Source organism: Solea senegalensis, unplaced genomic scaffold (genome assembly GCF_019176455.1).
Source record: "Solea senegalensis isolate Sse05_10M unplaced genomic scaffold, IFAPA_SoseM_1 scf7180000014891, whole genome shotgun sequence".
Lineage (NCBI taxonomy): Eukaryota > Metazoa > Chordata > Actinopteri > Pleuronectiformes > Soleidae > Solea > Solea senegalensis.
Window position 1 is genome coordinate 16188 of NW_025321163.1, and position 144179 is coordinate 160366.

At 42.7% G+C, this 144179-nt stretch overlaps 9 protein-coding genes across 17 annotated transcripts in view; 5 read left to right on the plus strand and 4 right to left on the minus strand.

Annotated features, from left to right (window-relative positions):
• Positions 1-6228: 6228 nt before the first annotated feature.
• Positions 6229-57749, minus strand: hivep3a (HIVEP zinc finger 3a). 4 transcript variants are annotated; one of them, XM_044016938.1, is made up of 8 exons: positions 56988-57744; positions 41616-41674; positions 32219-32231; positions 27761-31879; positions 25743-25894; positions 21835-21947; positions 17828-18354; positions 6229-6808 (listed from the first exon to the last, which is right to left on the minus strand). In XM_044016938.1, exons 4-8 carry the CDS (start codon positions 31550-31552, stop codon positions 6341-6343), a joined length of 5052 nt encoding a protein of 1683 aa, XP_043872873.1. In that variant the 5' UTR covers positions 31553-31879; positions 32219-32231; positions 41616-41674; positions 56988-57744; the 3' UTR covers positions 6229-6340. The 4 variants fall into 4 exon arrangements, with proteins under 4 accessions (XP_043872873.1, XP_043872872.1, XP_043872871.1 ...); XM_044016937.1 differs by lacking the exon at positions 32219-32231 and adding an exon at positions 43500-43561; XM_044016936.1 differs by lacking the exon at positions 32219-32231.
• Positions 57750-60433: 2684 nt separating this feature from the next.
• On the minus strand, positions 60434-70484 carry serinc2 (serine incorporator 2). Its single transcript, XM_044016947.1, has 10 exons — positions 70396-70484; positions 67933-68094; positions 65579-65766; positions 65365-65444; positions 64474-64611; positions 64114-64283; positions 62091-62181; positions 61851-62004; positions 61069-61284; positions 60434-60996 (listed from the first exon to the last, which is right to left on the minus strand). Exons 1-10 carry the CDS (start codon positions 70432-70434, stop codon positions 60858-60860), a joined length of 1377 nt encoding a protein of 458 aa, XP_043872882.1. The 5' UTR covers positions 70435-70484; the 3' UTR covers positions 60434-60857.
• Positions 70485-74407: 3923 nt separating this feature from the next.
• On the plus strand, positions 74408-94287 carry pkib (protein kinase (cAMP-dependent, catalytic) inhibitor beta). Of its 2 annotated transcripts, none has more exons than XM_044016948.1 (3): positions 74408-74599; positions 89893-90048; positions 92879-94287. In XM_044016948.1, the coding sequence occupies exons 2-3, from the start codon at positions 89907-89909 to the stop codon at positions 92959-92961; spliced, it is 225 nt and encodes a 74-aa protein (XP_043872883.1). In that variant the 5' UTR covers positions 74408-74599; positions 89893-89906; the 3' UTR covers positions 92962-94287. The 2 variants fall into 2 exon arrangements, with proteins under 2 accessions (XP_043872883.1, XP_043872884.1); XM_044016949.1 differs by lacking the exon at positions 74408-74599 and adding an exon at positions 85129-86244.
• A 7913-nt stretch (positions 94288-102200) lies between these two features.
• Positions 102201-104426, plus strand: LOC122761701 (stathmin-like). The gene is made up of 5 exons (XM_044016946.1): positions 102201-102275; positions 103203-103241; positions 103344-103516; positions 103587-103778; positions 103847-104426. The coding sequence occupies exons 2-5, from the start codon at positions 103232-103234 to the stop codon at positions 103922-103924; spliced, it is 453 nt and encodes a 150-aa protein (XP_043872881.1). The 5' UTR covers positions 102201-102275; positions 103203-103231; the 3' UTR covers positions 103925-104426.
• A 1026-nt stretch (positions 104427-105452) lies between these two features.
• LOC122761700 (pro-opiomelanocortin-like) lies at positions 105453-107126 on the minus strand. The gene is made up of 3 exons (XM_044016944.1): positions 107034-107126; positions 106542-106665; positions 105453-106136 (listed from the first exon to the last, which is right to left on the minus strand). The coding sequence occupies exons 2-3, from the start codon at positions 106659-106661 to the stop codon at positions 105684-105686; spliced, it is 573 nt and encodes a 190-aa protein (XP_043872879.1). The 5' UTR covers positions 106662-106665; positions 107034-107126; the 3' UTR covers positions 105453-105683.
• Positions 107127-113080: 5954 nt separating this feature from the next.
• ndufb9 (NADH:ubiquinone oxidoreductase subunit B9) lies at positions 113081-115854 on the minus strand. The gene is made up of 4 exons (XM_044016943.1): positions 115712-115854; positions 114637-114829; positions 114419-114532; positions 113081-113431 (listed from the first exon to the last, which is right to left on the minus strand). The coding sequence occupies exons 1-4, from the start codon at positions 115798-115800 to the stop codon at positions 113303-113305; spliced, it is 525 nt and encodes a 174-aa protein (XP_043872878.1). The 5' UTR covers positions 115801-115854; the 3' UTR covers positions 113081-113302.
• A 475-nt stretch (positions 115855-116329) lies between these two features.
• tatdn1 (TatD DNase domain containing 1) lies at positions 116330-122481 on the plus strand. Of its 3 annotated transcripts, none has more exons than XM_044016941.1 (12): positions 116330-116482; positions 118391-118456; positions 119506-119563; positions 119628-119691; positions 119774-119917; positions 120203-120245; positions 120392-120477; positions 120553-120593; positions 120753-120829; positions 121724-121794; positions 121911-122037; positions 122254-122481. In XM_044016941.1, the coding sequence occupies exons 4-12, from the start codon at positions 119631-119633 to the stop codon at positions 122354-122356; spliced, it is 753 nt and encodes a 250-aa protein (XP_043872876.1). In that variant the 5' UTR covers positions 116330-116482; positions 118391-118456; positions 119506-119563; positions 119628-119630; the 3' UTR covers positions 122357-122481. The 3 variants fall into 3 exon arrangements, with proteins under 3 accessions (XP_043872876.1, XP_043872875.1, XP_043872877.1); XM_044016940.1 differs by having other exon boundaries at positions 116331-116482; positions 119506-119555; XM_044016942.1 differs by lacking the exons at positions 116330-116482; positions 118391-118456; positions 119506-119563; positions 119628-119691; positions 119774-119917 and adding an exon at positions 119924-120064.
• Positions 122482-123615: 1134 nt separating this feature from the next.
• The window catches only part of rnf139 (ring finger protein 139), a 28748-nt gene continuing 8184 nt past the window's right edge, over positions 123616-144179 (plus strand). The window contains exons 1-6 of one of the 2 annotated variants that reach the window (XR_006358617.1): positions 123616-124396; positions 128307-128962; positions 130172-130319; positions 130448-130554; positions 130736-130987; positions 131143-132649. Coding sequence is in view for 1 of the 2 variants with exons in the window: in XM_044016931.1 (XP_043872866.1) it covers positions 124234-124396; positions 128307-128962; positions 130172-130319; positions 130448-130554; positions 130736-130987; positions 131143-131907 (2091 nt within the window). In the remaining variant the exon portion in view is untranslated. Of the gene's footprint in view, positions 124397-128306; positions 128963-130171; positions 130320-130447; positions 130555-130735; positions 130988-131142; positions 132820-144179 lie in introns of those variants that run through there. The other variant, XM_044016931.1, reaches the window with a different exon arrangement.
• Positions 135200-144179, plus strand: part of tmem65 (transmembrane protein 65) — a 13046-nt gene continuing 4066 nt past the window's right edge. For both annotated transcript variants that reach the window (XM_044016933.1, XM_044016934.1), the window contains exons 1-4: positions 135200-135848; positions 142663-142707; positions 143053-143120; positions 143214-143268. In XM_044016933.1, the coding sequence (XP_043872868.1) occupies positions 135554-135848; positions 142663-142707; positions 143053-143120; positions 143214-143268 (463 nt within the window). In that variant the 5' untranslated portion in view covers positions 135200-135553. The remainder of the gene's footprint in view (positions 135849-142662; positions 142708-143052; positions 143121-143213; positions 143269-144179) is intronic.

Below are 144179 nucleotides of genomic sequence, written 5' to 3' on the forward strand. Positions count from 1 at the left end.
CTTCACACACTGAGCAAACACTAGGCATCAGTGGAGAGAAAAAACTCTGACAGAACCAGGCTCAGAGGTGTGCGGTCATCTGCCTCGACCGGTTGGGGTGAAAGGAAAATGGGGGACGACAGCGGAGAGGTGGGGGACAGAAAGGTGGGAGAGAAAGGACAAGAGGGAGATGAGGGAGAGACAGAAGAGAGAGAGGGAGACCAGCAGCAGATACACAACAACTGTATCAGGTTACAAGTTTATACAGTTACTGATATCGACTTTTTAATTACAAAATAATAATAATGGTGACGATGACCGTAGCCTCGAAAACTGGATCTTGATCCTGCAACCTGCATGATGAGAATACAGAGAGAGAGAGAGGGAAGGAAGGAAAGACACAAACTAGGGAGAGAAAGAGACAAGGTTAATGACATATAAAAAGTCATAATCAAATGCTGAGTGTGAGAGAGTGAATGTGCGTGTACCACAGGAAAATCCCCCAGCAGTCTAGTTCTATAGCAGCATAACTAAGAGATGGCCCAGGTTTCCCTGAACCAGCTTTAAAGTGGACATATTATACCCTATTTCCCCCATTGAAATAGTTCCTTGGTGTCCTAATGAACATGTCAGTGACATGCTTTGGTCAAAATACCATAAGGATGAAGAATCATAGTAGTTCAATAACCCTGCTAAACCCGCCCCTTTCAGAACGCTCGGTTTTCGTGCATGGTCCCTTTATATGCAAATGAGACACAGGCAAACACACACCCACTTCTTCCAGGGGGTTTCTGATTTGTCCTCTTTGCAGCGCTTTACAGCTCTTTTCGTCTCCCCCTCCCTCCACTAGCTCTCTGACAATATCAACATGTCAGCGAGAGTGCCGTCACAGGAAGAGACGTCCTACATAAGGATCGAGCCGAACACTGTCCAACTGTAAATCAGTTAAAAACACTTAGGAACAGAAGATCAGCGGTGACACAGAGAGTGCAGCACCGCTGATCGCCACCACGGATCGCCAGCGGCGCGCTGAATAAACTGTATGTTGCTGTATCAGACCGGAGACTGTGTTCCGGAGACCTCACCACCGCTGACTAGCTCCGGTGCTCCGGCGAGCTGGCGATCAGCGGTGGCGATCACCGTGTAAGCTGAATAAACTGTATGTTGCTGTATCAGATCGTGTGTTCGTGTGTTCGTGTGTTCGCACCACTTCACATCAGACTGCGACCAGTGGTTGCCGTACTTAGTCAGGGGACGTATTTCACCGACGTACAAACACACAAATTGTTAAGAAAAGATCACATAGAGCTCATAACTGACCGATCAGCGGTGCTGCACTCTCTGTGCAGCGGTGCTACACTCTCTGTGTCACCGATAGTCTAAACTGCCGCTGGCGATCAGCTGATCGCCACCGCTGATCGCCAGCGGCGCGCTGAATAAACTGTATGTTGCTGTATCAGACCGGAGACTGTGCTCCGGAGACCTCACCACCACTGACCAGCTCCGGTGCTCCGGCGAGCTGGCGATCAGCGGTGACACAGAGAGTGCAGCACCGCTGATCGCCAGCTCGCCGGAGCACCGGAGGTGGTGCGGTGGTGAGGTCTCCGGAGCACAGTCTCCGATCTGATACAGCAACATACAGTTTATTCAGCGGTTTAGGCTGTTTAGGCTATCGGTGACACAGAGAGTGTAGCACCGCTGCACAGAGAGTGCAGCACTGCTGATCGTCAGCGGCGAGCTGCATAAACAGCTGCTTTATGTGATTGTATCAGACTGAGTCTGTGCTCCGGTCATGGAGGACGTACTGAACAAATATGTTTAATTAGGACGTGTCAGAATGGTCAGTTATGAGCTCTATGTGATCTTTTCTTAACAATTTGTGTGTTTGTACGTCGGTGAAATACGTCCCCTGACTAAATACGGCGACCGCTGGTCGCAGTCTGATGTGAAGTGGTGCGAACACACGAACACATGTTTGCTGACTTTATCCGGCACATTAGCTTCATATATAAAATCCTCTGTAAAACACTGTGCAGCCACCAACAGCACACTTGTCCCGCCGCGTTGACATAATACCGCTCTTCCTCCCTCGCCTGCACTCTCGCAGGGACAAGGTGGAGCTAAGGTGGAGCTTGCGAAGTAAACGTACTGGTGGGGCGGTAACATTCGCGGTGAAATGCGCATGCTGACGTCATAAGCGCAGGGAATTCAACATCGAGCGTTTTATCGCCTATACTTACACTAAGCGGAACCACGAAAACATGACTGAGTATTGTTTTTCCACACTTTGGCGACTGGTAGGGCCCCCAGAGTCCCAAATATCAGTATTAAAATGGTTCAAAAGTTGATTTTGCATAATATGTCCCCTTTAACTATAAGCTTTACCAAAAAGGAAAGTTTAACTTTAACTTTAAATACAGAGAGAGGTTCTGTCTCCCAAACTATCATTGGGAGCTGGTTCCACAGGAGAGGAGGAGCCTGGTAACTAAGGCTCCGCCTCCCATTCTACTCTTACAGACTCTGGGAACCACAAGTAAACCTGTATTTTGTGACCTAAGTGGTCTATTAGGGTGATAGGGTAAGACTAGGTCTTTCAGGTATGAAGGGGCGTGACCATTAAGTGCTTTGTACATGAGGAGGAGGATTTTAAATTGAATTCTAAACTGTGGGTGGAGCCAGTGTAGTGTAACTCCAGTGTTACCCTAAGCTAACACTGGAGTTATATGGTCTCTCTTTCTAGTTCCTGTCAGAACTCGTGCTGCAGCATTTTGAATGAACTGAAGGATTCTAACAGACTTGTTAGAACATCCTGATAATAAGGAGTTACAGTAATCTAATCTAGCTTAACAAAATGATGAACTAGTTTTTCAGCATCCTGTAAAGACAGAATGTTTCTAATGTTCATAATGTTCCGCAGGTGGAAGAAGGCTGTTCTGGAAATGAGTTTCATGTGTGAATCAAATGACATTTCCTGGTCAAAAGTAACTCCAAGGTTCCTCACAGTGGAACTGGAAGCCAGGGTGATGTCATCTAAACAGATAACAGAAGTAATCCCACAGAAATGCGAACCACAAAAAACGGAGGAGAGTGCTCAAAAAACGCATGACGCTCAAGTGACAGACGAAGACAAACTCACAACCACACAAAGGAAGGGGGAGTGGTTAAATACACTGAGGAACAAGACACAGGTGAAACAGGTTTGTAATCAGAGGGGAAAAGTAAAGTGCACGCAGACAAGGGACAAAAAGACTTCAAAATAAGAGGGAATTTCACAATAAAATGACATTGACAACGGAACATGACATGGTCACAGTAGAGTTGGTCCTCCAGACCAGGTGGACCATCAGGATTGAACACAACCCTCCTGGTCTTTAAATGTTAAAGTCTGGCCCATTTCATGGAAGAATGCTGCTACAGAGGAATGTGTTTGTAGTTACATCAGCAGGATTCACTTGTTTGTTTTTTGTTTTGTTTTTTTAACCACAGTCAGGAATGTGACCACATCAGTGAAAAACACTGTCTCCCCGTCATTTCCTTCTGGGGACAAAGATATTTGAAGAAGGCAGAAAGGAAACAGTGTGAGGTAAGAGAGGACAGTGACTCACTCACTCACACACACACACACACACGGCCCTGATATGATATGAATGAGGTGAAGAATGTGGGCCATAGCCCTCTACGTTGTGACTGCAGCATCTGTGCCAGCATGTTCAACACACACAGACTGAAAGTGAGCTGGCAGTTTCTGCTGCACCTCACTGAAGTGACTGAAACTGTGAGTCATGTGACAATGTTCAGCATAGACTTGACTGTGTTTTGTGTTACTTTAATCACAAAAGGTTTGACTGTTTTTCTGTGGTACGTTTCATGGATCATCCAAAATATTGACAAAGCAATCAGATTTCCAAAACACCGGCAAGTCCTGGGACTCGTCTGTCATGTTCATGCTGTTGCTCTAAGTGTGTGTGTGTGTGTGACTGCGCTCATATGAAACATAGTGTCCTCTACAGAGCTTTATCTTATTGGACTTACTAATATGCTTTCAATCATATACTGTATCTATGTTTACATCATTTTTTTCCTGTCGACTGACGATAAAAGAACAAATAAGAAAAGCCATGAGCAACAATTACATGATAGCGCTACACAGCCTTTCCCTTGTTTCTTTCTTCTATTCTTTGTTGTCACTGTTTCCATGGAATTTATATTTCAGCAACAGAAATCAACCTCCACTGTCTCCCTGCACTAGCCCTGTTTGACCATTCCAGCTGTCCCTCTCTCTTGCTCTCTCGCTCTCTCTGCCTCTTGCTCTCTCCTGCCACCAAGTGGTTACTCATTTGACCTTTGTGGCAGAGGAACAAGGATAGACTTACTTATAGTGGATTCATCCATCCATCCATCTTCTACCGCTCTATCTTTTACCCTCCACAGAGGGTCGGGAGCTGTACCAATCTCAGCTGACATATGGCGAAAGGCGGGGTCACACTCTGGACAGGTCCGTGAGACTCACATACAAACAACCACTCACTCTCACAATCACACCTATGGTCAATCTAGTGTCCAATTAATCTAATCCCCATATGGCATGTTTTTGGACTGTGGGAGGAAACCCAAGCTCCCTCGTTCCGACCCTACAGTGGATTCATGATGAACACAGGGGGAAACAAGTTTAACATTTGAATAGTAATTCTGACCTAACCAGAGCCACATGGTGGTGCCACAGTCCTCAACACTGTGTGCCAGGCCACTGAGCATTTAGACAAAAGAAGTCGTAAAACTGACATCAGCAATATGATGTGAAATAAAACTGAAACTTAAAAAAAAACTTCAGCATTCAAGCCTTTGTACAAAGCAGGATTCATTATAATTCAGAGGTCAAAGGTTACTAAAGTGAGGAGAACATTCGAGAAATGTACATTAACACATGGTTAGTTAAAACATTAACAAACTGTTACCAAAGTCATGTGTCCCTCACTCTCCCACAACAAAGGTCAGAAAATCACCTGTTTCAGCCGGCGGGGTCCATCGCTGCATCCTGTGGTCACTTTGTGTCACTGAGGTCAAACTGAACGAAGTCACAAAATAACACATCTGAAGTTACTGATGGAGTCAGCAGAGGATCAACGACTCTGAGCTTTGACAGTGAGATATTCTTAAGATATTGTAGACTTAAGCTGAGGAGAGTTTTGTTTAGTGGCTTTGAGTGGTTGTCAAGATGAAAAGAGCACCATACAAACACAGGGCATTTACCATTTAAAACAAACAACAGAAGGTTTTTAACCACAGTCCCAAGACGTTCTCTTACCTCCAGACTCACTGTATGTAGGTGCGTGAAAAACCACACACACGCCACAGGTTTAATATAAATGTGTAAAAATGATACATTTAATGACATGAAAATGACAGTGATTGCATCATTTAAAAAGGCAGCAACACAAAAATACATGTATCTGTTTGTGGGGGGAAAGAAAACGACCTTAGCTACCATGGATATGAAACGGGTTTCCTCTTTTTTTCTTTTTTTGTCAGTGCACTCCAAATGTCTGGATCTGAAACTTCTTTTCTTAAAGATTTTAGAAAAGGAGGTGATCGTAAACCCTGCTTCTTCAAACAACAAAGAAAGATTACAATATGACCTGACAAATACTAATAATAACAACAATAACAATAATAATAATAATAATAATAATTAGAAGGAGAATCACAGCCTTTGAGAATGACAGTTGAAACCACAACATTGACGTAAAATTGCACTTCAAAATACTGGTTGGGATGAATAAATAGTTTTAGTACCTTTCTATATCCATTTTGGTAATACAGTACATGAACACAGCAATAGTTATATCAGAGCTGTCATATAGGGCTAAATAGGGAAATTGATTAAAACTTTTGTCTCTTTTCATTCCAGCTGCTTTTTTGCATATAGTACATAATTTGCATAATAGCACATCAATAAATTAACATCAATGACATCAAACAAGAGGTTAAAAAAAGATTTACAAAACATACTGCATATATAACAGAGTGTCCACATATATACATATATATGTATATATATATATATATACATACACATATATGTATATATACATACATATATGTATGTATTATTCATATAATTACATAGCGTCATTCAAAGCGGTGCTCAAGTGCTCTCATTTTTCTTCTTGGATTTGAAACCACAGTGAGACGTTCACTGTCAGACTCTGGTTTTCTTGCACTGTCCCGTTAAGACTCTCCCTCCTGTCAGAGTTGTGTCTGGGAGGAAGGAGTCTTTTTTTTTTTTCTTTTTGGCCTTGGGCGGTGTCAGCATAAACATGCCTCTACGACGTGTGCGTCCATGCTCCCGAGAACTCGACTGTTATCCGAGGCTGATGCACTCTCGACTCTTGGCGTGGCTGCTCCCGGGTGTTCCGGCTGATGCCTCAGGGTCCACAGGGCTGACTCGGCTGCCAGGCGACGTCTCTTTCAGAGTACCTTGCCGCTGCAGCATAGAAAACCTCCCCTTAAAAGCGTCGCTCTGTCTCCAGGATGTGCATTTACCTGTGAGGCCAGCTGGAGCAGCTGAGGGGGGAGCTGTGGAGGCTGTGGAGGCTGTGGAGGCTGTGGAGGCTGTGGAGGCTATGGAGACGGTGGGGCTGCTCACCAGGCTGTACAGAGGGAGGGTGGACCTGGGCTGAATCATGTGAATCCCCCCGATGGGAATGAGGAGACTCGGGGCCCTGCTGGGCTGCTGGGAGTGCAGTGGGAGGTGACTCAGGAGATTATGGGCTCCCCGAAGCCGTGGGAGATGTGGGGCAAGGTAGGTCAGAGCGCCCTCATCCACAGGCTGCAACAAAACATGATGAAACAATAAAAACCAGACTTGACTGTATCTGCTGGACAAATCTGGTCATTCAAATGATGTTTTACAACAATAGTAGTGACTCATCAATTTCTCAGCCGTAGTGCTGAGAAAACAACGACAGAAAGCCAAGCTCTGCAAAAGTGCTATGACTTACAGAGAGAGCAGCAGTAAAAGACATTATTAAAAAGCATTACCTTACTTCAACACTTCACCATGTGCATGAGTGAAAATGTCATTCATTCTAACAGTGACTGACTTGTCATTACAGTAAAACTCCACAACCATTGTTTTTAGGTGTAAACCAGTGTATATGGATATATAATAATGTTATTTGTTTATCCAGTTTTGTGTAAAGTATTAAAATTATACATGGTGTACTGCCTCTCTGCTCAACACCAGCTACTGCATTCAAATGTTTCCACTGGTCTTCTTAGTCCACTCTGTCGTCTGACATCAACACCAAAGCTCTCGCTTTGTCGTCTTTCTCTCTCCAACACCTGGGGGTATTCTATCAACGTAGCTAAGAATTGCCAGACTTAGGTGTAAGCTTGAAGCTTGACTAAGCTCCACCTCCCAATCTAGCTCCAAGCCGTTCCATCAAGTGAAATCAGCTGGCTCCACCTGACGCTTAGTCAAGCCTCACCTGTTAAGCCTCAACTTGTGCACGCCCACAGGGAAAATAAAAAGCCCATTCTAGTCGAGCACGGAAACTGTGAAAAATGCCGAAAAGCAAGAGAAAAGAGCGTGCAGAGATGTTCTCCTCATGGAGGTATATGAGGATTACAGCCACATAATCTGAAAGAAGGGCAATACCGCTGCAATCAATAAAGCGAGGGATGTGGCGTGGCAGAATATTGGCGACAGGTTGAATGCGTAAGTGACAAAGAAAATGAAGTATTTCAGCATCATCATGTTTTATAAATCCTCCATCAAAGGGACAAAATATATGGAGACAATAATCTACCAATTGATTTCTTGATGGTTTTTGTTTTAAACTAATCAATTATGTGGATCTATTAATGCAACCAAATCCCTACAATTAAAAGGAAAAGACAACCCGAATAAGTAACATTCATATGAACATAATTAAAATAACATTATTGTTTCACTGCAATGTATGTGAAATTCTCCATATTTTATCGTTTGATAGCCCTAGTACTAATGTTAAGTAATTTTTACATGCTGTATTTTGTCCCAGATGCTATATGTTGAATTGTTGTATTTTCATTTTATTTTATGTAAAGCACTTTGAATCACCTTGTCCTAAAATGTACTATATAAAGTTGCCTTGCCTACATTTTTGATAATAATAGGCTACATTTAATCAAAGTATTTTACATCACATTTATCATTTATGGTAGATTACAATTGATGGTAGATTATTACATGAAGAAATGCAATGTTGGTTATCATTCTATAGGAAATAATCATATGACAGATCTATTGATTATTTATCTAGAATCATTTTAGCAAATCAAGCAATTCAATGGAGACGAGGACCCCTATTACAGTAAGTGAATGCAGGTGACAGCAAATCAATCATCTATCTCCTATCAGTCGGAGGCCCTAACCCTTGTTACATCAAAACAATGATGATCTCTTTAAATTTCCTTTTATTATATTTTTTTGCTAATTAGTTCAATTTTGTATTCATTTGTGTCTCTTTTTTATTATATTTTATTTTGGTGATAATGTTCTTTAGTGTACTTAATATTATATAATATATAATTATATATAAGTGTGCATTTGGACTATCTGGGTATCTCATAGGACTACTGGAATTAAGCTAAGTATCACTTCTGTAGGTCTTTCTTATTTGGTTGCTATTTCATTATTTGCTATTTTATCTAACTGTGTTGCTTGACTTTAGTGACTTTTGACTTGTCTGTGTAGTTAAGGTGAAAGTTGTTTAAGATATTTTGTCTGCTAGGTCAAAGACAAAGTTGTTATTGTTGCTGTTTTGACCTAGTTTCTATTGAGCCATCACCATCACCAGGTGAGAAGTTTCACTGGCTACAGGGGAGTGGCCAACACAGCTGTAACCAATCAGCCTCTAATCAGCTTCACTGAAGTGTCATTGGCTAGAGGGAGTGGCCACTCAGCTGCAATTAATCAGCACCTAATCAGGTGTCTTTTAAAAAGCAGCACTTACTTTGAAGCGGCAGCTTCAGCGGCAGACTCTTCAGACGAAGACTCCGGAAGACAAAGACAAAGGAGTCTAAACCGGAGTCAAGACTCAGGAAGACAAAGACAAAGGAGTCTAAACCGGAGTCTAACAAGGAGGCTAATGAGGCTAAGTACCTGTACCTACAACTGCTTTTCTACTTTTCACATATGTGCGTTTTCTCCATTCCTGTTCATGTCTCTTCTCATAGATATTACAAACCTCACAATCACTCACAGCACCACCGTAACCTTTCCTCACTTATCTATCCCACCCGCTCCACACACATCCAACACCTTGTTGCAGGGGGCCTATGGAACTGCCAGTCAGCTACCCGCAAGACTGAGTTCATCTCTGGCTTTGCTACTGAGCAATGTCTGGACTTCCTTGCTCTCACAGAGACTTGGATAACACCCTCCAACTCAGCCACCCCTGCGGCTCTCTCCTCCGCCCACTCCTTCTCCCACACACCCAGATCCACTGGAAGAGGTGGCGGGACAGGTCTGCTTATCAACCCCAACTGGACTTTCACTCTTTTCCCACTGCCTCACTTCTCTTCACAGTCGTTTGAATTTCATGCTGTAACTATAACTCACCCAGTAAAACTCATCATTGTTGTCATCTACCGTCCACCAGGCCCATTGGGACACTTCTTGGAGGAACTTGATGTCCTCCTCTCAAACATTCCAGAAAATGGTCCACCACTTGTTCTTCTTGGTGACTTCAACATCCAGTCAGAGAAGTCATCTGATCTACTTCTCCTTCTTTCATCTCATTCTCTCTCACTTGCTCCTTCTCCACCAACACACAGAGCTGGCAACCACCTTGACCTCATCTTCACCAGAAACTGCTCCACCTCCGACCTCAAGGTAACCCCACTTCATGTCTCTGATCATTTCTTCATTTCCTACTCTCTCCCACTCTCCCAATCTGATGATCTCATCTCATCAGATATTGCACTTGTCCGTCGCAACATTCGCTCTCTCTCTCCCTCCTCTCTCTCCTCAACTGTTCTATCAGCACTTCCTTCAGCTGACTCCTTCTCCCTCATGCATCCCAACTCTGCCACAGACACCTTCCTCTCTACTCTGTCCTCCTCTCTTGACTCTCTCTGTCCTCTTACTTCCCGGCGGGTTCGTAAGTCCTCCCCAGCCCCGTGGTTGTCGGACTCAGTGCGTGCTGAGAGAGCCACGATACGGGCAGCAGAAAGAAAATGGAGGAAATCAAAACACCCTGATGACCTGCTTTCCTATCACTCTCTTCTCTCCACCTTCACTGCCTCTATCTCTGCAGCCAAACGATCTTTCTATCAGACTAAAATTCAATCCTCTTTCTCTAACCCCAAAAAACTTTTCTCTATCTTCTCTAACCTCCTTGATCCCCCCACCCCCCTCCTCCTTCCTCCCTTCTACCAATTCACTTTGTCAACTACTTCACAAAAAAGGTAGATGACATTCGCTCTTCTTTCTCAACCCCACCTCCTGATCTCACCACTCTACCAACCACACATTCAGCTCCTTCTCTATCCTCTTTCTCCCCTCTATCTCAGGATCAAGTTCTTTCCCTAATAACCTCTGCCCGCCCCACCTCCTGCCCCCTTGACCCTATCCCCTCTCACCTTCTTCAGTCAATTGCTTCTGATCTTCTTCCTTTCCTCACCCACCTCATTAACACATCTCTGTCATCTGGTTGCTTTCTGGACTCTCTTAAAGAGGCCAGAGTGACCCCCCTCTTTAAAAAACCCACCCTTGACCCGTCTGAAGTAAATAACTACAGACCTGTCTCTCTTCTTCCTTTTCTCTCCAAAACTCTGGAGCGCGCTATCTTTAATCAACTCTCCTCCTACCTTCACCGGAACAACCTTCTTGATCCTCTTCAGTCTGGTTTTAAAGCAGGTCACTCGACCGAAACTGCACTTCTTGCTGTCACTGAGCAACTCCACACTGCCAGGGCTGCCTCTCTCTCCTCTCTGCTCATCCTCTTGGACCTTTCTGCAGCGTTTGACACAGTTAACCACCAGATCCTTACTTCCTCCCTTCAAGAACTAGGTGTCTCAGGCTCTGCACTTACCCTACTCTCGTCCTATCTTCAAAACCGAACATACAGAGTAACCTGGAGAGGATCCGTGTCGGAACCCTGTCCTCTAGCTACTGGGGTCCCTCAGGGTTCTGTCTTGGGCCCTCTCCTCTTCTCTCTATACACCAACTCTCTTGGTTCGGTTATTCGCTCTCATGGTTTTTCCTATCACAGCTACGCCGATGACACCCAACTCATTCTCTCTTTTCCCAGCTCCGACACACAGGTAGCAGAACGGATCACCGCTTGTCTGACTGACATCTCTCAGTGGATGTCTGACCATCACCTGAAACTCAATCTCGACAAGACTGAATTTCTTTTTCTCCCAGGAAAGGGCTCTCCCACCACAGATCTAACCATCACCCTCGACAACTCTGTGGTAACTCCTTCTCACACCGCAAGGAACCTGGGTGTGACACTTGACGACCATCTCTCCCTCACTGCCAACATTGCTGCAACAGCTAGATCTTGCAGATACATGTTGCACAACATCCGAAGGATTCGGCCTCTTCTAACCCAGAAGGCGGCACAGGTTCTGGTCCAGGCTCTTGTCATCTCACGCTTGGATTACTGCAACTCCCTCCTGGCTGGTCTTCCTGCATGCGCCATACGACCTCTGCAACTCATCCAGAATGCAGCAGCTCGACTGGTCTTCAACTTACCAAAATTCTCCCACACTACACCCCTCCTCCGCTCCCTTCACTGGCTTCCGGTAGCTGCTCGCATCCGCTTCAAGACTCTAGTGCTTGCGTTCCATGCTACAAACGGATCCGGTCCAGCCTACATCCAGGACATGATCAAAACCTACACCCCAGCCCGCCCACTCCACTCTGCATCGACAAACCGGCTCGCTGCCCCCTGACTGAGAGGATCGCAGAGGCACTCGCAGAACTCAAGACTGTTCACTGTCCTCGCTCCCAAATGGTGGAACGACCTCCCCATCGACATCCGGACAGCTGAAAGCCTCCACATCTTCCGACGCCGACTAAAAACACATTTCTTCCGACTCTACCTCGACTAAGACGACAAAAAAACAAAACAAAAAAAAACCTTGTACATCGCACTTATGACTAGCACTTCATTGTTTGTTCTACTTGAAGCTCTTACTTACTTCTAGCTCTTATATGTACCCAAATGTTTAAATGCACTTTTGTAAGTCGCTTTGGATAAAAGCGTCTGCTAAATGACATGTAATGTAATGTAATATAATTATTAGTATAAATAATTTCTTGAATACATTTTATTATATAGTTTATGTTTTACATATTATTTTATCATTCCATGACAGTTGTGTGTCTCTGTTTCTGTCTATTGGCCATTCTTTGATCAAAGATGGTGCTAAGCTTCCCTTTTAGCCTGCTACAGACCAGGTTTGCCCGGCAGCATAAGTTACCATGGTTACTTGGCTGGCATTCACATTAGCTACCTTGGTGGAACAGGGTTGAGGCTCAGATTGATGGAACGGAAACCTGAGCCACAGTTATGGCTTAGCCATGGTCGAGGCTTAGCCGGAGTCATAGTTTCCATGGTTACTGAGTTGGGGCTAATCTCAGCCTCTTTGATGGAACCGAACTCTCACTCATATTAGCCAGACTTGGCCATTTAAGCTTGGCTTTGCCTTTAGCCTGCTTGATGGAATACCCCCCTGAAGCGATTGAGAGGCTTGTCTCACCTCACACAGCTGCAACTCAGTGGCACATTACACTCAGGTCTCAGCCCACTTCTTGGCATTAGCATTAGCTTCATAATAGAGGGTAACATTGCCCTTTAAGCAGCAGTGGTCAGAGGACAATGGTGACGCAAGCGACTCTTTAATGTCTTTGATTCTTGAGTTAGGAGATCGTTTTTAGATGTACGATCATTTTAATGTTTTTTGAAGTGTGTGTCTGTGTGTGTGTGTGTATGTGCGGGTATTACTAATGTTGTGGGGACCTAAAACTGTTTACACAGTCACATTATGGGGACTTGTCTTCCTTGTGTGGAAAATCAAGTCCCCACAACGTAAATAACTACATTTTAAGGTGAAGATATGTTTTACGGTTAGGGGAAGGTTAGGGTCAGGGTTAGGATTAGGCCAGGAGTAATTGTGATTAAGGTTAGGGTAAGTCTCCAGGAAATGAATGTAAGTCAATGCAATGTCCCCTCAAGTCATGAATGTCCAACATGTGTGTGTGTGTGTGTGTGTGTGTCTTTGTTGGTTTATGTGGATGGAGCTGTTTTTAGCTGAACCACTTGCTGTGGCAGGTTTGCCTGCTTATTCTAAGGTAACCAAACAGTTTTAAACTGTAAAATGTACAGGTACTACATTTTACAGTTTAAAATCTATTATACACATTTACAAACAGAGTTAGGTGTAGCATATTCAATGTCTGCCAGTGAAACTTTATATCTGCTGTTTGCAATGGAGGCTAACTTTAAGCTTAAGTGTTGTTTGTTGCTGTTAGCATTCCCCTCCCTCCTGTCTACATCACATGATGAACATGTTTGGTGAAGGGATGAGGCATTCATTCACAAACAGCCAGGCCTCATGAGCAGCTTGAGGACTGTTGCGTTCTGGTTCCTGACTGGATGAAATGTTGGAATACAGGAAAGGTTTCTCCTATATTTCTTTTAGAAACAGGGACTCACAGAGCTAACACAGCAGCTCAGTGACAGAAGCTTCCGTGTATCAGGACACTGTGACATCACTGCTGGGTGTGGTTACAGGTGCAAGTAGTCCCACTTTTCACCCCACCCAGTGATGCCCTGCTTCTTTTCTGTCTTCGCTCTGCTTCTGCTCTATTCCATTTGCATTAGACCTCGGAGGTCTGGGACTTCATGGAAAAAAACATGGATGCAGACGTATCTTGGGCTAGCAATACCAGTCAATAACAATGGTCTCTACATGGTATTTTGCGCACACAAACACTGTAGAAACATGTCTACAGCTAACAATTACACAGTAATATATGTAGGACTGATTTACTGTGAAACAAATACAACAGAAGTGCTATTGGAGAAGGCTAATGAGGCTAAGTGGGCAGTCTGTGGCCAAGTGGAAAGGGAACTTGGCCACGGACTCAAATCCCCACCCAGCCAAAAAGGGCTGGGGTACCCCTGAGCAAGGTACCCAACCCCCAATGTTCCCCGGGCACTACTCAGTGTGGCAGCCCACTGCTCCTAATTCTAGGATGGGTCAAAATGCAGAGGAATACTTTCCCTAAGGGGATTAATAAAAACTAACTTTAAACTTTAAGTACCTGTCTGAAATTGTTCTCTACCTTTCACAAATGTGCACCTTTCCCAATCCTGTTCATGTCTCTTCTCATAGATATTACAAACCTCACATTCACTCACAGCATCACTGTAATCTGTCCTCATTATCTATCCCACCCGCTCCACACACATCCAACACCTTGTTGCAGGGGGCCTGTGGGACTGCCAGTCAGCTGCCCGCAAGACTGAGTTCATCTCTGGCTTTGCTACAGAGCAATGCCTGGACTTCCTTGCTCTCACTGAGACTTGGATAACACCCTCCAACACATCCACCCCTGCGGCTCACTCCTCCGCCCACTCCTTCTCCCAGACACCCAGATCCACTGGCAGAGGTGGCGGGACAGGTCTGCTCATTAACCCCAACTGGACTTTCAATCTTTACCCACTGCCACACTTCTCTTCACAGTCGTTTGAATTTCATGCTGTAACTATAACTCACCCAGTAAAACTAATCATTGTTGTCATCTACCATCCACCAGGCCCATTGGGACACTTCTTAGATGAACTTGATGTCCTCCTCCAAACATCCCAGAAAATGGTCCACCACTTGTTCTTCTTGGAGACTTCAACATCCAGTCAGAGAAGTCATCCGATCTACTTCTTCTGTTTTCCTCTCTTTCTCTCTCACTTGCTCCTTCTCCACCAACTCACAAAGCTGGCAAACATCTCGACCTCATTTTCACCAGAAACTGCTCCACCTCCGACCTCACGGTAACTCCTCTTCATGTCTCTGATCAATTCTTCATATCCTACTCTCTCCCACTCTCCCAATCTGATGATCTCATCTCATCAGATATTGCACTTGTCTGTCGTAACATTCGCTCACTCTCTCCCTCCTCTCTCTCCTCAACTGTTCTATCAGCACTTCCTTCAGCTGACTCCTTCTCCCTCATGCATCCCAACTCTGCCATAGACACCTTCCTCTCTACTCTGTCCTCCTCTCTTGACTCCCTCTGTCCTCTTACTTCACTGCGGGTTCATAAGTCGTCCCCAGCCCCGTGGTTGTCGGACTGCTGCTAACCAGCTGCTAACCAGCATTTGACACAATCAACCACCAGATCCTTACTTCCTCCCTTCAAGAACTAGGTGTCTCAGGCTCTGCACTTACACTATTCTCCTCCTATCTTCAAAATCTTCCTATCTTCTGAACATACAGAGTAACCTGGAGAGGATCTGTGTCAGAACCCTGTCCTCTAGCTACTGGGGTCCCTCAGGGTTCTGTCTAGGGCCCTCTCCTCTTCTCTCTATACACCAACTCTCTTGGTTCTGTTATTCTCTCATGGTTTTTCCTATCACAGCTATGCCGATGACACCCAACCCATTCTCTCTTTTGCCAGCTCCGACACACATGTAGTAGAACGGATCTCCGCTTGTCTGACCGACATCTCTCAGTGGATGTCTGACCATCAACCTGAAACTCAATCTCAACAAAACCAAGTATCTTTTTCTCCCAGGAAGGGAGCAAAAGAATCTCTGTGGTAGCTCCTTCTCATACTGTAAGGAACCTGGGTGTGACACTTGATGACCATCTCTCCCTTACTGCCAACCTACTGCAACAGCTCGATCTTGCAGATACATGTTGCACAACATCAGAAGGATGTGGCCTCTTCTAACCCAGAAGGCGTCACAGGTTCTGGTCCAGGCTCTTGTCAGCTCACGCTTGGACTACTGCAACTCCCTCCTGGCTGGTCTCCCTCTGTGTGTGCGATACGACCTCTGTAGCTCATCCAGAATGCAACAGCTCGACTGGTCTTCAACTTACCAAAATTCTCTCATACTACACCGCTCCTCCGCTCCCTTCACTGGCTTCCTGTAGCTGCTCGCATCTGCTTCAAGACTCTAGTGCATGCGTTCCATGCTACAAACGGATCAGGTCCAGCCTACATCCAGGACATGATCAAAACCTACACCCCAGCCCGCCCACTCTGCTCTGCATCGGCTAACCAGCTTGCTGCCCCCTCACTGATAGGATCACAGGGGCGTTCACAGAACTCAAGACTGTTCGCTGTCTTAGCTCCCAAATGGTGGAACGAGCTCCATCGAGATTCGGAGCAGAAAGCCTCCACATCTTCCTCTGCCGACTAAAAACACATCTCTTTAGACTCTATCTCGACTAAGGCGACGACGACAAGAAAAAAAAAGAAGCACTTACTTATACATCGCACTTATGACTAGCACTTTATAGTTTGGCTTACTTGAACTACTTACTTACTTCTAGAGCTTGTTTGTACCCAAATGTTTAAATGCACTTATTGTAAGTCGCTTTGGATAAAAGTGTCTGCTAAATGACACGTAATGTAATTAATGGTAAAAGAAGTAGTGTTTATATGATGGCAGCCATCAAAGATTAGCTTCAAAATGCATTCAAGAAACTATGTAAAATTCTTCTTGTTTCTGCTGCACACATGTGCAGTAAACTAATGGAATGCATGCTGCTGCTGCTGCTGCAACCTTGTGGTCATAGATCCACCACCATTTAGGTAGTTATTGGAGCAGAATTTATTTTTTATCAATACAATCATTAATGAAATGTTTTTCAGTGTTGTATCTTTTGGTTTAACTTTAATTCAAATAAATTTTTTTGTAATAAATGATTAATCAAATATGCACACACTAACCCAATGCCAAATATTATATATAATCAGTTTTTTTTAGTTACTAGTTGTGTAATAATTTGGATCATGTACGTATGAAAATTTGACATCATTCCGTCTGTCTGTGTGCTGTAAGAAAATGTGTACGTGAAAGGCCAGTGTAAGTGAAGTGTTTTCTCCTTCACAGAAACAGGTCATGTGTGTTTGTGTCATATTTTTAAGCATTTAAAAAGGACGTGAACAGAAGTCTCTGTGTGAAAAACAGACAATGCGAGTGAGTATCTTCTCCTGTGAGAACTATATTGGTGTGAGGAGGAAGTCGTGTGGTTACACCATAACATCACCACAGGTTTGGAGAAGACTTTTTTATTTTTTCTAAGTTTATTAGGGTGAAGTGAGATATTCACCCGTGTTGTTTTTGTCATAGACATGTGGTTCCAATCGACGGTGTTTAGTGATGGACCCGCTTCTCATTTTATCAGCGGCTGCCCAGAGAAAACATGTCGTGTCTATTTGGGAGCTCTGCTGCATTATTTTTAAGGCCTGGGAGCTGCTGGCTTGGTCTGACTGATATAAAACAACAGAGTTGCCTTTCCTTCCTTTTCCAATAAATGCCTAACTTTAAAATAACCTCATATGTACCAGCGTATCTATATTTGTTCTACATGTTGACTCAACAGGATTTAACTGAGCCACACAAGATTAGCTTTGTGAGCCAAAAGCTGATTTATTTAAAACTGTAGGCTAAACTAACAGAGATGGTTCGAGTCCCAGGAGAGCGAGGACTGAGGTTTGATCAGTGTTAATTATAGACGTAACACTGACACAGCAACAATAAATAATGAATATTATTTGTAGAATATTGAAATCAGTGATGTAATTGTGTTTTTTTGAAGTACAAGAGTGACTCACCAGTCTTGTTGTGGACGATTGGTCTGCCAGGGAGCCTGGAGGTCCATGGGGGTTTGAGCCATGGGGTGGAACTATTACAGGAGACAGGCTTCTAACTGGGGAGACTGGTCTCAGCTGGGAGGAGGCGACATGACAACTGGATGGGGAGAGTGAGGGAGGAGCAGGGGACAGCCGAGGCCTGGGTGACAGGCTGCGAGGTGAGGGTGGCTCCCTCTGTGGAGAGCGGGGGCCTCTGGAGGACACGGATGCTGAAGCATTGAGGCGTCTGCTGGCAAACATTGCCCTTCTGGTTCTAGCCGAGGGCTTCTGGGTGGACTCCTTGGGGGGACGTGTGAGTGATGGGCTGGGTTCGGGCTCCATTGGCTGGCCTTTCTCAGAATTACAGATTTCAACGTCCTTGGACCAGCTGTCTTCACATCCACAGTCCCTGTCCTTCACGTTGCCCACACCATGTACAACTTCCTCCAGATCAGAGAACTCCTGATCCTTTTGTTTATCTGGGTGAAGTAGTTGGTTTTCACAGACACCTACGACAGAAAAAATGGTAACTGGGAAATTTAACTTGCACTTTTCTAGTCTTGATGAGTCAAAGGTGCTTTACACTACAGTTTTTGCCATTCACCCATTCACTCACACATTCATACAGCACATCTACAGTTGAAACCAGAAGTTTACATACACTATATAAAAAGACAAGTATGCTTTTTTTTCTCACTGTATGACATGAAATCAGACAATCACTTTTCCTGTTTTAGGTCCGTTAGGATTACCAAAATTATTTCTATTTGCTAAATGCCAGAATAATGAGAGAAGGATTTTTTTTAGACAATTTTTTATTTATTATTAATTTATTATTATTTTAAGTCAGAAGTTTACATACACTAAGAATATTATGCCTTTGTCATGTCATGTCTTTGGAAGCTTCTGATAGGTTTATTGACAACATTTGAGTCACACCTGAAACACACCCTAACCCGCACACCAAGATATCAGGAAGAGAATTGCAGACTTGCACAAGTCTGGTTCATCCTTGGGTGCAATTTCCAGATTGATTCAGAAGCAGTATGCTTCGGGTCATTGTCTATTTGGAAGACCCATTTGCGCCCAAGCTTCAACTTCCTGGCTGATGTCTTGAGATGCTGCTTCAGTATTTCCTCATGATGCCATCTATTTTGTGAAGTGCACCAGTCTCTCCTGCAGCAAAACAACCCCACAACATGATGCTGCCACCCCCATATTTCACAGTTGGGATGATGTTCTCAGGCTTGCAAGCTTCCCCCATATTTCCTCCAAATATAACAATGGTGATTATGGCCAAAAAATGGTTTGATTTTAGTTTCGTCAAACCACAGGACATATCTCCATAAATGAAGGTCTTTGTCCCTGTGTGCATTTGCAAACTGTAATCTGGCTTTTTTATGTTTCTTTTGGAGTAATGGCTTCTTCCTGGCAGAGTGGCCTTTCAGCCCATGTCGGTACAGTAGTCGTTTCACTGTGGATAATGACACACTCCTACCAGCTTCAGCCAGCATCTTCACAATGTCTTTTGCTTTTGTTCTTGGGTTGAGATGCACATTTCATCCAAAGCATGTTCATCTCTGGGACACAGAACCTGTCTCATTCCTGAGTGGTATGATGGCTGCACATTCCCATTGTGTTAATACTTGCATATAATTTGAACAGATGAACGTGGCACCTTCAGGCATCTGGAAATTGCACCCAAGGATGAACCAGACTTGTGCAAGTCCACAATTCTCTTCCTGATATTTTGGCTGATTTCTTTTGACTTTCCAATGATGTTACACACAGAAGCAGGTGTTTCAGGTGTGCCTTAAAATACATCCACAGGTGTGTCTCTAATTAACTCAAATATTGTCAATAAACCTATCAGAAGCTTAAAGGCATAATAATCTTAGCGTATGTAAACTTCTGACTTTGAAGAAAGTAATAAAATATTGTCTAAAAAAAATCCTTCTCTCATTATTCTGGCATTTAGCAAATAGAAATAATTTTGGTAATCTTAACGGACCTAAAACAGGAAAAATGATTGTCTGATACCATGTTAGACAGTGAGAAAAAAAGCGTATGTGTCTTTTTATATAGTGTACGTAAACTTCTTGTTTCAACTGTATGTGCAGCTCATTTTTCTGTCATACATATTTTTCATATCAGTTCATATGCTGCCAGCACAGCCGTCAGGAGCAATGTGTGGTTAAGCGGACACATGGGCATGTAGACTCTGAAAACTACTTAACCACCTTCAAACACATTCTACCATCTCTCCATTTTTAGACGGGACTGGAAAACGCATTAAAGAAGTGTTTTCATTCGAGGCTATTAAAGAATTCAACTAAGAAAAAGAAAGCACAACAAAGACAGTGGATTATCAGCACTGCAAGCATTACAGCACAGTGCACGTGTGCAGGGAAAGGAAAAACCTACTCTGCCAGGAGGATCCTGTCCCTCACTAGGGAGGTTGAAAGTTTATTTCAGAGTGAATAAAGACCAACTTGACCTACTTTTTTGGCCCATATATCAATAGATGCACTGAAAGTGCTCGCTACATTCCAACTGTACGTGCTAAGACAAACAAACATGACACAGCGTATCAGACACGACCCCTCGTCAAACATCCGTACGACCAGAAAAGAACGACATCATTTGAACCATGTTTGTGCACTGCCAAGCACTGCATACTGAGAAGAGAAGAAACATGGTGACATCATGTGTTATTAAAATCTCATTTTCCCTCACTGCACCAATTTTCTTTCCTCTGGATGCAACATGCAGAGACTCTTCCTCGCATCTTCTATTTATTATAGCCTGTACGCACAAAACTCAGACTCTGTTAGACGACAGAACCAAAGCACGGATGATATACCTACAGTATATGTGCATGCTGAGCTTATATACAGCATATACGTGTGTGTGTGTGTATATACATATACACACACGTATATACTGTAAATATTAGAGGTGGGCAAGATTGATCATCTAAGATAATATTGTGATTGTTGTTTTAAAGACATGCAAATTGATTTTATGGACTATTTAAGTGGCTTTGCAAAAATGATGAAACACACAGTAAAGCTCTCATTTTTAGAAATGTCCTTGTTGAAATGTTGGAGATGAACGCATGTTTTCAGGATTTTTAAGTCTTTATAACTGCAGTCTGTTGTAAGCTCACCTGGAACCTCGACCAGAGCAGCTACTTAAAAAGTACCAGGTACTGTCGCTGATGGAAAGGCAAAAAAATCGTGCTGTTACTGTGTAGTGGAAAAGCACCCAAGCTTCGTCTGAGACATGATGTGTTTTGTTGGAGAGAAAGAGTTTTGAAAAGACGGCTTGGTTTAATAGTTGATTCTAATTGTTCAATAGTCGATGGTTACAACAGACGTATGACGTGTAAAAGACTTTGGATCTGGACCAAAGTCAATTTATTAAAGTGTAACTCCTCACAGAGGAATATCTTCTTAGTATGAACATAAACATGTGTGGGAGGACACTAATACTGCTCCCGAGCCAAAGTGATGGAGAACGCCAGGGTTACCTCGACACACATGAATCCAGCTTCTGGCTCAAAGGGTTTGACATGCTGAACACACGCTGCTCTGCTACCACCATCAGTCTCATTTATAACCACTAAGAAGGTTTATGTGCTCTGCCTCCTGGCTATTTACTATGACAAAGCAAGATGACGTTTTCCTCATTAATAAAATAACCCTCAGATCAGTACTTATTGATCTTTTCATTGAGTTGATTCTAAGATGAAATGGGAAACAACACTTGACTTGTTTGCTTGTTGTTTAGTTGTATGAGCAGTGACTGCACCACATAAAGCTCATGTATGTCTAATATATGTTCATCTGCATCATCTGTATAACAGCATGCTTTTTTTCCCCGTGTCTGAGATCTCTGGTGTTCACTCCCTGCAAATACAGGGTAGAAAGTGAAAAAGTGACAGAAGAGAAACATCACACTCCTGTTCCTTCGTTCTCCATCCTTACCTCCAGCTTTGACAGCAATGCTACAGTCACTGCAGTCATAGGGACGGGAGGCGTCACAGTCCTCACACGGACCCTTCCCTCCACCATGCACGAGGCCATACTTCTCATTTGATCTGTAGGTGTAAAGAGAGCAGAAGGTTTCACTTTGGTCCTCAGAGCATTTCTCTGGCAGTTGTCTATTGATGCTGCTCCTCTAAGGAGGAGAGTGACGATCGATGAGAGGGTAACAGGAGCTGACGGACAGGCAGCAGGTCCATTAGCACCTGTAAGCAGCTTTTTAGTACCTGTGTTTATCCAGTGTAAGTGCACTATCTGTTTGGCCTTTGCTACACACTGAGCTCACAGCTTGACAGTCAGGCCTGGGGTCCAACCCTCTGTGTACACTGAAGTCCTCTCAGCGAGGCAGCGAGGCACCCGTTTCAGCTTCAACAGAGCCGCTTTCATAAGCCTCAAAACCAATATATGCCTTATAACCCCATCACAGCTCACACCACCACCAAGTCTAAACACAGGGGGAGCCGGCGCTTTGGCCAGAGGTCCGGGAACTGCTGCAGCCAGCCAATAAAAACAGCTCAGAGACGGAGGGAGGGAAACCCTGGTCCAGACCAGCTGCTGCTCCAAATACATAAGCATGAAAAAACTCCAACAAACAATCTGTCTGATTAGAATCAGCTGTGTTTTTTTTTTTCCTGCAGGTATCAAAAAGCTTGTCCTACCTTTTCACGACACATCTACATTATCAACATTCTATACTGCAGTAATAAAATGATGTCAAGTTCAACGACCTGTCTGCATCACTCTTGACAGACTGAAGAGGCAGAGGTGGAGAAAGTGAGCAGGAGTGAGGATGAGGCACTCGTTAAGGAAGGCTGTGATGAGCATCAAACCAAAACCAGACTCACAGATGGCACCACTCTGCCCCCACACACACACACACACACACAAATCTGTAGTGTTGATGTCTGATGAGAAGAAAATGTCTGAGTATGTGTCTGTCAATACAAATTCTTTTGAGTAAATACATGCACACCCGTGGTTTCAGTAAAAATGTGACTCAGTGATTTGATTAAATCAGTGGTTTGAGAACACACACATGCTGCTGAATAACAAGGTGAGCGAGCTGTGATCACAGGACGGATGGTTCCCTGCAGTACAGTTGTAATAAACTCAAGAAAATCAGAAATCCAGAAACATTCTTACGTTCAAGATTTCAGAACTATTATATCTATCATTTCGGTTTCATAAATAACTTGAACAGCTAATAAGGGCTGTAACCAATAAGTGACTAATAGATTAGGATTTATCAGTTATTAATTAATAATCAACTGTTTTGATAATCGAGTGTTTTCTGATTTCTCAGCTTCTTAAATGTGAATATGTTCTAGTTTCTTTGCTCCATAAAACAAAGAAATCATTCAAAACTGAATCTGATCATTTTGACATTATCAACATCATCATTTCCAGGTTTGGAAAACACTGATTAACATTTTTAGAAATTTTATGGACCAAATGATTCACTGAGAAAAGAATGGTCAGATGAATCGATTATGAAAACAATCATTTGTTGAAGCCCGACAGTCAATCACTTACCAAATGATAGATCAATCCACTAATCCTTGCATGTCTAAAAAAGTTATAATACTGGGATTTTATTGGTGTAAATGGTTTCATGTGGTTTAATGGACCGAACGCTGTCATTGGTTGATTTAACTGGAAGATTTTTTGGTTTTAATTGATCTATTTTTTTAGCCTTTCCTGTTCTTTATAGCTGACTTTTATGGCTAATGCTCTAATGCTCTGTTGCATATGCATGTCCATATGATGTTCTGCTCCTTTCACTGATGTCAGTGTGAGGGACTGAGCGAGCAGTTGCTAAATGTGACTGGCAGTGATGGTTTGTGTAAATGAAATGTCTGTAGAGGCAGAGGAAGCGAGGCTACTTCCTGGATCCAGTCCCTGAACAGACTGTTGGTCCAGACAGCCAACCAGTGGCCTCTCCAGCACGGTGGATTTAGAACATCAACACACAGCCTTCTGTGATGATGCAACGAGGGATGGGATGATATATGAGTGATTCAAAGCACTCAAAATAAGTTGCTGGTAGTGAATTTCCATAACCAGGATCATTGCAAAAGTGTTCCACATGAAAAATGTTGTCAAACTCCCAAATATACAGTCCTATATTATACAGGGGGAGCTGACGTCGGTACACTCCTGTCAACCATCTGGCAGGAAGTGTTTGTAACATGTTTAGTAACATTAGCTTGTTTGTTTCCTTTCTGAATATTTATATAATTGATGTATATTATACATAAATAGGGATACATGTTTGTGTTCATCCTCTGAAAGCTTATGGATACAAACCAAATGAATTTGAGGGCTCCAACTTTTTCTATCTACAAGTCAAAACATTGAGTTGTTTCTAACTGAAGAATCTTCTTCTTTTGGCTTCTCCCTTTAGGGGTCACCACCGCAGCTCATCTACCTCCATCCTGTCCTCTCCCATGTCCACTTATGTTACAACATCCATCCTTCTCTGTGGTCTTCCTCTTTTCCTCCTGTCCGGCACCTCCATCTTTATCATCCTTTATCCAATATATAATATAATGTGACCAAACCATCTCAGCGGTGACTCTCTGACTATATTTCCAAACCATTCTGCCTGAGCTGTCCCTTGAATAAGCTAATTGCAAATCATGTCCATCCTGGTTTCTCCCAACAAAAATCTCAGCATCTTCAGCTCTGCCTCCTGTCTGTCAGACAATGCCACTGTTTCCAGGACATACATCATAGCCTGTCTCACTACTTTCTTGGAGACCTTTCACTTTTGCTGCTATTCCTGTGTTACACATCAGCACTGACACTCATGTCCACTTCACCCTGCCTCTTCTCTTGTGTTCTGTCCCTTGCATTGGATGGTTGATCCGGGGTATTTAATCTCATCCACTTTCTCTACCTCTAATCCTTGCATCTTCACCATACCACCTGCAGGGTTCCCACGTCTTGATTGACATCAGATTCAAGGACTTTTCAAGGCAATTTCCTTTCCTTTCAAATACCAAATGTGCTGACACAGCTGAAGATGGGAGGGCAACTTGTAAGAGCTGCTTTCGCCCATCGTGTCCACTTTTATTGATTTGCAGCACACTTTGGGATCTTGGGCAAACCAGTCTTTGTAATTGTCTTTGGTGAGCCAGAGATGTTGGAATTTGCCCTTCCAAGGCATCATGTAATTTACGCTCTCTTGCTTAATGTTACTTGCTCTTTGTTCAGCATGGAATCTCATGTCAACTGCCGAGCGAGACAATGTATTGTACAGTGTCCACAACAACACTAGTGCTTACAACTTGACATTTCTTCTGCAATGTAGGGTGCATAAAACTGTAGGTGGTGTTGTAAAACAAATGGTGGTGGGAGACATTTACCCAAATTAGGTCATTATTACTCACCTGGGTATTTACTAATACCAAAATGAGTCTGAAACTGTCATTTTTAGACCATTAATGAACTATGAAGCTGTTAACAACTATGTCTATTTGGGGCAATTTTCAAAACCTTTAAAAGACCATGCACCGGTCTCACGGTCATTCACACACAGGTATTCTGTCTTGTTCCTACTAACCTTTATTCCTCTTCTCTCCAGTGCAGAGCTCCACCTCTCCAGGCTCTCTTCCCACCTGTCCCCTACTCTCACTACAGATTACAATATCATCTAGAAAACAATACCATCTGCACATTCTGACTCAAATGTCGGGTTAAAAAAATATCCGAGATTAAAGCTGATTTTTTGTGAATGGAAGATCGTGGCATGAAATTTTACATTACTCAATCAACTATACACCAGATAAAGTGTACACGGACAACATGTTACCAGTAAAGCTATTGTTATCAGCTAAGGCCACACTCACCCCTCCTCAGAGATCCACACTTCAGGAGGTTGTTTATTTCTGGAGCATGACTTGACTCCCTCCTCGTCTTTCCTCCTCTGTTCCTTCTCAGCTGACAGCTGCTCCTTCCTTGTTCCCTCGTGGTGGCTGTGATATGACTGGCTATTGTGGACCTACACTCAAAAGAGACATGGGCAAATTCAGCTATTTGTCTCCAGCATGTCCAGGGAGACCAAAATTGAGAATTCTTGAATTCATTGTATGCATATTTTCTTTGCCTTTTGTATCTTCATTGATTGCTTTTAAAACTCATCTCCAAGTCAAAGGCAAAGCGAGCAATTATATTTCCTTGGGGATTGAAATGGAATTAACAAAGATCCAATATTTCAATGCCAACACATTACATCCATTACACTTCAGAGGAAATAGGTATAAGGCTGTGCTATCTAACCTCTGAATTTATGGACTGTAGATGAATCTCAATACACAACTTTGGACTTTAAGCTGCAGTGGGAAGGACCACTGGAAAATAGTTGATTGTTGAGTTTCATTGAGACGAACATGGACATATGCACTGGTTTCATACATAAGAGAGTAAATCTGCCAATATCTTAAAATCTCTGCTGATTTTGACTTGCAAGTAGGAACGTTTTGTCAGCACTTCCAGTACCAGAGCAATGGGAGCACCAGCACCTGTGAACTGCCCTGTGATTGGTCACTATATGGATTTCCATACTCATCATCATCTGTTTTTATCCATATTTTCATTTGTGCATATACACACTTGAATGGAAAAACAGAAAATTCTAAAACTCTTGAAATATTACACTCAACTGTTTTGAGGTAAGTGGATAAGGTGGCGATCCAATTAAAAGTAAATGCAAATAAGCACAATGGAAACGTTTCAGCGAATCATTTCTGCATTCTTATTGCTCCTCAGCCTCCCTCCACCTGCACATCGGTCCACTATGGAACTCATGGCCCCTCCCCCAAACATAAAAACTCCCTTATTCAGACTAGCCTACCCCACATGACCATCCATTTTTTTTTGTATTTTGTATTCTAAACGTTGGTATTCTGATTTATCTTCTTATATACAGTATGATCTAAACAAATACAATGTACTAGTATTATTATTATTATTATCATCATTGTTATTATTATTGTTGTTATTAACATAATTTGGCCAAATGGTGGGGTCTATCAGAGGCCCACAGTCATGGAACAGGCTACCAGCCCATATCAGAAACTGTGACACCTATTCAAAGTTTAAAGTTGCACTGAAACAATGGTTGAAAACTAACCAGATATGCACTCACAGTTAGATTAGTCACTTTTTTTTCTTGGGCCCCAAAGTTTTAATCTTAACCTACATGTAACTTGTCTATGGTCTGTGTCTATGGTTTACTTGTAATGTGTAATGTCTTGTGATTTATGTATTCTTTTGTATCATGTCCTGTTGAATGTCTACTGTACTAACCTGCCTTAGGACAACGGATAAAAATTAGCTATTGTGCTAACTCCGGCATACTTACGTTATTGCTCTATGTTGACATGTTGATGAATATGCATTGTCCTAATTCAAATAAATAAATAAACAAATTATCATTATTATTATCAATATTGTTATTAATAAGAATAAATATAAGAGGAAATTTAGAAATGATATGACTGTCATCTCACATCCACATTTTGCTGTACTGGAAACATAGTGATAATAGCAGACAGAGCAAGCAAGAAGAGAAATGTGTATGAAACGTGGCTATAGATGCTCTTTAGTAACTCATCAAATTGTAACCCTTGAGCCTCTCCCGGTGCTACAGATTTAGTGGTGAGCCTCAAATAAAAGTCTGGTGGTGCAGAAGTGTCTTTGTCTCCGATTAGAATGACATTGCGCTGAAAGGTAACTATGGAGTAATTGATCAATAATGCCAAACATATCCATTAAACACAATAATCCACTCAAAAACCTCCAGGTTCTTACCTTTTGATAAAACAGTACAGTATAGATTGTAATCAGAGAATAGTGCTGTAATTACCTCAGTGGAGCGTGGTCTTTTGTCATCCTCTTGTTCAAATGACTCAGAAGTCCTGACTGACATGGGGGATAGAGTGTAGATAGAGGGACTGAGCCTCTGCTTACAGTGCAGCAGAGACAGAGCCATTTTGCTGGAAAGGCCAGGAGGGTTTGGATTGTAGCTACTAGTGGACCAGGAGGAATAGACCGAGGGCTTCTGTGCATCCAGAGTAGAAGGGTTTGGTTTGATGTAGTTCAAATAGCACCAGCTATTACAGGTGCCGGACAGCAGACTGGGGAACGAAGGGCCAATGTGTGTGATGGGAGAACAAATGCCTGGTGGACATGACCGATTCTCCCGCTTGAGTTGCTGTTCACATGGGCCCACTGCTGCCTTATTCCACTCTTCCGCTCTTTCTTTCACTCGTTTCTGCTGCTGTTGTGACTCAGGGGGGATCTCTATACTGTTTGAAGGGGAAAGCATGCGCTTGTTCCCCCCTGATGACCTCAGATCCTCATCAGACCACAACTGAAAGTCATTAATTATGTCCTTTGGGTTTCTATACCCAGCCATTGGAATGCCTACATTGAGTGCATCAACTGCCTCCTGAGGTCTAGGGGATGTGGACTGAGACAGTGTGGTGTATATGGCACACGCTGGCGAAAGGGTGTCAGTTTGCAGACGCACTGCTACTGAAGGAGATGTGATTGGCCTCAGCAATTCCAGACTGGAAGTGATATGAGGGACAGAATGTTGGCTAAGAGAGTGACTTACTTGAGTGTCTGAATAGTCATCATGTCGCAGAGGAATCTCTAACTTCAGCCCTGTAGAAATGGGGAGGTAGTGAGCTCTGGCTGCCCCTGATGGTCCATGGTCCCCTGAATGGATGTGTGAGGCCTCTTCTCTTAGAGTATCTACAGATGGACCACGATTAAGTGGGAGTTCTGTGTTGTCTTTTAATTGAATATTATGACTGAGATTCCACTGGGATAGAATTTCCTTGCCTTGTAAATTAGCTGAAAAACACAAGAGAGTGTCACCTGACAAAGGAGAGCCAGACGGCCTGCTGTTGCACACAAAGGTTGAGCTTGTTTTAGAGGATGTGCTAGTTGTGACATGCTCAGGGCTATGGTTTGATGAGGTACAGCGGTCCTCCTCCTCTTCATCTGGATCTTTTATAGCAGTGTGTCTCATAAGGAGACACTTTCTTCTTTCCCTCCAGCCCACTGCAGTGCGCTCAGGGGACAGGCAACTATAGTCAAAAGACTTACTGCGAGTCTCAGCCATTAGGACACTTGGTTGAGGGTCATGAGGTGCCTGTTCAGATGCTGAGCGCCTCATCTCTCTGTGTTGATGCACACCAGGTACCATGAGCATGTGAGGGGCTCTCGATCTCCGCAGTGGTGATGATGTTGTGGGCTCCATGTCTGTTCTATTTGATTCCTCAAACGACGTGGAACGACTGGATGCATAGGATGCACTACTGTCCTGACTAGGGCTACGGGGAAGAGATACTGAGTCATAACTGGATTCTCCTGAGGACTGTGCAACCTCAGCTAGACGCAAGCGTTTCTTTTTGGGAGGGAGTTTTTCAATTGGGAGTTGGGCCAAAGAAGAGCTTCTCTGTGGCCACTGAAATTCATCAGGCTTGTCTGGGTGTTTTAACATGGGGGCTGGCTCCACTGACTTCTCTGTGCTCATGCTGGAATCCTCTGTTACCAATATTTCTGGGACTTGTACACTGTGTTGGCGGACCAGCTTTCGGGTTGCTAGTTTTGTCTGCTGGGATTGCTGAGATTGTTTCTGTGGCACCAGTTGATAGTCTTCATGTGGTGCAGTGTTTTTTGTTGCCTCTGTGCCTTGACTCTCATTGCACAAAGATTCTTGCTTTTCAAATGAACTAGTATGTTGAATTACTGAAAAGGTTTGCAGAGTAGATCTTCTAGGGTCCTCATGAGCCACACTGCTGTCACCTTTGCACTGTCCAGACAAGAGGGCAGTGGAGAGTAATGAAGGAGAGGCGGGGTCATCCAACTCAAAACTCTCCTCTTTCCTCCTCTTGCGCACAACTGGTGCTCCTGCTCTGCCTGCATGGTTGAGTAACTGTGAAATCTCCATTTGACTAATAACCATCTCATTTCTGGGGCAATGTGCTAAGCACAGGCTTTTCTTGTGTTTCTTATAACCTTCCCAATCTTTGCATGCAGTGCCACATGAGTCACACTCGTATGGCTGGGGTTCATTTGGCTTGTGGTCAGGCACAGTGGTTACACTGTCAGGGTAAAATGAATGAGTAACCTCATGCTCCTCTTTTGTAAATTCAGCACCAAGTGGGATTTCAATAGCAGGCTGTCGCCTCAGCATCCCGTAACGGCGGGAAGGCTGCCGTTCATCAAAAGATTGACTTTGGCGGAATTTACTGGGGCCACCACTGGAGGCATCAAATGAACTAGCTGCAGTTGGCATAGAGTGACTCCTCACCAGAGGAGCAGTGGATGTTTGGCCAGCTGGCTGCTTCACATTTAAAGACTGATGATGAAATTTTTCACACGGAACTCCCATTGTGATGGAGCCACTGTTTTTGTAGCCCAGGTCTCCTGCTTCAGGACTATGAATAAGTGATTCTTTCACAGATGAAGCCTTTTGAGTCTCTGAACTGTTCTTTCTGGAGAGTGAGAATCTCCTCGGTTTTACACTGTCAAGTTTGCTCGTGTCCACTACTGCCTCATTGATGGTAATGAGTTTGGTGATGTGGTCAATGACCTGCTTTTTGGGCACTGTGAATGGGACACCTTTGTCCTTCTCACCAGAGGGCTGCTGGTTATGACGAGATATCCTCTGTAGTTGTCCAAGGCGTCCATATTTGCCAAGGATGATCTCTGCATAGCTTTTGGCACTTGTGTTTGGGGGACTGTCCTGGGACTGCTCAGTACTCTCAGAGCGAGAGAAGTAACCAGATTCTGTACTGCCTTTACTGCCTAAAGTGAGAGATGAGGTCTTTTCATCAGATGAATCCTGAAGACCCTGTTTTCCTCTGCTTAATCGCAGGGCCAATCTCTTTTTCACTGCATAGGAGTCATCATCTCCTGTTGAGCCATCTTTGGCTCTTCCTGTTTCATGACACTTTAGTGAGGCAACACTGCTCTGTCTTTCTGTAAGAGTGGAGGTGGATGATAGCTGTCTGCTTTCATCTTCTGACTCAGTCACTTGCTCCTCTAAAGTTCTTGGCTCCCCAAGTGCCAGGCCTGCCTTCACCCTGTGGGTATGTGATTTACGGTGTTTGTACAGGTTACTCTTGGTCTTAAAGGAGAAGCCACATGGGGCACAGGGATAGGGCCTTTCTCCCGTGTGGGAGCGAATGTGTTTCTGAAGGACACTAGGTTTTGCACATGCACGGCCACAGTAAGTGCAGACATATTTTCCCGGTCTCTGAGGCTTACGCTCCCGTTTCTGTTTAGGGGTGCTCTCTTGGCTTTGTAATTTAGACTGGGTCGGATCACCTGCTGAGGATGGTGGGAGACCTGGTGACAAAGTAGCCTTAGGTTCTGTTGATGCTTCATGCTTCTGCTCTGGCACTGTATCCAAGTCGTTGCTCTGCCGCTGATGGCTGACACACCTCCGTTCCGGATGCTGCCGTTTAGATTGTTTGTGTTGCTGTGGCGTGCCATGTGGCTTTGGGGAGCTAGTTCGTTGTTGCCGACGGGACTGGGAGGGAGACTTAGAACGCAGGCCTTTGGGAGGAGATTCTGTTTGACAATGTTCTTGACCTCCGGGCTGCTCCCCAGTCGTCAGATGACTATGCAAGTTCTCCATATAATGGAAGGACAGCCTCAGATAGACAAGTGGACAGTTATATATATATGAAGGAATTGTGTCAAACTATATCCACTTTAGCTGACGTTCAGACCTCATAATTCCGATTTGTGCTGCTATACAGTTATTGTTTAACAGCAGGATGATACCACTAAATGCACAAAGAATGCCACAAACAATACAGCTGTGATATGTCATGCGCTGTGGAGGAGGTCTTCAGCCATGCAGACCTAATGGGTCCCATCATGACGTTGTCAGCCAGTCACACACTTCGTTGCGCAGTTGAATCACTGGAAGATGATTCTTCTGTCCTCTTAATATGAAGATCTGTGAAGACAAACAAGTAATTGAATGAAATGATGTATGTGATTCAGACAACCCTCTGACCCTTTAGATATTTATTTTCCATATCTTACAAAATAACTGTATGTGTCATAACATCCTGTTTTCACTCAAGCTCAATACTTTCAAATTAAAACTCTTGGTGTAAAACTGTATTTTTGTATACAAATAAAACATCAGAGAGAGGAAATAGCAGACCTTATGTCTAAAACTCATTACCTTCAGTGAGTTTAATGGACCGTGCACTGCTTATAACAAAGACATGGACACCAAACTGTTTCTGTAGCAACAGTAGCAAATGACATAAACAGCATATCAACTCACACGTTTCATGTTTCTGTTGCAAGGCCAGCAAAAAGAGAGATAGAAAGATGACAAAAGTGATACAAGTTGTTGCATCATTCCCAGCAGTAAATAAAATAAAATGACTCCTGTATTACCTTCTTCTTGTTAGAATGATTTGCCTTACTCATTAATAATGACACCAGGATTAACTACGCGTGAACCTGGCAGTGTCAGTGTACAGAAACCTCTGGTCTACTGCTTTTGATAAGTGTGATAAGTCTGAGGATAATCTGACAAGACAGTCACACAAGTGAATAACAAGTGAATAAAACCATTGATTGAGTTACTATTCTTAATTGTCTATTTTGAGTAGTAATCAATCAATGTCTGCCTGAACTCTAAATGCATACATGTATGTCACTCCTAAAGACTTTCCCTTTCCTTTTAAAGAGAAAACCAATGTTCTATAAACATGATAGAGAGAATTATAACCATGTACTTTTGTCTTCCTATTCCTCGAAGTTTTTTGCTGAGTGATATCGAAATGATAGAACATTTTTTATTTCAAATCATTTAGGGTAGCATAAGAAAAACATTCATCTTTCTCAATTAGAAGTTAATGAAATTACATTTTGCCAAACATTTTAAACATGTATGTAACTTATTTTAGTTTCTGTTTATATAAATGTGTTAAAAAAATATTAAAAGTGAATGTTGTCTGTGAAGGTTCTCTGTCATCAAACTAAGCAAGCCTTGATTGTTAACAAATGTATGCCTCTTATTTTTCATTTGTGTTGTTCCTTTGTTTCTTTGAGTCATTCATTGCACTGTATATGACTTTGTGTTATATGCTGACTTTTATTTGGTCAGAAAAGAGAAAGAGTGATCAGTGTTTATGATAATCGTTGTGGTATTGGCGGTTTTATTCATCTTTTCACCTGTTTTTGATTAGTCTTACTCTTTAACAGTCGAACCAGGAACAAATAAGTTCGAGCTAAAGATATACACGATATACACAGCATCAGTTACATTTCATTAAGAAGGTACAATGGTTACATATCCCTGTCAAATCATCGTCATCATCATCATCATCATCAATCAAAGACATTGTTACTATTTCACTCATTCTCAGTTTAAAATCACCTTTAATCACATCTTGAGTCACTCTCTCAAGTCCAAGTCTGAAACCTTGTGATGGACTCAGATTTGACCTTGAGCAGTCACATCAAATCAATCACCAAAACAGCCTTCTATCAGCTGAAGAACATATCCAGAGTGAAGGGTTTTATGTCTCAAACAGACCAGGAGAAGTTGATTCATGCATTATTATTTTTATTTCTGAATTATTTTTATTTTTATTTCTAAATTGTTTTTATTCAAGTGTTTTTATTTCTAATGTGTTTTATTTCTATTTCTCCAATTGTTACTGTTAAATGTCTGTTTCATGTAAAGCACATTGAGTTCCTTTGTGTATATAAATAAAGCTGCCTTGCCTTTAATATAAAACAACCATTAAACGCATTACTCAGCAATTCCATATCAAGTCGTTCTCGACTGAAACAACTTCAGGCTGTAACGGTTTAACGTTTGTCCTGAAAGTGGCCATAATGCAACAGTTAAAACCTCAATTCCACTTCTGTAGATCAGGTAGCTGATGATGATTAGTGACTGATGATACAGTGACTACTGTATGTGTTCATACAAACACTTGGATCATAAGCCCATGTTAATGACTCAGAAGATAACTTTAAAGCTAAGTGGATGATATTCATTCATTAACAGAGATGGTAAATACCTAAAATGGCAAAGCCAAATTCACTGGCGGAATTCATACTCAGCAACTCAGCAGACATTTTGAAGAAAGCTCCTAGTGTTTTTGGGTTTTTGTGCCAACATACTGAAGGCAGCCCACGCAATGACCAGCTGCTTTCTACACCGACATTCTGGTGGAAGACAGTAGAGTTGCTGGATTACATCCATGATAACAGGTTGATAAACATTGTGAATGCAGTACACATGACTGTCCTACAGGGATATAAAGCTAATACACTTCTGCATAAACCAGGAGGCAGGGATACAATGTCACAGCCTTAAAGTGGACATATTATACCCTATTTCCCCCATTAAAATAGTTCCCTGGTGTCCTAATGAACATGTCAGTGACATGCTTTGGTCAAAATACCATAAGGATGAAGCATCATAGTAGTTCAATAACCCTGCTAAACCCGCCCCTTTCAGAACGCTCGGTTTTTGGGCATGGTCCCTTTATATGCAAATGAGACACAGGCAAACACACACTCACTTCTTCCAGGGGGTTTCTGATTTGTCCTCTTTACAGCGCTTTACAGCTCTATTCGTCTCCCCCTCCCTCCACTAGTTCTCTGACAATGTCAACATGTCAGCATGTGCAGAAAACAGCGAGAGTGCCGTCACAGGAAGAGACGTCCTACATAAGGATCGAGCCGAACACTGTCCAACTGTAAATCAGTTAAGAACACTTAGGAACAGAACCACTGATCGCCACCACTGATCGCCAGCGGTGCGTGGCGAGCTGAATAAACTGCCGCTGTATGTTACTGTATCAGACCGGTGACTGTGCTCCGGAGACCTCGCCACCGCTGATCGCCACCGCTGACCAGATCCGGTGCTCCGGCGAGCTGGTGATCAGCGGTGGCGATCAGCGGTGCTGTCCCTAAGTATCCATGTGTCGGAGGTCTGTTCCTGTGACGGCACTCACACATACAACGACAGTTTAGGCAGCTCGCTGCTCGCTTATCGCTGTGCTGTCCCTATGCCTCTAACTGATTTTCACAGAGGGTGCAGCACCGCTGATCGCCACCGCTGATTGTCAGTGGCGAGCTGCATGAACTACTGCTGTATGTAACTGTATCAGACTGAGTGTGTGCTCCGGTCATGGAGGACGTAGTGAACAAATATGTTTAATTAGGACGTGTCAGAATGGTCAGTTATGACCTCTATGTGACCTTTTCTTAACAATGTGTGTGTTTGTACGTCGCTGACTAAATACGGCGACCGCTGGCCGCAGTCTGATGTGAAGTGGTGCGAACACACAAACACACGTTTGCTGACTTTATCCAGCACATTAGCTTCATATATAAAATCCTCTGTAAAACACTGTGCTCCACTGTGCAGCCACCAACAGCACACTTGTCCCTCCGCGTTGACATAATACCTTCATCCCTCGCCTGCACTCTCGCAGGGACAAGGTGGAGCTAAGGTGGAGCTAAGGTGGAGCTCTCCAAGTAAACTTACTGGTGGGGCGGTAACATTGGCGGTGAAATGCGCATGCTGCCGCCATAAGCGCAGGGAATTCAACATCAAGTGTTTTATCGCCTATACTTACACTAAGGGGGACCACGAAAACATGACTGAGTATTCTTTTTCCACACTTTGGCGACTGGTAGGGCCTCCAGAGTCCCAAATATAAGTATTGAAATGGTTAAAAAATTGATTTTGCATAATATGTCCCCTTTAAATCTCTTGCAGTGAGAGACAGGTATAATGTAACTGGACTTGTAGAGCTCTTGCAGGAGAATGAGAGACTGCAGAGCGTGAAATGCAGCCACAAATCCTGAATGAGGGTGACAGTGACAGAGTGAGACATGTTTCAGATGAAGCACTTTAAAAAAACATGTGATTTTTTTTAAATCATGCAACGATTCAGTTCATTTACACTCGCATGTGTCAGACTTGTTCCAGGGTGAAGTAAGGAGTGTTCATTTACACCTGTCACAGTGAGAAAATGAACCGAGCAGCCTTTCCTTCTCCCTGAGTGAACCGTGACACACTGAGCTAAAAAGCACTGGTTGTCAGTCCTACTGCAAATTAATAAGAATTTGAATGTTTACTGTATCAACCAAAGCTCCAGGGAACTGAGTGCAGTCTGATGAATGTGAGTCAGCATTGATTTGGGCAGAAAAGTGACAGTGACCCTTTTTTTGTTTGTTTTTTTAAATGTAGTTGTATTTGTTAATGACATGCAAGTGTTTCACTTCAGGTTCTATCCAAATGGAATCATTTTCTTTTAGTGAAGAAAGCCAGGGCGTCGATGGAAATAAAACAAAAGTAAAAATAAAGTGAAACAAACACTTTCACAAGAAGAGGAAGACGCAGTAGTGTACCGTGGGCCTTCAGTAAAAAAAAACACACAACCACATACAAAACACACTATTATGCACTATATTCATAACAACCATAATGCACACGCACACCACTGCGCATCTAAAGGCTACTGCATCATTACCACCACATCTTCCGTTATGTCACTCAGCAACCGTGCAGCTACGCGGGGAACACGTCACTATTTATGATCAACACTTTTGTCCTCACCACTTGTAAAACATGTTAGAAATTCAACATTAACACTCCAACTACCGTAAATGATGAACCTCTTGGGTGTAGGTCTTCCTCTTGAAATCATTTCCTTCTTTTCTCCAAACAAAGGAGATCAGAGACATGATGGATCAGTGGTGTTAATGCAGTGATCACAGTTTACGTCAAAACCTGCCAAAGGTTCAAAAGTGGTTGATGACATCACTGGGGGCTCGCGCCAGACTGTCACTATGATATCACATTTTGATTGGCTGACGACACACGTCAGTCAAAGTTAGAACCAAATAGGAAAGGCCAGCAATACGACTTGAGCAGGTCCACGGAGCTATGATGCGTTTAATGACATCCAGGAAAATCCAGCTCAGCTTCACAAAAATAACCATATTCTTTCTGGAATATAATCATAACATACTGAAAAAGTAATTGAATTCAGACACGTTCAGACACACACTCATTTGATTATTAAAACCAACAGGCCCTGCTGGCCCTGACAGCCCACCACTGGGAAGATGACACAACACGAGGAAGACGACAAAGATAGCGAAAGCAAATTCAAGAGCAAGACAGAGGTGGGACTATGACATCATCATTTTCCCAATAATGTAGATGAAAAGTGGAGATTTTTATTTTATTTTTTAATCAGCTAAAACTCATTCTCGTGTGAAAAGCCCCTGAATGTTTTTAACCAAATTCTTCAAAAAATGTGTTCATATTAGGATGAACATTAGTATTTCATTATTTGCTAACCCTAACCCATTTTATAAAAACAAATACTTCTACTGATGACCTCATAGTGCATTTTTTATCACAAGGCGGCAACAGCAGCAAGAATTCAGTCAGTGGACTTCATGTGTGTTTGAAGTTCGTTGAATGCGTCTCGAAGCTCAACACGCTGTAGATCTAACAACAGTGAAGACATTTACCAGGATCTTTGAATGCATCTCATGAGCTGCTTCTGTAAGCTCAACACACTGTGAATAATAAAAAAATATATATTGATATACTGTATGAATGAATGAATGAAGGTGCTCTAAAGTAAACAGTCCCTGCCAGGGCTAATGTCGATCCACATTCAGTACATAGACTTTATGTACTTTGTTACTATGTTATGAAGAAATAGAGAAATCCTGCTCTTTAACTTTTCATGGATATTTCTTCAATTACACAGACATTGTGATGTATCGTGATTAGAGTTGCACAGGAGGCTTAACCAGTCTGCCATAACGGTTACGCCACCCCACGTCCGAAACCACAGGGGGGCGACAGGCAGGAGAGACACTGACCACAACAGGGTCCAACGTAGGACACACAGCTGGAGAAGACACAACAGGGGCCTTGGAAGGGGGGTGCCCCGACGGGGAACCCGGGCCGGTAACACCTCTTCACCAGCCACGAAATGAGCCGGCTTGAGTCTATCCAACGAAACACGCTCTCGACACCCGCCCATATCCAGCACGAACCTTTTAGAGCCCGCCTCCAGCACCCTAAACGGGCCATCGTAAGGAGGCTGGAGGGGCGACCAGTGAGCGTCATGCCGCACAAAAACAAAACGGGCCGTCCCGAGCTCAGCAGGCACAAATGACCGAGGAGAAAAGTGGTGAACACTGGAGCAAAAGCGGCATCAGACGGAGGACACGCAACAGGAAAGGAACGGGGGGCCGAGCTCGCAGGCAAAAACTCCCCTGGAACACGGAGCGGCTGTCCGAGGACCAACTCTGCGGGTGAAGCATCCAGGTCCTCCTTAGGAGCTGAGCGCAACCCAAGCATCACCCAAGGCAAACAATCCACCCAGTTAGCATCAGAGAGTGCAGCACGCAACGACGCCTTAAGCGACCGGTGAAACACAAGCCGTTAGCCTGAGGATGGTACGCGGTAGTACGGTGAACCTGTGTCCCCAGAGACTTTGCCAGTGCGGTCACCAGGCTGATCGGCAGCCATAGCGGAAAAATCAACCCCAAGATGCACAGGACACACCAGCACCCGCGACAGGCAATCCGGAACAGGGTTCGCTTTACCCGCCACATGCTGAATGTCCGACGTGAACTCGCCTTCTTCAGCCTCAGTCCTCTGCGCGCACGGGAACCTGATGATAACCACACACCAGATCCACCTTAGAGAAAATCGTCATTCCCGCCAGGCGGACTGAAAAATCCTGAATGTGCGGAATGGGATAACGGTCATCGTCAAGTATCTTGACATGGTCAAGTATCTCTATCTTGTGCGCACCAGAAAGTATTGCATGCACGCGTGACGTCCCCGAACGCAGTTTTAAGATCATTTTAGGGGAGAAATGAGTCATTTAGAATTCAAAAATGTGGTTTGTGTAATGAGATATGATGTATTTATAGGTTGGCAGCGACGGTATCGGAGGTGATCAGCTCCGCCTCAGCAAACGCTCGCTGCGTACAGTGCCCGGCGCAGAGCAGCGTTACCTCGGCCTGTACTGATGAAATGATCCGCTGGCTCAGACATCGCTGTCATTGGATTAAGCCTCATCACAGAGTGTTGATAAATGAACAATAAATAAATAATAACAAATACTTTTAATAAATGCGTATATATATATATTATTTTCTCATTTTAAATATTTAACTGAATTTATTAATTTATTTTTATAGAAATATAGAGTACTGTTAGGTTGTGTGTTCTCATGTATTATTATTCTGTGCTTTTATTTTGAAGTTGTATGTTCAGTGAAGGTCACCTGAGCCTCTTGGGCCAATGCCAATGGTGTTGACTTTTCCCTCCTAAAATGGCAGAAGAGATAGAAAGCATGTGGAAAATAGATATATTACAGCAGTGCAGTGTATGTATGTGTTGGTCCACAGGAGGATTGTGTGTGTGTGTGTGTGTGCTCACAAGATACTTTCTTTTACTTACTTCAACGAGAAACCTTTATTTATTTTTTTCCAATGTCCTTTTAGGGGCTCCGTATTTAAACAATATTTGAAGTTTTTTATTTTATTGTCAGTGTTTGCGCTCAGGTTTTTTATGCCCTAAACAAGCTGAAGGACGTCCCCCTTCATCAACTGCGTAGTGTGTTTCCCACAGTGCAGCACACATGACACATGGACACTAGCACTGACACAAGGTAAACAGATTTCAAGTGAATCAAATCTATGCATGTTTAAGTCTTTTATATCAGAAGAATTTATATTTGTTTTATTCCAACAGGAAACTAAACCTCAGAACCTCAAACAACCACATTTAAAAAGCACTTTAACTGTCCGTTTAAATTTGAAAACGAAAACTAACATATGGGGTGTGGGGTTAGTAAGAAATGACCTCACACACTCCATGGTGCTAACCTGCTGGATGACTTAACCACAGAAGGACATCCTTTCCAAAAACCACAGGCCTTTATCTCAGTGAATATTTTGACATTCTTCTTCTTCTTCTTCTTCTTCTTCTTCTTCTTAAGTGTTGCAGTAAGCCATGCCAGCAGCTGAATATGTGTAATAGAAGGCCAACATTACTTCAACATGTGAAGTAATGTTTTTTATGCTTTTCCTGCTCATGGACATAAGACTTCAGCTAATAGAGAGAAAAAGGGTCTCAAACTCAAACAAATTCTGATTTTAGTCTCCTTTAAGATGACTTTTTTATTTTGTTTCTAATCCAATATCAGAAATTTGGTATTATTATTATCATTGTTATTATTATTTTTACATATGGCCCTAATCCACTCCCTGTAATTCTACCTAGTGCTGGGAACAATGTACTGCTGATATCAAATCAAAAAAAAGCTCAATCCAAATCCATACAAAGGTCACGGGAGAATCTGTGATGACATCACATCCACTTTTCCATGTTTGTCTGAAAAATCTACAGTTGTTGTTTATAATGCATGTCTGCAGACACCAAGGAAAAGCATCCACTCTCCTTGTTTGTTTCATGAAATATTAAGATCATGTGCCTGTTTTGGACGTCTCATTATTTTATCTTAATTATGAACCAGGTCACACGCACACAAAATGATGGCCAATCCATGAGGAAGAGAGTGAAAACAGTGGGAACACTAGGTTCTAACAGTAAGACAGTGTGTCAGGTTTGAAATGCTGCCTCTTCACAAGCCACACACAAAGGATATTGTATAAATGGCTTTTTAAAAATCTTGTGAATTTCCTACTCTCACACAAATGGGCACCCAGTGGTGGTTCCCATGGTAACGGCCCAAAACCATGTGGTGGCAGATGGAAGGAGAGCTTGAAGGCTAAATTTATCTTCCAGCATCCTCACCAACTACAGAGGGAGAGAGTGAGACAGGCGGAGATGCCTCCCTCCACCAAGCTCAATCTTTTTTCTAGAGAGCAACTGAACACGTCTGAAAAGGAAAATCAATACTGTGGTTGTCTTGAATTTGTACAAAGATATTCATCCATTCTACGAGAGAGAAACGGCTCCATTATTCTTTTCCCGCCAAGCTGAACGATTACAGACTGCAGAGATTTATGTGTAAAAATGTGTAACGACCAGGAATAAAACTCAAATGAAGTTCCTATGGAAAGGATGAAGTCAAGTCTTAGACAAGAAGGCTGTATAACATACTGTATAACATGTAACATGTAACTTGTTATGTTTCCACTGCAGCAGCCTCTGACGACAGTGAGGAGACTCATCCTGCAGTCATGCATGCACAGACATTCCTCGTGTGCGTGTGCGTGTGCGTGTGCGTGTGCGTGTGCGTGTGCGTGCGTGTGTGTGTGCAGAGCTTCACAGTCCTCAGGAGAACATGCCTAGCATAGAAGGTTGCATACACAACACAGGGAGCTCATTCACTCACTGCCTAAGCTGCAAGCGTTTACACACGATATGTGCGCTCCCTTTTTGACATTCATTCATTCTCTCACTCACTCACACACACACACACACACAAATACTCTACTTGTTTCAAATGTCTCCAATTCCACAAATAAATCTTTTTCCAGGACATTGATGGAGCTGCAGTTGACAACAAAGACCTGAATGGAGAATCCCACCAGCTGTCACTTTAACCTCTCCTCACACATCAATGCAAATGATGAAAGAAAGAAAGAAAGAAAGAAAGAAAGAAAGAAAGAAAGAAAGGCTGTTTGTTTTTTACCTAGTAGCAGGTGGTGTTGTCCTCTTGTAGTGAATGAGCGGGAACAGGCAGAGCAGGGACTGAGGGAGAGACAGAACGGATGAATGAGAGTGACGACGAGGACAGATTCTACTGGACTGACAAACAGGTAGTTGAGGATGTTAAGTGTATGAATGAGGAGGAGGCGACGACACTCTCTTTCAGGTCAAAGTGAAGTGGGAGTTCCTTATTTGGAAGTTGACGTCAGCTTGTGTTGCTTTTGGCAGCGTTCTCAGGCTGCACAGCTGGCAGAGGGGCAGGGTGTTTTAATTTGGCGGGGAGAGGGAGGAGAAGGGGTTACTCTTCAAACACAGTTTACCCATTCAGGTCTGATATTTTTTTCCAGCATGGAAAGGTGGAGAGATAGTGCTAGAAAACGAAAACCCTGGAAAATCTGAAAAACATATAAGAGGCAGAGGCGTTGGGTCTTTTAAGAGCAGCTCTGGAGAACGTCCACACACCGCAGTGCAAGTGGTCATGTTGTTGCCAGAGGTCCAGCCCCCACCACCCTGCTGCTGCTGCTATATACATATGCATATATATATATATATATATAGTTATATAGTTAAAAAGACTGATCTAAAATCTCAATATTTAACAGAGGAGTCTGGTGTTTAGTGACAGCACTGCCAAAACCCGGCGATCGTTAACCAAATCACAACCTGTTCACTTGCATTTCAGTTCAGTGACTGTGTGAGAAGGAGTCTGTGCTCTGGTCATGCTCAATCTTTTTCATTTACTGATTCCAACTGCTTTGCCCGTCACCAGTTTGTGTTTGTATGAAGCTGCGCATACAATAATCCACATTGAGGTGGTACTGAAGCAATGGAAAACAACGTGACCGATGCCAAACCGAGTAGAGCTGAGCAGAGCGAGAACTGTCAATGGAGGCTGGGGTCCACCACACCAGGTGAGAGCCCAGGTGTAGGCTGTTTGAATGCAGCACATCACAGCAGGGTGTTAAGATGCTGCCTGGGAAGCCACAACCAACCGGGTATGGCCTGCAGGTCCACACGTCAAGATGGAAGATGATAGTTGAGAATAACGGGGCTAAGATGGGACTGTGTGACTTCCAGATCCAGACAAACTGGATGGCTAATCAAATGGATATAGTGGTTGTCAATAAGCAGCAGAAGAGGGCAGTAGTGATAGATCATCAGAACATCAAGAAGGAAAGCTGTCACGTCAAGACACATGTTCTTTACTTCTATTACATTATAGGTCCTTGCTGTCTTGCTGCAGGATGAGCATCCAAACAACCACTCCATTCTTCTTCATTACTTTCTTACTAGTCTACACTATTACTGAGGGATGGGCATTTGTAACAAAAAGAAGCTATTTAAACATTCAATGGTATTATCTTGCCAATATTCTTAGTTCCAGCGCATGAGAAGTAGTGAGAATAATGCAGGGTTCACAGTAGGGCTGTACAGTATACCAGGATTTAATAGGTACCACAGTACTACAATATTCAAAAGTGTTACATTACACTGCATTTAGGGAGAAAACTGTGTTCTTTCTCTCTAATGACAATGCCTGTCTGTGCCATAGACGATCTTTGTCACGCAGCAGCAGCAGCAGCAGCAGCAGCGTCTCCACTGCTGACATGCAAACAGCCATTCTGCAATTACACTGAGCTTTGACTTATAAGTGAGTATGAGACACACACACACACACACACACACACACATTGTATTTTCTATATGAAAAAGTATTTAAATATCAAAATTCATATTGGTGCCAGCATTGAAACAACAATGTTGGGACAACACTAGTCCCCATTCATGGGGAGTGTTTGAGGTCAGCTGCTGCAATTTCACAAACTTTTCATAAGCTTTTTTTAATGGTGATAAAAATATCACTTACTGCACAAAATGATGATGTAATGGGAGAAAGGACCAGCTCTTTCACAGCAGAAACACTGTTTGCTGAAAATAAAGGTGATTATTGCTTTCAACATATCGTGGTTTGTTGTCATATTTATTGAGGACGACATGAAGACTTTCAGCCTTTCAGACAGAGCTGCCAGTGTTGAGCTCTGTGCAGCTGGAGCTTCTCTCTGTGTCTTTTTCACACTGTGAAAATCACACAAACGTATGTTTGAACAGGATTATTTCTTTTTTTAAGAATGCAGCATGTGAATAAAAAATGATGTCCTATTTTTAAAACATGCAGAAGCAGTAAACCTCCCTCATTCCAGATGATCCACCATTTTAATTAAAAGATGGTGTATACATCTAAAGCTGACATAAACACTATAAAGAGTGGATCTTTGAAAATAGAAAACACACCATTCAAATTGTACTTGTATGGTTTTTGGTTGTCTGACTTAATAATCACAAACAAAAGATTCTACCTAAACCATATCATTTATTATTCTAAGTATACTGTACACATATGTGTATATATATATGTACAGTATATGTGTATATATTACTACTCAATTAAATTTGAAACGATCTTTCTCACGCAGCAGCAGCATCAGCAGCATCAGCATCATCATCATCAGCAGCAGCAGCATCAGCAGCATCAGCAGCAGCAGCAGCAGCATCAGCATCATCATCATCAGCAGCAGCAGCATCAGCATCATCAGCATCAGCATCATCATCATCAGCAGCATCAGCAGCATCAGCAGCAGCAGCATACCAACTCATGAACAAGTACAGACACAAAGAGCCGTAGAATGACACCATTGTGTGAGCAAAAAAGAAAAGAAAAGCTAAATCTAGTGAAAATGAGCACTTGTCGGCTACATGTGTGCATGCACATCTAAATCAGGCTGTTAGTGGGCGTTGGTGGTTTCAGGAGTGTGGGTTTGGGTCAGGCCGCTGTCTGAAACTGTGACACTGTTTGCATACACACATCACACTGCAGAAGGCTACACCTCCAATCAAAAGCTTCAATCTTTTACGTCTGTGTAAGTCAATATTTCTGGACTTCAACAAAAGATTCTCAGAGACAAAAAGCAAACAAGGGAGATTTATTCGACCTGATGTACAAAACTGAGAACATGGAATTCATTCACGAGTAATATTAGTTCTACGGCAGCAGCTGTTTCACACTCATTTATCACGACTAAGTCTGGACTAAATTCAGGATTTAGTCCAGACTATTACAGCCTTAGGAATGACTAGCTAGTATGCAGCTATAGTTTACTCATTTCACTTGCAGCCCCATTGATTCATAGTCATTTGCAAGTGGGTAGCAGACTGTCAGACTCTCTGTTACCATGAGAGAAGATGATGCCGAAATCTTTCTGTGCAGTGGTTCTGATATGACATCTCAGTATTGGCTCTGTTACTCTTTTATATATCTTACTACATCTGAAGGGGAAGTGATCTTCTACTTCTCACTTGATTTAGAACGTCAATAAACATTTGTCTCAATCATTACTTTCAGGTCTTCATCAACAGAACATGATGTCAACTTTGTAATGTAGAGGAAAACACTGCACGCGAGTGGACATCAAGTGATCAACAGCATCATACAACTTTTCAAAAAGAGGTACACAGTAAATCTTGTTTTATTTTATAAATGACTAAACAGACTTTACTTTAAATGTAACTTCTCATTTCCTGAAAGAAGGACATTTTCTTTTAATAAAAAATATTATCACAGAATAAGCTACTACAAACAAAGCTTGGTGTTGAGTGTGAAGGTTCTCAAATAATATTAATTAAATAATAATAACAACAACAACAATAATAATAATAAAATTAAACAATACTGTAACATTTTCAATGGTAACAGCGTGTTACTCACATACTCAGTCATCATGTTTGATGTATCACCAGTGGCAAAGACTATTACTGCAGTTCACTGGGAAACCGTACGTGTCCATTCAGCGTAACAATGTGGCTCTTATCATTAAAAATAACAATGGGCAACATTTATGCACCTCATGAAGATACACCACAGTTTGTCTCTCACTTTACAACAAGCCTCAATATAAAAGTAGACAGATCGTATCCTGAAAGAATCACAGAACATGGCACTGGTCTGACGTTCTAAAAAAACAGAGGCCTGATTGTTGGCAAACGAGGAAGCCATCTGATACCCCACTGCCAAAGCTATTCTCACATTGATTACTTCTTAGTCAGCAACTCTATCATATCTCAAATTACCAACTCAGAAATGCATCCAATAATCATTGGACAGATTCAGCTTCAATCTGGCTCGGGAAAACACCCCAACTCTCTCAACACTAGATAGCACATACAGATCTCAGCAACTTCCTTACCAGAGAGTGAACAGCTGAATAACTACGGGGGAAATGTCGTTTCATCGTCCATAACAACAAGAACTGGAAAATCAACTCAAACTCAACACTAAGCACAAAACAAACCAGAACTGATGTACAAAAAAATATCATACAGCTGCAAATGTCTATGCAATAGACAAGAATGATTGATTTTGCGTACAATCCTCCTAATTTGTAGCAAATTGAAGACAAAAATCACTTATCACAGCGCTTCAAGACACAGGGAACCCTCGAGAGATAAACTCAATTATAAGTGAACAGTATAAGAAACTATACAGCTCTTATACTATAATTGAGTGCATTTTGAATACCACCCACATTGACCTTTTTCTCGATAACATTGAATTGTTATGCACCAAAAACCCATATCATCGGAAGAAGTCAACCCTGCCCAACCATAAATCACCGTCTCTAATGACTTTCCAATAGAATTGTGGAAGCAGAACTGGCAACTCGTTTCTGCTCTTTTCATTTGACATGCGAGTCAGTCATGTCAAATAATCCTGTAACCTGAGCTCCGGCTACGGACCAACAAGTCTGATCAACTGTGACCTCGCTCATCAGCCTTCTCCTGAGAAACAACACTAACACCATCGTCACAAAGTTAACTGCTCATATCTTTCCAATCAAAACCTTCAAGTTTTGAAGATTTGTTCAATCAATGGACGAAAACTCTAGACAACTTTCCACGTGCATTTGTCTTCATCGATACTCGTCTCTCTCAACATTTCATACAGCAGTGGAGACAAGGGTCTTCACACTGTCCACTGCTGCTGCCACATTCAGTCAACATTCACATTATCCACATCCACATTACAGGCACACAAATGGCTCATTTTTACCATGACATGAGTTCATATGCAGATGATATCCTGTTATATATATACGGAGACCCTGCATCTTTCACTTATCAATAACCTTAAACTTCAAAATATTAGAAAGAAATAATAATGTACAAGTATCCACTAAACTATGGAGGACGGAAAGTGCCAAAATTAAATCAATAAATAGACACTGTCACGATCCCACTCTCCTCCACCACTATTATCCTTATTCGTTATTTTCCTCTCTCTCTCTCTCTCTCTCTCTCTGCAGGAGGCGTGGCTGACCTACTTCCACTGATGACACTGGTGATCAGCAACACCTGCGGCAGCTCACCCTCACCTGCTCCTAATGAGCAATCAGGAGGCTTCTTAAGCCTTTGCCGTCTCAGTCACCAGCGTCAGATTGTTTTTGCCCGACCAGTGGTAACGCCTACGACCTCTACTGTGATTTCTGAAACTCTGACTCCTGGAATACTTAATACCGGTGTTTGTTCCGCTTCGGGTCGCCACGTCTCCTGCTTCCCCGAGAGCTGTGGATTCACTACAACACATCTCGGCCGTTGGAACCTCCCCTGTCTCGATTCACCAGTGTGAGTCTGTTCCTGCCAGCATTCCCCCACTCACTGACTCTCACCCTGGGCTCTCGCCATCTCCCGGCACAGCTGCATCGGCAGTAAACCTTGTTAAACCTGTCTCCGTCTCCTCTGCATTGTCGGGTCCTCTTTGTGGTCAAACAGACACACCATTAAATAATTAATTAAATGTGTCATTAATGAATTATTTGATGGTGTATTTATTGATTTCATTTAAAAACTAACTATAGTATATATTTGTTCATAGAATGAATTAAAATGAATTCATGTTGTTGCTCATACATTATTTCCGCCACAATCGGAACCTCTAACCCCCGACTCTCAATTAAATCACCATAGTGTGCACAAGCTTTTGTGTTCATGCCCCGGTGCATATGTTGTCTTCTCCGTATCATAATGTCAAAGGTCCACGTGGTTTAACTGTAGACCAGGTCCGCGTGGTTTAACTGTAGACCAGGTCCGCGTGGTTTAACTGTAGACCAGGTTGGTTTAACTGTAGACCAGGGTTTCGGCGTGGGTTTTAACTGTAGACCGGAGTGGGTTTAACTGTAGACCGGCGTCGTGGTTTAACTGACCAGCGGCGTGGTTTAACTGGTTTAACTGACCAGGTGTGGTTTAACTGTAGACCAGGCGTGGTTTAACTGTAGACCAGGTCGATGGTTTAACTGTAGACCAGGTAGTGACCAGGTCCGTTTTAACTGTAGACCAGGTCGCGTGGTTTAACTGTAGACCAGTAACTGTAGACCGGGTCGTGGTTTAACTGTAGGTGGTTTTAACTGTAGACCAGGTCCGCTGTAGACCAGTGGTTTAACTGTAGACCAGGTCCGCGTGGTTTAACTGTAGACCAGGTCGGCGTGGTTTAACTGTAGACCAGGTCGGCGTGGTTTAACTGTAGACCAGGTCGGCGTGGTTTAACTGTAGACCAGGTCCGCGTGGTTTAACTGTAGACCAGGTCCAACGCTGACTTAACAGAAACAACCATGGATGATTTTTCTGACATTAGCTTTAGTTCGATATTTACATTGATTGACATAAATGCATAAAACACCATTTAATGCCACAATAACAACGTTAATGTATGAATTGTTCAGTGACATCATTGTTAGCTTTGATCATGTCTGGAGAGACTGAACACAGCTGATGATGTCACAGTGTTGTTTCTGGAGTTTTGTACATAAATGAACAGCAGGTCTGTTTTGCTTTTTTTCCTTTTCACTTGAGTGTAAATGCAAATAATAATCTCCTTGAATGTCAAGGTGATGTAATGTGTGGAGAGAGCAGCCATATGTTCTCTTATTTCACCAACAGTCAGGGAGGAGGCAGTCTGCCAAAGTCTGCCTCCGCTCCTCCAATCTATACCTTCCACACACAGCGATGACGACAAGCTAGTGTTACACAGTAATATTTTGACAACAACTCCCGATGCAGAGCAGTGATTGAGACGTGGCGGTCTGAGGCACTCGGGTCTACCTGCAGGAAGCAGCTCTGTGTGAGCGCTGCAGTCAAAAGGCAAAAACCCAGTGAAATACACACCAAAAACCTCGACGCTGTGGTTTACGTCTGCACACATCAATCCCGTCGCTGCTCAGATAAATTGACCTCAACTTGCGATGACAATGCCAGCAGGAGTAACACAGAGTATGACACCGTGTGGTGTGGATGTCACTCCGGTCAGGTTCCTCACGCTCCAGGAGAGTTTAAGTGCATGTGTGTGCACCATGTTAGAGCGGCTACAATCAATACTTTTATATTAACAGCAGATCAAATCACTGGGTGTAATGTGAGAGAGCCGCTCTTAAAGTGACCCGCAGAGAATTACCAAAGAGCAACTCACCACCAGCTCATTCATGTGGTCACTTTGCTGTTTTGCTTCTACTTTTGCCGTTGTTGTCGAGTTAGCTCCACGCAGCCGCAGCCGCAGCCGCAGCAGCAATATTATTATTATCACGAGGGAAAAGGAGTTATTTAGTTTGTGTAGCTTGCATTTCCAACCCGGCGTATATAACCAAATTGTTTGAATCACTTGATTTACGAACAATAAAGGTGGACGAGATGACTTCAATAACACGGCCTGATGTACGCTGTAAAGACGTTTGTAGTTCCTGTTGTTGACATGAAACCACAGTCTCATACAGAACACATTATGTAATTCTATGGATAAACTTAAACGTAAATAAAACAACAAAATATGCTTAAAAAAAAGTCTGACATGAATGACATGAATCATGAATGTGGGTCCATTTTGTGGCTTTTCGGCACATGTTTGTGTTTGTTAGGTGATTTGTGAATGAGAGGTGCAGCTGGCGGGCCGTCTGCCCGACAGGCTGCTCTCTCCACGGGGGTCAAAGAAATAAGAGGGTCCTTCCACCTCACAGAGCAGCCCAAGCTGCGTCCATACGCTCGTCTCCAGGGTCACTGATGGCATCCAAGCCTGCAGCAGAAAGCTGCGGCACAGCCAACGACCTAACTAGTCACGGTGACTGAAAACATGACTCTGATTCCCACACACACACACACACACACACACGCTGCATGTAAACATGACTCCTAAGACCAAAAGACAGAGGGTCTAAGGACAGAGGAGCTAAGGACAGAGGAGCTAAGGTCAGTGGGTCTAAGGACAGAGGGTCTAAGGACAGAGGAGCTAAGGACAGAGGGTCTAAGGACAGAGGGTCTAAGGACATGTATGTCACTTGCTGCACAGACTGTAAAGCCCTTCAAGGCAAATTGTGTTTGTGATGTTGGTCTTTATAAATGAAATAGAAATAAATATGACAATATCCAAACTCAAACTGCCGATATGTTGTCTCATGTCACAATATAGATATAACACACGTATGTATATATATATATACATATATAATTATAATATATTGCCCAGCTCTGATACACACACACACAGGTGAGACGAGAGTTCATTTCCGCTCCAGTTGCTGGCAGAGAGGAAATTTGTTCACTTCCACTGAGGCTTTGACATTTGAGCTTGTGTCTCTGTGGCTGAGGGAAGTCCTTGTGATTGATGACTAGAGCTGTGTGTGTGTGTGTGTGTGTGTGTGTGTGTGTAACTCACATGTGAGTGCCGGTTACATGACACATCTTCACGTTTGGTGATGTATTGCAGTGAGAAGAGACGTGTTTATATTAGAGGATAATGCAAGTTCAGCATTATGTTGTGTAACTGCAGCAGGAAATGGTCATTTCCTTCTTCCTAATTAAAGTGCAGTGGGTGATTATAATTAATATTGTGATATCCTTCACTGGCTTCTGTAGAGCATGAGGATGACTGTATTAAGACTCGTTCATATTCACTGTTTCGTGGTTGGAGAACACCGTGTGCATTTTAAAGTCTGTTTACGGGATAGCTCAGGTCATTTGAAGTGTGGTTGGTCAGCGAGGTGATCAATCGATCAATCAATTAGACTTCATTTATTTAGCACTTTTCATACAAATAGAAATTGTAGCACAACATCCACACCCTCATAGACACTGCCATGGTCTCCCTGTGAGCAACAGACACGGAAGGATAGAAAACACTAATGAGACAAAACTGTCAGGAATCACTATCATCAATGAGGGGTCAAAAAGGGTCAAAAGGCAGGGGGCGCTGAAAGACACAATCTATAATAAGATTAAAGTTTGAAAAGAAAAGAAAAAAGACACATAATCCACTAGAAATGTGTCTCTAATTTGTTATAGATATGTAATAAACACAAACCACTCTCAGGGTAAAGGTAAAGAAAAAGGATCAAAAGGCACGTAAATAGAAAGCAGTGGTCGTGTCGTTTTAGTGAACCATAGATTTAACTTTTACTTTGTTATGAACAGAGTTATGAACAGAGTTATGAACAGAGTTATGAACAGTGTCCCACACGTTCTCCCTTGGTAAACACATTTTCACTCCCCTCCCGTCACATTCTCTGCTGAGAGCCTGGAGGACTGATCGCAGCAACATCACCTGCTACCATGGACACTGTAATAACTGACACTTGAGGGACAAAACAACCAGCTGTATGAACATCAAGGTTGTCCTCTCCAGCCTGACCGCCCTGCACTGCACGGTGGGACCAAAAAACAAAACATGTGACCGTGCACCGTCACACTGTGAGACCATGACGCATCCATGAAACACAGAGTCTCACTCTCAGAGAAAACAAGGAGATCTAATGAAATGCTGGTTGTTTGGTAACAAATGTAATCTGCGGGGATTAAGTGGTAAACAGACTCATTACAGACATTTAAATCACTGCGCAAAACTGCCTACACTTAATTGTCGGCTATTTCTTTTTACGTCCTTTGTTTTGTAAAGCGTCTTTGAGTGTCCAAAAAAGTGCTATATGAGTACGATGTATTATCATTATTATTATTACAGAGTCCGTTTTTTAGTATGAAAAAATACAGATTCATTTAACTGCATTGCAAAGCCTATTTATTATTATTATTATTATTATTATTATTAATAATAAGAATCATAATAATAACAACAACGCTTTCCTCAGGCTCCCCCCTCCTCCAGCTGATTAGACTGTACCTGCTCTGTGGGCGGAGTTTAGGGCAGTGACGAGCGCTGTCCTTTCAAACTTTCTGTATGGAGTCTGCATGTTCTCCTCGTGTGTGTGTGTGTGTGTGTGTGTGTGTGTGTGGGTTTTCTACAAAAACATGAACATTAGGTTCATTTCAGCCGCGTGGATGAAATGCCAATATGACAGAGTGAATGGTTGGTTCACCCTGTCAGCAGCTCCGCCTCTGTGACCCTCATGTGGAAGATAAAGTGGAAGTGGATTTTTGGAAATGGAAAATGGATGTTGGAAACTCATAATGAGAAGCTTGCTTGAAAGAATGCAGGTGTTTGCCTGTCGCTGCTGCTTTGGTGAAGCACTGACTCTCATTTATGTTCTAATAAAGCAAATGGAAAAGTTCTGACCCTCGCCAAAGAGAACGCAGTATTCCAGAACCACACTGAAGATTTAACATTGTACTTTGACTTCTTCTTCTGAATTCTGTATTAGTAGCTTGGCTGATGTGCACCCTCTGCTGACATAAAACTTAATTACACAGCATGTGAGGTCTGCAGAAGTGACATGCAAACAAAACGACAGCGATGATGAATCTTTTTAGAGCAGAATCATTAAGACACTTACAGAACAGCGCACCATCTTTCATAGCCTGGCGTCTTGCAGAGACATCAGCACAACCCCTGTCAAGGTTAATTTTTCTTCTCTTCAGACTTTAGGGAGGACCTGCAGCGCCACAGAAGACGCTACATGCACACTAAATAGTATGCATCACGACTTGGAGCGTTATAATGTCTGGAAATGGTGAGCTAGCCTTTAAATGCGTTTATAGTGGCAGTAAAACAGACTGATTTATGATGCAACGACGAATAGACTTGGTTTCACAAAGGCTGCGGTGAGCTATCAAAGAGTACATGAGGTCAATGTTTCCCTGACCGGCAATCCTACGCCTACAAATGACCGCCACTGCCTCTTCCTCATCATGGTTGAGTGATTGATGCGGGATCACAGCGTGGATTGTTATGTCTCCTGTGCACATCCTTCCCGAGGTAAAGGACAACGGCAGAGCAGAGAAAACCATCAAAACCACTGCAGACACAGACTCTAGCGTCTGTCCCCACCGAGGACACGACAACAACTATGCAGTGAGACAGCCAGACACACAGACAGGCACTGTCACAAATCATGTCCCTCTCTCGGGGTCACCACATGATCCACATGTTTGATTTATGCCACATATCCATCCCAATTAACTATGGAGGACCAAAAGGGACAATATTAAATAAATAAATACGCCACTAAATCATTCATTAAATGTGTCATTAAATACATTTAATTCATTAAAGACACATTTCATTATTTCATGGTCCGTGTTGCAGTGGATCATTCATTTATTATTATCTGTCAAACTGGCCCATCAGAGTCAGAGGGCGGGGCTAACGCTGATCGAGTTTGATTCATTGCTTTGGTCTGAAATGGCATGGCTGCCATGTATCGCAGCATAGCAGCAGAGAAAAGAAATATCAACCCGAAATAAATATTTATTATTATTATCCCCGAGCGCAGGTTTAAGATCATTTGAGGCATTTAGAATTCAAAAATGTGGTTTGTGTATTAAGATATGACGTATTATATATAGTTTGGCAGCGACGGTATCGGAGGCGATCAACTTCGCCTCAGCGGACGACGGAGAGCAGCGTTACCTCGGCCTGTCCTGATGAAATGATCCGCTGGGTCAGAGAAATGAGTCATTTAGAAGTCAAAATATAGTCAGAATTATATGACGGTATTTATTTCATTTGGGCACCCACGGGCAAATATATAAATCGGAGCATGTGCCTCCGATACCATCGCTGCCAAACTATATATAATACAATATATCTTAATACACAAACCACATTTTTGAATTCTAAATTGCATAGAAAGCGTCCGTGTACCAAAATGAAGCTGATCATTTAAATGAGTGTCTCGCACAGATTTTATAAGTGGACCCACTTTTTAAAGACGACAAACTATCGTGACCCAAATCGCGATATAAACTGTGACAAGAACTCATTTCTTTGCATAACATTGCAAATCATCTTCTGCCATTTGTGCAAAACCGTGTTACTTAAAATCGACACGACCTTAAAGGTTGGTCAAATTCAGCAACTTCCCAACACAGTGTTTGGGAACCCCTGATTTTAGTGTGGTTTTATGAGGTATAAACCCCCCCAAATTTGACCTGTTTTTATTATATGTTTTACATATATATATTTATTATATTATATACATATATGTATTAGCAACAGCAGCTAATGGGTCCACACGGTGGTGTAGTGGTTCGAGCCCCGGTTGGAACAAGGGCCTTTATGCATGGAGTTTGCATGTTCTCCCCGTGGGTGTGCGTGGGTTCTCTCCGGGTTCTCTCCGGGTTCTCTCCGGGTTCTCCGGCTTCCTCCCACAGTCCAAAAACATGCAATGTGGGGATTAGGTCAATTGGACACTCTAAATTGACCATAGGAGTGAGTGTGAGAGTGAATGGTTGTTTGTCTCTATCTGTGTGTGTGTGTGTGGCCCTGTGATGGACTGGCGAACTGTCCAGGGTCAGCTGAGATTGGCACAGCCCCCCCACCCCCCACCCCCCACCCCGCGACCCTCTGGTGGAGGATAAAAGCGGTAGATGATGACTGACAACAGCAGCTAATAACAGCGTTGTTTTGCATTTAAGAAGCTTCCGTAATAATGGATTCATCAAATAAGCTGACAACACTCTACAGCGTCGTCACGTGACTACGGTTGAAAATGAAACCCATGTTGGTTGGTGAGGTTTCTTCAGACACACTTTCAGTTGAAGATAACTCAAGATTGTGTTGTAAACCACTCACTCCCTGCACCAAAGTCCACAGAGCAAATCAAGGACTTGACTTGATCCACTGCTGAGCTCATTATGGTTTCTGAAATCCTTCAGCGACACAAACACGCAGCTCCTGTGTACGACAACCTTAGACTGAAGCAGGTGTAGATTTGATCGGTAAATGGTTCAAAGACGTGATCTGTCAGTACTCGTTACGACCACGCTTGACAAAACCTGAAGCTCGTGCACACAGACGCTTCATAATCACACACACACGATATCAATATGAAATAATGTGAGGCTAAATATGCTTTAAATATCACTGCAATGCATAAAAACAATCTACAAATGTCAAGGACACCACGGAAGTATAGATATAAACAGATGAAATGCCATTAAAGTCGTCTTTATTCCAGCACCCTTCACCACCAGACGCCGTCACTGTGAATATATGATCTAACAACGACTCGCAGCGAGGACACGCAGGAGAGGACGCTCTGTTGTTCTGTGAGTGTTTTGCAGCAGCAGCCACAGCTGTCCTCAGACGCCCTCTAATCCAGGACTGCAGATCTGCTCACTCACATCCTCACACACACACACACACACACACACACAGGTTCACACAGCTATCCTTTTCAGGACTCTGCATTGACGTCCATTCCTTTTCTGACAGCCTAGCCAATGCCTCACCACAAGTCAAACCTGAAACCTAAACTTGACCAGTTCCTCAGACTACTGGTCCTGACAAGGTCCGTTATTTATGCCAGAAAGGTCCTAAAGAGGTAACAAATACAAGAACACACAGACTTACAGTAGTTATCATTTGAAAAATAAAACTAATCAGAAATCCACTGTCGACCAAATCAACACAGCAATCCAGCTTTGGTTTAAGTGACATTACGAGCCATTAAATACACAAACAAACAAGGCATGATGTCATGTAGTGAGCAGCAGCAGCAGCAGCAGCAGCAGCAGCTTTCTGTTACACGTGTCCTGATAGAAAAATCTTCAAATATTTCAACCCTGAACACGCGCAGGCCTGCAGACACATGCATGGACTTACAATACAACAATATTTTCTGAATAACAAAGGTGCAGTTTTGCGTTGAGCTTTTAAATCACTTTTGGGAGACATGACACAGGGAAAACACACACTCATCATAATTATTAATGAAATATCTTCAGTATTGTGTGAGCTTGCAGAATTCAAAATGATAATAAATATAAAAAATGTCAGATGCTGCATGACGCTCACACATGAGCAACAAAAGCACCAGCACAAAACACTCTGCAGTGCTGGAGTGAAGCAGCTCCTCTTCATCATGACACCACACTGACACACACACACACACACACACACACTTACACCACAAAGCTAACAATAACAAACAATAACACAGCCTCCACTACACGGCTGCTTCTGCTCCACTATAGACTGCAAATGATATTTATTAAATAATGATTCTCATCTTTGAAGATGAATTCATTGATTCATTGATTCATTGATTCATTGATCAGTTGTCAAATACAAGTGTCAACTCCGACATTTCCGTTGTGTGTTGAGAAACGAGAAAAGTTATTTACTTCACTGTCATGGAGGAACATTAGAGGTCAAACAACGTCTGTGTGTTTGTTCTATGGCCGCTGCTGATCAAATATAGGATTTAATAATGATAACAAATCAAAGTTTATGTGTATTTGGGGCAAATGAAATACAACATTGGTACTGAGCAACACCACATGATTCTGAGAACAACACTGTGTAAAATGACATAAAAGGAAATTAGACGACGATTAAATAATAACTAGCAGATGCTGATGATCATAAAAACAACCAATACAAAAACAAATTGCATACGCACTTAAAGCCATTAAACAATTCTCAATCACTCCGTAATGTAACGTGTAATGAACTGTTGCACAGCCCGTGTTTGAGCCACAGTCCGTCTGCGTTCTGGTGGAACACGTTTTCTACACGAGACACGTTTGGTGCGTTTATTTTGAACCTTAATTCAACACATTTCCTGTGTCGTTCAATCCAAATGTGCGTAACTTGCCGCAGCTCGCCGCCTCCTCCCGCAGCACAGACAATGAATGAAGGAGCCAATTTAAGGAAAGGTCGAGCTCAGCGGCAGCGGCAGCGGCGCAGGTAACACACAAGCAGCAGCAGCAGCAGCAGCAGCAGCAGCAGCAGCAGCAGCAGCAGCAGCAGCAGCAGCAGCAGCAGCAGCAGCAGCAGTCCGTAAACACACCACACACACACACACACACACGGAACAGCATTTCCATCTGTGCTCTGCTTAGCTTCGTTAGCTTCATTTTAACTTACCCCTCTGCTCAAACCGCGTCTGGGAGGAAAACAAAACCCGTCTGTGGACAATAAAAATCGCCTCTGTCACAGTGAGACAGACAGGCCGATGCTCGCGTGTCCGTGGACGCGTCGGTGATGACAGAAGACAGCAGCTGTGGGCGGACGTTACCTGCAGGATGCTCAACTTCACTTCTCTGCGCTGCGGTCACCGCTTTACCAGCTACGTCAAGTCCGCACAGAGTTTCTCTCACGGACCGGAAATGCTCAAATGCGACTTTCACAATAAAAGCGGGGAAGCTAAAGGATATGGGATTTTGACTAAATAGCAGACGAGTTCAAACCTGAGAATGTGCAACTCGTGTCTTTGAGTCGTATTACTAACTTACATTTGGCGTCGACTGATTTTTTGACTGCAACTGTTTTCACGCTTGCTCTGTTTTAGAAGTTATAGGTTACATTTTAGACCGGAAACACGTTATTATTTACTTTTCGCTAGCTTGACAATGTCCTCGTCAGCACATACTGTTACTGAGCAATACGCTACTCATTTATACCCTCAGATATATTTCGGTTTAACATTTAAGATTCATATTTGAGATATAAGAACTGGTGATATTATGTTATTAAATTAGAAATAAAAAACAAATCTTAATGTAATGTATATTTGTCAGTCAAGGTGAGACTGAGATTGTACAAATGAAACCAGTGTTTAAAATGGTTAATAATCAGGTAATACGGTTTATACATAGAAAACACTTCTAAAACCCGTGAGTGCATTTTATTTCTGTGTATTTTGTTTGTGTTTGTGTTTTAAAAATATGAAATTCAACAACAAACACAGATTAATGAATAAAATAGATACATTCCCACAGAATGAATGTTCAGGACCAGACAGTCCTCCACCTCCTCAGAATCATGATATCATTTCATCATCATCATCATCATCATCATCATCATCATCATCATCATCATAAAGCGCTGCACTCAGTGATTATAATGATGTTATGCCACAGCAGCGTCACGCAAACACTGGTCTATTACTTTATTTACTTTATTACAGCTACGATATTTCATTTCTTACATGGATGCTCATATATAGCTATATATGAATATATTAGGTTTACTGTTATGGATCAGTGAGTAGATTGTGATCAAAATTGTGCCCATCACACCAATAATTCAGATTGATCTGCAAAAATAATATACAGCATATATATATATATGTTAACATGTCTTTGTAATGATTATGTCGTTTTTTACACCTTAGACGCAGAAACGTGATCTCATTCTCAATCATGTGTTTTCAGGAGAATTGATCATCAATTATTCAACAAACATTTGATTGAGTCATTTCTCAGTTTTAATACTGAGGTTTAATTCTGTAGAATACGTAAACCAGGAATAGAAAAGGTTAGGGCACAAACAATCAATCCATGGATTGATTATTAATCGATGACCTGTTTAAAAAGTAGTGTATGTCCTGATGTTATGTTTCTTTCCTTCATATAACAAAGTCATTTTAAACAAAAACATGAAGGTGCTGCCTGACACAGATAGTGTGTGTTCGCCTGTGATAACAAGTGCGTAGTTTAATGAAGACTTCAGGGGCTGCACTTTACAAGTGTGCTTTCTCACCTGCGTTGCCAGGTGTCTGAGCTCCGCTGGGAGGTTGCTGATGCTGCCGGCAGCTCCATGTTCGTTTTCACACATGTCAGGCTCTGATTGGACGACATCAGCTGTCAATCACACTGGTGTCCACTCTATTGAAGAAGACCTGAAACTGAGAGCGTAAAGTCGTCATAAATCCAGTGAGAAGTAGAAGCTCATTTTCATGTCGACCGTTGTTCAAACTTTACACGACAAATGACCACTTCCTGCTTGGACTCACAGTCACTAACTGAGACTGAAACCGCTGTGTCGGAGGCTTTTTGACGTCACCGGTCAGACACAAGGTCGTTCCACTGCACCAGCAAAGTTTCAGGTAGATTTAAAAGCAGACTGGGGTTTCAAGGTCAGGCTTTCATACCTTTCAAATTCAAGGACTTTTCAGGGCCAATTCTCTCAAATTCAAGGACCGAAAGTGCTAACACAGCTTAAGATGGGAGAGCAACTTTGCCCACTGTTATTGATTTGCAGCACGCTCTGCATCTGGACAAGTGATTGTCCCTGGGATCTTGGTCAGTCTTTGTAATGTGAGATCTTGGAAACTTCATTTCACAGGCTGACTCTCTCTCTCTCTCTTGTTACTTGCTCATTGTTCTGCATGGAATCTCATGTCGACGGTGGAGAGAGAGACAGTGGCCTGCGTCGGCCTGCGTCGGCCTGGTCTACTAGGGCATGAAACAGTAGGTGGTGTTAGTGTGGCAGATTATTTCCCTTCAAAACTGGACAATGTCCAGCAGAGACATCATCTCAACACTGGCAGAAACCAGACGTCTGCTCAGAGGTGATGACCATGAAAAGTGTTTGAGGACATCAAACAACAAAAACCCCGCCGTCAGTTCCTTGAAGGCTGCTCCACAGATGTGCTGAACAGTGCAGTTTCCATACCAAACTGTGATGGCGCCAGTGAGACACTTTCCACTGCACCTCGGTGGAAGTGACGGAGGATTTTGGATGACATGCCAAAGTTGCAGGACTAATTGTCAGCATCTCTGAAACAATGTGCACAGGTTGACTGAAGTGGTCCAATAGATGATGGTCTGTGTTCTGTGGGTCATGAAAGCTGTCACCATAGACACAAGGCTCTGACTTGGATTATTATCACAAAACCCCTCTGAATTGTATGAAAGTATTTCCCGCTCCACAAAAGCATCCATTTCCAATCCATTCCATGCATCCCGACACTTACTATGACGTTGTAATGAATGGATGTGTTGTCATGAACACATCATTCATGTGAGCCATGTATGGTTACACCAGCTGTGACTGTGTGGGTCAGTGTGTGTACAGTACACATTACATTACATGTCATTTAGCAGACGCTTTTATCCAAAGCGACTTACAATGGAATTGAGTACAATCAGCGAGGGGTGGAATCGAACTTGCGACCATTGCGACCATGATGTTTTTCGCACTTAGGGTACCGGTCTTAACCACTGAGCCACTCCACCCCCTACACAACCCTCATCCCCCAACAACACAAGCCTGGTATGAACATTGTCAAGTGTTGTGTTCAGGACTCCGGCTCATGCTCATCTAGTGACGGAGAAACAACAACCACATTCTCTACATTACTTAGAAAGTGTGTGTGTGTGTGTGTGTGTGTGTGTGTGTGTGTGTGTGTGTGTGTGTGTGTGTGTCCTGCAGCAGGGTATTCTGCATAGCAAGGATCATGCAGGATCATGTGACTCATGGAGAGAGGGGCATGACTGGACATGATGATATTTCTATAGAAAACAGATCGATTCAAAATAATCCTGTGTGTACAAGAGCTCCACCTACTGGACAGAAGTACTGCCAACTCTGACCAAAGACAAAGTGTGCACTTTATTTTACTGTAAAAAGAACAAAGGTTGGAGCAAAATAGAATAAAATGATATTGTTATCAAATTTGTACATAAAAAAAAAAGGTAGAAAAAGTCCATCTTAATGCAGGCAGCACTTAGTATGAACATGTATTAAAGACGGCATTGGCTTGGTCCTATAATGGCATGAAGTGCTCTCACTTCTAATATTTGTAACAGTGAAAGACACTAAATCAACCTGTGATTAATTAAAGCTCAACATTCAAAGGCTTAAAGTCAGAAACAAAGCAAGACACCAGTTTGGCTTTCAACGTGTAAATGTGGAATTCTGAGCTCTTCCTCTATTCAATCAGAGCATTTTGAGGCTAAAGCTATTTCTCCTTCCAGGCGATAAAAGCACGAGGCTATCGAAACAATGTTTTTAGCTGAAATCTCTGTTGGGAAGGACGAGCGGAGCCACCAGCGTCCACAGGTAGATGGCCAGGCCTAGCCAGCTGGAGCAGATCTTCACCCAGACGGCCGGCATGGCGGTCTGCATGGCCTGGTAGTCGGCCTCGGGCCTGGTGAGGCAGAAACAGTTGTTGGGACGTCTCGTATTCAGGGGTTAGCCAAAAAAGAACTTAGATACTTACTGGTACCAGTTCGTGAGTGTCATCATGATGTACAGAGAAGCCAGAAAGAGGCTGAAGTGGAAGAAAGAGTAGCTGTACGTGACTCCGTCCTCTTCGTTGTCCACAGCCCGCCGGGCTCCGTCCTCCCCGGTGGGGGCCTCGTAGTCGGAGGTCAGACCTTGGCCCTCCTCGGTCTGCATCAGCTTGTTCACCTGGGTGTTGTTGGAGGAGCGGATACTGTGGAGGAATTAAACAGATCACTGAAGGCTAGTTTTGTTATTCACACACATTCATACACATGTCTATCACAGCTATTCATTCCACACTTTTGTTATAATGTGACTCTTCCCCATTAGGATTTTGTTGTCGTAGGATCACAACTTTATTCTTGTCGCCAAGTCGTAACGCGACGACAGCAAAGCCGTAACGTGACGACAGCAAAGTCGTAACGTGACGACAGCAAAGTCGTAACGCGACGACAGCAAAGCCGTAACGTGACGACAGCAAAGTCGTAACGTGACGACAGCAAAGTCGCAACGTGACAAAAAAAATGAACAAATTAGGAGAAAAAGTTTTGGTAATCCAAGAATGAAGTCATAATATTATGCAAATGAAGTTGTAATATTACCAGAAGTGAGAATAAAATCATAACATTTCAAAGCAATTCTTTGGATAATTAAGATTGGATTGGTTGGATGCAGAAGGAATGGAAGAGCCACACTGGCATGTCGACCCGCGGAGCCGCAACCTTCCAGGTGGAAGACGACTTGCATCATTCCCTCTCTGTGGTGAGGACAGAATACCTGGCATACAGAGTACAGCACAGGAAGAGGACCAATCCCACAATGCTTTGTGCATCCCACCACTGGATGTCCGGATGGGGGACCACTGGTCCAGGTGGTGGAGTTGGACTGTTGGGCTGCACCAGGCTCAACAGGCTGGGGTTACACTGTCGGTCTGAAGTCAGAGAAAGACACAAATGACAAATGACAGAGAAGCTTGGACTTTTAACTACGATTAGTGGAAACTGCGGTGGAACTCACTGGGGTTGTTGGTCATGCCTGACCAGGTCACATACATGGTGTAGAGGGAGATGAGGGAGGCCTGCAGCAGACCTGAGCTGGGCTGAGCCTCCTGCAGACAGGAAATCACAGGAAACTCAAACTCACATGACTCAAAGTTGCATCATCTTTCAATTACATTCTGTTTTGGTAATTAAAGAGTTTAACCTGTGACCTCTGCAACTACAGTCGGTTTACACAGTCAAATCCACAAAGGCAGAAAGTCCAGTGGATTTATAACCAGGTGTGATTTACCTTAAACTGGACATCACACCAATGCGATTTAAACAGAAAAGTATGAATAATTAGATTGACAAAGAAATGAATCGTCAACTATTTAGATAATCAAGTCGATCGGTTTTAGTATTTTTTTTTAAATAATTAAAACAAGTCGTTATTTCAAAAGAACAAGTAAATAATCAATAGATCAAATCGATTATAAAAACACTCAGAAACTCCCATTTCTTCAGAAATCCATTTTTGCACCACGACTCTAAATGGTAAGAAAACGCCTGAATGAAGTGAAGAACATGAGCTGGAAATGTCTGCTTATTTGTTGCGTAACGTTTGGCCCTCAGATGAAAACAATGTTTAATTGTGTTTCCCAACCCCGGTCCTCAGGGAACTCTGCCCCGCTCCAACACACCTGATTCAGGTGGTCAGCTCGTCACCACGCTCTGCAGAAGGCTGATAACGAGCTGTTGATCTGAATCAGGTGATCACCACTAAATATTTTGGGTAGCGTGTGACTTCAGACACTGACGGTAGAACATCTCTGCATCTGGGGCTTTGACAGTTTACCAGATAAAGTCCAGCTGTATATTGCTGTGGAGTCACAGTGGTTCACTGCATCATAAACCCATGTGACTATAACTTATTCCCTCGACAGGTTCTGTTAGCAAGCTAGTACGTGGCTATGTTGGAGGAAAACTTTGGTCTGTGAGTGTCTGCAACCTGCTGCCACAATAACGGCACAACACACAAATCATTTGTTGGATTTGACACGTTACAAGTCATCGAAAGTTAAGTGTCTGTCCTTGCACAGGATTCACAGTGAAGACTGTGTTTCACTCACTTATCACTCAACACGGTGTGAGAGACATAAATGCAACACTACAGGTGACAACACTCTGACACTAACGGAGGCTGGACTGACTTCTGCTGCAGTTGCTTTTAGAATTTTAGAATCATCATCACAAACACAATTTGCCTCAAAGGGCTTTACAGTCTGTACAGCAAGTGACAACCTCTGTCCTTAGACCCTCTGTCCTTAGGCCCTCTGTCCTTAGGCCCTCTGTCGTTAGGCCCTCTGTCGTTAGACCCTCTGAGACCACTCTGTGGTTAGACCCTCGTCCTTAGACCCTCTGTCGTTAGACCCTCTGTCCTTAGACCCTCTGTCGTTAGACCCTCTGTCCTTAGACCCTCGTACGTGTTGGGGTTATACATGTATACACATAGAAAGCTTTGAGTAACAGTAAAGTTTGAGCACTTTATTTATTAAAGGTTTCTGTCTGTGAAGTAATGTTTCACATGACTTAGGCATATGTAACATTTATTATAACCCTTAACTATGACTTGAGTACAGTGTATGCATAACTTAACTATAATTAAGCATTTATTAACCGTCATTATCCTTTATTAAAGATTAACAATAGTTGATCCGTGGTAAACTGTGCTCATACATGGTTTTCTTGGATCTCTTATGTATTTGTGAAGTCACACGGAGAATATTATTATTAATCAATGCTTTTGGTAGTTCTTCAGTACTACTGTGTAAAATGACGTTACCAGTAGCTTCATAAACCCTTGAATAATGTGTGAATGGAAGCTTTAATTTACCTGAATAACTTTATTAAATCTTTAGTTAATTTGCAGTTAGAAAATGCTCATTTCATCATTTACTAACTGTTAATCAATAATCAATATACCATCGGGTTAGGGTTTCTGGAGAACTTCCAGACTTCAGGTTATCACATAGCTTCAGCACGTCGTACGTCTCCTTTACCTGAACTGTGGGGAGAATGGACACGACGGACACGACGATACAGAATATGAGGTTGAGGCTGATGACGACCTTGTGCTCGGTGCAGTCGTCAGGTTTGGTGTAAAACACGTAGAAGAGCACGACAGCGGTGAAAGCCAGAGCGTAGAAGACGAGGGTGAAAGACAGCAGAGCTACAGGAGAGAGACAACATCGTTACATAGATATGCAGCAGGGTGGTGACCATGTTGTTGAGGGTTTGATGACAGCAGCAGTTGTAATAACTAGCTGCTGCATAAAGACATAACTTGGCATGTGCAAACCTTAGAAAAAGCCTGATTATTCATGAATTTAAAAAGGGAGTGAATTGTGTTCACTTTCTACCTGCTAACCAGCACTTGCGGTTTCCGTTCTCGGCCCTCTCCAGCCAAGACTGATTCCAGGAATGAGCGAAGTCCACGAGCAGGATGAGCTGGATGATGATGAAGAAGAAGGAGCCCACCACGCCGAAGTAATACCACACTGAGACAAGACAAGAAAACATCCACGAGGAATCCCTTTCATGTAATTCTGAGCTGTGAACCCAATACAGATGGTCCAGACCACGGCAGCGCACCTGGTCTTAAAGGACACATGTCCCCCCTTTGTTCATCAGCTCCACTGGCTGCCCTTAGAATCACTGATGCTAGCCTACAAAGTGCTCCACGGGTCTGCTCCCACCATCAGACGATCCAGACTCTTCTCATGTGTCGTTCCACGCTGGTGGAATGGCCAGAACAGTGGCGTCCCGGTCTATCTTCAAGGAGCTCCTGAAAACCCAGCTCTTCTGCGAGGGTCTTCTGTCCTAGCACTTACCCGACCTCGGCACTCTCACCCTCCATCAGTCCACTGGTCCTATCGAGTGGAGTTCTTTCCAAGACTTGTTCTATGCAGCTTATTCCTCTCTTGTAAGTTGCTTTGGATAAAATGCTAAATGCTAAATGCTTAAATGGAAATGTTAATGTAAGCTGTTACCCTGACACTCAGCAGTTGCCATGGTTACTGCTTATCTATTGCATCTTACTGTATTAGCACATACAGACCAAGTGAGTGACACATGGCAGTTGTTGAAATGGGCTCATATGGTGGACGGTGGCTAGCTGTCGCCGCCAATTTAGCAAAGCTTTTCTCTGGGTCACTTATAGTTTCTGCATTTGTGTATTCTGCGTATTTCACATCATAATGTAGAACAGTCGGCTCCCAACCCCACGCTTGAATAAAGTCAAATGGACAGACCTGTAGTGAAGGTGCCATCTGGAATGAAGAAAGCTCCCACTGTTATGCCAACCAGCAACAGGAATTTAAAGAACCAGAACCTGGGAAGAAAAAAGGAGCAAGGTTATTCTCAGTAAACTGGATGCTGCCAATCTGTCAACCGTGAACATAGTCTTAAACGCAGTGCCCTCGTTTGGCCACTGGAGTGCAGCATAGTCTACAGAGCTGAACGAACCCGTTCTGGACGGCAGCTCGAGGGTCCTTGCTGCTGCGCACTCGGATCATGATGATGGAGAAGAGGAAGAAGAAGCAGGCCATGGCGAAACACATGCGGTACACAGACTTGTAGCCCACAATGACGTCACAGTTCACTTTGTTCTCGATGCCAGGTAGAGCCATCCCGCCGACACAGAATCCTGGAATCTGATCATGTGAAACACAGGGTTGAACAGCTGTCATGGCACGAGGGGGAAATGCTCTATTATATTATATCACTGTTGCCGGGTTACAGTTCACTTAGGAAAGCTACTCGAAAAGATTTGCATATCTTATTTACTTTACTTACTTTAACTAAGGCTGACATGTGGATTCAGGAAGCTTTAATTGAGCATCATGAGGTGATTTATCATGAAGTCCAGGATCATATGTCTGTCTCTAACAGGCTTTACACTTGGCAGGTGACTTGTGCACTGTGTTTGGACATAACGGTAGAAATGCAGCAGATATATCGCTAAACGAGCCACTTCCACTCGTCTCACACGGAGATATTACAAGATTTGATCTGTTCAGTTTCACCTGAATCATTCAAAGGCTGCAAACAACTAATATCTTTTATTGCAATATAGAGTAGTTTGTGGTAACTGTGTAACACTTTTATAGTCTTGACGACCACTCAAAGCTACTTTCACAGGTTAGGTGCCTTGCCCATGAGCACGTTGACTAGCAGAGCTTGGAATCGAAACAATAAACTTCGAGTTGAAAGACCTAACCCTAACCCTTACCCTGACAAGAAAAACTTACTTAGATTGTGACCGACATGCTAATATAGTAAATCGTAACATGATCATTTACAGCCATATCTGTTAGGTGGTAAATTCATTAAAACTAGGGATGCACGATATATCGGCATTAATATTGTTATCGGCCGATGTTCGTCATTTTTTAACATATCGGCATCGGTCCAATGAGTAAAACTGCGCCGATTTTAACAACCCATGTTTATACCCGTCTAATTGCTGTTTGTGTATGTGTGTCGGGAAGGGAGGCCATGCGGCATTTGTTTGGGCATATGACAGCGTCAGTGACGCAAGCGCAGCACAAGATGTGTGTGTGTGTGTGTGTGTGTGTGTGTTGAGGAGAGAGAATGTCAGCGGTGTGGGCGATTCTTCAGGGTGTCAATAGAAGATACGCAAAAAGCATTATGCAACACTTGCAAAGTCGAGGTAATGCGAGTAGGGTTCCACGTCAAGTCATTCAATACCACAAATTTGATTATGTCATTTGAAAAACCACCACCCTGAAGTACACAAACAACGGCAGGAAGCTAACGCTAGTAACATTAGGCAGCAGACAAAAAGAAAGCAGCGCAGCTGGGACTCGACCAAAGGAAGACAGTGGCCAGGGCAATAACGATCAAGGTAATGGAAATGATTGCTCTTGACGACCAGCCGAGGGTTCCGACGGTTGATGGCGCATATTGAACCCCGCAACAACCTGCCAAGTCGGCGCTACTTTTCCGATGTTTTGCAATTGAATAAATATCTGGTTGCCATGAATACTGGCAAGTTTGATAAAGTATTTTAACATGTTTTCTTTTATTATGGCAGCTCTTAGTAGAGCTTGTCAGGTATTGTTTCTCATATCTGTTGTGTAGTTTTATTGTGAAGGGAAGTGGCGCGGTTGTTGTTGCCGGGAGGAAGGGTTGTTGACTTTATTTACGTACCCAGTATAGACGCCCTTATCTCGGTTACAGTAACTTTGGCAGGGTATTATTTTTATTTATGTTCATGTTTGTAATTTATGATCCAAACTTTCTCACAGGAGTTTAGTGAGTTGAGGGAGTTAAACTGTACTTTAATTTAGTTACACACTTGCTACAAGTGGTAAAGGTTTCTAAAAACCTTTACCACTTGCATCTTATGTGACCTTGTTATTTGGAGGTAAAACATGTTTTGAAAATAAAGGAAGACATTCAAAAATTCAGCTTGCATGATTTTCATTCTGTACAAACTTTTATCCTCTCAGAAACTTTTTTTTTAAAACATATATCGATATCGATAGATATCGGTTATCGGCCATAGCAGCAATATTAATATCGGATATCGGTATCGGCGGAAATAGTCACATCGGTGCATCCCTAATTAAAACGTCTTTTTTATGAGAAAACAAAAAGGTTTCTGTGGGGAGACGCAAAGAAATATGTCCCATGACCCATCTGTTGACCCCGACCCAGTCCTGGGAAACCACTGATCCAACATCTAAAACCATCACACATTTCTGAAACAACACTCTAGATGGATTTTATAATATTCAATAAATATTAGCGTTGAATATTCAAGTAGCATTTTTGGTACAAATGCCCATCTCTACCTTTTTGAGATGTTCTTCCATGCCGGGGAGAATCATAATAACAGACACCAGAGTCCCAAGCAGCAGCAGGAAGGAGAAGGCCAGGCGGCTTATGGTGGAGTTGTATGTTGAAGGGCAACATGATGAGAGAAGGCAGGAGGCCGAGCCGCACAAACAGGACGCCTACAGAGAGGAAAGAAGAGGAAAGTAATTAGCATGGCACACATAGAGATCCATATTTGATGAAACTCCCGGGCAGGACTCGGGGATGTGGAATAATCAGAGTTAGTCTTGCAGCAACTGTGGGTGTGGAAAACAAACACGCAAGGACTGTCTGCTGTCAGGGCAACCATCTTCCTCCTTCGTCGCTCTGCTTCCAGATAAATGATGATTCACAGTGGTTTCAGAGCTGCTGCCATGATAACATCCAGTGCTGCCAATGAAATCACAGAGGATTCCTGTAAGATCTGTGCAGGAGGCACTGAGATCAGCCTTCACAACAAACACCTGACGAGACAATTCAAGAGTCCCTCATTCTGCAGAACATCAAAGATGCAGATTCAAAAACAGATTTAAAAAAAAATGGTGATGACACCTAAACCACCAAAGAAAATGATGCTATCTGATGTATTACACATGTATCACACATGTATCACACATGTATACCACATGTATACCACATGTATTACACATGTATTACACATGTATCACACATGTATACCACATGTATACCACATGTATCACACAAGTATCACACATGTATCACAAATGTATCACACATGTATACCACATGTATACCACATGTATACCACACATGTATCACATATGTATCACACATGTATACCACATGTATTACATGTATTACACATGTCATCATCATGTATGTATCACACGTATTCATATATACATTACATTACATGTCATTTAGCAGACGCTTTTATCCAAAGCGACTTACAAAAGTGCATTTAAACATTTGGGTACATATAAGAGCTAGAAGTAAGTAAGAGCTTCAAGTAGAAAATGTATTACACATGTATCACACATGTATCACACATGTATACCACATGTATCACACATGTATCACACATGTATTACACATGTATCACACATGTATCACACATGTATCACACATGTATCACACATGTATACCACATGTATACCACATGTATTACACATGTATCACACATGTATCACATGTATCACATGTATCACACATGTATTACACATGTATCACACATGTATCACACATATCACATGTATCACATGTATACCACATGTATCACACATGTATCACACATGTATACATGTATTACACATGTATCACATGTATTACATGTATACCACATGTACCACATGTATCACACATGTATCACACATGTATCACACATGTATCACACATGTATCACACATGTATCACACATGTATCACACAGAAGAATCCGAGCCCATGTTTCAGACTGGCACACATGTAAAGCTGCTTTCAGGACTGCAAAAGTCCCTCAGAACATTCTCGTGTCAAATGTCCAGTTAATGTCCGAGTGGAGACAGCAGGAGTGACCAGTCCATTACAGGCCTATCAGACCTGGTCTATGGTACAAGCTGTTTCCAATGATTTGTCAGAAATAGAGCGTTGAGTAACATGACAGTGTTTGAGTGAGCAGTCAGCTGTGTTTTTCATCACAGTGTAAGTAATTGTAACACTAACACAACAATATTTCTGCATATGTTTATCATACATATTGTCAGCACGTTTACACATGAATGCCAGTTCCAGAGAAAGTCCACGCCTAGTTCTCTGGACAGGATTTGGAGTTCATGTGTGAAAAGCTGGCATCATCTCATACTTGTTGCTTCATGTCAAAACTCCTCCAGTTTCAACACAAATGTCTGGTAAGGCTTTGTCTGTTTGGCCACTATTTTGTTGTGTTTTTTTTAAGGAAATAAAAAAAATAACATCCATGCTTAGATTAAAGACAACTCCCATGTTCTTTTAATCTGTCAACTATGGCCTTTAAAATGTCACAAAGCAGTTCAAAATACTCATTTGTGTTTTCTTCAGCATTGATGACATGGTTATGGATCTGATTTACATTCATTCACAATTCAGATTGGTTATTTTTAGAATAAGTAAAACATTCCAAACTGTTAAAAGTTAAAAGGGAGGTGACGTAATCCCGAGTGAACCCGGAAGTAGCGCCTTCCTGAAAAACAACTCGCGGAACATGAACGAAGTTTAAATATAAGTTTAAAACATCACACAAAGCGTCTTACAACAGTAACTGGTTAAAAAAAACGTATTTCTACTTTCACATGAACAAACTTGCTTTAAGTCACTGAAATAGATTCAAAATAGAGGGGTTTTTTTACACGTCGACGTCATGTCGTCGACACTAAAAACCAACAACAAGCATCAACAAGTTCCTTCACCCAGAAGTTGTGAGAAACGACATCGTTGTAACGCAGTGTTATAAAAGTGTAGACTCACGCAGCTGGCGAGAGATCCCAGAGCCAAACAAGCACCCATGTTTGCTGGAATTCACCGTGACTGCACGAGTTCAGGAAGTCAAACAAAGACGACGGGAAATCACCCGAAATAGAAGCGGGAATCCGGTCTTGACCGTCAAAATAAAAGACTTAACCAGGACCGTGTCGGTTTGTTTATTTCAATTGGATTGACGCAACAGTGTTGCTGTTAATGTTATTGTAAATGTTTAGAATCATCAAAGGACCAATTTTTTATATCATTAAGCCGGTTTAGGGCGTGACATAATGTACAACAAGCTACAACAAGTCAACTAATATTGCATTAATATTATTATTCTGCCTCTGTTTGGTCGTAAAGAACACAAATGAAGTTGGAAAGAAACATGGAGGTAAGTGTATCTCCGGCTATAGCCATCGTTAGCGATGCCCCTCGTCTGTCCTGACATACAACACATCACGTTCTGTTAACACTGTGTTTCCATTCACATCAGAACTCTGGACCGGGAGTGACCCTCAGATCCTCCCACAGTCCAAACACATGCACATGTGGAGGATAAAGCGGTAGAAGATATAGAATATAGGAGTCCATCCATCCATCCATCATGTACCACTTTTATCCTCCACCAGAGGGTCGCGGGGGGGTGATGTGCCAATCTCAGCTGACCCTGGACAGTTCACCAGTCCATCGCTGGGCCACACACACACATAGAGACAAACAACCATTCACTCTCACACTCACTCCTATGGTCAATTTAGAGTGTCCAACGAGAACCCGGAGAAAACCCACACACGGACGCACACACGGGGAGAACATGCAAAGTCCATGCAGAAAGGCCCTTGTTCCAACCGGGGCTCGAACCCGGGTCTTCTCTCTCGCTGCAAAGGCAAGAGCACTAACCACTAAACCAACCGTGCAGCCCAGAATATATCATATACTGTATATCATCATCATTATTATTATTATTATTACAATATAGTATTGACTATAAATAGTCTAACTACCTCTTTATTACGTTACATAAATCAGAACCTATATATCTCTTCTGGGAAAAGGACAGTTTAGTGGAAGGAACAACGGCACATGTGTAATAAAACCACAACAGACTGAGACTAAAGCGCTAAATTGTATTTTCACAATAATGAAATATTTAGAGCAAGCACATGTGTGGTGAGTAACCGGGAGTGACAGCGAAGGTCAGCACACTGAGATTAGAGCGAGGGTGTGTGTGTGTGTGTGTTTGTGTGTGTGTGTGTGAGGAAAGTAGAATCATGCTTCACATTCAAAGTTGCTTGAATGAGGTGGGAGTGACTCAGTGAGTTCACCCTCACTGAACATCATAGGTAACAAAAGGCTCACCTTAATAAAAACCTGTCACCAATTCAGTCTCTGACTGCTACTTTCAATTGGAATATTACAGTTTTAGCTTGCGAGCACATTTGATTATTTTAATATTAGGATAACAGAGCCAGGTGATCAGTGATCAGCTGCAACCTGCGGCACTAAGTTACACTTTGAGCTTCACAGATTTGAGGAAATACCCGTATTCAAAGAGGTTTTACAGTTTCTCAAGAAACAATTAGATAATAATGAATAATTGTGATAAACTGAAGCCACATATAGACAACATTAGTGGTCACATTATGTGGATGGAGGCATATTCCACTAAAAAGGGGGAACAAAATCATAAAATTGAAACTGTTTTCTTATAATATCACAGCTTTTCTTCAGTATGGCCCAAATTGACCGGACCTAACGAGAACTAACCCTTCAGTACATGTATGCCATGTCTGCATGAGTTCATGACATTTGCATGTGTGTCGGCCTAATGCTCTGTAATAACAGGAATGATTGTAAAGGAGTCTGCGCTTGCTTTGAAAAACAACACGCCACAGTTCTACAGTTGCAACTTTAACTCCTGTCAAGCAAGAACAAGGTTTAAAACCAAACTGTCCACTGCACCCCTTACTAAAAATACAGTGGTACAATCCTTTGAGCAGCAGCAGCAGCAGCAGCAGCAGCAGCACCAGCAAGAAACAATGAGAAAGGGATTAGGTGAGAATCACACAGGAAACTGCACTGAGGCGACTTCAAAATAAAATACCAACGCGAGAAGACGCAAATATGCACTGCACAACACGACAAGAGGCTAGAACAGTATTATTTGGACTATTAAGGAGCCTAGAGGTTACAGGAGACTACGCTATGAAATTGAAGCTGCAACGATATTTAAGTGTATAATCATATAAGTTAATAGCAATAATTGTTGCCAAATTTAACACACTTTAACTTAGAAGAAGAAGAATACGGCAATGTATTAAGTTCACAGCACCTGATTATCTATTGCTGTTTTATATCGAACTTTTTTAAATCTATTAATTATGAAGCGATTGAATTTGTTATATTAGTCGTTAAAAAAGTAATAATATTACTTACTACCTATTCCTTGTATCAAAAACAATCAATTGCATCACTCCTAATTTTACTACATTGATTAGTAAGCGAGAAAAAGAGATATACTACAAGTGTCTTTTGGAATTGAAACTAAATTAGCAACTGGACCGACAACAGTGTAATGCAAAACAAAGAAGAAGCATGAAGTGTTTTGTGCACGTTGCTTACGATGCCACAGGTGTAGAGGGGGCCACAGTTAATGCTGCTCATAAAAGTGTGTTTCATTTACATCCGACTTATGGAACTGGTCGTGAGGGTAGTGGGCTCAAACAGGCTAGCCACTGTTAGCAATACCAGTCGTCTCTCTTGACAACAACAAATATGCTGCGTTCCATTTACATCATAAATCAGAATGAGGGGAGACATCACCGTGTTCCAGCTGAGAACGTTGGTAGCAGTTGTTAGCAATAGCACTCAGTAACGGTGTATTGTTTGACACAACTATAGGGAGGCACAATAACTGATTCCAGTGTACATATATATATATACACGTTTCTCTCAGAAGTAGTTTAGGCTCTTCTGCAGTGATTTGAACACGATAAGGTGAGATAGTCCTTTATTTGTTTTACTTTGGTACAGCAGCACAGACGGTAAAGATAATGATCATTCATAATAAACAAGAAATCATCACAATATGAAAAGATATTAAGGCTGTAAATAATGAGTTAAAATAGAATGTCGAACGTACATTACAGACCACAGCAGGTGTAAAGGTAAACAATATAATATAATATAATAAGGGTTGTACAGGGCACCAGAACTCAAGGAGGCCCCACACCTGGTATTGGGCAAAGTCATAATGTGCTCACTCTCCTGCACCAAAGTCTGCTTTTTTGCAGCACGTCAGTAATGATGTGCATCCTCTTGTGACTTTAATGTTTGTGCACGAGAGGCTGTCGTCTCTGTCGAAGGTTTTGATGAGATGCTTCAAATGATAATGTGACAGTATGTCACTGAATTGTATAATAAAAGTCAGCGTGAGTTTGTGAGCTTAATAGAATTATATTAGTGCATCCCAATCCGACACTCTACTGGATCATTAGAAGTCAGTATCACCCAAATAAAACCCCTCATTTTTCAAGCTTGGTTTTGATTTGATGGAAGCACAGGACACTTCTGTATCTGTAAAAATACAGAAGTGTATTGTGGAAGGAAGAGGACGAAAAATGAACTTTTCTGAAATGTATTCTTTTTTGTGTGCGTGCCCTGGACAGGGGTTCGGATCGGTTTGGGTTGGTTTGGGGGGCTTTAGAGCACCTTCATTTGTTCATTAATATATTCATTCATTCATTTGCTCTGGTGTATCCGTTATTGTGTTACACGAGGAAGGACGAAGGTATATCGCCAACTCTGTATTTCGACACACCATTTGCAAAATGTAAAGCGTATGATGCTCAAACAGACAGAGAGAGTTTTTCCTGTCTCTGGAGACACATTTCAACCTTATTCTTTGTCCACACTGTCCTGCTTTTACTTTGAAGGTCACATCCTCTCTGTTCCTGTATCATCTGAGCTGAGTGTAGCCTGACGCTCCTCCCTCCTGCTGCTGCTGCTGGGTTCACGCACACACACACACACACACACACTACAGTCCATGCTAATGCCGCGGGTCCGGCGGCTCAGCTGGAATGAAGCCGCGTCGTCGCTGTGCGCCCTCGCTCCGCGCTGCCTCGTCGTCCCCGCAGACGATGGTGTGTGTTGGATAGTTTGTTTGTTTTCTTTGTTCCTCGGCGAAGAATCTGACAATCAGCTGGTGAGTGAGTGAGTAAGTGAGTGAGTGAGTGAGTGAGTGAGTGAGTGGTGGCGCACGCGCTGTCACCTGTTCAGCTCCACAGGTACGAGAAGAGAGTCTGCTGCTACTGCTGCTGTTACTGCTGTTAGTGTTACTGCTGTTACTGCTGCTGCTGCTGCTGTTGTTACCGCTGCTGCTGCTGCTGTTATTGTTTACTGCTGCTGCTGTTACTGCTGCTGCTTGTTACTGCTGCTTGCTGTTACTGTTACTGCTGCTGCTGTTACTGTTACTGCTGCTGCTGCTGTTACTGTTACTGCTGCTGCTGTTACTGTTACTGCTGCTGCTGCTGTTACAGAGTCTGACATGCAGGGCAGACTGGAACACCTGTCTACACACATTCTGATATTATTAAGTAAACAAGAGCTAGATCAACAAACACATCACCAACTTATCTGACAGTACTGTGTGTGTGTGTGTGTGTGTGTGTGTATGGCTTAAATAATAAATATACAAATGAACTCTAAATTAAAATGATCTACTGTTTATGAACTGTATTACATGATTTAAAAAAACAGTTATTGTTAAATGAAGGTTTTACACGTGTTAGAAACAATGACTTTGACTATAAATATGGTCTGCATCATCTGCTGTAACAATAATAATTAGGTTTTAAATTAAAGTGTTATTAAGTGATTCAACGAAAAAATATATAATTGTCAATTCCGTAGACCAGCAGCTGTAGACCAGCAGCTAGCTGTAGACCAGCAGCTGTAGACATGGAGACCAGCAGCTGTAGACATGTAGACCAGCAACTGTAGACATGTAGACCAGCAGCTGTAGACATGTAGACCAGCAGCTGTAGACCAGCAGCTGTAGACATGGAGACCAGCAGCTGTAGACATGTAGACCAGCAACTGTAGACATGTAGACCAGCAGCTGTAGACATGTAGACCAGCAGCTGTACCAGCAACTGTAGACTGTAGACCAGCAGCTGTAGACATGGAGACCAGCAGCTGTAGACAGCGGCTGCCAGACATGTAGCGGCTGTAGAGCTGTAGACCGGCAGCTGTTGTGAACATGGAATAACGGCCAGCAGACTGTGAACATGTAGACCAGCGGCTGTGACCGGCAGCCAGACGCGGCTGTGGGGCTGTAGACCAGCGGCTGGAGCATGGAGACCAGCAGCTGTGAACGCGGCAGACCAGCAACTGTGAACTGTAGACCGGCGGCTGTAGACATGGCCAGACCGGCATGCAGACCAGCGGCTGGCTGGCAGACCGGCACAGACGTGGAGACCAGCAACTGTGAGCATGTAGACCGGCAACTGTGAACACATAATAAGACCGGCAATAGCCAGACATAGACCAGCAGCTGTGAGCTGGCAGACCAGCAGCTGTGTGTAGACATGTAGACCAGCAACTGTAGACATGTGAACCAGCTGTAGACATGTAGACCAGCAGCTGTAGACCAGCAACTAGCTGCTAAAGACCAGCAGCTGGCAGACATGGAGACCAGCAACTGTAGACATGTAGACCCGCAACTGTAGACATGTAGACCAGCAGCTGTAGACATGTAGACCAGCAACTGTAGACATGTAGACCAGCAGCTGTGTCTCGTTGTGTGTTAATATAAACACTTGCTAGCCTGACCTTTACATGGTTCTGATAAGTTGCGGTGACTTTTTATTCTGCCTCCTCACACCAGTGTGATATTTCCCAGATGAGCCTCCAATGTGAATAAATAAAAAACGATTTACTTTGAAGAAGTAAACGTTGTTTGCAGTTCTAAGCCCACAAGTTAACCGACTATTTTATGATGAGGAAGCAATGTAACATTTTTGTAATCAATGAAATAACTTTTAGATCAATACTTTGTTACTAAGCTGTGTAATAAGCGGGCTAACATGCAGTGAGGTGGTAATTGTTGTGATATAAACCTATAATCTTTGTTGGTTCAGTTATGGATAAAGCGCTAGAAAATGGATGGATAGCAGAAAGACACAGAGTTGCACTCAACATGCTAACAACTAGCTGCCAGCTAAAGCTGTGATGTAATAGGCCAACGCAATCCTTATGTTTTGGATACAGATTAACACAGTTGCATTGTACGGTAACATTTTAGTCAACATTTAAGCCAAACGTACGCCACCCTTATGGCAAACAAAATAATAGTGCTGTGCTATAATGGAACCTAAAGAGGGCGCTACAGGACTGTGTGGTTTGATGAATGTGCCGTTGTAATGAGCGTAGAAGAAGAAGATTAATAAAAGTGTGGAAGTGAAGCACGGAGAAGTTCTCCTCAGAATCAGAATCAGAATCAGAAGAGCTTTATTGCCAAGTATGATTTGCACATACAAGGAATTTGTTCTGGTGTCATTGGTGCATAACAAGCATAGAAAATTAAAAAAAAAAAATTCTGCTAGTTATTTTATTATTCGATACTACAAATAGTGAGACCAAGATTTATGAGGGAGCAATATAAATGCACATGGTGTCATTACACTGTGCAATGTCACAATGACAACTTAAAATGTTAAATAAAATGTTTATTACAGCTTCATTGCTGTTATGCTAGCAGTCACAGGTGCAGTCACCCATTTGGAAGATATTAAAGAGTTAAAGGGCTTGTATTTAAATGGAAACTTGATGATGTTTAGCCTTTCCACAGCTACGTCCATGTTTGCTGCGTTATTCACAGTTGCTGCCACCAACTTCTCTTTCACTCCAAACTCCCCCACGATCCCCTCAATCTCCTCGGCCACAGCTGCCCCAGTTTCTCAAACTCTGTTCAGACTTATCCAGCCACTGCAAAAGCTTATCTGACAGCTTATGTCATGCAAATGGGAGCTCGTCCTCTTCAACTGATGGTCTCTCCAGTGATTTCTTGCTAGCTTGTTCGTGGCTAGTGTTAGCGGCAGTGTTGGCTAGCAGGTGGCCGGCTCCCTTTCCACCTCGCGCAGTTTTACCAGACATTTTCCCACAGTGGTGGCGTGGAAAAGTAACAATAAAGAACAAAGATAATTATGAGTCAAGTGTGAAAAACAGTTTTGTTGTGCTAGCTCCAAACAAACCACATCTAAACTGCACCCATCTCACGAGCCTGAAAGGTAATAAGTGTTTAAGATGATGTAATACAGATTATATGCAGTGTATTTGTAGTATTTTGTCACTTTGAGAAGCACAAACTCATCTCATGAGTCCAGAGAAACAACCTGTGTGCAGCTTTATGTCACCATAAATCTTGTATATCGGGATGCAGCCTAAAATGACATCCACTTATTATTTATAAGCCACATCAACCAGCCTTACAATACCCATATTTTTGTTTTCCGCGCATCTGCAGAGGTCATGTAGTCTTCTCTGTAGTGACCAGTAAACATGATATTTAACATAACATAAACATAAACATAACATAAATATTTAACGACTCTACCTCGACTAAGACGACAAAAAAACAAAGAAAAAAAACTTGAACATCGCACTTATGACTAGCACTTCATAGTTTGTTCTACTTGAAGCTCTTACTTACTTCTAGCTCTTATTTGTACCCAAATGTTTAAATGCACTTTTGTAAGTCGCTTTGGATAAAAGCGTCTGCTAAATGACATGTAATGTAATGTAATGTAATGTAATGTAATGTAATGTAATGTAACAAACTCATGTATGATGTAGACATACATTTTCTCAACATAAAAAAACTAACAGTTGAGGAGGGTGCAAGCGTAGAGCTCAAGGAGGTCGCAGCCTTTTCAGCCGTTTCAGTCATTCATCTTATACTGATACTGATATCGTGCCGATGATATTGTGCATCCTTAAATCCAATAAGACATTTTTATGAACAGGGAGCCAAAGTCCTGTGATATCAGCAGCATGCTCCATGGGACTGGATTCAGTCATAATTGAACTCTTATTAATATTTAGTCATGGGAAGTTCTGTCATTGATGGGTGAATCGTGCATCTGCTCTGCTCTTTCTTGTCACCATGTGTTAACACAGATGTGAGCAGACAGATGATGTCATGAGAGTTCCATGATGGACGGATGAACAGGTTGTTTTCAAGTGTGTGTATGATTTTTCTTCACTAAATAAATCATCCAATTTTTTTTTCTATTGATTTTTCAAACCATCACTCGTTTACGGTAAGTCACGGTAGCTCAGTGGTAGAGTGAGTAGTCTTTTAACTGGAAGGTTGTGGGTTTGATTCCCAGCTCCACCAGTCTACATACAGATGTGTCCTTGGGCCAGACACGTTTTGTCATTTTACTGACATGGAACATCAAAATCAAATTGTGACAGCAGTATTTCACACTTGATTCAGTTAGAAGCCAGAACTCCTTAATGAGGTGCTCCTCTCTGGAGGCCAAGGTTTGGCTCATGTCTGGAAATGGCTGCAGTTATTCTCAGACAACATTTAGTATGGCAAGTTTCTTTTGTGTAACTTCAGTAAAAAACTACAAAACCCTAAGATAGTGGAAACGATCCGTTGTACTCCTTGTTGTTTCTATGCGTCTTTCTTCGATGGTATTTGCCATCTGCTGCCAAAGTGCACATTTTCCACATTTAAATGCGTCTCTCAGTGACAGACACAGTTGAATCCCTTCACTTCAATTGCCATTGATTGCAGGGTTGTGCAACTTTGAGGATGAAAACAGTAACTTGCTGGGATAAATCATCCTCCTCATCAATTATTCCTTTGTATTGACCGGTGACCTATAAAGAGTTTATTCAGAGCCCTGTAGTGTCACCAGTGGATGGCTGCCATTTGACATTGGCTACTTACATAGCATAAAGACATGATGGTGCGTTCAATGTCCATCTGGATGTGGAGGACGTTTAAGATGCTTATTAGAGGACAGAGGATACAATGGAAACAGAGACCTGTCTCCTCGCTGAGCTACACTGACCTCTACCTCTCCGTGCAGTCCAGCGAGGTGCCAGCAGACAGTAACTGTACAGCTCTACGGGAAAGTACTGTGGTTGGTCATCTGTCATCTGGAAGTCCGCCCAGAATCGTCATGTCATCTGTCCATACTGATGAGATATGATCAATAGAGATGGGAAGGAGACAAAGGCTTTATTGTAATTCACTAGGCGTCCATTCAGTCCACAAATCAGTGACCTGCTCACACAATGGAATCAACTGCCTCCATTCTTCTTCTTTTAATTACTCCATGGAATTTCATCTGCCTGAGAAACAGGGCGAACATTTCAGCGCTCATTCTGCTGATTGGCAGGTGTGAGACGTGCAGAAGCTGTTTGATTTGAAGTGTGTTTAATTTATATTGTTTGAAGTAGTTTTCATGTGCCTTTTGCTTCTTTTGACAGACAGGAACAGACTGAGCACAACAGGATGCAAAGAGCTGCGAGATAGAATCTGACATGCAGCTATGTCTGGGCTCTGACTTCCTTTCTGGTTCCTTCTGGAAATTGTTCTGCATTTTTGTTTTTGGACTTAAATGAATTATTTTAAACTCTAAGTCAATGGCCTGTTGCCCGTGTCTGTTGTAAATATTCAACTTACAACTCCTTGTGAACACATTCACTTTAGCAACTATTCAGCATGATAAAAGAAGCAGTGTTGTTTTTTGAGCTTGCTCTACTGCCCCCTGGTGTCTCAGAGAAGGTGTGGCTCTTTGCCTCTTATGTTCCTGTATACTGTTGCCTGTGTGTGCAGCAGTCATGAGAACAGCCACAAACAAGATGTGCTCAGTGATATATATATATATATATATATATCAGTGGTATTTCCGTTTTATTTATTATCTGATTCTAAACAATGTTTTATTTTTTTACATTACATGTCATTTAGTAGACGCTTTTGTCCAAAGCGACTTACAATGGAATTGAATACAATCAGCGAGGGGTGGAGTCGAACTTGCGACCATGATGTCTTTCGCACTTAGGGTACCGGTCTTAACCACTGAGCCACTCCACCCCATATTTTGGAAAATGACCGGATTCTCTCCTCCACATCTGTCTATGACTCACTCTGACACATGTCACGGTCGAAGAAGAACATCCACTGCTGGAGATCGCAAATGACGGCGGCCTCAAAAGTATGTTTGAGTCAACAACTCTGCCGGTGTTCTGGATTAAAGTCATGGCAGAATAACCTTAGATCGACGCCCTATCTGTGTGAAGCCGGGTTAATGTTAGGAATAAGGCTAGTTAAATGAATGGAAGTCACCTTGAGTGTTTAAAAAGGGTCCCACCGTGGAGTTGTGATATGATAGTTTTTATTGTGTGTATTTCACTCCATGCCTCATTTGAGGCATGGAGGAACATGGGTGCAGGAGTGGCACGTGTAGCTGCAGCAACACTGGCTGCATGTTAGCTGCATCACTGCTAACATGATGATGGAGGACAACCTCGGTCATGCTCCTCAAAACAACACGTTTTGTGCTGAAATATTGATGCGAAGGCAGCACACACTGTCCTCACGCTGACACATAGTGAGTATAGGAGCCGAATGTGTTTGATTGTGTTATGAGGTTTGGTGTAATTCACTCAATGTGTGTGTGGGGTCGCTGTGCTCTCAGAGGGGGAGCTCAGGTGTATATAGGTGGCATTATCACAGTCCTTGTCAGGTTTTTGACCCGGAAGGGCAAGCGCTTTTCGACCGCTGTGGCGCGGAGGCGCTCCTCATGAAACTGTTTTTGATTGTCTGATGGAATTTCCTTATGTATGGAAAATGCACAGCAATAAATCTAATATATTGCAACTCAACGAACAGCGTGGACATTTAGTCTAAGGCAGAAAAAGAGCGATCGCCAAGGCAAAGTGCGTCAACCAGGTTATCCGGAGTTAGAAACCTCAGTAGCGGAAGTTTTAGATTTTATTAACTGAGGCCTTTTATTAAGTAGCTAAAATGTATTTTTCCTGCAGGCAGAGACTGAGGTCTGCAGACCGACACCAGCAAATACAGGACATACAATGTAACTGTCTCACTTGTATCACATGTCAGTATTAGTGAGTAACCAGTCGTGCATCAGAACGTGAAGTCTACAGAGGGAACAGTCAGTGCTTCACTTCACCTCGAGGCCTCTGCTAGATGTTCTCTACAGCTCTCTGTCAATTGTGTTAATTGTTGTAAATAGCTGTTGTGTTGTGTTGTGTTGTGTTGTGGTGTTTGACCATCGTGAAAAGCTGCTCATTCTGGCTCATGTTTGCCATCGTTCAGGACACTTCACCAACCTCATGTTGGTGAAGTGGTTGGTGGTGCGTTTAATTACAGAGAGGGAAGTTTGATTCCAGAGGCTCTTTGAGGGACCATGACGAGGAGCTGTTTTTTAAATACATTTGTTTATTTGAGAATTTCTTAGAGAACTCACATTCATAACATGTTCTTAAACTGAACTGAAGTTTGTTCATTCATTCATTCATTCATTCATTGTCTACCACTTTATCCTCCACATGAGGGCTGATGCAGGGGGGTCAACGCACAGAGACCAACACCTGAAAAAATATTGAGCTCTCTAAGTAACACCATTATGTCCAACGTTAAAATACAGTGCAAGAGATAAGGTGACTATAATTGTGTTAGTAGTTAAATTTTCTATGCACTCCATTCCTCAGAATTCCTCAGCTCTACTCCGATCACATACCCTGGTAAACACAGTAGAACATTATTTCTGATTTTCCTCAAAGTACTACCAGAGGAAGCTCACGTCCCAGGTGTGGTACACGTAGCACAGTTTGAGAACCATGTATCCAAAGTGTCCAATTAATATTTTTGGGTTGACGAAGGAAAGAACATGCAAACTCACTGCAGGAAGGCCCTCGGTCAGACTAGACTGTGAGTCATTTTTGCTGCAAGGCAACAGTGCTAGCCACTATATGAACCACACTGTTCTAAAAGATGCTTTTTATATACATTATATATCCATTGACATCACCGCCCTCTCCAAAACAAGACTTGCCGGAGAGGGAAGTCTCTCCGAAGTTGGTGCCAACTACATCTTCTTCTGGAAAGGGAAAGATGCTGAAGAGCGGTGCATCCAAGGCGTTGGCTTTGTTCACCATCTTCAAGAAGGGGGATCGCTCAGTCTGCGGAAGCAATCGTGGCATCTCCCTTCTCAGCATCGTTGGAAAGATCTTTGCATGGGTTCTGCTAGACAGGCTCCTGGCCGTTGCTGAGGAAGTCTTCCCAGAATCACAGTGCGGCTTCCGACCATCCCGTGGCACCACCGACATGATCTTCTGCACCCGGTTGCTCCAGGAGAAGTCCCATGAGCAACGATGACCGCTCCTTTTCTTCTTCTGGGACCTGGAGAAGGCGTTCGATAGCGTCCCAAGACCAGGGATGTGGGCAACCTTGATACGTTTTGGCTGTTCTGACCACTTCACGGACCTTGTACTGGCCCTTCACGACGGGATGACTGGCGGTCTAGTGGCCAAGAACACCATCTCTGACTTCTTCCCCATCACCACTGGTCTGAAGCAGGGCTGCTTTTTCCCTCTACCTTGGGGCCATGATCCACAAGCTTCCCGACACTGCCTCTGGTATCCAACTTTGCTGCCAAATGGACAGAGGTCTCTTCAACACAGGACGCCTCCGCGCCCGCCAACTCACCACCCCGACCTCATCTCCATTGAATCTGTTCTTGCCCGAGCCAGTCTCCCCAGCATCGAGTCTGCAGTGGCGCTACATCGCCTCCGCTGGGCAGGACACGTCATAAGAATGTCCACGGCCCGACTCCCTCGCCAGATCTTGTTCAATCAACTTGAATCCGGCACAAGATCTGGAGGAGCTCCTAAGCGTCGATTTTGCGACCAACTGAAGGCCACTCTCCTGCGTTGTGGCATCGACCATGCCAACTGGGAGACCCCTGCCGAGGACTGCACTGAGTGGAGTCTCCCAGGGAACAGACCGCATGGAGAATGAACAACGCTGCGAGGTGGAGGCCAGGAGGCAACAGCGTAGGGAGCGGTTCCTCCTTCCTCGCTCACTGCCCACCCTGCCCTGCTCAAAATGTCCCCAGCTCTTCTACACTGCCTTGGGCCTGAGCAGCCACACCAGACATCGGCACTGTCCAAGCTTTTCAGATTCTTCAGATTCTGTGCGCTGGTTCATTCACAGACGGTGAAACAAAGTCGCTGTCGAGTCTTTGACGGCGACTGCTTTCCAACATAGTTTACAGATTGATGCCTTTTGAGTGACGTCAGTGTTTTTGAAGCCAAACCACCTCCATGTGAGTGAGGAGCCACGTTTAACTATTAAATGTAACCACGTGGATTCCGAGTTTGTGTTTGTACACTCATGTTTAACTTGAGCCACACATGCAGCTACGTTAACTTGTTGTTGTGAAGCGTGGACACGGCATGTGTTCTCATGCACATGTGCAGCAGTCTGTCCTACAAGGCTTGATCATGCAGTGAATGTGTGGCCTCTCAAAAAGGCGTGTTTTGATTGGTTCTTGCAAAATGATTCCGACACACTCTATATTGTGATTTCACACATTGTTTAAACAACAATTAAGATGCCCCTAACTGATACTGACATAATCTGGGACTAAGGAGATTAGAGGAGCTCTGAGGGAGAGGAAGAATCCAGAAAGATTGAGGAATGAGGATGAGGATGAGAATGAAAGAGAATTGTGAACCTTTAGTTTTGGAGGTTTGGACTACGATAAAGAAGGATGAGAAGAGGATTTAAGGAGATGAGAGGAACTGTGTTGAAGAAGTTTGAAGTGTTCGAGCTGTGGAGGGCAGCATTGCACCTCTCAGCCTACGTCCTGCCACAAATATTTTCAAAAGAAGAAGAAGAATCTGTTTGATCCAGTCATTTCAGTGTTGTTATGTAACAGTACAAATACTTTGTTACCGTACTTGAGTAGCATTTTCACATATCTGTACTTCGTTATTTATATTTCTGACAACTTTGACTTTTACTCTGATAAATTTCCCTTAAACACCTTCGTTACTCATTACTACAAAATAAAAGCTGAGTTGGTGACGTAATGCCTGTTTGTTGTTGCCAGTTGCTTTTAGTGGCACCAGCTGTTAGCTCAGCTGTTACTTAAAACACACCAGCGGCTCGTTGTTTACACACCGAGGCTCTGGTCTCCGGGTTTCTGTTGTACACTCCGGACGCAGGGTTTCAGCGGCCAACCGAGCGACGTCACGCAGATGAACCGCAGATTTCTGAATTAAAACACAGTGTGATGTCGAGAAGCTCCACTGAGTTTCACCAATACAAGCAGACACAGGGAGTTTGTCACCATTCATGACAGAATTTTAATTTTAATATTGTTTGAAGTTGTTCACCTGTACCTATTATTATGCTTTTATTGTTAAGAAGCCACAACAAATGTCATATTCAAATTGTAATTGCTCACATTGTTTAAATACTTTTACTTTTGCTTCTAATACTGAAGTAGATTTTTACATCAGAAAATGACTTTCGATACTTAAGTCCAGTAAATGTCAGGTACTTTATGATTTTTACTCAAGTAATATTGTAAAAGGTGATTTTAACTTCTACCAAAGTCATTTTCCGGGAAGATACTTGTACTTTTACTTAAGTATCGCTTTCAAGTACTTTATACAAGACTGCCTAAAATGTGCTGATGCATTTAAGCAATTGTAAAGACATTGTTCTCTAACTTTACAACAGATATTCTTCTCCCACAATATGATTTTGATTTACATTTTTATAGTCTGTGCAAAGTGAAGCATGAAATATATTACATTAATTACATTGTTATCTTTCCCATATCTGATCCAGTGATTTTGACCAGTATCGTGCAGATACTGTTATTAAGTATCATATCAGAGTCAAAAGTGTGACGTTAACTGACTGATTTCTAAAAGAAACACCGAGACAGTGTAGCCGTTTGAACTGTACATGTACACCGATCTCGTCTCTCTGCCACCGACTCAACAAATGATCTACAAAGAAGAAATCTATGTTATGTGTGTAATATGTGTGTTTGTTTTTCAGAGAACTGAACATGAAAACATGAAAGTAGGCAAAGAAAGATCTGCACACGGATCAGCGGAGAGGCGGAAAGATCTGCCTGGGATGTTCTGTGTGGGATCTAACGGGAGGCTGTGATCATGCTGTCTCATTAGATCAGCCTCTCAGCTTCTCTCTCTGTCTCCCTCTCTCTCGGCTGTTTGGGAACAAAACCCAGCTCCTTCAGAATGTCAGCTGCTGAGGTTTCAGTCAGACCTGAGATTCACCTTAAACAAGCCTCTTTCATCTCTCTACACTCTTTCTAATGTGTTACATTGTGCTTAGTTCATAGTTTCATGTCAGCTTTCCTACAGCAAACAAATCAACGACTTCCTGCTAATATCAGCTGCAGGGAAACAACGAGACTAAAGCAGCTTAAAGACGGACTGTGTCGTCTTTGGCTCCCCTCCTCCACTGTATCGCCGTCTTTGTAACAATGGTACGGTTTCCATGGCAGCTGGAGCACATTAAGCTTTAGGATAACAGTGCAAAAAAGTGGGGAGAAGGACAGGGAATAATCACAGGGTATAAAGGGACTAAAAATAGCAGGGAACTTAATGCCAGGCATTATTTATTTGTCTAAAGCTTGGTGTCAGTGCCTGCTGTGTAAACAGCAGACTGTTTTTTTTCCAACCTAAACCCCACAGTCTGTTCCTCTGCCTGTGGAAGAAGGGGAGGGATACAGCAGCACAAAGACAAAACACTCAGTGGTGAGGGTTACAGAGATTTATTATCATTTCATTCATTCATTCGTCCGTTCGTTCATTCATTCATTATTACAGGACTCATGAGTGTAATGAGTGGATTGGAGACGGGAAGACAAATGGCCAAATTGTAATTAAAGAATTTTCAAAAACGATGTCACAAATCACCTGGAAATGTGAAAATCTTAATTTAATAGCTGCTGGTTCATTAGTCACTCTCTCAGCTGAAGTGCCGTGTCTATGTTCACACTGCGAGTGTTGGCGAGAGAGATGAGGAGCAGAATAGAGGTCAGCCTCAGGCAGAAGGCAGAGTCATGCTGTTTGTGTGTTTACATGCATTTGACTCGGCTTAGACAATAATTCAGTTTTCTTAATGTCATGCGAACGTGTTGTCCGTCTAAAATTGAGCTCGCCTCAGTTGGACTACCTTACCTGCATAATGTGATTGATAGTCTGGTTACTCCTGCATGTATATGGTTAGTTGGCACTCTGCACATGCACCATAAAATTGGTATTGGTATTGGTATTTGACCCAGAAGTAGAAGGAGCCATCACGGTATCCCGGTTAACATGTACAGCAGGTATGAAACATACAGAACCACAGCACGGAAAGGTCAACAGGAACACGGTGCACTAGCTTATAGAGAGATACAGCGCCACCTACAGAGGCAGAGTCTGACACACATGGCCAATAAATGGGATTTCTACTCGGCATGTATCGACCCTTTCATTGTGTAGACATTGCTAGCCTAGTGAGAATGTTCTTTCGCTGTTCGTGTTGACGGTCCCTAAGAAAAGCAAAATGTTTGACCAGAGGCAGTAGATTTTTCTGTATCATTTAAAAACTTTACACTTGCTCCTGAATTACTAGATATCCATATGCACTGATTGACACTTAAAAAAGTGGTTTAGTTAGACTTAAAACCTACAAAGTCTCACTTAAACACTTGAGAAGTAAGTGTACTTTTTTACATCTCGCACACACTGAACATAGTTACCTGCGGCGCTGTGTTGCAGACGTTTGTTGGAAAAGTGACTGCACTCATTACTTACCAGGTTCTTGAATAGAGTCTGACTTTGACATTTTCTATTCAACACATTGTTACATTCACCCATCACTATCATGCTCTGTGTCAGGTGCTGAAAGCCTTCCATCACTGTCACTGTCAGTTTATCTTTAGCAAAGACATGGAACTCTTGAAAAGCCAGAAAAGGCATCTTGTGAATAGTGCTGATATTGAAAGAACTGTTTGATTGAGACATAATCCTGTGCTGTTTGAGCAGAATTACCCTTTAACGCTGGAGCTGGTGGGCTACAACACTGCTCTATTAAAACAAAAAGAATGGAGACTTCAACTGCATGATTGTTTACACAATGGTGCTGCAAGATGGAGGACGTTTCAAGAACATAGAGTATAATTTGTTGCTAAATGATAGCGTTACTCAGACCTGTTTCTGTGTCTGACTGAACCGCCACGACAAGATAATCCCATCTAAACAGCTGTTGGATTAAGAGCTAAAATAAAACAGTTGAGATGATGGGTCACTCCTGGAGGCTGTTGAACTGTTACTGTAGTAAATATTATACATTTGATCCACTGGATCCAGAAGACTTTGCTCCATGTCTATTACCATCTTACATAAAGAGAGAGAGAGAGAGAAAGAAAGGAAGATGACGTAGCAACAACTTGATCGCTGATCGGTAGAGTAAGGAAAGTGTGGGTGTGGAACCAATGAAGAGAAATTTAGTGTTATTGGCATTAAGTCGATAAGATTTTAAGATTTTTATTTCTTGTAGACAGATGAGGAGAGAGGAGGGGGTGGAGTCGTGGTGGGCTTGGAGCAGAGGCAGAGCCGGGTGTCATCCGTGTGGCCCCAGGACAGAGCCTTGGGGCCACACCACTGCTGACAGGGCAGGGTTGGGATTGGAAAGATTTGAGTTGAACTTATTGATTGCGACCAGAGAGGAACGATGAAAACCAGGGAACGTGTAACCCAAACCGTTAAGGAGGATAAGGAGTACGGAGAGTAAACCAGAGTCAGCTGCCATCAGAAGATCAGTTTCTGTGCTATGGAGTGCACCAAAACCAGACTGAAATTGTTCATCGAGATGATTGTGTACATGAAGAGCTATTTTTTCTAGGATTGTGCATGAGATATGGGAGGTTAGACCTGGGTCTGAAGTCATTGAAATGAGTTTCTTGGTGTGATTATTGCTGTTTTAAACACTGTGTTTGCCCTGTGATGGGTGTGACCCCATCTTGGCTGCTGGGACTCAGCTCCCTGATGTTTGTATAGTAGACATTAGCACTCGTTCTTGTTTGTTGTTTGTTTGTTTTCGTGACCCAGATGCATTTTCTTTTTGACAATGATGTGATCCGCTTTGTCGCCTTCAAGCAAAGAAAACCAGACAAATGTGATTGAGTCACCTGGGTGATTTACTGTGGCTCATAAGAGCTCAGTGTCTAACAGATGGCTAACCTGTGGCTCTTCTTTTGGAGATCTAGCTAATGCTTATGTTCAGCTGTGTGTGTGTGTGTGTGTGTGTGTGTGTGTGTGTGTGTAGCTGTACACGTCAACTAGAATTCCATTCCTCTGTTGAAGGGTGATAGGTGATGGGATTGTGCTCCTAGTTAATAAAGACAAAGCAAACACAACAGAAAGGAGCCGAATGGGAAGAGAAAGTGAGATAGTGAGAGAATGGATTCCACTCATGTTTACCTGCCAGTGGTGCTTTTTTGTAGTGTTGCCATAGCAACAGCAGCTCAGCGCATGTGTGTGTGTGACACGGTCACCAGTGTTTCCATGAGCCCAGACAGACACACTCTAGCGATAAATCCTTAGAAAATAGTCTCTTGATGTCGAAGTCGATTTTTAGTCGTGCTGTGTGTGAAGCAAACATGGTCATAACGTGTTTGTGTTCTACACAGCAGACACACACCAGACATTTACAGCCTTTTCAATTAGTTGATTATAGAAAATAAAGGAAGACCCGTCCAAGAATCCTATACTATTTATGTCAGTCAAGCTAAAATTTCAGGATGGCAACGATACCACAGTCATGATAACGACCCGTTTACTGAAACTAACCCACAAACTTAAAAACTTTGTAACAAAAAAAATAAACAGCCCACAACAGGATTGTTTATAAATGTTGCTGCTGCTCCTTATTTTTTACATTCTTATAGAAAACAAAATGGCCTCCGTTAAAAACAAACTGCAGCAGTAGACGACAGGTGGAGGTTTACGGTGGTGTCGTAAAAATAAGTTCTCCTAAAACTGTAGAGGATATGACGTAGAGAAAAAAGTTCCACCTAAAAGCTTAAAGGTTATTTATTTAGAGAAATACAGTGATACTTAACTGTTGCTTTTACTGGGTATTTCCTGATTCTTATTTTGATGAATATATTTTATTTTTATTTCTGCAGTTTTATAACGTCGCGCTTCAGATGACCAAAGAATTATAGTTATTATCAGTTAATTAATGAATTCATTCTTAATCTGTCAAATTCTTAATGTCAATCATCAGTCTCAAACATTAACATAGTTTTCATGTATGTTACACAAAAACATCAATAAATATTTAATATTGGTGAAATAAATGTGAAATGTCTTCCTTCCTTCCTTCCTTCCTTCCTTCCTTCCTTCATGCAGGCTCCTTGCTAGAGATGACAGAAGTAGAGCCTGTGTTGGACTTTGCCTCCTCTGGACGCTCGGGGAGGAGAAACGCTCTGCCCGACATCCTGGGCTCTCCGGCAGGCGTGAACCCTGGAGACCTGCCTCTGAAACTGGCTGAGCTCTCCCTCAAAGGTAAACTGGGATCATAATCCTGCACACTTGGGTGTCGGTCAGGTTTCTGTTGTCTCTGACAGCTTTTTATTTCCAGCAAAGGTGATATCTTTTTTCCCATAGTTACACACCCGGGGTGTGTTTCTATTTCCATTCCGTGTTTTCATGCAAAAACTTAATAGAAACACAGTTAATTAAACAAAAGCACACGATAATAACATAGATAACAACTCAGTAAGTAATGCCACAACTCAACTTGAGGTATTTTCATTTAAATTCATAGTTACATTATTGTGGCAGTTCAAAAGGTTGATATATAACAAAAACAGTGGCTTTATGACATCATTTATTGTTTGAACAAACTTCATTTACATTCCGCTGTGTTCTTTTGTCAAAATTAAAAATAAAACATCAGGTCCAGATAAAGTAGCCTGTCGGTCACAGACTTGTTCTCTCCTCCAGTTTAGTTTGGCGAAGAGCCTTGCTATGGCTCGCTAAATTGCTACCGTCTTTGCTGCTAACGTTAGCTGTGGCTTCACTTGACGTGGTAGGCTACACTTGAGCTGCTTCGGTGGTAAGCTAACTCCCTCTATCTATGTCGGGGGGTTCTTGAAATCGCATACAGAAACAGTTAGAGATTCAAAAACATACACACATACAAAAAGCATATTGGGCTAGCCATTGTTAGCCATAACAGATGATAGCAATGCTCCACATGGTATTTTGCACTCAGTGCAGTGTAGTAATCTGTCTACAGTCACAAACAGTACTATGTTTACAAATGATTTACTGTGAAACAGATAGGACAGTAGCAGTGTTTGTGTGATGGCAGCCATCTTCCTGAATCCTGAACTCGGGTTATGTCGCTCCAAGTTTGAAATGGGAGTTATAGTTGGCTCAGGACGTGCACACGCTGCCGTCATCACTGACTCTATGTAAACTACACTTCATAAAACCTAAACTCTCACTGTAATGGATGTTAATGCGTAATGAATAACCCTGAGATTTATTCCTTCACTTACCTAGTGTTGGATGTGAATTACCATGGCAACATGTCAAGTGCAATGAAGCTCAATGAAATATGAATCTTCCTGTGTTTCAGTTATCCTCAGTTCTGTACTGAGTCTCAGATTAGTCCTACATGTAGGACTAAAACAAGGAGTTTTTTTTTTTTATATGATTCAACAGGAGCCTGGTGTTACCATCGTTTAACGACGAAAGGCGGCTCATACAGGAAAACAATTATATGAGTAATTCAAATTATACAAATTGATATATTGAGAATATAGCAGAAGGTATCACATCACAATCTCGCCTTGAGATTACTTTCACGTTGTCATCCACATTGTCATTACCTCAATAACTCATTAACATCAGTCATATAGTCATGTACAATGAGATTAATCTTAAGACGAGTTTAAGAGGACTCTGTTAACTGTAGTCTTAAAAGTGATCACATTTGCAATAGGAGGGAACACGGAGGCTGGGAGTGCATTCCACAGCCTGCTTGTTCTTGGTACATATGAAGATAAATGAAGCTGAGTGTTGGATCTTAGGATGTTGACAAGGTGTGGGTGACCACTTGTAGTTGATCGGGTTACTCAAAATCCAGTTGCTTGTGTTGGCAGGATTCTTGTGAGTTCCACAGTGGGTTGCAGGAAGATGTGCCTGTAGAAGGTACTAAGACTGGCCACTTTCCTCCTGTGGTCTAAGGGGAAGATGCTGGCCCTCTGTGGGTCCCATGTTTGGAATTGGCATACAGCTTTCCTCTGAAGTCTGTCTAGTAGGTTTAGAGCTGTTGTGCCTGCTCCGCTCCATATTGGGGAAGCTTATTTGATGAGGGGACAGATATACGCCTTATATACTGTTATCCGAGCCTTAATTGGGAGAAGGTCTCTGTTGTGTCCAAGGATATATAACCTCCTAGCTGTCTTCTTGGCAAGACTTTTGATGAAAGGAGTCCAGGTTAGAGTGTTGGCGATGGGGACACCGAGAAGAGTAATACTCTGTGTTGGCTTTAGCTCTTTGTTCATGAAGTGGAGAGGAGGATGGGACAGTTCTCGTTTCCTGCTTATAATCATCATGTTATACACCAGTCTGAGGCCCACTTGTCTATTTTGTCCAGATCACATTGTAGGCTCGCAGCACATGTGTTTCTAAGGCCAGGGTTTTTTTATAGTGACGTGTAGAGTTGAATCATCCGCAAATAGATGGAGGTCATTCTTCAAGTGTGATGCAAGGTAATCAATAAAGATCAGAAAGAGTAAGGGCCCCAGGACACTGCCTTGTGGGACTCCAGCAGTTATGGGCAAAGATGAAGAGGTAAACCCATCTAGTACAACATATTGACAGCCAGGAAGGATGAAAATCCAGCCATACAGGTCACCTTGAATGCCAAAGGAAGTCAGCTTGGACTGAGGGCCTGGTTTGGTTAAACATCAGCACAAAAAAAAGGAACAATATTACTAGAGGTAACATAAGTTGGATCACAATTCCATAATCTTGGTCGATTCTTTCAGGAGTCGTCACCATTAGATCAGTCCATTTCGAGGCCTTTCGTAATTATGATGTGACAATAGGAGATGAGATGACTTGGGCAGTCAACCCAAGCCAATAATAAGACCAGGGGCCAGTAAGCCACTTGCTCCTATGACTGAAACAGGGTTTCCCCCTTCACAGCCCCCGTGGATACAAGCCAGGGTGTCATCCCCTTAGGGAGCCTGGTCGACCAAGAATTCAGCACTCTCAGCCTACCCTATGTTGTACTTTGGTTGCTTTTAAAGGACCTTCACTTCAGGTTTTTATCACACAATAGATGATGTTTAACAACTGTCTTCCTTGCTTTGTGTAGATGGTCCGGGAGCAGCACAGTCACCTACGTTGGAGCAGCCTCCAGCGCCGCAGGAGAGCTCAGAGGAAAAGGAGGGATCGTAGGGATGAGTTCATTTCCCTCCCCAGAAACCTGCAGAGATAACCTGAGCAACGGAGCTGGATGATCTGTGGAGAGTCAGTGTGTTTGAGGAGCAGCTGAGCCACAGAGGGAAAGAGCTGCTGGAGCGACTGAGACCAGCGTGATGAGACTCTTTGGGACTAAAAAGATACGCAGTGATGAAGTGAGTGTGTGCGTATCACTGTGGACACTGTGTGTGTGTGTGTGAGAATCAAAATGACTGTGACAGACTGGATAACTGTTCACTACTATTTTTGTATGATGTAATGAAAACTAAAGAAAAACTCTTTGAAATGTAAAATATCTTTGCATTTGCTGCTGATTTGTGTTTTGAAGTGACATGATGTCAGCAGGACGAGGGTTTGACAGCAGCTCAGACTACGTCTGACACAAAAACAAAAAGAAGTTTGTTGTAGGCTTACACTTCATCCACATGGTAACTGTACAGTTTTTAACTCGACTTGCTCAGACTGTTTAGATCCTTACAACAACTGTGTCCCTATGGTGCAGGATGATACCATGAATCAGCCGTTCATCTCTTGAGACATTCTTGTAGAGAATAGTAACCCACTGCCAACAAGGTACACACTCTACTGTGTGTTTGTAGAGGGTTAGCTGCTCTGTCCAAACCTTTGAACATGTGAGTTTACATCCTCTAACATTCCAAAAAGTGACGTACCATTATCTAATGTTATGGGCTCAGTTCTAATAGGAGGAAACAAACTGTCAATCAAAGATAAAAACACTTTTGTAACGTTCTGCAGATCCTACAGGAGGATGGAGAGAACTTCAGCAGGGCTTTTCTTCTTCTTCTTCTTCTTCTTCTTGTTACGTGGTGTAGCGTATGTCTGCTGTCTGAGCAACACAATGTGTTCCCAAAATGGCAGCATGTGCTCCTTCTGCCTCGCCAGTGTGTTCACACTCATCAACACATGAGCAGAGCTGTGAAGATGGAGAGCGAGAACCGCAGCGAGAGGCCACAGTTTGCTGTATATATATCTGTGTTGTAGTGTAATCCCTGTGTCATACATGCACCTGTATGATGAATCACACACTGGACCTGAGAACAAATGCTGCTCTGTGACTGTGTGCGATGGCCGTGTCTTTGTGTGGATGTGTTTCACAGATACAGCCTGCTGCTGCTGTGCTGCTGCTGCTGCACTTTAGTCGTGAGGGTGAGGTGTTGGTGTTGATGTACTCTGCCGTGTCCTGATCTCTAAGTGGTGCGTATATTTTACTGAGCTGGATTGAGTCTTTTGTGTTGATTCTCTCCAGTGGTGAAAACTGCCATATTAAACCCACAAACCTGTGCTGAATGTGTCATTTCTATGCAAGAAAAACTTCAAGTGTCTGCAAACCAGTGTATACGGGTATCTAGTAATCAGAGTTCCCACAGGTCCTTGAAAACCTTTGAATCTACAAGGCCCTTAAAGTGCAAGAAAGAAGTTAAGTTGATATTTAGGTAAATGTCTCCCTTGTTTGTTACGACGCCACCTGCTGTTTCATGCCCTTCATTGCTTGATGTAAACAGACGAGGCAGACGCAGGACAAATGTCATAATTACGCTGTCTCTCTCCACCGTTCACGTGAGAGTCCATGCAAAACAACGAGTAATGAGTAACGATAAGAGCGAAGGGTTAAGAGTGAATCACTTGATGCCTGTGAAAGGCAAATTCCAAGATCTCTGTCTCACCAAAGAAAATGACAAACGCTGACTTTGACCAAGATCCTAAGGACAATAACTGGTCCAGATCAAATAAGTGGAAGTTACAAGTTACCCTCCCATATTAAGCTGCGTCAGCACATTTGGTCCTTGAATTCAAGGGAACTGGTCATGGAAAGTCCTTGGAGGTGTTGGAACCCTGTGTAATGGTAGTTGCTGATGCAGGTGCAAATCTTCACAGTTTAGTGTAAAGTATTGAAATTAGAGATGCACTGATACCACCTTTTACTCTGACTGAGTACAAGTAGGATTACTTGCTGATATTTGCCGAGTACTTAATAATACCATGACAGCAGCAAGTCATTTTTAAAAAAACAAGTTTTATTTGCCTCAAATACTGAACAACATTGAATACGATTGCTGGCGTTCAGGTGCAAAAGTAAAGGAACAGATAGAATTGAATTAGACAGAAATGCTACTTTTCGATGTCAGCTCTCCTTTTGTCATTGTTGCTTATCTGAAGTCCAAACTGCGACACATCCACTTATTGTTGCACAGCTGCTGAGCTCACGTGAAGATATCTACAGTGACAGAGTGCAGCAGTATTGAAGTAGTTTAAGTGTACAGGAGGGCAGCGTCAGACACGATACTCCTGATGCAGACATGCCAACCTTGAATTGTTTTATTTGAGCAGTAAGTTACCAGGGATTTATTGTCAATGTTGTTGTTCTTACATCACACACATACACACACACACACACACATTGTCGATGCCCTTTTGGCTGATCACACATACAGTGTTTGATCCCTCACAGTTTGTGTAAGTTCACACACTGACAAACAAACTTTAAGTGTAGCTTTTAACTGTAGATTTATTTTAACGGTGAGATAATCCAGAAAATCACAGATAACAAAAGATTTAAATTATTTTGCAGTTCATTGAGTGAGATAAGTATTTGACCTCCTATCTAAACATTAGTAAGTTCTTGTTGGAGGAACCCTGGTTGTCAGTACTTGTAGTCGATCACCAGGTTTTTGACCACTCCTCTTTGCAGATCCTCTCCAAATCCTTCAGGTTTTGAGGCTGTCGCTTGGCAACTGGAAGCTTCAGCTCCCTCCACAGATTCTCTATAGAACTTAGGTCCGGATACTGGCTCGGCCTCTCCATGACCTGAATGTGCTTCATCTTAAACCAGCCCTTCGAAGACCCATCCACGACCCATTTGATGTCACCCAGGATTTCACGGTACAAGGTCCATCTGTCTTTCCCTGGATGCGGTGAAGTTGACCTGTCCCCTGAGCAGAGACACGCCCCCAAAGCAAATGCTTCCAGCTCCATGCTTGACAGTGGGGATGATGTCCCTGGGGTCACAGTCTGAATTCCTCTTCCTCCAAACACAGTGAGTCGAATTGATTCCAAAGAGCTGGATTTTGATGTCATCTTGTAACAGGTGTCTTATTTTCTTAAAGTGAGAGGACAAGTCTTTATTGTTGGCAGAGGATCAAATTATTTCACTCAATGAAATGCAAATAAATGTGTAATATGTTTGATATTCTGTTAAAATAAACCTACCATTAAAAGTACAGACTGTTCATGTGTTTGTTATTGTCATGTTCCGTTGTCAATGTCATTTTATTGTGAAATTCCCTCTTATTTTAAAGTCTTTTTGTCTCACATGTCTGTGTGAACTTTTCCCCTCTGATTACAAACCTGTTTCACCTGTGTCTTGTTCCTCAGTGTATTTAACCACTCCCCCTTCCTGCGTGTGGTTGTGAGTTTGTCTTGAGCGTCATGTGTTTCTTGAGCGTCATGTGTTTCTTGTGCGTCATGTGTTTCTTGGCGTCATGTTTCTTTCCGTCATATTTCTTGGCGTGTGTGTTTTAGCGTGTGTGTGTTTCTTGGCGTCATGTGCCGTGTTTCATAGCGTCATGTGTTTCGCGCCATCACGTGTTTCTTGTGTTCTTGAGCTCATTGCGTGTTTCTAGCGCGTGTTTCTAGAGCGCCACGTGTTTTTGGCGTCACATGTTTTACGTCATGTTTCTTGAAGTGTCACGTGTTTCTTGAGCCATATGTGTTTCTTGAGTGTCACATGTTTCTTGGCGTCATGTGTTTCTTGGCGTCATGTTTCTAGAGCGTCACGTGTTTCTTATGTCCACGTTTTCTAGAGCTCATGTGTTTCTTGAGCGCCATGTGTTTCTAGAGCATCATGTTCCGCACGTGTTTCTTGAGCATATGTGTTTCTTGTCGTGTTTCTAGCCGCGTGTTTCTGTGCGTGTTTCTAGAAGCCATGTGTTTCTAGATGTGGCGAAGCGTCATGTGTTTCTACGTTTCTGGCGCGTGTTTCTGTGTTTTCTTTTCTAGAGCGTCACGTGTTTCTAGAGCGTCACGTGTTTCTTGAGCGTCATGTGTTTCTTGAGCGTCACGTGTTTCTTGAGCGTCATGTGTTGCAGACGTTGCAGACAAAAAGGTTGAGCTACAGAAAAGTTTACCAGCGTGTCACATTAATGTATCTTCTGTTTTTAAGACTTCTGTAATTAAGACTTAAGCTTCAGTCATTTTCAACATCCTCTGAAGTATGATGTCAGAAAATCCAAGGAGAACCTGAAGGCAGCACAAGTCAACACATGTTCCATGATGCTGCAGTTCCTCTGGGTGTGCAGTAGATGGAGACATTCACTAAATGATCACACATGCCTCCACACCCACACACACGTCTTTGTTGTGTCTGGTACAAAAGAAGACTTGATCTATACAACAACATGAACAGGATATATGATTATCATAACAACAACAATAATAATAATAATAATAATAATAATAATGATAATTATACTAATAATAATAACAATGATAATAATACTACTAATACTAACAATGATAACAATACTAATAATAATAATACTAAGTATATATATACTAAATAATATTAAGAAGAAGAAGAATAAACTAGATGAAATCATGATTTGATATTATTTCACTAATACTGACATTTTAAACCCAGTGAGGAGCTGGACTTGGACACGCCCACAGTTGTCTGGAGGCTCATCACAGCAGCGAGACCTGAAGTCAAGCTCCTGACCTGTGTGTGTGTGTGTGTGTGTGTGTTCTTGTATTTCTGAGAAACTGGACTAAGGACTAAGAATTGGGTTAAGTTTAGGGTTAAACATTATCTGGTGTTGTGTGTAACACATATATTACAGTGCTCATTTATTCAAGCATGAGACAAATGTGTTATTGTTTTTTCCGTAAAACATCCCAGTATGTTTCCTCCTCTCCTCCTCTCCTCTCCTCTCCCCTCCTCTGAGGCAGCTGCCTCACCCATGTTTCTGCCACGTAACTTGTTGCTAGGGTAACTAGCCTTGAGAGAAGCTTGGGCCTTACAGTGGTGTTATTGTAGTGCACATGTAGGTTTGAAGGCTACAATGCTGGGTGAGAGTTTGAGTTCCTGTGTTCTTCAATCACTCACTGTTTCCTTATTAGATGCTGAAATAAACCAAAACGTGAAGCAAAGTCTCGAATAATCTCTTCCACACAACATATAACTCTATATGAATGAATGTGCTGAATGCTTTGTTCAGTGAACGAAGTGTGAGGAGGCAGTGGTACAGAAAGAGGCATCGTCAGAAGCAGGCAGGAGGCGGGATCACGAGACCGTGCAGAGGATGCCAGGCGAGCAGGCGGGCAGGCGGGCAGGCGGGCAGGCGGGCAGACACATGGTCCAGCCAACAGAAAAGTCTTCATGTGGAAGTCAACGTGCCAGCGCTGATACACTGGAGCCTCAGGACGGAACATGGAAAGAGAGAAGATGCTGAGCCTGGGCAACAAAATATCGATACCTGCTCAGAGTGTATACTGGAACCAAGTATTCCATTCTTTGTTTGACTGTTAAAACGGGACCAGTCACTGTGACTATAAACCATGTGGGACCTGAATAATTTGCCCACTTAGTGTCCACTTTGTACCCCGGTATAGTCCAGAAAGGCTATTAAAGAAGAGGTCAAACACAGGGAAACAAACCACAGACGTGGACATGGTGGCTCTCCTGCGCCTCCTCTGGTGTCAAACAGCAGCTGTGTGTGTACAGCATGATAATCTGTGCTGTCAGTATCTTCGACTTTGTTTAGTGCAGATGCATCAACATCCTCATGTTGTGATTCAAATGTCTTCCTTCCTGTAACAGCATCCAAACCTGCCTCACACACACACACATATGACATCATCCTAGCAGTGACGGGGCGGAGTCTGAGACCTTGTCCCTGTGCGATCATCATGTGCTGTCCTCGCTCTCATTCCTTAAAGATGAACTCACGGTCTGTAACTGCAAACACTCACATACAATAACAATGACGATGACAAAGCTTTGGTTTCTGATCATTTCTGATGCAACAACAGTGAACAGTGAAGTCACATGTACGGTGCAGTCTTTTTTACTTTATGTCTCATAAGACTCATAATGTTTGGTTCAACTTCTGAACACATAAAAGACTTTTTCATCTTTGGAATTCTGGTCTATTTTATAGAACATTGGGGTGTCATATGAAGCGCTCCATCATGTTTGTGTGTGTTTATTATTTATGTACATTTCATCATGTTTTGTTATTTGTGTAAAGAACAAATATGTAGTTAGTTATATAGTTACACTACTGTTACCATACTCTTGACCTCTAGTAATAATCAGTTTAAATGCAGGACAGTGAGTAACGAGAGGCTGATTTTCAGCTCTATAATCGTTCTTCATTGACATCCAGTGTTTGCCTGCAGCTCCATCTGTGGATCATCCTTGTCGTTGGTTCTGTGCTGCTCTTCACCACCTCCCTCTCATCCTCCTCATCCTTTCTGTCCCGGGGCTGACGCCGCGGTCCCAGAGGAGCCCTGTGATGGTAACAACCCCTGATTCAGCACCACTGGTCCCATCCATGCCCCCTCCCTGCACCACTTTTCACTTAGTGGTTTCTCCCCAATCGCAGCATTTTACAGCCCTCTCTTTTTTTATCCTCCCTTCCAGGTGGTACCAGCCTCCCCACCATCACCCCTCCCCTCCAGCCTGAAGCAGGCTCTCGGGCTCAGACTGAAAACATATGGTATATCACCATAGGCTGTGCCGGGGAGACATCAGGGAAGCACCAAAATGAAATATTGATCACATTCATGAACATGGAGGAGAACATCACAGACTGATAACATGGGTTCACCTTTTACAGTCACAGTGTTAAAAGCAACAACGAGACAGGAAATTATGGTCATAACAAAGAACGAGAGCTTCTCTCTTCGTCTTCTGCACCATGAAGGAACTTTACCTGTTTATAGTTACAGAAGCGTGACTCGTCCTGGAATCATGCTTAACATGGAGTCGAGATAAACACACAAGTGACTGAACCATGTTAAAGTCGTATTCACACCTGAAATACCGACAACACAGTCGAGGCCTTAAAACGAGACATCAGCCAGTTCCTGCTCGGGTCTTCAAAAGAGCCTGAGCAGCATTGTTCTTTATGAACACACCAGCAAGCTGCAGCTTCCCTGCAGGCGTCACCAGAGCCAGAGTCTCTGGCTGTGACGCCTGCAGTGGTCACCAGAGCCAGAGTCTCTGGCTCTGGTGACGCCTGCAGTTAGGTCACACGTTAGAATGAGTTGTTTTTGCACAGATGCACCAATGACCTCTACGTTTAACCACCGTGTCGTAACCTGAAAAAGAACACACTTACTTCCACATCGCACTTATGACCAGCACTTTATAGTTTGACTTCCTTGAAGCACTTACTTACTTCTAGCACTTGTTTGTACACAAATGTTTAAATGCACTTATCGTGAGTTGCTTTGGATAACAGCGTCTGCTCAATGACATGTGATGTAATGATTCTATGTACTCTGTATGCTAAGCTACTGTAACTGTCACTTTGTTTTCTAGCTTTTCGAAACATGTCATTTTAATCAAACATCAATGCATTTCAATGGAATATTTGTATTTGTGCCATTTTCACCAACAATAATTGATCATCTTTATATTTAGAAATCATGGAAGCATACTCATACTCACTGGTATTTGACGTGTGTAACACACTCAACACTGAGTTCAAAGAAATCCTGAAACCAGCCAAAGACGATATGCACTGAGACGTCCTGCCGACAGCTCACACACACACACACACACACACACACACACACACGTCATTGCCCTAAATCACAGGATAAAATGACGTCCTCGTGGCAACAGTAAAAATAGATGCTCACTACATTCCTGTGACAGACCTCATCAGAATAATAATAATAATAACCTTCAGCTAAATATAGGGTGAGACAATAGAATCGAATAAAAGCGTCAGCGTTTACATAACTGCACTAAAAACAAACTGCTCTGATGTTTCCTTTATAAACACACATGTTCACAGTGATGACATGTTTATACAACGATGATGTCATTTGTAGAAGCAGCAGCAGACACTGGCGATCATCATAATAATAGTGAATAGTGAATACTCTCATTTATCTACTGATTAATGACTTGATTGGAGTTCCTGAAACCATTTTCTTATTTCACTACAAATAAACAACAGTAGATGAAAACTGTGGCTGCTGTTGCTGCCATGGTTACGGCTACTGCACCAGAAGAAGACGTTCAAATCTGGCCCCTCCTCCTTCCATGAACATGACTCGCCCACCTTCATGTTAAGAAAACAGAGCAGCTTTCAGTCCAAGGAGTTTCCCACCAGTGTGTGAAGACTGCGGAGGAGACCCATGTGTTTATGGCAGGAGCAGCCACGCCCAACATGGAGACCACCAGAGAAAACAAAGATGAATAAGGGGAAGACATCGTCTGTATTTCTCTGTCACTGCCCTACACACCTCCATGTGTCTGTGCGTTATTATCACCTTATGCAATACTTCCTGTAGAGTTGGAGGTGGAATGGAAGTGAACGAGGACTATTACTCGTCAGTGCTGCCCATGAGGGAGATTGATGAGGGCGCTGTGACTCGCTCCAGCTGATGCCAGCATGCTTTTCCTGACTGGACTCTCAACTGTTTACTTTTACTGTTTACTTTTACATAATGTTTACATTTGTTTTACCTGCTCGTGTGTAACCAGTGTACATCATGTCGCTGTGATATACGCGTCTGAACTTGTTCTAATGGACTGTGCCACATCTGTAATCTGGTTCAGATCAGGGTGAATGTCGTTCAAATGATAATACATATATATATATGTGTATATATATACATATATATATACATTATATTCGTTCACAGCCTTTTACAACAACAAGTATCTATAATCCACTAATAACATGGACAGAATAATTCCCTATTCGAGTCAAACTGACATAAAGGAGATTGTTTTGTCGTCACTGCTTCACACAGTTGTATGTTAGCTTAGCTCCAATGCTAACCCCCTCCCTCACATAAGTAGAGTTCATTGTCTAAAAAAAACCCAAAAAACTACAACTCCCAGAAGCGCCTGAGAGTCGAGGATCCGAACAATCGCTGGTGGCGAACGTCGTGACGCAGCGTCCACGCGCCATATATGAGAGGCACGCGCCTTGCACGCGCGCGCACAGCAGCACAGGGCTGAGACCTGCAGCATCAGCAGCATCAGCAGCATCATCATCATCAGCAGCAGCAGCAGCAGCTTCTGTAAGGTGGGTGTGACTTCACTTCTTTATTGTGTCAGACTGTGTTCTAGTAAACATGGCGGCACGTGGGAATAAGAGCAGACATTATTAAAATCAAAATCTTGATTCTGTCAGACGGAAAGAAACCTTCTCTCTCTCTGTCAATCAAATCAAAAAGGTCTTTATCTCTGTCTGTCTGTCTGTCTCTGTCTCGGTCTGTCTCACTGCTCCTCTTTGTCTGCAGCTCACGTCATTGTCTTAGTGTGTGTTTGAGACAAACTCGTCACTGACATTTGTTGACATTTGTTGACATTTGTTGACATTTGTCGTTGTCGTGGGGAAGCAGCTGTTTCCTCTGTGTGTGTGTGTGTGTGTGTGTTGATGCTCACGTGCGTCGTGTCGTGTTTTTTTGATGTTGAACCAAAAGCGATTTGAGCTGAGATTGTGTGTGCACGTGCAGACCTGCAGAGCACAGGTGTTCACTTTCCCTCATGACCGTTCTCCCCTGACGTGGCTCATGTTTTCCTCTATTGTCTGTCTGTCTGTCTGTCCGCCTGTCTGCCTGCACCTGGCACTGCCCGCTGTGCCCGCCCACCCTCACCATCACAGTCTTTGTCTCCACCACACAATGTGACTTGTGTCGTCCATTAACAGTTCACGCGGCGCGAGGACAGCTCCCTGACTGATTTCTGAGTGACAAAAAAACAACATCTATGTGTGTGTGCGTGCGTGCGTGCGTGCGTGCGGGTGGGTGGGTGCGTTATTGTGTGGCTTCATGGGCGGTGGTTGGTTGTAGTACTAAACATGACCACTGTGTCGCCATTGAGTCCCTTTTATAGCTGCCTTGTGTTATGAAGGTGATTAGTTTCGCTAAAGTCCCGCTAGAGGTCGCTAAGTTGTCGTCTATATATTGTTCCGTCCCAACGATGTAACCCTCTGTGTCCTTCTTTGTAGGTAGACTGACCTGCATCACACTTTGAAAGATGTCTGATGGTAAATTTACTCTCTAGTATGAATTAAATGCAGATTACAGTTAAATTAGGATTAACAGAGACTTCATTCTTTTTTCTATTTTTTTATCCTCCTTCTGCTCAGATATCCAGTTCAAGGAGCTTGACAAGCGTGCATCTGGCCAGGCCTTTGAGGTTATCCTGGGTGCTCCTGACCCTGACGCCAAGGGAGAGTTCCCTCTGTCTGCCCCCAAGAAGAAGGACGTCTCACTGGAGGAGATTCAGAGGAAGCTCGATGCTGCAGAGGAGAGACGCAAGGTAAAGAAAACAACGTCCAACAAACGCACAAAAAGACAGGGGAGGTGATTTATTTGAACTCCTTTTTCAGAACCATGAAGCCGAGGTCTTGAAGCACTTAGCTGAGAAGCGTGAGCATGAAAAGGAAGTGCTACAGAAAGCCATGGAGGAGAACAACAACTTCAGCAAGATGGCTGAAGAGAAGCTCAACCAGAAGATGGAGGCCAACAAAGAGAACCGCACGGCACTCATGGCAGCGATGAATGAGAAATTCAAAGAGAAGGTAGACGACGGTCAAATGCTCTCTTTCTTTACACATCAGTGTTGGATTTGACCGTCTTTCTTCTGCAGGACAAGAAGCTTGAGGAGGTCCGCAAGAACAAAGAAGTCAAAGACCCCAACTCAGAAGAAGGCACCTCGGAAGACTGAAGGTTAGAACAGGGGCTCGTGTACAGGGTTTTTTATGTATCCAAAGATTGAGTTTTGTTTTTGTTGTTAGTTTGGTCACTACTCACCTTTTTGAACCACTTTTTCAATCCTCCTGCTCTTCAGTGTCCTCGCGCTCACTATACATTAGATGCTAGATCATTTCCTGTAGCTTTTTTGAAAACTAGCGGCGTATCGTATCCTTGTTGAAGCATGTTTCTCTTAATCCCTGTCTGCTGTGAACCACACTGTGGTTCTGGTCCAGGTGCGGGACCGCTCCTTTACTCCTGCAGCTCGTGTTTTGTGTCACTGCTGATTTGCTTTTGTTAAAAAAAGACAAAAAAAGCTGTAGAACTGTGAATGATCGTGGGATGCCATCATGCAAACGACTGAATAGGTGGAGTCCACCCTTGGAAAGAGCAATACACTCTGGCATCTCAGTAGATACAGTGTTTACTTGACTCAAACTGTTGTACTAAAACAAATAAAACAAATGTAAAGTCTCGTCAGTGACTCCCAGCGCTCACGTGTCTCTTGCTCTTTGGTGCCAACGTGACGATAAATCCATCATTTTAAAGACGGAAATCCTGAAAATGGGTCAAAATCAGTGATACAGTCAAATAATGGAAATGCAAGAGAGAAACCTGAACCACGGAACATCCACGACAACAACAACAATAATAAATAGAACAATAACAGTAACAATATCGTTACATTAGAAATGAAATAAGTTCAATTATAAACCAGAAGAAGAGACTTCAATTCTGCTAATACTTGCTAAAGGCAATAAAACACACTTTCTTACCCATGAATGTACATTTGTGAATGAGCAATTTTGCCATGATGATAAAAATGTGAGTTTTCTATGAAGTACTTTTCAGCAGAGAAGAATAAACACATGCACAGCAGAATAGTTTTTCATAAATATCCATGACCTTCCCGGAAAGGTTAGAAATTACAAATGCAAATGTTTTAAATCAGAATAACCTCACTCACTTACTCACTCACTCACTCACTCACTCACTCACTCACTCACTCACTGTATGATGTCAGCTGATACCGATGCTAACCTGTTTTATAATGTGTGGCTTTCAAAAGACAAATATGATATAAATAAGTCAGATATGTTCCAAAGCCTGGGGTCATTACTGGGCCCTATGTTCACTCTCGGGGGCCGACCTCAGTTCAACTACTCAACAACAAAGTGTTCCTTTGTGATTAAGCCAGGCTTCCTTCCATCCTTTGTACTCTCTACAAACAACTCACTTATAGTATCATCAAATCATTAGAAACACACACACACACACACACCAGACTCACAAAAGTGCAGCATCTGCCTCGACTGTTTGGCGTGAAAGGAAAACGGGGGACAATGCAATCAAAGGTGACACGTGTACGACACAAGTCACCTGCTGTAAACTCTTATTTTGTCTTATTTCTTATTATTTCTTATTATACTAGCAAAATAAGTCGAACTTTGTCTTCATCAGATATAACTTTGTGTCATTGTGCGTTTCAAAGTGAGTCAAAGTGTGATTGAACTTTGGTTTTATTGTTTCTTTGTTTCTGTCACATGATCAACGTGTGTGTGTGTTTAGAAAAACACAAACTTATCAAATAAACAATCACAAAATAAATATATATATATATATATGTCGATTTTTCATTTTTAACCCTTCAAACAAACACTGACAGGTTTTTTTTGGGGTCGCTCGTCGTCGAACATAACGTGTGTCGATTGGTCGTCTCTCTTGACTTCCATCTATCTCCCGCCTCCGGCTCCTCCCCGCTGCGCCGCCGCCTCCTCGCCGTCGCCCCGCCTCTCCGTCAGCTCGTCGTAGCGTTTGCTGGCGGGCGGGTCGCTCCAGCGGAAGTGCTTCATCTTGTACGCGCCGTCCTTTTTCTCGTGGACGTTGTGGAACTTGTGTTGCTCGACGTCCGCCTCGCCGAGCTCCTGCCTCAAAACCTCGGGGAATTCTTCCTCCACACTGTTGGAGCTGTAGACTGTGATGGGCCGGCGTTTCTTACCGACAGGCTTCCCCCAGCGGAAATGCTCCATGGAGTAGGCGCGCTTGGCCTGAGGAGAGGAGGAGGAGGAGGAGGAGGAGGAGGAGGAGAGCGCCAGGGAAGACAGAGGAGGAGGCTGGAGGTGACCGTCACCCGGGACCAGCGGCTCCTCGGCGCTGAGGTCAGAGCGACACAGCCGGACACACTCCTGCAGGACAGACGGAGAAAATGTCTGTACCTGAGGCAACGGAACATTTCAGTCTACGACATCAACGACGTCTTTCTTCAGATTGACCTCAGTGACACAAGGTGACCACACGAGGCAGCAGAGGAGCAGCAGCTAACATCACTGATTTTCTCTGAGGTTTGGTGTGCGGTTCATACGTGATCATGTGACATAGATTTCTATGTCACATGATCACGTCTTTCTCTCACTGTGAGACAGACTTTTCCAACTGAAGTCTGTAAACCACTCACTCTCACACGCCAAAGTCCATAGAGAAACCTCTGCTGCCTCGTGTGGTCACTTTGTGTCACTGAGGTCAATCTGAACAAAGAATTTTAAAAACTCACTAAAATAAGACATTTGAACGTGTGTGTGTGTGTGTGTTACCATCATGCTCCTCTCATCGTTGACTTCCTGACAGCTTGGATGCTCCCAGCACTGGTTGGTGACTGATCCTCTGGCCACGCCCAACACCGTCGCAGCAACCAATAGCCACACAGGACACATTCTCCTGTTGACACACACACACACACACTTTTACAAAATAAAAGCCTCTCATCACATCAGTTCATTGAACTCTCTTTGTCCAATAATGTTGTAAATAATGTAAAAGAAAACATACTTTATTTAAAAATGCTCCTGAACTTTCACACTAAAGAAAGTTTCACTTTATGGACATTATATTATATACAGAGAGATCGAGTTGACACACACACACAATAAGTTTTTTCTTTCTTTTTTTGAAAGTTTTTAGACTCTTTCTTTGGTTTCGTCTCTCGTTTTGTTATTTTAAATTTGAAAAGACATTTAAAAGCAAACAAGCTTTTTTAAATAAATTTGGTAATTAATTAAAAAATGAAGAAAAAAAACGATGCTCACCACACTGCCCTCTCTCTCTTGCTCTCTGTTGTTTTCTTGTTGTTCGGTCGATGGACAGAGATTAAAGTCGCTCCTTCTGTTCTAACGACTGACGAACACTTTTATATCCTGTCAGACACACACACACACACACACACACACACACACACACACGGATCATCACCTGAAATCTCCCGTTCACGCTGGAAACTCACCTAGAAAATCAATGACACACACACACACACACACACACACACACAAACCTAACAAACATGTTACAGTTTTCATTTTTTTGTCTCTTAAATTTAGATTTAAAATATTTATTAATAAATCTTTCATGTAATATTTACTACGACGGTGAGAATAGTCGTAATCTCGTAATCTAAATGAGTCTGGAGGTAATGAAGGCGTGGATGAGGATTTCTGATGGTGGATGAGGATTATGAGAATAAAGTCATAACATTACAAGAATAAAGTCGTAATATTACGAGAATAAAGTCGTAACATTACGAGAATAAAGTCGGAACATTACGAGAATAAAGTCATAACATTACGAGAATAAAGTCGAATATTAAGAATAAAGTCGCAATATTAAATAAAGTCGAACATTACGAGAATAAAGTCGCAATATTACGAGAATAAAGTCGAACATTACGAATAAATAAAGTCGAACATTACTTATAATAAAGTCATAACATTACGTAGAATAAAGTTTTAACATTTGTGAATAAAGTCGCAATATTACGAGAATAAAGTCGGAACATACAGAATAAAGTCGGAATAAAATTACGAGAATAAAGTCGTAACATTACGAGAATAAAGTCGTAATATTACGAGAATAAAGTCGGAACATTACGAGAATAAAGTCGCAATATTACGACAATAAATTCTTAACATTATGAGAATAAAGTCGTAAAATGTCTTTCTGCTTGTGTACTTTCTGTTTTATTTTGTCTTTCTGCTTGTGTACTTCCTGTTTTATTTTGTCTTTCTGCTTGTGTACTTCCTGTTTTATTTTGTCTTTCTGCTTGTGTACTTTCTGTTTTATTTTGTCTTTCTGCTTGTGTACTTTCTGTTTTATTTTGTCTTTCTCTGCTTGTGTACTTTCTGTTTTATTTTGTCTTTCTGCTTGTGTACTTTCTGTTTTATTTTTGTCTTTCTGCTTGTGTACTTTCTGTTTTATTTTGTCTTTCTGCTTGTACTCTGTTTTATTTTGTCTTTTCTGCTTGTGTACTTTCTGTTTTATTTTTGTCTTCTTTTCTGCTTGTGTACTTCCTGTTTTATTTTGTCTTTCTGCTTCTTGTGTACTGTTTTATTTTTGTCTTTTCTGCTTGTGTACTTTCTGTTTTATTTTGTCTTTCTGCTTGTGTACTTTCTGTTTTATTTGTCTTTTCTGCTTGTGTATCTTGCTTTATTTTGTCTCTTTCTGCTTGTGTACTTCCTGTTTTATTTGTCTTTCTGCTTGTGTACTTTCTGTTTTATTTTGTCTTTCTGCTTGTGTACTTCCTGTTTTATTTTGTCTTTCTGCTTGTGTACTTCCTGTTTTATTTTGTCTTTCTGCTTGTGTACTTTCTGTTTTATTTTGTCTTTCTGCTTGTGTACTTTCTGTTTTATTTTGTCTTTCTGCTTGTGTACTTCCTGTTTTATTTTGTCTTTCTGCTTGTGTACTTTGTCTTTCTGCTTGTGTACTTTCTGTTTTATTTTGTCTTTCTGCTTGTGTACTTCCTGTTTTATTTTGTCTTTCTGCTTGTGTACTTCCTGTTTTATTTTGTCTTTCTGCTTGTGTACTTTCTGTTTTATTTTGTCTTTCTGCTTGTGTACTTTCTGTTTTATTTTGTCTTTCTGCTTGTGTACTTCCTGTTTTATTTTGTCTTTCTGCTTGTGTACTTCCGGTGCGATGATCACCTTCACCTGTGTCGTATCAGTCACAGCTGTTTCTTGTTTTCCTCTGACGTCACCGTCTGTTCTTCACTCTCTCTCTTGGTTGTTCCTTCACTCTTTTATTTTAATCTGGATTATTTTATTCCGTGCCAACTCCTGTAAATTGTTTTCTTCAGTGTTCAGCGACAAGAAAGGTAAAATAACAAAGATTGATTTTTAATGAAAGGAAAATGTCAGAGGAGTCACTGCTTTGTTGGTGTTTGAGTAATCGTTGGACAAAAGACCCTGACCTGAGTCCTAATGAAGCGTGAACTGGCCCTTTAAATGTCAGCTGGGCGGATTATCACAGGTGTGTCATGTTGTCACCGTGAAGAGGAGAAAATTCTTGGTGTGAATCAGAGTCTACAGTTTCACTGGTGCTGCTTTGTCCGAGCTGTGAGCGTGAAGGACGAGGAACCTGAGACTGTGTCCACGTCAGGACACAGTCTGTCACTCACAGCTGTGAGCGTGAAGAACGTTTGTCCCACAAAATATCTAACTTTTTCTATTTCTAAAATATCACACACACAGGAGTTGTTGATCCACTGCTGCGTCCATCACTAAGTTCAAATGTCTGATTTTGTCTCTTCAGTATTTGAAATCCTTTGTTCAGAAGACATCATGGTCGCAATGGTCGCAAGTTGGATTCCATCCCTGGCTGATTGTGCTCATACCCATTGTTAGTCGCTTTGGATAAAAGCGTCTGCTAAATGACATGTAATGTAATGTAATGACACAAAGTGACCACACGAGGCAGCAGAGAACCAGCAGCTTCTGTGTCCCTGTGAGCTAAAATCACTGATTTTCTCTGGTTGTGAATGATTCATTAGCACGTGTGTACCGTTCGGTTTATGACGCACAACGTAGCGTAAACCTTGCGCCAGTAAACCAGAAAAGTTTTGTCCTGTTGAGTGCTGCAGGTCACGAGAAGACGCAGGAGGAGCCCCAGTGTTGGAGGAGGTGCCAGCAGCAGCATTGTTTCATTGGTGGACAAAACTGTAACTGTATGTAAGCACTGCACAACATGTGTTACTTATGCTAGTGGCGGCACTTCAAATATGCTAGCGGCGGCATTTCAAATATGCTAGCGGCGGCACTTCAAATATTTCAAATATGCTAGCGGCGGCATTTCAAATATGCATTTCAAATATGCTAGCGGCATTTCAAAATAACTAGCGGACGCAAAAATATGCTAGATTTCAAACTTGCGGCACTTCAAATATGCTAGTGGCGGCACTTCAAATATGCTAGTGGCGGCATTTCAAATATGCTGCAATGTCTCTCCTCTCACTGTTTCTAAATCTCACTTCACTTTAATTTAAGATTACTACAATGATGTTTAATCCCTAATCAAGCTGCCTCATTATTACAGTTTTTGCATGACCTTAAGAATATCTGTTTAAAAACAAATCAAATTATTATGCTATAGATCTGATAGATGATATTTTTAGAGTGTAAAAAAGAATTGTCCAAAAACAACTGAACCGAAAACCGCGATATGAACCGAACCGTGGATTTTGTGAACCGTTCCACCCCTAATTTTCTCTATGGGCTTTGGTGTGGGAGAGTGAGTCTCCTGTTCCTGTTCTTAAAGATAATGGGTTTGCTGTCGTTCATACGTCCGTTATTTTACTAATCCCACTGTGAGTGATGTATTTGTCTCCAGGACAATGGCTGACACAATCCTATGAGAGGTTTATCAGGATGAGATGTCATACCGTTACACACACACACACACACACAGTTTGCATCGTCACAACATACAACAGGTGGGAATGTGATGTACAATACTTGATACTTTGTATGTTTTCATTTCTCATGGTGTGATATAAAAAAACGAGCGTAGGTTTCTAACAATGACAGAAAACGTCCATCAAATGATTTTCTCTCTTTGATTAAGTAGTCCACTTCCTGTTTTATTTACATTGACCACATTTATTTCAGTTCCTGTTTCCTGGATATTTTTTCCCTCATTTAACCGGTGCTGCTTGTTTACATGTTGTTACATGTTGTTACATGTTGTTAACATGTTATAACACTGTTAGGGCTCCTGCTGGTTTGATTGATTGCTGTTTAAACTGTGTTTGGTGAACATGAGTTTCTGAGCTCTCTGTGGCTCTGCAGCATGTCTGTGTAGACAAGTTAGACTACGATGTGTTGTTGGCTTGACCGGGAAGACCAACACTTGAGTTTTGGCTTGGGTTCGTTTCACTAAAGTGTGAAAGCAAACTCGAAACGGCAGCGAACCGAGTCCCCAATCGTACTGAGTCTAACGGACTCAACATAACTAAGAGATGGTCTCCAACTACGAGCTTTATCCAAAAGGAAAGTTTGAAGTTTAACTTTAACAGACCGCGACACAAACATGCAAACGTCTCTGCAGCGGCATTCACGCACACACACAGTGGATCATGTGACCAGGCGTCGTAGAATAAAGACAGCGGAGGACAAAGTAAAGACACTGTCCCCCAGAGTCTGATCCAGAGATTTCATTTGTTTTAAGGAATGTTTTGGGGTTTTTTTTTCTGCAGGACAGAAGATGAGGAGGACCAGTTCTGTCTCCACGTGTCGGGTTTCAGTGGAACAGTGGAGGGTTCTTTCGGCTGGTACCACGACCAGCGGGGATTCTGGTATCTGTGCCGAGATCGGCCACTCGGGCTGGTGGTTCCACCAATGTTTCTACGCCAACCTCAACGGCGTCTACTACAACGTAGGACTTTAAGAATAGACTGCGTGAGAGGACCTGGGTTGGGCAGTGTTGTTTTTGGCAGCCATTCTAGATGTAGTCTTAGTTTTAGTCATTTGGATTAAAATGCTTGTGAGTTTTAGTCACATTTTATTATTTAGGTCAATAAGTATTTGAGATTGCTGTTGGGCAGAAACCTTTCATCTCCATATTTCAACTTTTCAACGTTTTTTTTCATGAATTGATGCCGACTTCATCACACAACTGTCACACACCGTCACACACCGCTGGTGGTGCGCCGCAACCGTCTCTAGGCCGGCTTGGAAAGGCTCAGGGGGAAGGTGGTGAAGGTGACGGTGGACCCGTAGGACAGGGTCCCTCTGTCTATCGGAGTGGACTGTCCTCAGTGTGCCACAACCGCGTCGCGCCACCAGAGCGGGGAGCGAGGGGTCGGCGGCGATGTCGCAACCCACCTTACCTGTCTTGAAACCAAGGAATTTTTAGGTTTTAATGGACAGATTACGCGCACAATAAGCAGAAATGTCTGACACCAACTAACATTTACGTCAATTTTCATCTCGTCAACAAAAACTCACACACGTCTCGTCATGTTTTCGTCATCAAAGATCACCGTCTCCGGAAGTTGGAACTGGTAATGACCTCGCTTCCAAGTTCACCATGATGCAAATGTGTCTTGGATACATCTTGAAAATCCAACTTGAGATGGAGGTTCTAGAAAGAAAGATGATCATTGATGATCATTCAAAAGAATACAGCTTTCATACATGTTTTTTCTACAACCAGAGGGGGCGCTACTCTCTGAAGGCCCAGAATCCTGGAAGGACTCGGACTCTCGGACTCTCTGAAGGCGGTCACCATGATGATGCGACCACGCAACTGGTCAGGCCTTCATGTCTGTCGCCATAGTGACGACGATGACGATGATGATGATGATGGTGAGTGAGAGAGTGGTTTACAAACTTGAGTTTCCTGTTGGTCTCACAGTGAGATAAAGACGTGAATGTGTGACATAGATTTTATTAGTCAAGTCTTTGGTGAAGTGGTTAAAATCTGTTTCTCAACACACTCACACCAAGAAAATCAGTGATTTTAACATCACACACACTCACACACACACAGGATCCACTGCTGCCTCCATCACTAAGTTCAAATGTCTTGTTTAAGTGAATTCGGCTTTTAAAATCATTCCTACAGATTAACTTCAGTGACACAGAGTGACCACACGAGGCAGCAGAGGACCAGCAGCTCCTGTGTCCCCGCAGCTAAAATCACTGATTTTCTCTATGAGGTTTGGTGTGTGTGTGTGTGTGGGAGTGGTTTACAAACTAGTTTTAATTACCTGACGATTTATGACACTGTGGTTAAATGTGTTATTTCATCACGTACACAAGTTGACAGAAATGTAATGTTTACTACTACAAAGAAAACTACACACCACAACTTTGATCACACATTTATTGAACAGTAATTTATTATTTAGTGAAACATGTGCAGGATTTTCAGAGTCTCTTATAACAGATGACAGTAGAATCCTCTAATGACTCATCCCTCACACACACACACACACACAGTGTAACCGGTGTGTGTGCTGCTGTAGGTGCTGTGAGGACGGTTTTCCTTCTCACGCTGCAGATGATGATGATGAAGAGGAGGAGGATGTTTATCAGGGACACTCCCGGGGACGGGTGACATACTGCCACCACAGAGGGGGGAGGTCACCCTCCCTGCGGGCAGGTGGGAGGGCTTCGTTCTTGGGGCCACCTGCTGGAGTCTCGGCCTGAAGTTGAGCCACCTGAAACCAAACCACAGCCGGGATTTAAACCACACACCAAAGACCATTATTTAAATAAACTAGTTTCACAAAGATTTGAAATACAAAAAAAAAAGAAATCTTTTTGACATGTAAGATGCAAGTATGTTCACTAAACTGCTCAAGACACTCAATCCTCCCATTCTCTGATTTTGTTTGCCGTGTGTGATTTTAGATCGAGCTCTCAACGTAGAGCTCTGCAATTAATCAATTTAATCTGAATTGATGGTTAAGAACGATTTCGACAGGACGGGGTTTGTTCATAAAATCTAGAAGGACGTTGTTCAGTGTTTGTCAAACCTGGAAATGATGATGTTCTCAAATGTCTTCTTTTTGTCCACAAACACAAAATGATTCAGTTTGAATGATTTCTTTGTTTTGATGGAGCAAAGCAACTAGAAAACATTCACATTTAAGAAGCTGTAATGGATTAATAACCAAGTCATTGTTGCAGACGTGAAAACACAACATCCTTCATCAACTAGGAAATAATCACCTTTGACTTTGAAGCTTCAAAATATCTTTCATCGTTTCACAAGTTGACATTTTCTTCATAACTTTCTGTCGACTGTTTTCGCCGTTCATCAATTAGTTCTTTGGTTCATAAAATGTTTCCCAAGCTTTAAAAGGTTAATATTATCAAAAGTCTTGTTTTTGTCCACAAACGCTTAGTTTTGTTTGTTGTCAGAGAACGAGTTCAGATTTTCAGCTGAAATCTTTCATTTGTAACGTTTAAGGTGTGATTTTAAGGGATCCCATGAGAATCTAAGCAAATGTACAGTTGTGACACCTGGTGCCACCTGGTGGATATAAATGGTCATACATGAGACATACTTTCTTACAGATTTAATAAAAAAAAGACGTGTAGCTGTGAAATAGTTTATATACAGGTCTGTAATGAAGAGAAAAAGTGAACATTTAGTTTTAAAAACACAGGAAACAGTAGGAGTGATGCTGAACGCAGCTCACCTCTTTTTCCCAGCTCTGCATCCTCAGCTTCTTCCACTGCTCCCTCTTAGAGAAGTAGTCGGGGTACATGGCCTTTTCTGACGGATGCCAGTGATCCAGTACCCACTCAGGAACCTGGATGGCAGAAAGAATAAGAAAAATAAATCAATGATGAAACCATGTCCAGTGGGAGAATTGTCTGACGATGAAGACACTAGGTGGCGCTCTCTCTGCCTGACCTTGTAGCACTCGTATCTCTCGTATGACGTCCCTCCCGGAGAGTCGGGGAAGATGTAGGGTTGAGGATGCTGATTGGTCCAGAACTCCTCCTCTCCTGCCTTCAGCATCATGGTGGCCTTCACCATGTCCTTTTCGTTCTTGTTGTCATCGAAGCGAGCTCGCAGCACACACGCAAAGAAGCGGTACTTGTCCCTGTAACAGAGGGGAGAAAAAGACAAGCTTCAAGTCTACGATATCTGCAGAACACGTTTACGTCTTTATTTCACCGTATCTGGATCAACAACTCCTGTGTGCTCTCATGTTAAAATCACTGATTTTCTCTGTGGGGTTTGTAGTTCTCTGAAGTTTGTAAACCACTCACTCTCCCACACCAAAGTCCACAGAGACAATCAGTGATTTTAACTACACGCACAAAAAAAGTGACCACACGAGGCAGCAGAGGAGCAGCAGCTAAAATCACTGATTTTCTCTGTGAACTTTGGTGTGGGTGAGTGAGTGGTTTACGCACCTCTTATTAACTTAAACTACAGATTTGAGCTCATTTTAATGTTAAAAATGAACACAACTTGTTCAATATTGAAAATAGTACACTATGAATCAATACATCGCCAAATGTTAAACAGAAGTGTAGTTATTATGTTGTATGTTATCAACACAAACACATTTAGGGTGGATTGATAGATTTGCGTGACGTAAGTGGAGAGAATTCAAAGTTTGTTTGAATTTCACGGAGCTAAATAAATATGATGTTTCTGTGTTTGGTTGCTAAGACTGTGATGCTAGCTGACACCCCAGTACATATCCACGTCAACAACGGCTACTTTACTCCAAACTAACGATGATAAAAGTTGTTTTTTTGACGTCGACAGTGTCCTCGTTGTTGTCTGTCTGTCTGTCTGTCTGTCTGTCTCGGGAAAGTTCCACAGTCGGAAAAGTGAGTGTTTTTCTTTAGATTTCAGTGACTTTGGGAACGAGTGACCTGGTTAGCAGTTAGCTTAGCTGTTAGCTTATCGAGCAGCGATGTTTTGGTTTGTTTGCTTTTTCTATTTCTTCTTCTCCACCAGCTGCCCTCACCTGAAGATGCACCAGGACTCCAGGTGTCGCAAAGACTTCTTGTAAAGCCGCATCACCTTCTGCTGGTGAGTGAGGTAAGCGGCCGCCATGTTCGCCGTCCCTGTCACCTTCTCCTCCCTGCGCCGCGGAGGATTCTGGGACTTTGTGACGTCCAGACGCGGTGGCCGTAAAACGCTGACAAACTGTGCAAAGTCATTTAAAATGAACGACTTTAACAGTTTTAATGATGTCAAACTAAACATGTATTCCAGTCTTCAAATGGTTTGTAAAGAGATAAATATGCACACACGTGTTGTTGTTGACGACGTTATTTATGCTTTTTAACTTGTTTTAATTGTTTGTTCTGTGTGCTTTGGTAAAATAAAATAAATGATATTGTCAGAGGTTTCTGAGATAACAAGTAACAGTCGGCTGCAGCTCAGAATTTGACAAAATATCAGTTTTTTGGTCTTAAAGTCTTATTTTTAGAAGCAGTGTTCTTACATCGTTTACTTTGAAAGGCAAAAGAAGGAAGTGAGGATGGATAAGACGGATGAAGACGGTTTTCATTATTTAAATTCACTGTCAATTTAAAAATGAGTTGGCGATTATGTGAGTGTTCCATCAATAATCGATTCCTAATGTTCTCAGTGATAGTTTGGCAGAAGTGACGTGCGCGTGTGCTCCAGTGTTTACGGTGCTACAGCTTCATGCTCGCAGTCAGAGCTTCGTGTTTGTCTCTGCTCAGAAAGTCAGAAGCTCGTCTCAAAATGACTCAACTCAAGTTTATCGGTAAGAAACACGAGTGGTTTTGTGTCTTCAAGTCTCCACAGAAGAAAAAGACGCTTCTTTTCTGTCTGCTGCTGCGTTAGCGTGGACGCTAATGTGTTAGCTCTGCTGACGTCTGTTTTTTTTCCTGATTTAAAGGAGCCCCAACCAATAATCGATTGTTTTGATAATCGATAAACCAGCTTCAGTTTTAGTTTTAATAATTTAAACGAGTTTGTGTGATGATTCATAGACGCGTTGATCAGAGTCGGTCTCTTGTGTTATGACATTTCAAGACGACGCTGAAGTTAGCCTCCGATTCGGCACTTAAGGGGAAAGTTGAGGGAAATTTACCGAATGTGCAGTGCGACTGTTTGTCCACTGATTATCTTTTTTTGTTGGGGGGGGGACACTTCTTGATGTGAAAACATTTTAGACGTTTTGGGTATGACATTAACTTTGCTGGACACCCACTATTGTATTTGTGAAACCTTTATTTTATTTGTGAAAATGCTAAAGGGGAGAATTCACTGTTTTTGTTTCATACCTAGACCTCATTAGACCAGGTCCTGATCAAAAACCACTATACCTAGACTTCTCAAATCTGGACTAGATTATCCTACAGACCCTGAAGATTCATAAAAACACAGTCTCTGATTTGTGAAACCATTAATGTGTGGCGGTCAATTTATGGCACTTCCGGTTTCACAGCAAATGGTTGAAATGTGTTAAAGGGGACATATTATGCAAAATCCACTTTTTAACCATTTTAATACTTATATTTGGTACTCTGGAGGCCCTACCAGTCGCCAAAGTGTGGAGAAAGAATACTCAGTCATGTTTTCGTGGTTCCGCTTAGTGTAAGTATAGGCGATAAAACGCTCCATGTTGAATTCCCTGCGCTTATGACGTCAGCATGCGCATTTCACCGCCAATGTTACCGCCCACCAGTAAGTTTACTTGGAGAGCTCCACCTTAGCTCCACCTTGTCCCTGCGAGAGTGCAGGTGAGGGAGGAAGAGCGGTATTATGTCAACGCGGAGGGACAAGTGTGCTGTTGGTGGCTGCACAGTGGAGCACAGTGGAGCACAGAGGATTTTATATATGAAGCTAATGTGCCGATGATAAAGTCAGCAAACGTGTGTTCGTGTGTTCGCACCACTTCACATCAGTATTTAGTCAGCGACGTACAAACACACACATTGTTAAGAAAAGGTCACATAGAGGTCATAACTGACCATTCTGACACGTCCTAATTAAACATATTTGTTCAGTACGTCCTCCATGACCGGAGCACAGACTCAGTCTGATACAGTCACATACAAAGGTCAGCGGTGGATCAGTGGTGCTGTCCCTAAGTGTTTTTAACTGATTTACAGTTGGACAGTGTTCGGCTCCATCCTTATGTAGGACGTCTCTTCCTGTGACGCATGCTGCCATGTTGATATTGTCAGAGAACTAGTGGAGGGAGGGGGAGAGGAATGAGGGGAGGGAACAGGAGCTGAGCGAGTGAGCGCTGTAAAGAGGACAAATCAGAAACCCCCTGGAAGAAGTGGGTGTGTGTTTGCCTGTGTCTCATTTGCATATAAAGGGACCATGCACAAAACTGAGCGTTCTGAAAGGGGCGGGTTTAGCAGGGTTATTGAACTACTATGATTCTTCATCCTTATGGTATTTTGACCAAAGCATGTCACTGACATGTTCATTAGGACACCAGGGAACTATTTTAATGGGGTATAATATGTCTCCTTTAAAATTCCGTGGCCACGCCCTTTTGAATCCGCAAAACCTTTTCCTCCTGTGACGTGTGTTGTCGCGTTTTTTTATTATATGTTGGTATGATAAACTCGCTCAGACGAGTTTGTTCATTTACGCGCAAATGTTGAAATGATGTGTGTTCCACGATAATTCAAATAAACATCGTCCTCTGCAGATATCGCTGTGAACTTGACCGACCCCGTGTTCAGAGGAAACTACAGAGGGAAGCAGAAACACCACGGTGAGTTTGTGCTCGGGCTGCAACTCACGATGATTATTCCTCTACGGATTTGTTTTTCCCGTCAAAATGTCAGAAAATGTTTCTTAAGAAGAAATAGTGATTGTGTATGAAAATAGACGTGTCTGACAGTACGGAAGAGGATTAGGGCCACATGGAAACACAACAAAACCTTTTGATTTCTGAGAAAAAGTAGAATTCTGAGATTAAAGTCAGAAAGCCGGAATTCTGAGATTAAAGTCAGTGCTCTGAGATTAATGTCAGAAAGTCGGAATTCTGAGATTAAATTCCAAAACTTGGAATTCTGAGATTCAAGTCAGAAAGTCTCAATTCTGAGATGAAAGTCAGAATTCTGAGATTAACCCTTTAAAGTCAGAATTTTGAAGTGAAAGTCAGAATTCTGAGATTAAAGTCAGAAAGTCGCAATTCTGAGTTGAAAGTCAGTATTCTGAGATTAAAGTCAGAAAGTCGCAATTCTGAGATTTAAAGTCAGTGTTATGAGATTAAAGTCGGAATTCTGAGATTAAAGTCAGTGTTCTGAGATTAAAGTCAGAAAGTCGGAAATTCTGAGATTAAATTCCAAAACTTGGAATTCTGAGATTCAAGTCAGAAAGTCTCAATTCTGAGATGAAAGTCAGAATTCTGAGATTAACCCTTTTAAAGTCAGAATTTTGAAGTGAAAGTCAGAATTCTGAGATTAAATTCGGAATTCTGAGATTAAGGTCAGTATTCTGAGATTAAAGTCAGAAAGTCTCAATTCTGAGTTTAAAGTCAGAAAGTCGCAATTCTGAGATTAAGGTCAGTATTCTGAGATTAAAGTCAGAAAGTCTCAATTCTGAGTTGAAAGTCAGAATTCTGAGATGATGATTGATCCTAATCTTATGATTTCTGCGATATAACATCTCCTGCCTCCTTTTACCTGTTGGCTACAGTATGTTGGAGTCTTGTTAATGTGTATTTAAAGATAAAATATTAAAAAGAAAGAAGAAGTGGTGATTTAGTGTGTGTGTGTGTGTGTGTGTGTGTGTGTGTGTGTGTTTTTTCCCCCTCAGATGACTTTGATCAGATCATCGACAGAGCTCTGAAAACTGGAGTGGAGAAGGTAAGTGGGTAAGTGTCTCACCTGAGCTGCCGTTACATGAAAAACACCATTCACACTCGGAGCGTGTCTCAGTTTATGATCACAGGAGGAAGTCTCCACGACAGCAGGGAGGCTCTGAAATTAGCCCAGACCAGAGGTGAAGGACACACTCGCCACCAAAGTGCTTTTATTTCATCATTGAGTCATTGATTTATTCACCTCGCCGCGTTCTCTTCCAGACGAGTTCTGCTGCACGGTCGGCTGCCATCCGACCCGCTGCGGCGAGTTTGAGCAGAGCGGAGAGTCCGAGTACTTCTCTGCACTGAAGGAGGTGGCGGCGCAGCACAGAGGGAAGGTGGTGGCCATCGGAGAGTGTGGACTGGGTGTGTGGATGTTTGTGTTCAGCCCTCGGGGCAAGTTCTCATTTATGAGGCTCTGGTTGAACTTGAACAAGCCACGTAACAAAAGACTAACTTAGTTTGAGTCTACGACATCTTAACAACACGTTCACGTCTGAGACAGAAACTGAAGTGTGTAAACCACTCACTCTCCCACACACACACACACACACACACACACACACACACGGGTCATTGTTTGAGACACACTGATGACGTTTCCAATGTTTAATGACATGTTAAGTTGTGTCTTTTTCGTCTTGGTTGCAGATTTTGACAGACTCGAGTTTTGCCCGAAAGACACTCAGCTGAAGTAAGTCTTCACGAGACACGCGCTCAATGAACGTCGTGTTTCGCTCTCTCTTAAAAATACTCTTTTATCCCAACCGTGAATAATAAATGGAAACCTCAGACACACCCTGGACCTTTCAGCCTCTTTGTCTCATCTGTGTGTCACAGATACTTTGAGAAGCAGTTTGACCTGGCGGAGGAGACCAAGCTGCCCATGTTCCTCCACTGCAGGAACACCCATCAGGACTTCATTGGTACGTTTGTGCCCCAAACACTTCAAAACACAAGTTATGCAGTTTAAAATGTGTCTTTTGTCTCTGTTTTGACAGAAATTATGAAGAGAAATCGAGACAGATGTGTCGGAGGAGTGGTGAGAACCTTTGTTTCTGTTTTCATATGTGATATATGTATACTACTGTCCTTCTCTGTCACGTCTGCTGTGTAAAGAAACACAAATACTCTGGAGAAACAGCAGAGATGGAAAATGACATCAGGACTGAGACGTTTGTCTTTCGTCTCGTTCGTCCAGGTTCACTCGTTTGACGGGACGGCGGAAGACGCCGCCGCCCTCATCGACCTCGACCTCTACATCGGCATAAACGGCTGGTGAGTGGATTTTGACATGTGACACAGGTTTGATTCATTTCAAGGCAAAGGTTTATTTTGAAATGAAAAAAATCACAAACATTGTTATTTTCTACTAGAATGATGGATTATCGTGATCTAATCTGAAACTCATATCATCCGCTCCTATTGAATAGTTGCTTTTAACTCTCACACACCAAACCTCATCAAGAAAATGAGTGATTTTAACTTGTGGTGACACAGGAGCTGCTGGCTCACTGCTGCCTCGTGTGGTCACTTGTGTGTCACTGAGGTCAATCTGAACAAAGGATTTTAAAAGCAGAATTCTGAAAAATAAGACATTTGAACTTAGTGATGGAGGCAGCAGTGTGTGTGTGAGTGTGTGTGAGAGTGAAAAACAGTTCTTTGTTTCTTAACACTCTCCCACACGCACACACACACACACTCACTCTCCCACACGCACACACACACACACTCACTCCCCCCACACACACACACACACACTCTCCCACACTCACCACCACGCACACACCACACACACACACACACACACACACACACACACACACACACACACACTGCTGCCTCCATCACTAAGTTCAGATGTCTTATTTTAGTGAATTTGGCTTTTAAAATCCTTTGTTGAGATTGACCATTGCCACATGTTAAACAGAAGTGTAGTTATTATTTTGTATGTTATCAACACAAACACATTTAGGTTGGATTGATAGATTTGAGTGACGTAAGTGGAGAGAATTCAAAGTTTGTTTGAATTTCACGCCAGCAGCTAAAATCACTGATTTTCTTTCTGGACTTTGGTGTGGTGTGTTCTTTTGCTTGTTGACACGCCAGCAGACAGCGTATGGTAAATGATAAAAAACTAAAAAACCACACTATGTTATCGCTGTTTTTCAGTTCTTTGAAAACAGAAGCCAACATTGAAGCCATGAAGTCCATTCCCAGTGAGCGACTCATGATAGAAACAGGTGAGTCTGAAAACAAGCAAAACTTTCATTAGATGTCTGTGTGTTCCTATTTACAGTAACTCCTGTCTGTCTCTCTCTCTCTCTCTCTGTCTGTCTGTCTGTCTGTTTTTCCTCAGACGCTCCGTGGTGCGGCGTGAAAAACACTCACGCAGGCTCCAAATATGTTCAAACTACGTTTCCCACAAAGAAGAAATGGGAGGCGGGGCATTGTCTGAAGGACAGGAATGAGCCGTGTCACGTCGTGTGAGTGGCTGTAAATCAGCTGATGTCCTGTAGTTCACACGTAGACGTAGAATATTTATATGAAAAAAAGTCCAGATATTCCCCCAGGTACCCGTTTTTTTTTTCAATCTAGTTTTTAAGAAACAACAATAGATACATGAAAAATATATGACTTTATGGACCAAATTCAACCATACAATCTAGTTTTTAAGAAAGAATTTGTCGTGTCTTGTACAGACAAGTGTTGGAGGTGATAGCAGCGGCGAGGGAGGAGGAGCCACTGGAGCTGGCTAACATGATCTACAACAACACCATCAAAGTGTTCTTTGGCTCCAGCTGACGGTTAAAAATGACTGATCCCACCATCTCAGACACTTTGAAGTAATCACCAAGTCGTCCAGCAGAGGGCGATGAAGACCTGATTGTGTAAACTCTTTGTCCTTTAAAATAAAGTATTACATTTCACTTTTTATTCATTCAGTTTTAAAATTTAAAAGAGAAAATACTATATTTTTTCATTAAATTATTGATTACATTAATAATTTTAAAAACACCAAAACGTTATTTTCATGCATGAAGAAAATAAAAGCAATATTAAAGTAGAAACTTTTCCTTTTTATGAGTCAATGACAGTAAATGAGAGAAACCAATCCAGTAAAACTTAATTAATATACTTTAATAGGTTCCTTATTAAACATCAAGTTTTAATATTCTCTTAAACCTATACTTATTCCACTGTTTAAATAAATAAATAAATAAATATACCACTGTAATATGAAAAAATCATTTTAACTGTATTTAAATATAAACCTATTCATTCATAAATATATCATTAAAATATATTTATCAACATTAATACTGTTGTAAAAGGCTGGAAAGGTATGAAAATGGACATTGACAGTAAACCCCTGATAATCAGGGTCGGCCGAAGCCTTTATGGGGCCCTAAGCAGAATGTGATTTTGGGGGCCCCTCCCACAAAAATACATTTTTACTTAAGTATTAAAATATATCTAAAGATATCTAGTATCTAGTTTTTTTTCTCCAGATTATTGGGGGGCCCCTGTTTCTGTCTAGGGTCAACGCTGCTGATTATATACAGATATTATTTAAGGACATTTGTCTTGGACACAGACAGAAGAAAATACGTATTATAACAATAATAATAATAATAATAATAATCATTATTATATCAAAACGTGTTTGGGAATGGCGTGCTAGGACTTCTCTAAGCGCTTCGAGTCATCATGGTGACAAAAATCGCTAAAAACGTTTTGTCCTTTTTTGGACGTTTTCAGATTTTATACTTGGTGTGTATTGCGCCGTTAGAGTCCATGAAAATAATGACAAAAACCTCTAAACAAACTCTTCTCCTGCCCTTAACAGACAGTTTCTACATAAACACGTTGCCGTGGTTGTCTTTTAACCCTGTGTGTTGTTTTCATTCTCATATGACTTGCTTACTTTTCTTAAAATCACCTAAAAGCACAGAGAGTTCTGCTCAAACCTCCTATTGACTCCCATGTTAAACTCTACTGTGGAGTTTTTTAAAAATCAAGACGAAGGTGATTTTAAATCATTGCACAAATGTAAATGTGGGAGTGGCTGAAAGCCTCCTGACGCTCACACACCACACATTTACTCTCTATCATCAAACTTCAAACATCCATAAAACCTCAGAAAAGAAGAAGAAGAAGAAGAAACTTCAAACACACTGCTATCTCTGTTTTCGTCGGTTTTAGAAACAGGTGTTTTTTTTTGTGAAATGTGACACGTTGTGTTGGGGCCACGCCCTCTGACGCTCCACGTGACGTCACGTCGGAAGAACTGCTGCTAACAACTTCTGCCTCCTGTCTTCTCTACCGGAGCAACAGGAAGAAGCGTCCGGTTCTTGTAATCTGAGACAAACCGAGTTGTTTCTCTGTTTGTTTGTTTGTTTGTTTCTAGGCAGGGCGAGCCGCTGACCGCCCGGTTTTAAACCGGACGACGTTAAACTGAAGAAGAAGAAGAAGAAGAAGCAGCAGAAGAAGAAGAAGAAGAAGAAGAAGAAGCAGCAACAGGAGGTGTAGCTGAGCTGTCATGGCGGACATCTCCAGGATCAAATAAACGTAACTTGAAGCCAAAGCAAAGACAGCGTTCACTCGTGTCCGTTGTTCCATGGATTAACCGGGGCTCGGCAGGACTCGGTAGGACTCGGTGTCGCCCTTCCTGAAGCCGTATGGCGACCACTCAAGCCCGGCTAGGACAGCAGGCCTTAGCGGTGCTGGACGTGGTTCTGCGAGTTCCCTGCATCTTCATCATTGACGCCATTTTTAACTCGTACTACGAGCCCGGTTCGGGCTGGGCCGGGGCGGTGCTGAAGGTGCTGCTCAGAGCCACAGGTGAGACTTTTAACAAGCAAACAAGCAGGTGTTATTAACGGCCACAGCGAGAGCTAACAGAGGCTAACAGCTGCTAGCATCCCTTCACCTGACGCAGCTTCCGGGAGGTGGTTACGGTTCGTTTGGGGAACCGATACTTAAAACCGATACATTCAAACCGGTGCCAAAATCGAGGAGCTAATGCTGTGTTCCGTTTGTAGCTGGAACTCGTGATTTCAGACTTTTAACTCTGTAACCTGTAGCAGCGTCACACTCCTTACTTACTGTAAGTAGCACTTCTGTCGTATTTGTCGAACATAAGATTGTGTTATTTTTAATACTGTTGGGTATCGGTCGGTGAGGTAAGGTCACTTTATTTGTACGCAAGGGTAGATTTCGTTGCAGGTAAAAAGACAACAAAAAAACAACAATGACAACATTGACAAAAGACAATGACATAACAATAACAACAAGTGCTCCAGGTGTTGAGATATAGATAAAAAGTACACAATAGTACTATCAATATACTGTTGATAAAATACAGAATAAAAACCACCATATCAAATACAAAAAAGCTGGGTCTGTGCATAATTTAAAAAGATTAGTGTGTAGTCCACAAATAGCCTAAGTATTGTTCAGGGTCTTAGTAGCTGAAGGAACAAAACTACCTCTGTACCTACTGGTATCGGTCCCATATTGGTCAAAATCACTCGATGGGATATCGGACAGATAAAAAAAGTAGCATAAGATGCAGTCTAAAAATCCTATAATCATAGCATGCCTCACTACGCACAGACTGTAAAAATGTGAATTTTAGCTGAGTCATGTTTGGGCTGTTTATTTCTTCTTTCTCTGAGAACAATATTTGTTACACAGTTGGAGAATTTTATATCTGACTTGGCACAAATGTGTCATTAACAGCTTCATACGTTCATAAAAGGTCTAAAATGACTTATAATATCGGTATAGTGGTAGATACTGGAGTTTTTAACAGTATTGGGCACCAAAAAGTGGTATTGTCCCATCCCCGGTTTTCAATATCGGTATCAGTATTGGACACAGATAGATTATTTAGCAGTTTATCTTTTTGAATGAACTGTTTTACATGTTTTAATATTAAATAATTTATATTTAAAAGGTACTTCTTAAAATGTAGATTGGAGAGACAGACCATTAGTTTTGTATAATAATTAAAACCAATTTGGTTGTTTTTTCAGTTTCTTAAATGTGAACATTTTCTGGTTTATTTTGCTCCAAACAAATAAATCATTAAAACTGGATCATTTTGAGACATTTGAGAACATTTTATGGACCAAACGAGTAATTGACAGATGAGCTGAGTTGAGATAAAGAAGTGTCACTTCTCATCCACAATGCTTCTTCTTCAGTTGTGGATATATAACTATAATTTTCTTAAAATTAAATAGTCTTGTTTTTCTGGGGTTTTTTTAAGTGTCGATCTGTTTTTTTTTTTTTTTTTGTTGAAAAAGCAGCAGCCTATTCTCTCACATTTGTAGAAAACCCTGTAAAAAAGACAAACAAGCTGCAGGTTATGTAACAGACATACAGTTTGTGGACTTTTGAACGGCTCAGTTGTCGTACTGTTGGCTCAGAAGTTGCAGAGGCCGCTAAAGAGGCCAAATACTGTGAGCCCGGCCAACAGGGCCAGTCTCAACTTTCTTCATGTCTACTTCCCAGCTCATAAATCCAGATTAATAGTCTAAACCTGGACTTAAAATTTATAAAGAGTTGAGTTTACTGAAAAACAAAACTGATCCAGTGTTTGACTTTGTCCTGGAGCAGAAACGTTCCAAGGCAGTAGAAAACAAACAAGAGTAGACGTCAACCGATGTCTATTCACATTCAAGAAGCTGAAAAAATGACAGAAAGTAGAAAATATTCACATTCAAAAAGCTGAAAAATGACAGAAAGAAGAAAATATTCACATTAAAGAAGCTGAAAAATGATTATTCACATTCAAGAAAAAATGACAGAAAGTAGAAAATATTCACATTCAAAAAGCTGAAAAATGACAGAAAGAAAGAAAATATTCACATTAAAGAAGCTGAAAAATGACAGAAAGTAGAAAATATTCACATTCAAGAAGCTGAAAAAATGACAGAAAGTAGAAAATATTCACATTTAAGAAGCTGAAAAAATGACAGAAAGTAGAAAATATTCACATTTAAGAAGCTGAAAAATGACACAAAGTAGAAAATATTCACATTTAAGAAACTGAAAAATGACAGAAATTATTCACATTTAAGAAGCTGAAAAAAATGACAGAAAGTAGAAAATATTCACATTTAAGAAGCTGGAAATGACAGAAAGTAGAAAATATTCACATTTAAAAGCTGAAAATGACAGAAACTGGTTGGAAATTGTTTAAAAAAAACACTTGACTGATTAATAGATTATCAAAATAGTGTATTTACCCAGAAATCGATCAACAAACACACACATTGTTAAGAAAAGGTCACATAGAGGTCATAACTGACCATTCTGACACGTCCTAATTAAACATATTTGTTCAGTACGTCCTCCATGACTGGAGCACAGACTCAGTCTGATACAGTCACATACAAAGGTCAGCGGTGGATCAGTGGTGCTGTCCCTAAGTGTTTTTAACTGATTTACAGTTGGACAGTGTTCGGCTCCATCCTTATGTAGGACGTCTCTTCCTGTGACGCACGCTGCCATGTTGATATTGTCAGAGAACTAGTGGAGGGAGGGTGAGACGAATGAGGGGAGGGAACAGGAGCTGAGCGAGTGAGCGCTGTAAAGAGGACAAATCAGAAACCCCCTGGAAGAAGTGGGCGTGTGTTTGCCTGTGTCTCATTTGCATATAAAACCGCGCGTTCTGAAAGGGGCGTGTTTAGCAGGGTTATTGAACTGCTATGATGCTTCATCCTTATGGTATTTTGACCAAAGCATGTCACAGACATGTTCATTAGGACACCAGGGAACTATTTTAATGGGGGAAATAGGGTATAATATGTCTCCTTTAACTCTTCATTACTCAGCCTGTACAGGGAGCATATAGCTTAATATTAGCCAATCTCTCCACTGATGCCTAGTGTTTGCTCATTGTGTGAACTGTTGGGGTTCTCTGCTCTCTTTGATGTTGTGTATGTACAGTGCCTTGAGATAATGTATGTTATGATTTGGCGCTTTACAAATAAAATTGAATTGAATTGAATAAATGTGGGTGACGACACTGCAGGTGTTTTATGAGGTTGGATGTGTTCCCACCTTTAGCTCCTATAGCTTGGTGGCAGTGCCTGCACAGTGGACGGCCATCGTCTATTGCTTTACCGTCTGTGCCTCGTTTAAAGCCAAAATAGTTTCAAATGTGACTTTTGGAGTTTGTGTTTTTTTGAGCAAAGTTAGCGGTGCCACTGACACCGCCGTCGCAGCAGACTCGCTGCTCGGACCCGGTGCTTGGTGAGCATGGTGAGCGTGTTGTCACGTGTTTTGTGACTGTAAGCCGTGGGCGCGTCTGGGCAAGACAGAACTTTAGCTTGATGTTTGTTTTGAAACAAATTTCTATCGAAGCGGAGCTGTCTTCATGGAATCCAGTAGTTACAATGTGGGTTTGTTTACAAGCGAGTAGCATGCAGTGAGAAGCCGGGAGGAGAGTAGAGGCGGCCGCAATGTAGCAAAAACTAGCACCGGTAGTATAGTTGTCCACGGTAGTACCGTCGTGTAGAATTTCTTGTATAGTAGGAACCGTTACGATTTGGCACCCCGGGGTACCGTGGGTATCGTGCAACTCTAGGTGACACAGTGCATTTACAGTGCTTACAGTGTTCTATTCATATTTATCTCTTACATCAGAATATAGACTCAACATATACACACATTGTTCATGAGACACATCACCCAGACTTGTTGTTTGTGTTAATTGTGTCTTGTTGTTGTTGTGTTGAAGGCGTCCTCGTCTCCACTGTGGTGCTGCTGCTCTCTCAGAAAGCCTTGTTCAAGTTCTACACACTCTTCTCCGCCGTGCTCCTCGGTGTGGCGGCCGTCCTCATCAACTACTATGCCACCTCCCACATGGACTTCTACAGTTCCTACTACAAAGCAGCACTGGGCTTCAGGCTGCTGCCCAGAAACGGGCCGACGCTGTGGTTGGGCATGGCTGCCGTCCAGCTGGCCTTCGGCGTGGGTTACGTGTTCCTGCTCAACCTGCAGTCGGTGTTTGCGGCACTGGTGGTGCTGGACATCATGATCCCCCTGTGGGGGCTGATCATCGAGCTGCCCGCTGACGTGCGGCAGCTTGTGGCCGTGTTCTCGGGCCTGGCGCTGGCCCTGAACACGGCTGTGTGCCTCGCCATGAGGCTGAAGTGGTTCTACTACTCGTGTCGCTACGTCTACCTGCTCGTGCGACACATGTACAGGATCTATGGACTGCAGCTGTTGCTGGAGGACACGTGGAAGAGGATCCGGTTCCCCGATGTGCTGCGAGTGTTCTGGTTGACGCGGGTCACTGCCCAGGCGCTGATCCTGGTCTACGTGGTGCGGGCGGTGAGGAGGGAGAGCGGCTATGCCACGGGTGGCGCCACAGACGGGAGCTCGGACTCGCAGGTAAAAATCAGTATTTGTCAGGAGTTAGGAGCAGAGGTCGTAATGGTCATGAGTATTGGATTATTGGCTGGATTATAAAAAGTGTTGAGGCTCTATTCACACGGAGATGGAACTAAACATAAACAGTCTTTACCCACACAAAACGACTCTCAACTCTTTACATGCAAACACAAGAGAAACTTTCAGTGCTCACCAAATACAGTTTCCATGTGGATTAAATACACGTACAAAGAAAGACTCAGTTGGAAATAAAATAAAAGTACTTTTATAAGGACAGATATTTCTCCTTGAGTGACGATCTAATTTGAGTCTAATCTGTTGCAGCAGTGGCAGCAAGCACCGAGTGAGTGGACTTCATGTGTGTTTGCAGAGGACATTCATTTTACGAGGGTTTCTTGAATGCATCTTAAAAGCTGCTGCTCTGAGCTCAACACACTGTAGATCCTGCAGAAGTGATGACATTTACCAGGGTCTTTGAATGCATCTCTTTAGCTTAGCACGCTGTAACCCTTCACCTTTAGATAGAAATGGCCGTCCCTGCTTGAAATACATGATCCTGGACTATTACTGGATACTATTTTTAGTACCTGTTCCAAGCGGTCAGACTGCCGGCCCGCTGAGTCCCGTCACAGGAAGAGACCTCCCACACAGAAAACAAGCCGAACAGTGCCAAACTGTAGATCATTTAAAACTACTTAACAATCCTAACAATGTGGGTTAATCTCCAACAACTACCAGGGAAAACTCTATATTTTAAAGTGGAGTGGTGTATTTAGGGACACAGACCGCTGCCGCTGTAGTCTGTGGAGTAGGAGGCTGTACTCCGGAGACGAGTGGACAGAAATCAAGCCGAACAGCACCGAACTGTAGATCACTTAAATCTACTTAACAATCCTAAAAACGTGGGTTAATCTCCAACAACTACAGAAGTGTGGGGCGTATAAAACGAAGTCACCGCATAAAACAAACACTGCAGTTTCACTCAGCTGTGCAGTGATGACTCCGCCCATGTTAAGTAGGTACTTTTATGTAGTGGAGATGCGACCTAATCGTGCCGAGGCGCGGCGAGTAGAGCCGGTGGAAATGCGCCATTAGTACCCTGTGTGCGAAAGACATCATCGTCGCAAGTTCGACTCCACCCCTGTCTGATTGTACTATAATGTAATGCAATAAACGCTCCATGAATAACAGGAAGTCCTCTGTTGCCAGGGTTACCTGCTGAGCTGGGACGTTTTCTGGGATCTGACCAGTAACCTCGTCATCTCCGGCTGTGACTCCACCCTCACCGTGCTGGGAATGAGTGCGGTCATCTCCTCTGTCGCTCACTACCTCGGTCTCAGCATCCTGGCCTTCATAGGTGTGTGTGTGTGTGTGTGTGTGTGTGTGTGTGTGTGTGTGTGTGTGTGTGTGTGTGTGTGTGTGTGTGTGTGTGTGTGTGTGTAATCTGTCTCGTAGTGTCCTGATAATCTCGTTGTATCTCTTCAGGGTCGACGGAGGAGGAGGACAAGCGTTTAGGCTTTGTGGCCCCGGTTCTGTTCTTTATCCTGGCTCTGCAGACAGGCCTGAGCAGCCTGGACCCAGAGGAGCGTCTGGTACGTCACGCGGGGACATATTTGTTTTTGGGTTTTTTTTTAAGGCACCAAACGTAAACCCTCTTTTTCCAGTAAACACTGGTTGTAGTGCATATGACATGACTGTAAGTGGCGCTGTAATGCATCAGTAAACCGAAACCTGATGCATGATCAGGTGATCAAACGTTTGATTTTCCCACAGGTGCGACTGAGCCGCAACATGTGCCTCCTGCTGACGGCCATCCTCCACTTCATCCACGGCATGACCGACCCTGTGCTCATGTCCCTCAGCGCCTCCCAGGTCTCCTCCTTCCGCCGCCACTTCCCCGTCCTGCTGGTGTCGCTGGCGCTGTTCGTGCTGCCCGTGGTGCTCAGCTACACCCTCTGGCATCACTACGCCCTCAACACCTGGCTGTTTGCCGTCACCGCCTTCTGCGTGGAGCTGTGCCTCAAGGTGAGGGCGGAGCCTTTACTGTCATTCATAATGACACACTCACACACTGTGTGTGTCTGTGTGTGTGTGTGTGTGTGTGTGTTGACAGCCTTGTTCTCACTGAGCTTGCAGTTGCCTTATCAAAATTCTCTTCTTCTTCTCCCTCTCTCCACCAGGTGGCAGTGTCACTGACCGTCTACGGACTCTTCATGGCCGACAGTTTGTCCAGTGTGCTGTGGGAGAAGCTGGATGACTACGTCTACTACGTGCGCTCGACGGGCAACATCATCGAGTTCCTGTTCGGCGTCATCATGTTCGGGAACGGCGCCTACACCATGATGTTCGAGTCGGGCAGCAAGATCCGCGCCTGCATGATGTGCCTGCACGCCTACTTCAACATCTACCTGCAGGCCAAGAACGGCTGGAAGACCTTCATCAACCGCCGCACTGCCGTCAAGAAGATCAACTCCCTGCCGGAGATTCACGGCGACCAGCTGAGCGACATCCAGGACGTGTGCGCCATCTGCTACCAGGAGTTTGCAACGTCCGCCCGCCTCACGCCCTGCCACCACTACTTCCACGCGCTGTGTCTGAGGAAGTGGCTCTACATCCAGGACACGTGTCCCATGTGCCACCAGAGAGTTTATGTGGAGGACGAGAACCGCGACAGGGCCGCATTCTCCAACAACAACGGGGCGTACGCCGCACCGCAGGATGCCGACGCGGCCCCGCAGGCACCAGGCGAAAACCAGCCGGCACCCGAGCTGCCGGCAGAGGGAGGGGCAGCCGGCGGCGCACAGGCCACAGGGGGAGGAGAGGCGGAGCTGCTGGAGGACAACGACAGCATCGAGTACGACGAGGACGAGTGGGGGACACAAAATGGCAGCACGCCGATAGAAGAAGACTATATCAATGACGACACAGACTCCACCGAGGACTGACCACAGAAGATCTATAGAGAAAAAAAAGTCTTTATTATATTTAAGTTAAAAACAAACAAAAAACCTTCAGGGAAGTCACGCCTGTTTTCTCTTTTCTTTGTTAGTTTCTTCACATTTGATTTAGAGTTTCACTCTGCAACGACTCTGGAAGAGAAGCTGCTCTGTGTCTGTGTGTGTGTGTGTGTGTGTGTGTGTGTGGACAAGGGGCTATATGATACCTTTTCTTCAATGAATTGATCCCAGAGCGATCTGTGATCCTTGAACATCGATGCCTCAAAGTTAAGAACCTTCACACGTCGCGCTGAGAAATTAATTTGAGGCTAAAAAACAGTTTAAATGAATTCACTCTTCACATTTGGAGTGATTGATTAGAAATGGTCAAAAGAATTAGTTCCACAGGAAGTGGGGGCTGGGAGATTAGAGCCAAAGCCTTATCACAATAAAAGGTTCAAATCAGTTTGCTTTAGAAAGAAACCAGAAAATATTCACATGTAATTATTGAAAAAACACTCAAGCGATTAATCGATCACCAAAAGAGTTTGCGATTGATTGACGAGTTGTTGAATGATCTCCCAGCTCGAACATATGAAGAAAAACATTTAAAACCAAACCAAATAAATCGAGAGTAAAAGCTAAATCATCGTCTAAATCATCATCGTTAATCACTGTAAAACGCATTAAAAATATTAATTAATGCGTGAGAAATGCATCTGGTGTACGAAGGTGCTTACTGTGTGTGTGTGTGCGCCCGCGCGTGTGCGTAATGTCTTGAGGATGACGTTCACTTTGCTGAGTATGTCGGTTTATAACCACGTGATCGGAGGGGGAGGGAGTAAACAAAAAGAAGGTTTTTATTATCTCTGTTTATCCAACAGCTGCCACAGTGAAGAAGTAAAGAAAAACAAACTAACACTTCCTTCAGCTTTCACTTTAATTTCTCTTGAACCTTTTAATTGTTTCCCTGAACGACAGTGACTCTGTGCCACTGTCGCTAAAATACCTCTGTCAGTACTACTGGTCCCTTTGTGTGACCTCGCTTCCATTCGTGTACGTTATTGTACATGTAATATAACATTTCTTATTAGTTTGGTTCAAGGTCCAGTGTGTAAAATTTAGGTTCATTTATTGACTTTATTTATGTATTCACACGCACATGTATGTATGTATGTATGTATATATATGTATATATATATACGTATATATATATGTATATATACGTATATATATATATATATACGTATATATATATGTATGTGTGTATATATATATATATATATGTATGTGTATATATATATATATATATATATATATGTATATATATATATATATGTATATATGTATGTATGTATGTATGTATGTATATATATATATATATATATATATATATGTGTGTGTATGTATGTATGTATGTGTGTATGTCAGGAAGAGGGGTCAGCCCTACGGTGAGCGACCATTTTGTGCCACCATGTTTATACCCTATCATGACTGTCATGATATTGAGAATAACCGCCTGGATTCATGTAGATTTTATTGCTGTAGAATTGTCACAGAAAATGTTGAGTGAGCGAGTTCTTCTGACACTTTTTTCACAAGATAACTTTCATATCTGGCAGTTATTCAACATCACAAACGTGCAACGCGCCGGCGAGTCCTGTCGGTGAAGTCCCAAGGTTCTACCGTAATGACGAGTATATTAGTGCAACACTCTTATTTCTCTGCTTTCTGGTCTCCATCCATCTTGTACTGCTTTATCCTCCACATGAGGGTCACTCATGCCAATCTCAGCTAACACACCCTGGACAGATCGCCAGTCCATAGTATTTTTAATTTTCCAGATACTGCAAGCGCTCTGGGAGTGACGGTGAACATCGTGAATTCCAAGTTCCGACTTGAAACGGAACGCACCATAAACATGTGTTGATGCCAACTGTGATTGAGTAAGAATAAGAGTGAAGTGAGGGGATGTTTTCAGCTGTTAACGTCGTAGATTTTACACACTGTACTTTTTTATTTTTTTATTTTATTTCTTGCTTCAGAAGGTGATGTTGCTGTTGGTAGATGAAAGGACTGCTGGACGTGCTTCAATTCATCTGCAGTAAATGTAACTTTAAAAGTACGTAAATCTCCCTCGAGAGGAATCAAATAAATAATCGACACGTTTGTCTTCGTACGAGCCGTTTTCACTCAAGTGAACGCCCGACTCAGGCGACGCACCACGCCGCCGACGACTGCACCTTTATTTTTTTATTTTACTTCCTCAAAGGCTGGGAGTGTGTTCCTACTCTCAGGGCCGGATGTCGTCTGGAAATGCACTTTTCAACTCACTAAAAAACAGATTCCAGACTTTGAAAGATGTAAAAACCTTTGAGGGATCCTCTTTAACGTCACATGATGTCGTCGTCAGCTGCCGACGTTCAGTCAGTGTGACTTTGTGATGTTCTTTGTTTTTGTTTCTAAAAAAGAAGCACAACTGCTGAGTATTAACACTGTTTAGACTTTCACAGCCTGAACGTCTTTAGGGTTTGACCACAAACAAACTCGTTTACTCATTACTGTTGTAATTACCTAGTCTAAGCTGCGGGGGGCGAGTTCTGTTGGACGAGAACGAAAACAAGTGTTCAACGGCGGCGATGAACAGAAAGCTGTGCTTTAACTCATGAAGGATGATGATTATTATTATAATAATAATTATTATTGTTCACTTGATTTTTTCTGAAAAGCAAAAACGGTGAAAAAGCTGCTGATTTTGGCTTTTGTTCTAATAGAAAATGTGTGTAAATAAAATCATATTTGATATTGACTTTGGACTATTCTTAAATGCAGATGCAGTTACATTGCTGCACCAGGAGATGGCGCCATTTCTATATCATTTTCTTCTGTATTTCTCAGGTCCTGTTTGAGGCTTTACTGGTGGGAATGTCAAAATAAAACGTAAATAAGTTTTTGGATGGATTATAATAATCTTAAAGGTACACTCTCTTTCTGTGGTGTGAAATCCATGAGCGGTAGTAGTCTTTTGAAAAGATAACCTTTATCTATTGATGCAGGAAGCTTTATTTTGAAGAAGACACGTGAAAGAAGTCCTGAAAAATATTAAAAATGTATCTGTCTGTGCATGAAGCTTTATTTTTAAAAACCACGTTTGGCCGTTACAAGCCGTAATATGGGGGAGAATACGTTTTAACAATGAATCAATCTATCTAGGCCAGGCTAGGCAACTTGCTTTAATATGAAAGCTACGACCGGAAGCAGGAGCTTTTCTCTTGAAAAGCTTCACCGGAAGCTTCGTAGTTAAACTGTGGCTAGCTTGGTTTGGCTCGGTTGTTCAGTCTGAAGTTGACGAGTGTCACTGGAACGCGGTGTGTGGACATTGGAACATTGACGTCCCGGCGGTTTAAACACGGGAATATGCCAGCGTGTTAAAGTTCAAGTTAAAGTTAAAACCCGACTCTCGGCGGAGAGTTCGTCCGAAGTCGTCGCTTTTCCCCACCTCCTCCCGCTGAGCTGTTGAGACCGAGGGAGGCACAACTTGAGCCCGGGTAGCAGGCGCAGTCAGAGCGGGGAGACGGCGCTCACAGAGCCGGCCGAGGAAAAACAGGTTTAACGACGTCTCCGCGCCGGGACTGGTCGTGTTAACTGAAGCACCATGTTGAGGCTGTGTCTCCACAGAGTCCGCTCTCCCGCTCTGCTGCAGTTACCGTCGGGACTGAGGCGGACTCCGCCACCGGAGCTCCCGCTCCCTCTGCTACTGCTGCTGCCGCCGCCCGGGACAGCGCCTCACGTGCCCCGCCGTGGGATGGGCACACACGGGAGGAACGAGCCGAGGGAGCCGCTCAACTCCCCGAAGAGAGCCAAGGAGTTCATCTACCGGCTCCATTCCAACGAGAGGACGTGTCTGCTGAAGGAGCTGCAGAGCTTCGAGTCCATGGCCATCGCTCAAGGTACGAGGTCAGAGGTCACGTGTCACATGTACAGTCTTCCTGCCTACACACACCCAGACCGATACTGACTGACAAAAAGTATAGAGCTCGACCGATTCATGTTTTTTTTTGGCCGATAACCGATGCCATTTTGGTCCATATAATGAAATAAAATCGGCAGATACACAAGTTTGTGACATTGGTATCATGAGATACACAAGTTTGTGACATTGGTATCGTGAGATACACAAGTTTGTGACATTGGTATCGTGAGATACACAAGTTTGTGACATTGGTATCATGAGATACACAAGTTTGTGACATTGGTATCGTGAGATACACAAGTTTGTGACATTGGTATCATGAGATACACAAGTTTGTGACATTGGAGATACATTGCTCATAGTTTGTGACATTGGCACGTGAGATACACAAGTTTGTGACATTGGTATAAGTGAGATACACAGAGTTTGTGACATTGGTATGAAGTGAGATACACAAGTTTGTGACATTGGTATCATGAGATACACAAGTTTGTGACATTGGTATCATGAGGATGCAAGTTTTGGACATTGGTATCTTCGCCAGGATACAGGTTTGTGACATTGGTAATATGGGATGCGCAAGTTTGTGACATTGGTAATACTGGAGTCTGTGACACAAGTTTGTGACATTTGTTTCGGCAGATACTTGCGTCTGTGACATTGGTATCACGAATGCATTGATTGGTATACGACAGATACTGGAGTTTAATGATGCTCGGTATTGGCAGATGCGGTATCGTGCCGACAATGCTATTCCATTGACTCGGTATTAGCGAATGCTTGTGACATCGGTATTAGGCAGATACTGGATTGGCAGATACTGGGTTGTGACATCGGCATAGTACATTGGCAAGCATACTGGAGTTTAATGATATCGTATTGGCTTGAATGCTGTCTGTGACTGTCGGTATAAGGCAGATACTGGAGTTTGATCTCGGTGACATCGGTATTACTGGGTTGTGACAGATACTTGCGTTTGTGACATCAGGTATAGGCAGATACTGGAGTTTGTGACATCGGTATAGTTTTAATGACATCGATGGTAGATACTGGAGTTTGTGATTAGCGAATGCTGCGTTTGTGATCGGTATTGGCAGATACTGGAGTTTGTGACATTGGTATCAGCGAGATACTGCGTTTGTGACATTGGTATTGCGGCAGATACTGGAGTTTTGATATGTCGGTATTGGCAGATGCTGGGTTTGTGACATTGGTATCGGCAGATACTTGCGTTTGTGACATTGGTATAGGCAGATACTTTGGGTTTAATGACATTGGTATAGGCAGATACTGGAGTTTGTGACATCGGCGGATACTGGAGTTTGTGACATTGGTATCAGCAGATACTTGCGTTTGTGACATTGGTTTGTCGGCAGATACTGGAGTTTGTGATATCGGTATTGGCAGATACTGGAGTTTGTGACATTGGTATCAGCATACTTGGTTGTACATTGGTGTCGGCGGATTTGTGACATTGGTATGGGCAGATACTGGAGTTTGTGGGCATTGGTCATGGGCAGATACTGGGTTTGTGACATCAGATACTGCAGATACTGGGTTTGTGACATCGGTATAGGCAGATACTGGAGTTTGTGACATCGGTATTGGCAGATGCTGGGTTTGTGACATTGGTATCGTGAGATACTTGCATTAGTGACATTGGTATCGGCAGATACTGGAACAGATACTGGAGTCTGTGACATCGGTATAGGCAGATACTGGAGTTTGTGACATCGGTATTGGCAGATACTGGAGTTTGTGACATTGGTATCAGCAGATACTTGCATTAGTGACATTGGTATCGGCAGATACTGGAGTTTGTGATATCGGTATTGGCAGATACTGGAGTGTAGACATCGGTATAGGCAGATACTGCGTTAGTGACATTGTTATCGGCAGATACTGGGTTCGATATCGGTATTGAAGATGGGTTTGTGATATCGGTATAGGCAGATACTGGAGTTTGTGACATCGGTATTGGCAGATATGGGTTTGTGACATCGGTATTGGCAGATACTGGAGTCTGTGACATCCGGTATAGGCAGATACTTGCGTTTGTGACATTGGTATGTAGCAGATACTGGAGTTTGTGACATTGGTATAGTATATGCTGGAGTTTGTGACATCGGTATTGGCAGATACTGGGTTTGTGACATTGGTATCAGCAGATACTTTGCGTTTGTGACATTGGTATCGGCGGATACTGGAGTTTGTGATATATCGGTATTGGCAGATACTGGAGTTTGTGACATTGGTATCAGCAGATACTTGCGTTTGTGACATTGGTATCGGCAGATACTGGGTTGTGAGTTGGTATAGGCAGATGCTGGGTTTGTGACATTGGTATGAGCAGATACCGGGTTTGACATCGGTATAGGCAGATACTGGAGTTTGTGACATCGGTATAGGCAGATACTGGAGTTTGTGACATCGGTATTGGCAGATACTGGAGTTTGTGACATTGGTATCGGCAGATAGCGTGAAGTGACATTGGTATCGACGGCGGATACTGGGTTTCGTGATGCCGATTGGGTAGATACTGGAGTCTGTGACATCGGTATAGCAGATACTGGAGTTTGTGACATCGGTATTGGCAGATACTGGAGTTTGTGACATTGGTATCAGCAGATACTTGCATTAGTGACATTGGTATCGGCAGATACTGGGTTGTGATATCGGTATTGGCAGATACTGGAGTCTGAGCGGTATAGGCAGATACTTGCGTTAGTGACATTGGTATCGGCAGATACTTGATACTGGGTTGTGATGCTCGGTATTGGCAGATACTTGCGTTTGTGACATTGGTATCGGCAGATACTGGAGTTTGTGATATCGGTATTGGCAGATACTGGAGTCTGTGACATCGGTATAGGCAGATACTGGAGTCTGTGACATCGGTATAGGCAGGCAGATACTGGAGTCTGTGACATCGGTATAGGCAGATACTGGAGTCTGTGACATCGGTATAGGCAGATACTTGCGTTTGTGACATCGGTATAGGCAGATACTTGCGTTTGTGATATCGGTATCAGCATATACTTGCGACTACAACTCTTACAACTAATTTCTGAGTAAAGGAAATGCCTTGAGCGTCTCGTAAACTCCCCACTCTCCCACACAGACACACACACACACACACACTCACTCACTCACTCACTCTCCCACACCAAAGTCCATAGAGAAAATCAGTGATTTTAGGACGCGGGGACACAGGAGCTGCTGGTCTACTGCTGCCTCGTGTGGTCACCTTGTGTCACTGAGGCAGCAGTGGCTCCTCCCCCCGTGTGCTGTGACGGCTGAACATGGTGTTTTGCTCCGCGTGTCAGTGTTTCTCTGCAGCTCGGCTCATTAGCAGTGAAGTAACAGAGGGTGGAGGCGGTGCTGATAATCACACACTTGCTTAATAGTGAAGACTTTCTGAGGCAAACGTCATCGTTCGCGTCCTCTAATGAATGTACTGCAGGGAAAAGAAGACGAGATGTGACACTGATATTTTTATTTTATTCATTCATCCTCATGTTTACGTCTCAAATCAGTGTGGGCGTCATTTTCAATTCTTGAATGTAAGGCAGTAAATAAACATTACACTTCCCCTTCATTATTAACTGGTAAACACAAATAAACAGTAGTGGCATTTTTACAGGACCTGTAATGTTTTTTCAACATTACTAAGAAAATTAGTTTTCATTATTTTGACCATTTTCAAAGTTTTCAGAGCCAAAATGAACAGATTCTGGAGCCTAATATGAATAACATACTGTGTACAGAAAAAAATAAACATTTATTTTATTTTCATACATGAGATTAGTAATAAAACCAAGATGTTTGTAGCTCAACTCTCATCATTTACTGTTTATTTCCAGCTGTTTATTGAGATGCTCACGTAATCCACAATTTCCAACTTTATTCTTTACTCTGCTTTTCTGCCTTAAACTGAGTCAGGCTGACCCAGACTGAGAGTACACAGAAACACACACACGTGATGAAGGTTCTTGGCAGTGGGAAACTGCAGAGAACAGGAGGACAGTGAACGCACCATGAAACACAGAGCAGCTGAAGGCACCACCTTTATGTGATTAGGTCAGGGAAAACTCATATCTCGATATGTTTTGTTCGAATGGCGATATTATAACGATATTTTTAACAAAACAGGTACAGCACAAGTGTGTTCTTTTAACTAATCACCATCAACCATTCATTTAGCTTTAGTTTTCACTGATTTTCTCCATGGACAGAGTGAGTGGTTTATAAACTTCAGTTTCGTGTGGATAAGTGTGTCTCACAGTGAGATAAAGATGTGATCATGTGACGTGGATTTTATTCTGCTAGTCTTTTATTTTTTTTGTTTAATCGCTGTTTCTCAACACACCACACCCCACAGAGAAAATCAGTGATTTTAACATCACACGCACACACACACACACACACACACACTCACAAAATCAGTGTGGACACACACAGTTGTTTATTACTGCTCCTGCACTGAATCAGAATCAGAATCAGAAGAGCTTTATTGCCAAGTACGATTTGCACATACAAGGAATTTGTTCTGGTGTCATTGGCGCATAACAAGCATACAAAAGTTTCAAAAGTGAACAGTGAACGTATATATACACAGTATATAAATGTTTTTAAAGATGAAAAAGAGCACTACAGAAAGAGCAGTAAAGAGCAGTACGACTGGGCAGAAGTGAGTAACAGTGCAAGGTGCAAAGTTCACAGTAATGACGTTAATATAACGCATAAAAAGGATGTAATGATAATGTGACATGTAGAGGCAGAGGAGGAGTGTGAGGAGTCAGAGTGTCGGGGGGGGTCTCCGGGCCTTGTTGATAAGGCTAGTAGCAGACGGGAAAAAACTGTTCTTGTGGCGTGAGGTTCTGGTCCTGATGGACCGCAGCCTCCTGCCAGAGGGGAGTGACTCAAAGAGTTTCTGTCCGGGGTGGGAGGGATCAGCCATAATCTTTCCTGCACGCCTCAGAGTTCTGGAGGCGAACAGGTCCTGGAGAGATGGAAGATTCCAGCCGATCACCTTCTCTGCAGACCGAATGACACGCTGCAGTCTGCCCTTGTCCTTGGCCGTGGCAGCAGCGTACCAGATGGTGATGGAGGAGGTGAGGATGGACTCAATGATGGAGGAGTAGAAGTGCACCATCATTGTCTTTGGCAGGTTGAATTTCTTCAGCTGCCGCAGGAAGTACATCCTCTGCTGGGCTTTTTTGATGAGAGAGCTGATGTTCAGCTCCCACTTGAGGTCCTGGGTGATGATAGTTCCCAGGAAGCGAAAGGAATCCACAGTGTCAACTGTGGAGTCACAGAGGTTGATGGGTGCAGGTGAGGCTGAGTTCTTCCTGAAGTCCACGACCATCTCCACTGTCTTTAGAGCGTTGAGCTCTAGGTTGTTTCGGTTGCACCAAGTGACCAGCTGGTCAACCTCCCACCTGTAGGCGGACTCGTCACCATCAGAGATGAGTCCGATGAGGGTGGTGTCGTCCGCGAACTTCAGGAGCTTGACGGACTGGTGACTGGAGGTGCAGCTGTTTGTGTACAGGGAGAAGAGCAGAGGAGAAAGAACGCAGCCCTGGGGGGATCCGGTGCTGATGACCTGTGAGTCGGAGACATGTTTTCCCAGCTTCACATGCTGCTTCCTGTCAGACAGGAAGTCAGTGATCCACCTGCAGATGGAGTCAGGCACGCTCAGCTGGGAGAGCTTCTCCTGGAGCAGAGCCGGGATGATGGTGTTGAAGGCAGAGCTGAAATCCACAAACAGGATCCTGGCGTAGGTTCCTGCAGAGTCCAGGTGCTGGAGGATGTGGTGGAGGGCCAGATTAATTGCATCGTCTACAGACCTGTTGGCTCTGTAGGCAAACTGCAGTGGGTCCAGGAGGGGGTTGGTGATGGCTTTCAGGTGTGAAAGCACAAGACGCTCAAAGGACTTCATAACCACAGAGGTCAGGGCGACGGGTCTGTAGTCATTGAGTCCTGTGGTCCTTGGCTTTTTGGGAACAGGGATTATTGTCGAGGTCTTGAAGCAGGCTGGCACGTGACATGTCTCCAATGAGGTGTTGAAAATGAGATAAGACCTCTCATTTTGGATTTGAAAGCTCTCAAACTCAGTTTCTGTAACAGATTCCATGCAAAAGAAATAGAATTTGACTCAGTTCAGAACGAGCAAATAAACACACGATGACGTAAGAACACAACGCGCTGTGAAAGCTGATGATGGAGTGATGTTTTCCCTCGTTAGTTAAGGAGTTCCTGACGTTCTCTTTGTGGACTCGACTGTTGTCGCCTCTGGTCAGAGAATGTTTCTTCTTCTTCACAGTTGATGAGTCCATGTTTCGTCTTCTTCACAGTTGATGAGTCCATGTTTCTTCTTCTTCACAGTTGATGAGTCCATGTTTCTTCTTCTTCACAGTTGATGAGTCCATGTTTCTTCTTCTTCACAGTTGATGAGTCCATGTTTCTTCTTCTTCACAGTTGATGAGTCCATGTTTCTTCTTCACAGTTGATGAGTCCATGTTTTCTTCTTCACAGTTGATGAGTCCATGTTTCTTCTTCTTCACAGTTGATGAGTCCATGTTTTCTTCTTCACAGTTGATGAGTCCATGTTTCTTCTTCACAGTTGATGAGTCCATGTTTACAGCAGTTTTCTTCTTCACAGTTGATGAGTCCATGTTTCTTCTTCTTCACAGTTGATGAGTCCATGTTTCTTCTTCTTCACAGTTGATGAGTCCATGTTTCTTTTTCTTCACAGTTGATGAGTCCATGTTTCTTGTTCTTCTTCACAGAGACCCTGGAGCCCTCACCACCGACTGCAGGACAGATCAGATACGGTGAGAGGGTTTCTGACACGCACGCACACTCACGCACACACGCACACACACACACACACACGCACAAATGTACACACTCACTCCACGCGCACACACACACTCATGCACACATGTACACACTGCGCACACATGCACATACAAACACACACACTCACACGCACACACACATGCAGCACACATGCACATACACGCACACACGCGCACACACTCACGCACACTCACACACATACACACAAATGTACACACACTCTCACAAATGTGCACACACTCACACACACACTGATATTCTTGTGCCTCTCGTCTTTGTTTTGACTCTGAGAAACCTTTCCCGCTCTTTTTTTGCAGTTTTGTTTCACAACGCCCTCCCCTTTGTTGGATTCGGTTTCCTTGACAACGCCATCATGATCGCAGCAGTAAGTCTAGTATAACCCTACATGATAGTCACAGTGTAACCCGTGTCATGGTCAGATAATGTGGACTGTCCTCTGTCCTCTTCTGTTGTGCAGGGAACACAGATCGAGTTGTCTATCGGAGTCACTCTGGGAATCTCCACCATGGCCGGTAAGAATTCACCTGTTCATGTTTGTTTAGCACACGTTTACTCGTCACTTATGCTTCACTTGTTCAAGTTCGTGTTAAAAGCCACGAGGTTTCTCTCCGTGAAAATGACAACGTTGGTGGCTTTTGACTTCATTTACCCGGGAAAACCAGCAAGTGTCAGCTTTCAGCTTCTTAAATGTGAAGATTTTCTGTTTTCTTTGCTCCATAAAACAAAGAACTCATTCAAACTGAATCATTTTCAGACTTTGACAAACACTGATCCACATTTGTCAACATCTTCTGACACGACTCATTTATTATCTGTGTAACAAAACGATTGATTGATTATGAAAAGATTGATCGTTGCATCCTCTGAAACAACAACAACAACAACAATAATACACGACGCAACAAAACAAATTCAGTTTTTATGGTTATAGAGTTCATTTTTTGGACCAAACAACTCGATTAATGGAGAAAATAATGGACGGATGAAAAGTCTCTCTGAGATATTTACATGAAATTAAACAGATCTCAGTTCACTGCAGATCAATGGTGTTTTATTCCACCATGAGAAGCATGAAGGCAGTGGAGCGGCCGCTCTCCCATCACTTCTCTGCCAGAATATTCCGTTTCCATGGATACTTGGCTCCCGTTTTTCTTCTGCAAAGTGTGAGTTAGAGCTCGCGTCGGGCTCCAGATCAATAGCTCTGCTCTCGCTGCTTTCTTTTTGTTTAATCCTCATCCAGTCTGTGGAGACGTCCTCACCGAGGACACCGTTTGACGTCTCACTCTCACAGTAATCAGTGTCATCACAGTCCAAACGCACTGAGCGCCACCTGCTGCCAAGAACCTCCATAAGAACGGGCACTGGTTCAAGCTGCACCAGATCAGGTGTGCGATATCTTAAGACCGTTAGTAAACCAGTCACT

Coding starts and splice junctions, on each gene's coding strand:
- tatdn1 (XM_044016940.1), top strand. CDS start 116,401: ATGCTCGCAGTCAGAGCTTCGTGTTTGTCTCTGCTCAGAAAGTCAGAA. Junction 116,483..118,390: donor GACTCAACTCAAGTTTATCG/GTAAGAAACACG, acceptor CGTCCTCTGCAG/ATATCGCTGTGAACTTGACC. Junction 122,038..122,253: donor AATGAGCCGTGTCACGTCGT/GTGAGTGGCTGT, acceptor TGTCTTGTACAG/ACAAGTGTTGGAGGTGATAG.
- hivep3a (XM_044016936.1), bottom strand. CDS start 31,552: ATGGAGAACTTGCATAGTCATCTGACGACTGGGGAGCAGCCCGGAGGT. Junction 21,948..25,742: donor GTGTGGATCTCTGAGGAGGG/GTGAGTGTGGCC, acceptor TTACACCTACAG/ATCAAATGAGAAGTATGGCC. Junction 6,809..17,827: donor AATCGTCCACAACAAGACTG/GTGAGTCACTCT, acceptor GTTTTGTTGCAG/CCTGTGGATGAGGGCGCTCT.
- LOC122761701 (XM_044016946.1), top strand. Junction 103,517..103,586: donor CTGCAGAGGAGAGACGCAAG/GTAAAGAAAACA, acceptor CTCCTTTTTCAG/AACCATGAAGCCGAGGTCTT. Junction 103,779..103,846: donor ATGAGAAATTCAAAGAGAAG/GTAGACGACGGT, acceptor TTTCTTCTGCAG/GACAAGAAGCTTGAGGAGGT.
- serinc2 (XM_044016947.1), bottom strand. CDS start 70,434: ATGGGTGCTTGTTTGGCTCTGGGATCTCTCGCCAGCTGC. Junction 65,445..65,578: donor CGAGCTGCCGTCCAGAACGG/GTTCGTTCAGCT, acceptor TTTTCTTCCCAG/GTTCTGGTTCTTTAAATTCC. Junction 64,284..64,473: donor CCGCAAGTGCTGGTTAGCAG/GTAGAAAGTGAA, acceptor TCTCTCCTGTAG/CTCTGCTGTCTTTCACCCTC.
- ndufb9 (XM_044016943.1), bottom strand. CDS start 115,800: ATGGCGGCCGCTTACCTCACTCACCAGCAGAAGGTGATGCGGCTTTAC. Junction 114,533..114,636: donor AGAGATACGAGTGCTACAAG/GTCAGGCAGAGA, acceptor TCTGCCATCCAG/GTTCCTGAGTGGGTACTGGA. Junction 113,432..114,418: donor TGCAGAGCTGGGAAAAAGAG/GTGAGCTGCGTT, acceptor GTTTGGTTTCAG/GTGGCTCAACTTCAGGCCGA.
- pkib (XM_044016948.1), top strand. CDS start 89,907: ATGACAGAAGTAGAGCCTGTGTTGGACTTTGCCTCCTCTGGACGCTCG. Junction 90,049..92,878: donor GGCTGAGCTCTCCCTCAAAG/GTAAACTGGGAT, acceptor TGCTTTGTGTAG/ATGGTCCGGGAGCAGCACAG.
- LOC122761700 (XM_044016944.1), bottom strand. CDS start 106,661: ATGTGTCCTGTGTGGCTATTGGTTGCTGCGACGGTGTTGGGCGTGGCC. Junction 106,137..106,541: donor ACGATGAGAGGAGCATGATG/GTAACACACACA, acceptor TCTGTCCTGCAG/GAGTGTGTCCGGCTGTGTCG.